At 32.9% G+C, this 144,179-nt stretch overlaps 1 protein-coding gene across 1 annotated transcript; it reads left to right on the top strand.

The window, feature by feature from the left end:
* The first annotated feature begins 72,430 nt into the window (after positions 1 to 72,430).
* On the top strand, positions 72,431 to 140,193 carry Tfec (transcription factor EC). The gene is made up of 7 exons (XM_076853465.1): positions 72,431 to 72,513; positions 110,349 to 110,600; positions 130,317 to 130,431; positions 132,453 to 132,509; positions 135,845 to 135,920; positions 138,844 to 138,991; positions 139,813 to 140,193. Exons 2-7 carry the CDS (start codon positions 110,421 to 110,423, stop codon positions 140,191 to 140,193), a joined length of 957 nt encoding a protein of 318 aa, XP_076709580.1. The 5' UTR covers positions 72,431 to 72,513; positions 110,349 to 110,420.
* The last annotated feature ends 3,986 nt before the right edge of the window (positions 140,194 to 144,179 follow it).

Raw genomic sequence — 144,179 nt, 5'->3', positions numbered from 1 at the left:
AGAAGTTAGAGAAGAAAGAAGTAAGCTTGATGAGAGTAGTAGAGAGACACTTATGGAAAAGGTGGAATTTGAATTGGCTCACAATACTCAGAGATGGGTGCAAGAAGAGTAGTTACACTTGAGATTTGGGGATAGTGAAATGTCAATGAGAAAGGTAGCCTGAGGGGCAGTCAGTATATGTGCCAAGGTGAAGTGTGGGTTTTTGTGTTAGACCCAGGCTTCATAAAAGTACAAAGGGATACCCATAAGCTTTCAAGCTTTTAGTAGGGAAGTGTTGTGATAAAGATGTTTAAATATACTGACTTCAGGTGAGACTCCTAAGGGCCAAGGTGTGTCATAAATGATGAGGAACTCAACGGGTGACAGCTAATTGGCTAAAATAAAGGTACCTGCAAATAGAATGCTTTTGAGACAATTTGGAATTGTGAACTAAGAGAAACTAGGCTCAGAATGAAAGGAAAAGAAGAAGTTGGATCCAAAAGACCAAAGGAGAAGATTTAATGTCACCTTACATTTTTTGTAATAAACCCCCAATATTTTAGAATTTCAATACTTAGTTCACATGCAGTTCCCTAGCTTAGGCCACTAGGTGGTGATCTTTGTTAATCGGTAACTTGTTTTTTAAAGACAAGTTCAGTGGTTGTATAAAAAAACTGTTCTGTTTCATACAATCTGTGACATATAACATTCATAGCCATGGAAACATGTCCATGAATGTTTCTCCTTCTCTTTTGTTACTTATGGTCTTATGTAAGATAGAGGAAATGGGAAGAAGATAAATATTTAGATCTCAGTTCTCAAGCTTGCTTGGCTCATTGTCATTTCCCAGGCTGGTCACTGCCTTTTGGGAACATAGTGCAGTAAAAGGGATCCTCTATCTTGCTGCCTTGATAGGTATCTTCTGCAAGGGTTTTCCTACACTAAAGCCAGTGTTGACCACGGTGAGGCGAGTGGAAAAGAGGGACATAGGGGGCTTGGCTAAAGGGTCATTCTCATGTCACTTTGTTTTACCTGGTCTCCAACCCTCATTGTTTCTAATTGTCCTAGAACCTCACCTTCTGCTTCTCACCATGCTGGAGTTTATAAGCTAAGTAGTCACATCCTTAAGTTAAAGAAAACATGCTACCTAACAGGTGAAAAGGAAGACAACTTTTGAGAGGACCTAGTGTGTGGTAGGCACTGTCACTGCTTGTTGAAGGAGTGATGGATATGAATGAGCATCAGTAATGCAGTGGAGAGAAGAAATAGTCTTAGTCCCAGATTGCTCAGTGATTGTTCCCATGGCGATGATTTTTAATATGTAGAGTGCTATTTAGTTGTATGTGCCTTACCTAGTCCTTTGTACCCTAACATTTGCACCCTGTGGCCTTGAGAACCCAGTCACCATAGCTAACTTTGTTCTGTGGGGAAATGCTTTCTGAGTTGCAAACAGTCAACTTACTAATGAACTTTTGTTAACCTGTGATTTTATAACAAGTTCTTATTAAATGAACTAATAGCACAGTTCATAAAAGTCACTTTTGAAGTGCTTAGTCACAGCAACATGTAATTAACAGTAAAGGCTTAAAGTGCAAACAGGGGTCTTATCTATCCAAACAGTTTTTTTAATGCCGAGTTTCTTGATGATCTTTAATAAACCTTTGCAATTGCAACAACAATTACAACTTCAGTGGCTTCAGTAAGTTTGAAGGCTCCTCCTTAATTTATTTCTAACATTTCCCTGTAGAGAAGAAATTCTGGGCACCGAGCTACAGCTATACATTTGTTACCTGTTCTGAAAATTAGGTTGTCAATTCTCTCTTTAGTAGAAGAAAGGAAGGTTATTTCCTTTCCTCCCAATAGCTACATTTTAATGAATTTTTTATTTTACTGATTTATTCTTGACTGCTTTTTCCTTTCCATTTGACCTTTTGGGCCAATCAGGGCTTTTAGCCAAGGATCAAAGAAATCTGAGTCCTGGCTTAGGCAAATCCCAGACTCATTTCTTTTACCTTATTTCACTGCCTCATCTCTGTCTGACAAAGATAATCATCACATAATATTAATCACTTGGAACCCTGACCTCTGAAATAGTGAATGGGTAGAACAAAATTTCTTGACAGCAAGTCAATACATTTTAATGCTGCTACATTCTAAAATAGTGATATGCTTTTATTTATCTACTTTTTGTTAAAATTCACATAACATAAAATTCATCATCTTAACTATTTTTAATTGTACAATTCAGTGACTTCCAGCACAATCACAGTGAACTATAGCCATCACCATTGTGTACAGTCATGCATCAATTAATGACAAGGGGTAAGTTCTGCAAAATGTATTCTTAGGTAATTTTGTCACTGAGTGAACATCATTGAGTGCATTTACACAAATTGAGATGGCCATGATGTCAGTAGGCCATATGGTCTCATGGGATCACTCTTGTGTATGTGATTCATCACTGATAGAAACACCATGATGTGGTACAGAACTGTAATTCCAGAACATTTTCTTCACTGTCCCCCCAAACTGGCAGGCACTTCCAATTTCTTTCTCTTCCTGGCTTCTGACAGCCACTAATTGCTTTTTCCTCCCGATGGATTTGCCTATTTTGAATATTTCATGTATGTGGGTTTTTTCATTTCATTTTATTTTTTTCCATACATTTATCCATGCATTATAGTTGTATATAATGGTGGAATCTGTTACATATTCCTACATGCACACAATATAACAATATAATTTGGTCAATATCATTCCCCATCATACATATGGTTCTTGTAATATGTGATAATGTGTGGCTCTTAGTGTCTATTCCTTTCATTTAATGTATGAAATATTTTCAAGTTTCCCTCATGTTGTAACATGCATTATTACTTTATTACTTTTAATGGCTGAATAATATTCTATGTATATATATAGCACATTTTGCTTATCCATTATTATGTTGATGGAGTTCTGGGGTTGTTTCCACTTTTGGAGTACTACAAACATTTGTGTGAGTTTTTGTTTGAACACCTGTTTTTACTTTTCTTGGATATATACTAAAAGGCAAATTGATGGGTCATATGGTAGCCCTCTAATTTTTTAGGAACCTAATTTTATTTTTATATGTGCTGGTATTGAAACATTGTTATATAGTTAAGATCTACTTATTAGATAGGGGTTTTATGCAACCAGTAAATATTACTCATATGTGATAAATTAAGGTGGAACATTAATCCTGTAGATTTTGTCCTTTAATTCAGTACTTGAGACCCTCAAGTAAGTATTTAAACAGGGAAGGTAACTTGAAGTGGTATTTCTTCAGTCAAAATTGCTGAAGCATATGTATCTCTGTTCTGTGCTTTCTTCCAACAAATATTCACTGGGTTCCAATAGTGCATCAAGAAATATTTTAGGAACTGATAATATTGGCAAAAGACAAAAACTATCCTACACTAGTGGAATTCCAGTTCTTAACTGTAATTTTATGCTGCAGTCTGGCTGGGCACAAAATCATGAGCCACTCAAGGAGGAACAAACTTTGTTTTTGAAACTGCCGCCAATGCCCCTTACGCTCCCAGGAAGATTGCCGACTGACCCACGTGGCGTGTCGTTCTCCCGGGTCCCAATAGGAAGTCCCTCTTCTGGAATTCCCTCCTACCGCACTTCCCCAACCAATGGGAACTCTCCAGGAGTCCCATAGCAGGCCAAGGTGAACAGCAGGAGTCCAATATCCATATGAATGCAAATCTTAACATAATCATATCATCTCAATGGCTTGCTGGCATCACCTTTCAACCAAAAATGCCATGCATCATATTACTTGGCTGTGGCTCTTAGCAATTTTATGTTATGTGAATTTCACTTTAACAAAAAGTAGATAATTCTTAAAGTAGGAAAAATGGATAATGCTATTGAAAAATGATGCAAGGGATTGGTATGGAGTCCCCACCTAGCCTATAAGGGTGGTGCTTCTCAAATTTTAGTGTTGTGCATGGGAATCATCTGGAGGTGTTACTGAAAGGCAGATTTGAATGCAATAATAGGTTTAAATGGACCAAGAGATTCTCTCTCTCTAGCAAATTCCCACGAGGGCCATGCTGCTATGGGTGGGCTGAGAAAACCTTCCTGAGCCAGTGACTTTCCAGGGTGGGCACAAATGTGGAATGTGTATCAGGAGCCAGCCAAGTAAAATTCCAGGGTGAGGTTCTGTGGCTTAGCAAGTCTGAGGGAGTGATGTGTAGTAGTAACCTTGTCTCCATCCCTGACACATAGGGCTATGCAAAGGCAGAATAAGCAAGAATTCTTTTGACTCCCTGCCACATTACTTGGTCTTTTCTCCACTAAAAAGATGTGAGAATTCACTTTAAGACCCAGGAACACTTTTGAATCAGCTTCCCTCAGCTTAACAAATATATTTTTTGCGAACATATTCTTTTCTCTCATACAATTCATTACAGCTCTAATTTCTTTTTAACCTTTAATTTCTTTTTGTGTGTGTACCTTGCCCTTTTTACTTAACATGTTGAGCATTTCCAATGTAATTAACCATTCTGAAACATGACTTTCTATGGAAATCTCGAATTATATTTAGAAATTTCTGGATTTACATAATGTCCACTGTTAAATTACTTTTGGGGGCCTATTATAATCAAGGTAATAATGAATATTATTGTTTATACATCCAATGTCACATCATTGATTAGTTTATTAGAATTTTTTTTTTAGAAAAATTATACCTGGTATTTTGATGACCAAAGTTTAATTATCCTCCATAAAAACTGTTCTAATTTACATTTATACTATCAGGAAATAGTTGCATTTTCATCTCTATTTTCCCTGTATTAACTGGTACTGTAATCATCATTATTATTATTCTTTACTTTTTAGTGAGATACAAAATACATATTGTAGACTTTACTCATTTAAAGTGCACAATTTAGTGTTTTTAGAAATATACTTAAAAGATTATTTGTTAAATTTATTGTGTTTCAACTCTTGATATTTTCAATCTTTTTTTGTTTCTCTCAGGCTTTCTTTATAATTATTTATATGATTTATAAGTAATAATTATCAACTTTTATTTATTCTTGATCTAGTGCATCAATTGGATCTACATTTTTCTCAAGTATTGTTAATTCTATTTTGATATATAATTCAGAGACATGGTCTTTGAGACCTGGTCTTTCTAAATTACCCAGCCTGACCTCAAACTTGGGATCCTCCTGCCTCTGCTACCTGAGTAGATCAAATTGCAGATATGCACGATTGTGGTTGGCCAAGGAGCATATGTTTTGAAGTCAAATATATCTGGATTTAATATTGTACTTGCTAAAAAATGTGTGGCAAAAATTGTGAGGAAAATTTCTTATTATTGTTGAGTTTGGGCTTCTCTATTTGATAAAAATGAAGAACAATAATAAATAAGCTTATCAAGGGAGATAACAGACGAAGTGCATAGTAAAGTGCTTAGTGTATGGTAGATGTTTATTCCTTCTCCTTGACTTTCTACAGATCAATCATGTGCAAGAAATAAAATGATGCACAAAAAATACTTTGTCTACTACTAAATTATGTTCTTATAATGTAGTTGTCATTGAATAGTCTTTTCCAGGAATTCTTGAACTAGCCTATGCTTACCTTTTTTACAGATATTTTATTTTTTATGCTGCCTACCTGTACCTAGGATCCCATTTATGCCAGCTCATAAATACAGCCATATCGAGCATTAAAAACACCCAGAGAATCTCCCTTATTTTCCCTTGGATTGCTCAGAGATGTATCTCTCAGTACTTAAAGCCAAAAATTCTAACCTCTAAATTAAGTACCTCCTACAGTACCTTTGGACTTTTATCTTTAGTATTGTAATCTTTCATAATATGCAACTATTGAGCTTGGTATTGTTGGAGAAAGAGTGTTAAACTTTACTAATCATGTCTAAATATTTTAGACCTACCTAATTTATTACATTCAAAATAGTGGGAGGGCCCTGAACAATTGTGTTTAGGCGCAGGACTTATCTTGGGGGTGAAAGAGACACCACAGTCCCTTAAAATTAATTTCCCCATTAGAAAAAGATGCCAGCATGAAGTAGTTGATCAAAAGACACTCTTTATGATACAGACACAATCAACTTGTTATTTTTTATATGTAACTAAGTACGAGCATTTTACTAAAGAGCTTAAAAACTTTGAGGAATAATTTTGATTATTTTGGAATTTGCCAACTTTTAATAATTCTGAATATATTTGAAATGGAGGGAAGAAATAATTCAAAATAAGATTTCAGTGTCTTTTTAAATGCTGAAAAATGTATTTTCTTTGTTAGACTGACCATCAGTAGTGCTATGAAATGATGATTCAGAGACAGGTGAGTGAGATGTCTATTCTTGTCCTAAGTCAAGGCATTCACTAAAAAAAAATTGCTTCAGGCCATAACTTTGGCATGCCACGGGTTAAATAAAGGTCAACTCCAAGTGAAAAAATAAAAATCAGTTGCTATTTTGGTGTTAAAGGGGCAAAATAGTTATCATTTTAGATGCTTTTAGTGCTCTTATAATTCAACGATTTTGGATTTCTTTTTCTCTCAACTGAGAATTTTCAGGCCAGTGGTGTCCATAATGTATACGAGTGCCTTGGGGCATTTTGAAGGGGAAAAGAAGAAAATTTACCATATTTTAAAAATATTCCTGCCTATACAGGCTTTTGCATGATATTTAACAACTCAGTGATGTGGCAAACCCACAGGGCTGAGAATACATTTCGCATATCATTTTATCAATAGTTATTTGGAACATAGATTCCTGCAGAACTAGGTTCTAGTCCCATCTTTGACTCACTGTTTATTTCTGTAAAGCATGTCTAGACACAAACTTGTAATTACTTTTCAGTATTTTTCTGACATATTTGTCTTTGATAGGAAAGGGATTAAAAGCTATGGAGGCAATTTTATCAGTTAATGGGACAGAGATCCACATTGCCTTGAGTTTTCATCTTGGCTTCATCACATTTTTAGATAGGGTTGGTGAAAGAATCACCGGTGATTATACCATCACACAGCAAGAGCTCATCAGATCACTCTGTATTTGTAATTGTACTATCATTCTCCCTGCTCTGTATCTTCTGCACAGAAATTACTGTAAACAGCAACAGTCAATTAATCAGGGCTCTGATTAATTCTGAAAAATTATAACAGCTATAATAATAGATGCCATTGGCTACTTTGTGATGAGGTGTCATAAGATGGCTTAGATACTGAGCACATTCCACTCAGTATTTGGAGACTTTCTTGGACTACCTGTGTAATTCTCCAAAAGCCATCTCCTTTGGTCAAGGAAGTTAGTGAGAGAGATAGGAAGAGAACCTGTTAATAATTCTCAGGACAAATAAGATTCAAAGATCTCTACATGATTGATTTATTTGTGGGTCTAAAAGAGTAGGCAAAGTTTCTGCATCCCTTCACTAGAGACAATGACAAAGCATAGATTCTTCCAATAGTGGTATTTGCTCCTGATTAAATAAGAAGGGACCTATCTATCATCCTCTTCTTTTGGTGAAAATATATCGTTTGTTTTATTTGTTTGCATTGGTCACAAGAAAAAAAAAAGCAACTAACTATCATGGAATAAAATGCTGTTCTGTCTTTCTAAGAAAAGCCTCTCTTCATTAGAATATAAAAGTAAGTGATTTTTCCATTAAATACTGACTATTGTAGAAAGAGTTTTTCTGTGATATGCAATAAATGATTGTGAAAATAAAAGCTTATTTGTTACTGATCATGTCAGCCAAGCCAGAGAGCCTGGAGGTTGAAGAATCAGTAGATCCTTCTATGGAGAATCAGCTTGAAATTACGTACATTTTGGGGACATGTGTTCTTATTTGCTCATTCATAGAAGAGTGGATTCTATTATTTTTAGAGCTATAAGGGGCCTTGCAGGCACTGCACGTGGAATACGGTCAGTAAATATTTGCTGAGTAAATGTGTGAATGTATTTTAATGTTCCTCTCATTGTTGAATTCCTTTCTATATTTTATATACTAGAGAGTCAGTTATCTTGTGCTTGAATATTTTAACTTACTGAAAGCTTACAAAACTCAGAGGCAGCCTTTTCCATTGGTGGATCACTCCAATTATTGGATCTTTTCTTTTCTCTTGAGTCAGATTTTATCACCGTGTAATTTCCACCCTTAGGTTTTAGTTTGGTTTTATGGGGAAACATTAACTTCCCTTTCACATGAAAGTTCATCACATATTTCAAGACAGCTATCATGTCCCCCATATAATTCTTTTCTTCTGTAAGCCAAACTATCATTTTCGCATGATAGTGTTTCTGGTTCCCTAACCATCTTTGTTCTTTTCCATTTTTTTTGTTTGATGTCTTTAGTGTATTTATTTTATCATCTTACTATGCAGTGAATAAACTTTGACCAAGAACTGTGATAAAATTTTTATACATACTCTTTTTCTTAAATCCTCACACCAACATACAAAATGCATTTTACTTAATGACAACTGTGTGAAGGACATGTAGATAATAGGTGGGATTTAGATTCATACTGGCTGTAAATACCTACAAAGTCACATGCAGTCACCTAACCTTTCTGTGCTGCAGTTTCCTTATCAAGAAGCTGGGGGATCATAAAGACTCCTTACTTCTAGGACTGTTGTATGCATTAGATGAGCTCATATTTGTAATGCACCTAGAAAAGCATCTGGCTCAGAAAAAGCATCATGTGTATTATGGTTTGGACATGAAGTGTCCCCCAAAGCTCATGTGTGAGACAGGCAGGAAGGTTTAGAGGAGAAATGGTTGGGGTTATGAGAGTTTTAACCCAATCTGTGAATGAATCCCCTGACAGAGTTAACTGAGTGGTAACTGAAGGCAGGTAGGGTGTGGTTGGAGGAGGTGGGCATTGGAGGGGTGCCTTTGGATCTATATTTAGTATCTGTCCAATGGAATCTCTCTCTTCTTCCAGATATGTGAGATACTTCCCTTGGCCACACTCTTCTGCCATGATGTTCAGCTTTACCTCAGTCTCTGGGGAATGGAGCTGGCTGTCTATGGACTGAGACCTCTAAAAGTGTGAGCCTCAAAATAAACTTTTCCTACTCTAAAATTGTTCTTGTCGGGTCTTTTAGTCAAAGCAGTGAAAAAAAAACCTGACTAACTGTATGAAGCAAATAAGATAATTTGTGCTTTTACTTTGTATTATACCCACTCCTTGTGGTCTTGGTGTTAAAGTGAATTTGCTGAATGACAGTTCCCTGAACATGTCCACATCCTAACCCCTGGATTCTGCAGATGTTACCTTATATGGCAAAATACACTTGACAGTTATGATGAAGTTAAGGATCTTGGGATTGAGAGATTCTCCTAGGTTATCCAGGTGACTTGATGTTATCACATGGTCCCTCAAAGGAACACAGAATTCGAAGAGAAGAACACATGATCAGGGAGGCACAGTTTGCAGTTACACACGATAAGATGGAGGAAGGAGCTGAAAGCCAGTTTCTATAACCCAAAGAAAGGAAAGAGATTCTCAACTAAAGTCTCCAGAAAGAGCTAGCCCTGCAAAAGTCTTGATTTTAGAAAAGGGAATCTGACTTAAAATTTCTTTCCTACAGAACTATCAGAGAAAAATGAGTATTGTTTTAAATCCCTAAGTTTTTTTTTTTAAACAACAGCCACAGGAAATTAATATAGCAGTGTGAAAACTCAGAAACCTTGCATTAGAAATAACTCAGGTACAAAAAGCCAGAATTGTTTCTGTGATGAATATCATAGGTATTGAGTTCCAGGTCAACATGTAGAAAAGTATAGCTCACAAACAGAAGGTTCCCAGTTGGAACGTGTGATTATCCTAACAACGTGGTTAAAGAAATTTCAGTAACAAAAAGCGACTCTAACAAAGTTAGAGTCCTACTTCTCTTGGGCCTCATTGACATTCAGAACAATCAAGAGTGTGGAGAAGTTTCTCTTTCTCTTTCCATATGCCTTTGACTTTCTGTTGTGTCAAATGTCCTTCCTGCTCATGACCTTCAGGGCCGCCTTTCAATTATCTCTCTTTGTTTCCCATTATTCTACCTATCACACTAGTTAAAAGATAGCAATTTATTGAGTACATGCTACTTGTTAAGTACTGTTTGGGGTTGAGTGTCAAAATGTTATAATAATAGTGACTATTACACTGTATTGTTATAATAATCACTATTAAGAATTTTTATTTTTAATTGTGTGAATTTAATTTTTTCCCAACTTAGTTTCCTCCCCATTTGGAAAGCATCTATTCTATGTATTTCTCTAAGTACTGTTAAACATGTTGAACAGAAAATGATGAATGACAGATTCTGGGTCTATACTTAGCAATATTATTTCAAGTCAGTTTCTAAAACTTATACCTGTCTGTCTCCAAAAGGCCCTAAAAATACAGAACTCTGAGACCTTAGAGCTATTTTCAATTTATCAATAAGCGAACATTTTGGGAAAGATTAAGTTCATGTTATTAGTCATATCTCTCTGGATGATACTTTTAGCAACTTTGAACTTAGCTAATACTTAAGCTCACATAGATTTACCAGTGAACATATTATAAGAATCTTTGTGAAATGCTTTGCTGAAATTAATATTTACTTATGTTTTATTAAAATACTTCTGACAATCACCTGGGGAAGATATATAATTTATTCTTTTGTATAGAATGATGTTTTGTTGTCCTAGGGCTGTCAGCAAATTCCTAAAATGGGTAGTATGGCTTCAAACAACAAAAACTGCTTCTCTCATACTCCCAGAAGGGAAATCCAAAATCAAGTTGTTAACAGAGGTCATTCCTTCTTGGGGGCTTGCAGACTTCTCTTTTCAGTTTGTGTTCTCTGAGTATCTTTTCTTCTTTCTGTACCACCAGTCATATTGAATTGAGAACCCTACCCTATTGCAATATAACCTTAATTTTCGTCTTAAATATGTCTGCAAAGATCCAATTTCCAAATAAGGTCAAAGGAGCTAGAGCTTCATCATATTTTTTTTGTGTGGGAAAAAGTGGATAGAATTCAATCCACAATAATATGGATAAGGAGATATCACTAACATGACTGGAGGTGCACATTCAGAACATGAACCTAGGATTTTTATCACTATAAAATACTCTCTGACTTCAGTTTCATCTTTCCTAGTAAATTTCACATTATTTTTCATGAATTCACATGGTAATTATTTAACAATATGCCTTAGAAGTTTATGTGGGCTAAATTTAATCTCACTATTTCTTAGTTTCTAAAATATTTTGTTCATTTTCAGTACATTTTCTCATCAATAATGCTACATTCTTATATACTTTTCTTGTTTCCAATCTTATATAATTGTTCTGGGCCTTGACATTTCCATTTGTTTACATAGGTTTGCTGGTCCCTTATTACCTACACAGCTATATTGAGTTTCAATTTCATTTTGTGATTGTTTTATATATTCTAGTTTAAGGCATAAGTCAAAAATGAGTGGCTCTTCATTTCCATGCACGTATCTTGCATACATTGCTCCTGGGCTGCAGTTTGTCATGGAAGTCCTGGTCTTTTCATAAGAACAAGCTTCCCTTTCTAGCTCTTCAGCTACTTCCAGTACAAAGATGGAAATTCCAAGTGGGGCACAAATTATCAAGTCTATCAGTTAACTAACCAACTAATCAATAATTATTGAATTCCTATTGTGTACCAGGGGCTGTACAAGATGGGAGTTCTAGCAACATAAGAAACAGCATACAAGAAATGTCCTCGAGGATCTTACATTCAACTCAGGGGGGGATAAAAGCATAACTAGATAATTGGAAGAGTGTATGCTAATTGCTTTGAAAATAGTTGATCAAATGTGGCTAGCATGGAGGAGAAATGCCTTATCTAGTCTTGACATATTTATTAGTACCATACTTTGATAACTGCTTACATTCTCTCAATACCATTCTCTTATTATTTCAGATAGTGTTTACCTACTTTTGAGGGCACAAGCTCCTTTATACACCTTACTGTGCTTAGGAACAAACCTGCCACATTGAGTGCCCAATATATATTTTAGCCTTATGACAATGCACAATATATGAATCAAATAAGAACACTATTATTTGTGTTGAGCAACAATAACCTCTTTTTTTTTTTTTTTTTTTTTTTCCCCTTTTGGTCTTTGCAGAGTCCTAACAATGAGGTAGTTCTCTAGAGAAAAGCCAGAAAAGAAAAGACAAGGTTGGTATGACATCTTATAAATGCTTAAACGGGAGTTTATCTAAGAGGGGTTATTTAAATACAGAATCCACAGAATTAATTTTAAGTTCCCTGGGGTGTGTTTATTTTATCCAGCCACTTCACCTCATTACAGGGTCTTACGTGGTATGAGATTTTATAGACTAGAAGGAAAAAAAAATGTTTTTTCCAGATGCATTGAACAAGAACCTGGTTGGCTGCTCCGGAGACATCCAGTTTCTCCAGCAGCTTCCTCTTCTTTCGCTGCCAGTTAAGAGGTTACTTTCAGGACAGCTCTGCTCTTCAGTCTGTGATAGCACAAGTCAGAAACCGAGGGGGAAACGCACTGTCTATTGTGGTCTGTTTTCCTGTGTGACAGTCATTCCTATTTTGTGTTTGTTTCTCCTTTAATGAGGATACAACTTTCATCCAGGGAGATGTACGGGTCACTTGTTAGTGTACTCGCAAACACCAAGCACTCCAGCAGCTGGAAATGGTGATTTGTAGTTAAATTATTTTTGCACAGCGACTGGTTTTCCTTTGGACATATTTTAATATACTTGCACACTGAGAGCAAGAGTGGGTGAACAGAAAGCAGACGGTTTTATTAACCCAGCAGTCACCTTTGAGGTTTGTACATGTCCACTTTTTTTCTTGCCTTTGTACATAATCCCAAGAGACTGGTACCTGGCTTTGCTCAGGATAACAAAGTCAGGCACAAATCTCCAAACACAATTGTTAGCTGAATGCCAACTGTTTCTTCTCATCTTATTATTATTATTTTTTTTAACTTGAGCATTAAGAATTGTGTCTTTATGGGTGAACCATAACCATTAAAGAAAGAGTTTGTTTTTCTCTTTCAGATGCTTCCCCTATCATTTACTGGACTTATTTTATAACATGTACCTTTGGGTGATAAAAGAATATAATTTTCTTCATGTGTTTTTACAGAGTTCCTTTATATTTTTTTTTCCACATTCGCTAACAGTGAGAAGAAGAAAAATATGCTACAGGCTTTAACCGGACTCCAGTTTCAGCTGAAATCACAAATAGGAGAAAACGAGAGGAGACTTCAACTTGGCCATGAGTCCAGGACACACTTCCACATGCAGTTTTCATGTAAACCCGTGTTTCATAGGCTTTTCCCAGCAAGACCAGAAATTTTGTCAAGTCAATTGCCATCCTTTTCTAAGGTACCTATTTACATATACAGTTATAATTTCTCAGCAAATATAGTGGATAAATATCTCTGAAAATCCATACATTTTGATTGTACTTTAAAGTTAAAGAAAATAGAATAAAACTCAGGGTTTTCTTTCAATACCCAGTAAGTGACTACAGCTCACAGTATGTGGCTCATTTAGCAGCAAGGAAATATTAGAGCAATAAAACATCCAAAGTGTGTAATTTTCTCTTTTCTAGCATCATCATTATCTTCTGCATCATCATCATGATAATAATACTACTGGCTGTTTTGGAGCTTTATATACTTTACAAAAAAGCTTCACATCATCTCATTTGGCTATCCAAATCAGTCAGTGAGGTATGCAATATGAGTGGGAAGATTATTAATAGTGATTAACTTTTTATAAGCCCTCTAAGACTTATAAAACACAAATAGATGGTGTGTAGAAAGAACATGTTCTTCAAGTTAAAATTCACTATTGCTGACTCAGTGATTTGGGGACTTCTAAAGCATTGCTTTGTTTTATTATTTAATGTGAAAGATAGTAATTATGCCAAAAATTGCTTACGAGGTTTGATTGAAGGTTACTTTTTGTTGAGGGTCTATCACAGTGTGTATAGGTGCAAACATATTTTAAATGGAATTTCTGTACTAAGGTAGGGCAAAGTAGATAACGTCTTAGGCAAATACTGTGAGGATATGACTCTATGCTTATCGACCAGATAGGACACTCAGTAAATAATGGAAACATGATTAGAACCCATGTCCTCTGATTCTAAGTAGATTTGTACAATTCAGTTTTATTTAAATACTATATTTTGAGCATCTGTTTTTGACCAAGTTTTTTGTTGTATTTCTAGAATATAAATATGAAGAAATACCTTGCTATGAAGGCTTTAAAATGTAGAGGGAGAAATAAATAATTACAACAAAAGAAAGTCTATGTATCATAGGTATAGTGTCAAAGAAATCTTTCACTGTGGGTGCATTTGATTGGATCTAAAAGTATTATTGCATCCATTCTCTGGAAATAGCCAGATCAATCATATTTGCTTTGGCTTGAAAATTTCATCTATTCTTAAGAATAAGTCTATTTCATTAACCTGTAATGGATTTTCAATTGCAAATACTTATTTATTATAAATTAAGCATTAGAAAAATCACTGTTTATAAGGGTAACTGACAATGCTTTGTTTATTATTATTTCTGACTTTATTACATTTTTTGTTTTAGTCATCACGATTTTCTCAAAATGTATTGTAAATAGACAAGCTTTTAATGGAAAAATTACATAAGATTCTAAGCTCTATAATCTTTGTGAATTTAGGCTCTCATCATCATTATCCTTACATCTTCATTAGTAAAACAATACATTTTTTAGCACTTATTAAGCAAGTCATATGGGACTGGCATCATGCTAAGTATTTTATTACCATTATTCTAATTCTTCACGTACCTACTATGATAGCTATAAATCCCATTTTGTAGATGATGAACTAAGGTTCAGAGATTTTGAGAGATTGTCTCAAAATTGCATAGCTAGCAAAAATGTTCTATGACTACAACAATGCTGAGAGTTGTTATTTGCCTATCTTGTTTGGTTTTACCTCTTTCTCATTAGCTTTATTAGTGAGATTGCTAATGATTTTCAACAAGAGTAGCACAAATTGAAGGAGATTAAATGACAGATATAATATGTTGACTTCCATTACTAGAAAGGAGAGCTGATATTGGGGTGACTGGAATCATCACTTCAAGTATCTTTAAGAACGTGTCTCTTTTCTCATCCGTGTATTGTCTTCATTCTATGTATGACCAGCTCTTCCTTGCAACAATCAGTGTAGGCTTCAGTTCTTTTAGGCTCACATTCTCACAACTTGCCACCAAAGAAAATGGGGACGTAGGTTACTCAGCTCCAGTGCGAACAATTGTGGGAAATAATTACTGGAATCATAACTCAACCCTTGGCCTGACCATTATGACCAAGACAGTGAGTGTGGTTGTTGTAGTTTGAATCTGAAATGACTCATATGTTGAAGGGTTGTGAAGTAGTGTCCAGCTTGTGGCACTTTTATGAGGTGGCAGAAACTTTAGGAGGTCGGGCCTCGTTGAAGAAAATAAGTCACAGGGGCATACCTATGCAGGATTTATCTTGTCCCTGTGCCCCTCTCTATTTCATCTCTCTCTCTCTCTGGTATACCACATGCTACCCATCATGATGTTTTGTCTTGCCAAAGGTCCAAAGTGACAAGCCAGGTGACTATGAACTGAAACCTCTGAAACCATTAGATAAAATAAACTATTCCTCATTTAAGTTGTTTATCTCTGTTATTTTGTCACAGTGACAAATTAGATTAACACATCTATGCTCATTTTTTTGGTCAGGTGTTAACTTTTATGGGTGAAGAAAGAGATGGAGGGAAAGTTTATTATCATAATTGGAGAGGGTGGTATTCATTTTTTTAGCTATTAACATAGATCATTATGATACCTATTCTCATTGCCTTAGTTAACTCTCCACTATTGAAAACCTTAGGTAATTCCATCTCTTAAATCACATCTACAGGATAGAGGGGTTTAGGGTATTTTTGTCTATTAAGCTCAGCTCTATCAAGTTTTGAATATTTGAAGTTGATATAACCCAGATATGTTCTCTAGATCTGAAACTTTTCTTTTTAGGGTATAAGGTAGAAAACTGTATTTCTTGTAGGCAACAGGATGATTAGTCTCTAAAATTAAAACAAATTAAAATTAACTCTGATGAAGAGGTTTTAGACTCTGTAAGTATGAATGTGGACAGACACACTGGGTGCATTTGGTCAATTCTGCTTTTGGATAGCATGTGCTAGCACCTATGAGCCTGATTAAAACTATGTGATGTGGGGAATTAAATTTCTGGGTTTAAAAAGCTGAGGCCCAGATCTTTCTCTGTAGTGACTTTATGAAGGTATATCCCAATTTGAAGCTCTGTTTGAACTCATCAATAGCTCATACCTTTCACTTTTTAAATGTTGAGGCACACCACTACTGTAAACTTAGAGGCTTGTGCTGTGATTTAGTGCATTAAATTTCATGAGGCTTCCCTGATAATACACTGGAATGTATTCCAATAAATATTTCTTAATGTATTTTAAATGATTAATTGAGCTCTCTTGAAGTATATACAATGGAAGTATTCTTCAATCAATGGAACAATGTTTCTAAACATAACATGTGCCAATCTATTGTTGAATGTGAACACGGATACATGGGAAGCTCTATCTTCTTGGTGTGTCTAATTTAATTTTGTTGATTACATGTAGAAAGGTAAAAAATTATGAGAAAAGTGGTGCCCTTTCTTTTGTATAACAATTCCTACCACCATGCCAGCACTTATATCTTCTTACTGGGGGAAGGTGTATGGTAAGAAATGGAAAAGAGAAGATCTAATTAGAGAGAGGATAATGGGATAAAAATTTAGCTTTCCAGTGCCAGGAGTCTCAAAGCCTTTCTAGTTCAAGTGGCTGTTTTAAGTCTTAATCTGTTTCTTTTTGGCAGACACTCAGACTCTTATGGATATGAGGCAAAGTTCACATGCCCTTATGTCCTCTGACATGGATGGCTTTCTCCAAGAATTGTCTTTCTCTGCCTGGTCACTGCTCTCTGGGATTTCCTCCCAGGGTCTGTTTCTGAGTCTCTGACTAATGGGACCTATAGCCTGTTTTCCCTGGCAGTGTCACTGTCAGGGGCCAATATCAATGGACCTGGGGCTTCAATCATGGAGCCCAGGCTGAACTCTTGTTGCCCCCCAGGTACCTGCAGGAATACTTGAATACTTGTATGGCACGATTCTGATATGCTGAGGTCCCTCAACATTATCAGAGTTCTCAATGGGAAAAGCAATAAAAACTTCTTTTGTTTATATTTCTTCTCTCTGTTGTATTTTCTGTTCATTTGCAATTTCTCCACTGCATGCACACCATCTAATGATTCTGTCCTCTGGTCTCCCTTTGTTCTCTTTCTGCAATTTTTTTTTTTTATTTTTAAAATAATACATACTCAATTTTCCTTGGTGTGCTAAGAACTTTCTAAAACTTTCTTTTTCTGGCATTGGCATTCATTTTAGTTTTCTTTGGGATCATAGGGCAACAGGGTTACAGGGAATGGAGTTGGGATACAAAAAAGAAAAAATGTGAAGTGGCGTATATCAAAGTATATTAATCTTGACAAAGAGGTAAAACTTATATAAAATAAGGGAACACCATAAAGGAAAATTGCAACCATAGATTCAGTTGCTAAATTTTCCATCTTAGACCTCATTTTCTAGTTGTATTTTGGGTGTTCTAAATGTGTTAAATACCCTGTAGAATTTGGTTATCTCCTCCAGTTATAAATCTCATTTAAATTTATGCTGGACATCCTTTTGAAGTTACCTTTCAAAGAACTCTTAAAACCTTTATTTTTTTAAAATAAAGCTTAGACTTTTAAAAAAGAGAAATTATGTCAAGTTGGTCTGTATTTTATGCCTTAAATACTTGAACAGTTTCTCTGCCTTTAGTGTGGATGAAAAGGATAGAAATTACGGAAAGTATAAAACTGAAAAACAAAGTGACAACTAAGTATTGTCTGTAAAATTTTGGGGGAGGTTATGTTTCTTCCGAAAGTTCCCTTTTGTGTAAGTATGAGTAATGCATAGTTCAGACCTGAGCAAATGTAGCTACTGCTGTCTGAGACGTAATGGAGGAGCTGAAATGGTAGCCGGGCTTATGCTCAGTTCATCCAGCTAATGATGAGCACCATAATCAAGAGGCCTACAGAAGTCACCTGATCCCCATTGTGTTATCTGAATAACATGTATTATGCACCTGAGATTCACAGCATCTAATACCCAGTGAAATAGATTTATAGCCAAGAGCTTACTAATGGAGGAAAATGGCCCACTGAAGCTGAGGGGGATGAGTGGGAGTCACTTGTTCTCCTGAGGTCCTCCAGCACAAGACAGTCTGGCACGGTGATTCTTACTCATCAGTAGTTACATCTCAAGGTCTCTCTTGATTTTAGGTAATGATGCAGAGAGAATTACACAACCTTTGGGGTAATACATTGCAGCATCCAAAGAAGTTAGAATATCAGCGTTCTCCCTCTTCTTTGCTATTATTGGACTATAATTTTAGCCTAATTTCCTTTTACTTATCTGGAAACATAGAAAATTGGTTGCCTTTAACTTCATAATCTCCCTCCATAAATGTAAAGATTCATGTCCATTTTCAACTTTTCATTGAATGTCTCGTTTTTTGAAACTTACTAATTTATCATGACTAGTAGTCTCCTCTTTAAACTTCTCATATTTACTTGAAAATGCATCACTGATTGAACAAAAATTATTTATTTATATTTGTAAAATAATACATACTCAATTGTTTCACTAATTTTCAGTGCAACACTATTCTTGTTTAAAATAATTTAATGGCTTAAATGTAAATGCAATTTTTTTTCATATACACTTTATGTCTATTTTTTCTACTTCACAATATGTATATATTTATTATATTTTGGATGATATGTTTTAAAAATCCCAACAGTTCTTTTATTGACAAAAATGCAAGAAATATCTAAATGCTAATTATTTCTAGTAGCTTCCAAAAGTTGAATCATGATGTTGATAGTGTTAACTGACACTAAGAGTGAAATTTCAAACAGGTAATTGAGAAAAGCAGGAAGAGTATACATTTTGACTCCAAATTTCATCTTTAATATTAATATATCACTGTATTAAGAAATTCAGTGCAATGTTTAAGGAGATTTCACATCTTGGTTATTTGTTAATTATTTCTGCTCACTAGATTCAAGAGTTACCAACCCTTCCCATTGTCCTTTCAACTTTCTAGAGTTCAGGAATCCAGTAACTGTTTTTCCATAAATTCTTCAAGACCTGTCCATTCTGACTATTCTGTTATGGTGTAAGCAGTAGCTCTGGAAGAAACACTTTTCACTTTATGAAGGTCTTATTAGAAGGGAGACAAACTTTTCATTTCCTGTGTTTTGGCTGGCTGTAAGTTGTAGCAGTCACTCCCCTGTTAGACAATAGGAGACAGATTCTTATTGCATGCTCTGCCTTCTCAGGACACAGGTGCCTTCTCTTGCATCCCTTCACCTGTTCTACCTCTTACTCTGTACTGGATGTGCTCTGCCATGTTCCATGTTCTCATGATCTGGAACCACAATCCAGTTTATTTTCTACACAGTTCTTCAACGTATCTGAAAATATCTAACTAATTGTGCTAGGGTTTGTTTTGTTTTCTGTTCACTAGCTAACTGTTTGGTTTATCCACTGAAAACGGAAACTGTATGGAAGCAGGAAATTTTCTTATTAATGCAGCTCTGGGGAATATAACATAACACGTACTTATTAAATTTTTGGTTAATAAATCATTTTTCTTTACATTCTGTCCTTGAGATTGTTTGCTTTTCTGACTTTTCACATTATACCAAGTAATTAACCACCACTATGGCTCAAATGTAAATGCTAACAACCTACAAATGTTTGCCTCTTGTTTAGAGCCTTTTTCAGAGCTACTCATCCAAGTATCCAACTGCTTCTGCCTAAATGCAAACTCAATATGGCCTGGACTAGATTAATAATCTAGTGTCTCCTAATGACTTCCCCAAATAAAACAAAGACCCTGCTCTTTCTTCAGTGTATTGTATGTCTTAACCGAAATACTTACCAATGTAAAATACTTTAAAATTGGGATGACCTTTCCATCCTTTTTCTCTTCCGTTCTTGTTATTGCAGAGTCCACATTTCTCTGTTGCTTGTTACCACTACCCCAGGCAAGGTAATCATCATATCTTGTCTGTATTACCCTGGTGCTCTACATCAATGTTTGTTTGCTTCTAGTCTTGATCCTATTCAATCTGTTCCATCACATGTCCCCAGAAATCAATCACCATGTAAATGTGACTGTGATATCCTTCTCCCCAAAGTGCACATACCAACAGAAGTTTTCCAGTGGCTTCTCATTCCCATTAAGATGAGGTCAAACTCCATAAGCTGACTGGAGCAGGGTGGCGAATCTTTACTTCTCCTACTACTCTTGGTTTAAATAGTGGGAAGAGTGAAGAGATTGCATGGTCGATCCTTAGGCAATTTCCTCCACATTATAATTTCTCAGCAGGATGATAGCTGCAAGTCATAGAAAAAAAATGTGAGATTGTATTCTCCAATTGTTTTTCCACATTAGTAAGTAAAGATGGGTTACTAAACTATTGAAAACAGAGAAACATGCGGTATGATTAATATGATAAAAATTAAAGAACACCTCTAGTGTTTAATATTAAAAGACCATACAGAGGGAGACTAGCAAGCCAAACTCAGAGTTTTCCTTAAGAATCCGTTTGGATCTGCTCCAGAATATGAACAAATGTTCAGTTGAAGCACAGTTTTCAGACATTACTGAATGGCAAAATTATTTGTGTCTAGAAAACTTCCAAAGCAGTTATTACTTGTGTCCCATTATGGACACAGACATATATCAATAATATCCTAAAGTATTTTCCAATTATGAGATATGGCTTAATGCCTTTTAATAATTTACAGTATATTCATTATTGCCTCTCCCCACTACTCCCAAGCTCTTTCTGCAATCAATGTTATTTTAAAAGTGAAAATTCATATTCTGATTCTTATGAACAGAAACACCCTGCCTCTTTCTCCAACTTATTACTTAAATAGCTGACCGTTCTGCTATGGGGCAAATAGTTTAAATGTTTCTTAAAACTTTAATCCATAATTGTATCAAGTGTGCAAGCCATGTATATGTTAAACATTTAAAATTGTTACTTTCCAATCCTACCTTTATCTTCTTTTCTTCCATTACAGTGGGAGCACTTTGCAATTGCCTTCTCTTTCTTCACTGTTATTAACTTTTCCCCTTTTATCAGAAAAAGGATCTTGCCTTCTTTGATTCTCTTATTGATATTTTAAAAGGACATTTTTTCTCTCTTGCTGTCTCTCTCAGGCAAGTCCCATCTCAATTGTCCTTTGTCATTCATTGTCAGTCTTTGTGTCCATCCTCTTATCCCAGCCTAGTTTTTTTTCCCCTTTTTCTTTTTCTTGGGGGGTGGTGTGTGGAAGTGGAGGGCATTGGTGTTGGGAGTCTTATATCGGTTTCAGGCCTCAAGTAAAATGCATCATTTTCAAATGGAAATTGCAGGATATACCAAAAGAGCAAGGCTTCTGTTTTTTTAGTAAATCGGAGCCCCGTGCAACTCATACTCATTTAACAAAATTTTGAAATAGAACTTCTAAATAACTAATAACTGGAAAAATCCTGTTTGGGGGCTTTACTCAAGGAAAGACATCTGCTTCAGTGTTCCCATCTGGCTTTTGCACATGCATTTCAGGCTCAGTATGCTCTGGCTCCTTTTTTTTTCTGTGCCCATCTGCTTGTATGGTGTGTTCTCACCCTAACATATTTTCAGACCCTTGCCATAGGGCAGAAGTGCCAAGCAATTATTTGTTGAGATAGATAGCCCACATAATACTGTAAGTGACATCTGTTCCATAGGAAATCCCTCCCTTGTGGCAGCAGTGTCATACTGGCAGCTCATAGGAATATCGGAATTGACATACAGGGACAATTGCATGTTTCATCTTACCCTGAATTCTCACTCTGAAAGCATCCGATACCAGATGCTTTAGAGGGCCGTGTAACCCCCTGACTCTTTCCCTTGTTTGCTCCACACCTATAGTAATTGGCAGTACCACACTATGGGGAAAATACTATCCTGACCCCAGCTGGTAGCCAAATTATGCCCTAAAGCATTAAGATTGACATACTTTAAATTTTATTGTAGTTAAGATGGTAAAAAATGAAATGTCTTTCATATTAGTGTGTTTACTGGATTGCTTGACCTAAATCATGGCTCAAATAATAATTCCACACATTACTCTAAATAACTTATTATTTAGCAAGATTACAATGACAGATGAATATTTTATTTTTTTAATAGAACTGATCACCATGTTTTGCAATTAGCTTTTTTAAAAAAAGTTTTTATAAGTTATTTCAAGTAAATGGTAAGAAAAATAGTTCAGTCTATAATGGTCTATGGCTTAAAGTTTTTCATTAAAGTATATTAATTGGTTCTAAATAAACTTTGAATTTATTGATTTTTAGCCACTGGATGTTAAGAAAACAGGCAGAATTTGAATCTATAATCATTATTATTAAATTAAACATGCAATATGACAGGATTGTTCCTATATAAATTCACACTTAATTCAGTTTCCCATACTGTCTACATTGACACTGTTAATCTCCTCAATGATTCTTAGGATACCATAAAATAGATTTAAAAATGTTAGAAATGGTTTAATTATGAAAAGCTTTTAAATTAAGGGTCTAAGCGAAAATACTCAAGTACACAATTGGATCAATTCATTTATTTAGGTTTATATTAAAGTAAAATTTAAAATCATACTACTAATGAGCTGTATTAGTAACATGTTGTCACACTACCAACTACAATGAAAATCAGTGACCTCAAATAATCTTTTACCTCTTTATGATTCTCTGGATTTGTAATATGAGATGGGTTTATTTCTGTGTTTTTTTTGGTGCCCATTCTGTATCTTGTTGGGTGACTATCCTGGAGATTGATAGTTTAAATCAGTCTCATTTGAAAGTCTCAGTTTTGGTGTTGGCTGTTGGCTGGGTTATGGGTCTGTGAAAGAATAGCTTGATTTCACCGGTAGCAGGGATCTAAAAGCAGGAAGGGAAGGGATCAGCCCTAATATGGACATCGTTTTAAATCTGTGCTTACATCATGTCCCATTGGCCAAAACATGGCTAACCTTGGAGTCAATGTGGAAGAAGACTATAAGGAGGTTACAATTTATCAACTCTTTAGGTACTGTAACTGTAATCTACCATGTGTTGCTATCTAGGATTACATGTTGACAGAGTCTTTCTTTTCTGTTTACTTAGCACAGTCTGGCCAGTACTAGAATATAATGGTGAATTCTTTAAATATATAAGAGAAGAGAATTGTGTGAAAAACATAAACATCAATGAAATTACTGGGCTTGGTGGTACACGCCTGTAATCCCAGCAGTTTAGGAGGCTGAGGCAGGAGGATCAAAAGTTCAAAGTTAGCCTCATCACTAGTGCGGTGAGAAGCAACTCAATGAGATCTGGTCTTTAAATAGAATACAAAATAGGGCTGGGAATGTGACTCAGTGGTCAAGTACCCCTGAGTTCAATCCCTGGTAGCAAACCAAACCAAACCAAACCAAACAAAAAGATCAGTGAAACTAAGTCCATACTTTATTGATCTCTCTCTGTATAATTTGGTCACAAATCTTTTGGAGGGTACATGGCTTTTAAATATTTTATCTGAGGGCATATTTTTGTCCTTTTGACAGGACCATTCACGGAACAAATATTTTAAAATTTGATAATGTTCAGTTTGCCAATTATTTCTTTTATAAATTATGCTTTTGGTGTTGTGTCTAGAATTCTTGATACCTTGCTACATTTAGTTGACTAATGTATTGCTTGGGACTTCTGCACCTAAAGCTATGAAAAATTGTGGTTTGTTGTCTCTCCACTTCCTTTTTTCCTTCTTTTGTATTTATTGTCATCTAGTTTTGGCATCAGGATGATACTGACCCACAAAAAGAGTCAGGAAATATTATTTCCTCTTCTATATTTTGGAAGAGATTGTGTAGAGTCCTGCTAATTTTTAATGTTTGGTGGATTTCTCTATTGATCCCACCTGAGCCAAGAGATTTCTTTCTTATTGTTTTTAAAAATAAAAATTTAATTACTTTAATAGTATTAAGATGTTGAAATCCTATATTTAAATTGTAGAATTTAAAAATTTTTCCTTTCTATTCTAACATTTCTTGCTTCATGTATTCTGATGACTTGTAGTTGGGTGCATATACATGTTTTCTTGGTGGATTCACTTTTTTGCCTATAATGTAAACTCCTTCTTTATTTCCAATAAGTTTCATTGCTCAGAAGTCTACTTTATGTGGTATTAATATAGCCACTTCTGCTTTTTTTTAAAAAAAATAATGATTGCTTGATGTATCTTTTTTTCTGCCCATCCAACCTGCATACATCATTCTATTTGAAGTAAGTTCCTTAGCAGTTTGATCATGATTTTATGTAACTGGATAACTTCTGGTTTTAGTCAATATATTTAGAATACTTATGATTAATACAACATTTGATATATTATTTGTTGTCTGCTCCCTTTTTTTCATTTTCTGTTTCTTTGTTATTCTTGTTTACCTTTTCTTTAAATGAATTATTAATCAGTTTTTAGAGTTTTATTTTGATTTATTTACATTATTTCTGAGTGTACATCATTGTATAGCTGCCAGAGGTTGCCCTAGGTATAGAATATACACATATCTACTGTCATAGGCCATGTACTCAATGGTCTACTGGTATTTACATTTTATCTCTTTGATAAAAATATCAGAAAATTGACTTCCATCCAGATTTCTCTACCATGTCTACTTTCAAAGTACAATTCTCTTCATTTTCCTTTATACTTTGAACACATGTCAGAAAGCATCAGAGGTTTTTGCATGATCTATCAAACACTATTTAAAAAATATATATATAAGAAAAGAACTCTCAAAACTCAATGATTGGAAAACAAACAATCAAATTTAGAAAAAAAATGAGTGAAAGATCTGAGCAGATTCCCTCCCCAAGAAGATATACAAACAAAAAACAGCATATGCCATGTGTCATGAGGAAATTTTAAATTAAAAGAACAATGAGATATCACTGCACAGCTGTGAAAATGGCTCGCATCCAAAGCATGGAAAAATAAAAAATGCTGGTGAGAATGTAGAGCAGCAGGAACTCTCATTTATTGCTGATGAGAATGTAAAATGGTACCAGTTAGAAGCACAGTATGGTGGTAAAGAGCCAAATATTGTCTTACCATGTGATTCAGCAATTACATTTCTTGGAATTTAGGCAAAAAAAAAAAAACACATTTCCACCTGTACAAAGTGTTTATATCACCTTCAGTTATAAAGCAACCAAGATAATAGGTAAATCGGTAAACAAATGGTACTATATCCATATAATGGAATATTATTCAGCAATATAAAGAAATCAAACCATATAAAAATATGGAGAAAACCTAAAATGCATGTTGCTAAATGAAAGATGCCAATCTGGAAAGGTGGCATACTTTATGAGTTATATGACATTCTGTAAAGTCAAAACAATAGAGACCTAGTAAAATGATTCTCTTGTCATAGAGACTCCAAGGGAGGTACAGAGGGAGGGAAGAATTGGTGGATCCAAGAGAAACTTTAGAGCTGCAAAACTTCTTTATGGCAATGTCAGCAGGATGCATGACATGATGCATTTTCAAGAATCTGAAAATCGAAAAAGTACAAAGAGTGAAACTCAATGTAAAATGTAAACTTCAGTTAGTTAATAATAATGTTTCAATATTGATTTATCAACTATTACAAGTGAACCCTAGTGTAAGATATTAATAATAAGGAAACTGTAGAAGACGGTGAGTGGGGACATATATGAGAACTTGTATGAGAATTTCTACTATTTGTGTAATTTTTCTGTAAACCTAAAACTACTTTAAAAAAATGCCTACATTAAAAGAAAACCTCAAAAGGAGAATGGTCTATCTTATTTATCTCCATTTTAGCAATTCAATTTTTCTCTCTTCTCTTTTTGAGTTTCCAAGCCACTGTCTGCTCCTTCTCCTTCTTCTTATCATTTTCTTTCTGTGTGGAGAACTTCTTTTAACTGTTGTTTAATGAACAAATTCGTTTTCCTTTATCTGAAAATGCTTCTTATTTCTCTTCCATATTGGAAATATATTTTTACCAACTATGGGAATTGGAGGGTTTTTGTTTTGTTTTGTTTTGTTTCTTTCTGAGTCTCCATGGTTTATTATGGTAAGCGAAATAAGCCATCCCCCAAAAGCCAAAGGTCAAATGTTTCCGCTGCTATTTAGAAACTAATTCACAATAAAGGGAATAGTGAGAAGAATAGATATTCTGTAGATTAGGCAAAGGGGAGTGAAGGGAAGATGGTTGGGAAAGGAAAAGGAAAGATAGTGGAATGAATCTGAAATAATTTTCCTATGTATATATACAAAAACATCAGTGAATCTTACTAGCATGTACATCCATAAAAATGAGTAGACTAACATATATTCCATGCTTATACAATTATATCAAAATGCATTCTACTGTCATGTATAACTAAAAAGAATCAATAAAAAAGAGAAAAAAGAAAAAAAAAATAACTGGCATTTGAATCAGTTTTTTTTTTTAAGACAATGAATCATTTCTCTAGTGTTTTTCAAGTTTTCTTCCCCAACAGTTTTTATTCATCTTTGTTTTAAAAAATTGATTATGATGTTTTCTTGGAATGAATTTCCGGGACTTTTCTTATTTTGGGTTTCCCAAGATTCTTGAACCTATAGCTTTATACCTTTCACCAAATTTGAGGAAATTTCAGTCATTATTTATTTGATTTTTATTTCAGCTCCATCCATATTCCTTCCTTCTGAAACTCCGCTAGCACAAATGTTAGATGTTCTGTTAGTAGACAGGCTTGTGAAATTCTGTTGATTTTTTAAATCTAAATTTTTTGGTTGTTCAAAATGGAAAAAGTCCATTGATCTGTGCTTAAGTTTTCTGATTCTGATCTCTGCCATCTCTAATTTACTATTGAGTTCATCGTTTTTTAAATTTAGCTATTGTATTTTTCAGTTCCATAATTTCTATTTGCTTCATGTTTGCATCTATTTTCTTTTTTTCATTAGTTTTAAGATAATTTCATATTGCAAACTAAAACATTTTTATGATACTGCTTTAAATTTTTATTAAGTGGTCTCCAGTTGGTATTTATTGACTGTCTCAATTTGTGACTTTCCTGACTCAATGTATGATGACTGACTTTTAGTTGTGTCTTTAACATTTTGGATTTTGAACTAGGAAACATTGGATCTTAAATCTTCTATTTAAGGCAATTGCCATATTTAGGTTTAGCATGATAGCAATAGCAATACAAAAATGAAGACAAATTAAGAAACTTAATAAAGAAACAGTGTAAAACGTGATTACTTATGGGTGTGTGTATCAGGTAGGGGGGGCTGAATGAGTCCATAAGAGAATAAACACTTTACTCAAGGAGTTGCAAGTAACAGAGGGAAGGGCAAGATGCTGAATTTGAGCTCAAGGTGGGGACAAGGAGGTAAGTAAATTAGTATTTGGATTAGATTTTTTAAAAAGGAAACACATCAATGCATGGATTTGGCAGTTAGTTGCAGAGGCAATAGAGAAAGACAAGGGAGATGGTTGAAGGTTTGGACCTTGACATCTACTCACATTTATGAGTATAGGTAGATGAGAAAGAAAATGCAGCATAATAGAAATTAAAAGAAGAAATATTCAGGCAAAGGGAGTTAATCCAAATGCATAGAAAAAAGTAAAAGGAACTGTGGAATTTCTAGAGGCCTTTGGACTGAGGTGGTTATAATTGATCTTTGGAAGTTTCATAGTTTCCAAAAAATATTTAGGGACAGAGCCAGCTTAAAAATAATATTCAGGATATAAAAGTCTTCTTTGATAGTGAAAGAAAAAAAAGGGAAACTAAGGAAATTTTGGGGGTACATCATCATTAAATCTTAGAGATAGGTCAATATAAAATTGGCACATGTCCTGTGTGCTAGATGTGATTAAGTATGCATCTAAAGCTTTTTGGTTGGGCATATGTGGGTGGTGTGTGCTATAACATTATCTTTCAGCCATGCATATATTTACCCTCAAGCACATACACTTTGTTGTGTTTGTGCATTGGTATAGTTGTATTAGTGGAAATGTTTTCCATTTGCAATAAAACAGAAAACTTCACAGGAAAAAAAAGGTTTTAAGGTGAGTTAAGGCAACAAAGTTTTGAAAATTCAGTGGTTTTATGGCCAAATATTAGACTGCATTTTGAAAAGGTCAAACTCTGAAAGGGATATTAAGTAACCAACTCTGTATTATAAATTCTGTAAATCTTGGATACCATTTTAATGATGCCTTTTCAAGTGGGTATTACACCTGTTAATTAAAGTTGAAAAAAATAACCAACATCCTCATTATTAATATCTATAAGTAGTAATTCATCTGCTGGGTATTCCAGGCATATATATTTAAAGCACAATGATCTACATAAAATCAGTGATCTTAAGTTTAATTAGCATCTGATAGGAGTCAGCAATTTAACTTCAATTTATAGCATAAAGGTTAGGTGTGGTAAGCTCATTCCACAATGCTGGTGCTATTATAATAATGAATGCTAAATTGACCACTGAATAAAAAATAATAGTGGAGGAAATTCATCCACAAGTTGGCTAATCCATAAGTCCACTACATCCCAATGAAAATGTACTCTTATTTAAAATATTTAAATACATTTGTCCTTACATGCTACTGCTTATGGGAAGCCAAAACTTGAAGTCTAGTCTAGACCTAGACATAATGAGAAAAAGTAATCACATTAACAGCAGTTGGTCTTATGCATCTGACTTCAAACCAATTCTGACATTTATAAAACTGTTCAGGTTTCCAGATGCTGGGGGCAAATTCTCTGTAGTGTTTATGATCTCACACTTGGGAATTAAGATTATTTATGTCCTTTTCTACCTCTTTAATGTACTTAAAACTACTTAAAACTACCTTGTATGTTATTTTCTTGATATCCAAACTCTCAGTTGTTTCTATGCTTGTCATGTATATTTTCAAATTTTTCTTATGGTTTTTGTTTTTGTAAATTCAACTCACTTTTTCAATAAATTCTGTTACACTTGTATAGCCTGGGAGAAAATGGACAATAAAGCAAAGCAACAATAAAGCCCTATGTGCAAAAGTTTTTTAAAACCACTTTAGGAAGGCAATATAAGTGAATGTGACCAAATTTCTGTTAGTTGATTTTTTTTTTTCATGGGTTGGGTTAGGTCTATACAAATTTCTAGGTCTTTTATTTCTTCCAAGGAATGTCTGTCTTTAGTTTTCTTTTTATTTATTGATTTATTTATTTTGGTACTGGGGATTGAACCTAGGGGTTCTCTACCACTAAGCTATATCCTTGTTCCTTTTAAAATTATTTTTATTTTCTTTCTATGAGACTGGGTCTTCCTAAGTTGCTGAGAGTCTTACAAATTGCTGAGGCTGGTCATGAACTTGTGATCTTCTTGCCTGAGACTGTGGAGTTGCTGAGATTACAGGCATATACTACTTAGTCTGGTTGACTATATTTTCTTAATATGTACATAAATATTTTTCCCCTATCAGAGTTTTGGAAATCAATGATGTTATACTTGGAAAGAAGATGGAATTTTTTCTTTATAAAGAAAAAAATTATTTTAGGCATACAGATTAAAAAAATGTGAAATGTAAAGTTGCAAAGAGAACATGGATTTATTCTGAGTGCAGTGAAAGTGATAAAATTAAACAAAGAAAGGAAAACAAGAGTAAACCCACTTGAAAAGTGATTATCAGGGGAAAGTCATTTATAAAGTTGCAGATCATGTAAATTTAATCTTCAGAATTTAAAGCCTATAATTCTGCATTTTAAATTTTTCTTCCTAATATGTATTTTTGCCCATTTTATTGCCTTATGATCACTCTTTCTTATATGTGTATCCTTGTACACATATGTATGCTTTTGTTTTAAAAAATAAGAATTAAGACTTTTTCCATGAATCATAGCAGGACAGTTTTATTTTCCATTTTTTTCTGCATATATATGCGTGTACACACACACACACACACACACACACACACACAGATACACACACTATGTGCCACCCTGCACAGTTCAGGTGTTGTCTTACTGTGGTTTTATGAATGTCACTTCTTGCTGCTTGTTAGGATTTCTTCCCTTGAGGAAAAGGCCCAAGTCCACTGCTTTCTTTGAAATTTGAAAGGACTCAGTCTGTTGGTGAGTTAACTCAATAGGTACTTAGTAAATGTTAATTGGTTGAATAAATGAACCAAGGAAGGGATGCAAATTTTTTCACCTTTGTTAAGAATCATTTATCTCTTCTTCCTTAGGACTGGTTTAAATGGTAATATATGCATTTATTATTTGGGCCCTGAGATAATTTAAATTGCATTTTGTTGTAGAGTCTATGGAAAATGGCCAGTTTTCCAGCAATGATCATACTCTCTTCTGCAGTATATTTTTTGGACATAGGATTAGTGATCTGATCTGATGAGTGGCCAATTACTTGGTGTCTATTAGGATGATCCAACTTTTCTACATTTTAAAAACTATGTGATTAAAGGGACAGGTAATGACCTTTACAGAAATGTGCCCTCTTCACTTGATGGATTGTCCAACTCATACAAATTATTAAATTTATTAATGTGGTAAGCATCTTCTTTAGCCAAGGCCCTAATTTTAAGACAATTTGAATACTACTACTAGAGGGCATTTTGAATTAAATTTTAATTTATAGTCATATATCAGTCTTTCTTTTTAAACCCTGGATGATAAAAATTCTCCATAATGGGAAAAAAAAAAAACAACTTTAGTTGAAAAGTAAAATGCTAAAATATCTGATTATACTTATTTATCCTTAGTAACATATTTATTTTAGAATTAATGGGATGCATGAAAGTATTTGCCAAGATTTTGTCTATTTAAGTCTGCCATTCCAAAGCAGTGTTTTAATCCTATTAAAGCTAATTGAACAGATAGTCTGCTGGCTTTGTCAGTTAGATGAAGTTCAAGTTGTTAACTAATATTAAAAGAATCAAAATATAAGAACAATGTAACACCTAACTCCTGCCATTTATTCTTTGCACTTGAACCTTGGGACACTATGAAGAGAGTTGAGTTCACAGGGCATGCATTGGAGATATTGGGAGATCTGATCTTTGAAAAGGCTATTAGTAGGTTAATAAAAAGGACCCCATGTTCCTAAGTTTAAACTATGTCTTTATAGCAGATCTAGTAGCCCTGCTAGAGACAAAGTTCTGATAGTCATTTCTGTATAACACCACTTTCCTAAACCAAACAGTTTCATTGTAAAAATTTTCTCAGGAATAAATTTGGCATCAAGCTTCTAGCCTGGAAACTATTTTGTCTTAGAAGTTCAGTTTGATCAGTTTAACTTAATGGTTAAAGGTGATGAAAAATATACGTGTCCTGTGACACCGCCCCTTTTGTTAGTGTATTTATCAAATTGTTTTTGATATAATATTTGCAATTGGACATTTTCTCTGTACATCTAAAAGAACTCATATTTACAGAGAATAGTTAGGAACAATGTGTATTTTCACTCTTGGGTGATTTTTTATATTGGGTTAAGAGATTTGAGTTTTTGCTCATTTTTATTTATTTTTAAAATAAATATTCATGTTGAAGGTGTTTCTCTATTGTTGAGTACAACTAACTCAATTTGACATCCATCAGAAGCCAAATATCTTTATTCATACAGTACCCTGAGTCTACTATTATTCTCCCAAGGATGGATTTACTTAATAATGTATGTCAATTTTCTAATGTCAGAGACATTACAAATATTTATGAATTTCTTGTGGTAAGACTCTTCTATTTTAGAGATAACCTAACTGGGGGAAAAGGAAATTGGAGGTAAGTATGATACTAAACTTTTAAATAAATTTAGGCAATTATTTCACTATTTATCCAATATTTTCTTTTATTAAGGATCTTCTATTATGTATTGAAATCTCTGAATAGTCAAATCTATGATATTTCTGAACGGTAACCACTCTTGATGCTCGCTATCAAAAGAAAAAGTCTTTTTTTCCCCTTAGTGTATACGGAATTGGAAGAAAAATTATCTCTTGTGTATTGTCTTTTATATATAGTTCAGATCTCTAGAATGCTATCTCCAATCTTTTATCATCATGAAATTCTATTGGTGAAACATTATTGAGCATCTGCAAATTATGTACATTTTATTACACTATAAATGTATCTTCATAAGATTGTGCTAGTATTTTTTTAGACAAAAATAGTTTGACATTTTACCTTTAGAAAATAAATAACAGTAAAATTTCTATCATTTTCTACTTTCACTCCAGTGATGAGTATTCATTCTGGAAATTGGCACGCTAGATATCAGTTGTCAGTCTATGTGATGGTTTGTAGCATATGGGAGAAGACATGCTGATCCATTGGAGTTAGGAATCTATCCCCAGAATATTGAATTTATGTGATCCAAATCTTGGCACCCTGGGCTTTTGGACAAAAGAGAAGTTCCAAGGACACTGGCTAAAATTAGAGAGAGAGGAACATAACTTCTTTGTTTTAAAATCGACATCACCATATATTTCTACTTGTGTTCATCCTTCTTTCCTACAGTTACTGGCTGACATCTATCTGACTTCAAGGTCCAGCTTCAATATTTTCAATAGCTTCAGTATTGCAATATGTTCAATGTCTTCAAAGAGATATTTTCCTTAGTTTATGGAACTTCAGTGGAAATTAACATCTATTCTCCTAAATCATCCTTTAAATTTCTATTTTAAGAGTGGCCATAAGCTGCCTTATATCAGAATTTTTCTTGTGTATTTGCATTTCTCAGTTCACTTGCTTATGTGTTTCTAGTTCATCAATGCTAATGGCTATGCTTTGTACTCAGTGGTCATTCAGCACACACAATATTGGCCAAACTCTTACTCAGGTTACTATAAAACATTCTCAATGGTGTCTTAATCAAGAATCAATCTACTTCCATATTCTCTCATAATATGGCACATTATATTCCTGAGGTAGAGCTTCAATTATATTATTCTTCCTCTACAAACTTTCATTGACTACCCTTTCGGTTTAAGTATGCACTCTTAATCCTTGGATTCGATGCTTTTTCTGATTACTTTCTACTTTTTCAAGGTTAGTTGTTTAGTACTATTTATGGACTATATTTTCAAGTCAAGATATGATTTTAACAATTCATCTAGTATGTTCCATACTTCTTTTTGGTAAATACTGTAGAGTAAGAACAGGTTCAGTGAATAGAAATTGCTTTCAGTTGCTATTGATTTAAATAAGTACACACCAAAGTAATGGTGAAATATTATAGTAAATTTATAGTTGAATAGTATATATATATGTATATATATATATATATATATATATATATATAGAGAGAGAGAGAGAGAGAGAGAGAGAGACAGAGAGAGACAGAGAGAGAGACAGAGAGAGAGAGACAGAGAGACAGAGAGATGGATAATAGAAGAAAGCAAGCAACTTATTTATGTTTGCCTAGTCATTAAGTTTAAGAACTAAAACTCAGACCCAAGGCTGACTGTGTTGAAAGTCCTTGTATAATCTAATAAAAGTAAATTTCCCTCTCTATTTGTCTAATTTTCTTCCTCCCTCCTTACCCACATTTCTGTGAGAGTGTGTGTACATATGTATGTATGCATACATGTATATTATGCATGTCTTAGTGATATTAGACACATACATCTGTCAGTTGTCTGCAGCCATTAAGATGAAAAATGACAAATATAAGTGAAAAACTTGATTTCTATTCAAAAAATCTATACTGTAAATCCAAAATTGAATACATGTAGTTTGATATTAACTTTTATGAAATAGAAATCATGTTTATTTGATCATAAATAAATCACCAAAATTTGATGAAACTTTTCTATTTACTAGTTACTTTTCAAGAAATATACACACACACAAACTCAATTAACATTTACAATATTTATTGAGAGGTAAATACTGTTCTTTCTCATTTTATATGTAAACATTATGAGGAACAGAGATGATCACCATCTAGTCTCCTTCTTTAGTTTTATAATGATTCCACAAATATTTAACTGAATTGTACCATGTGTTCATACAGTTTTTCAAATGCATTTGTGATTAAGATACAGAGTTCTCTAGCAATATGGAGGGTAGAGACAGGGTAGTTTTCTAATCCATTCTTTTAGGAGGTTATAGAATGATTTCCAATGACGGTATCTGTAGGTTGAGATCTGATGAGTGGAAAACAGAGTAGAATAGCAGAGGCAAGAGAAAGCACTCCAGGCATGTGGTGGTACAAGGATTCTGAGGTGAGGGGTCATGAAGAGCTGGATAACAAAGAACATGGAGAGTAGTGAAGGAATAAATTACAAATTTATCTCAGAGATAAGACCCAAAGGAAATTATGATAGGAAGCATTTTTAAAAGAATTATTATATAGAAAGAATAATATCATTCCACATTATTCCAGAAGGAAGAATGACTAACAAAAAATGAACACATGGGAGTTAGAATGTGGTTCTTTGCAGTTTTACATTAAAAATAAGCCTTTCAGCTATTAGATTGATCCAATCACAGAATGGTGTGAGATCCCGGTTACTGGAGGCATTTAATTACAGGCTGAAATATTTTTCTTTCTTTCTTTTCTTTTCTTTTCTTTTTTTTTGTGAATACTAGAAGCCTATTTTTCTCTTTCTCCCATTGGAAGGAATTTAAATTATTCTTCAAGTTTTCTTCCACTTCACCTACTCCTGAAACCCTTACTGGATTGGCAAGGATAATGTGAAGAAAAAAAATGAACAATAGAATGTAGTACTTTAATTTGCTGAGTACAGAATTTGTAGAAAAGGGTTGATAAAATTTAAAATTAAATTTTGAGCAATCTTGTAGCTCATAGATCAAGAGCCTATATGCTTTGGAGAAATAGTAAAATAATATAAAACCATTGTCTTTTATTAAAAACATTTTCAGTTTAGATATGGGAGTACAAGAGACATATCACTGGCAATTCTAAATGTTTCTCAGTAGAGAATTTTTATTTTTTATTGTTCTGTATTAACTATACAGAATGGAGTGGCTCATTGTGGCATAGTGATGCATGTCTATAACACAGTTTGATCAAATTCATTCCCCATTAGGTCCTCTCCATGACCCTCTTCCCCTCCCCTTTTTACATTCATGACATCCCCCCTCCTTTTTATGTATTTCCAGTTTCAATATATGACAGAAAAACTGGGCATTCTATTTTGATAACACACATATTTTGGAGAACCTAAACATAAATCTAATCATTTTTTATTTCTCAATTTTTATCTGAAACAGTGTCTTAAAAGTGAAAATTTTTGTTTGATACATGAAATGCTTCTAGTAAAATTATAAAACCTTTTCTTTTTTAACATAGTTTGTGCTGAATAAATGTATTTTAAGCACAGTTTCATTGGGATATAATCCTAGGCCCAAGGGCATGATTTGTTAGCATATAGGCTTAATGTGAAGTTTTAAATGTTGGTTGAGAGAGATATCTTTCCTCCACTGATCTTTAACTGATTGCAGCTCATGTACTAAATGGTTTTGCTATAAATTTCTAGTAATGGTCCAAATAATTAAAGATTAATCTAGAATGTTAATGATTGTCACCATTGGAACAGAGCTCAATTATGAGTGCTGCTGGTAGAAGGATGTTTCTTTCTTTCTTTTTTTTTTTTTACCACATTTTATGAATTTTGAATCATCTCACCTATAGACCTAGGAAGGCATATGTTGAAAGGATAATCTTGTCAGGTAGTGAAAGCAATAGAGCAGAAATCACATAATTACATAACTTCCATTCTGTTTCAGTGCAAGAAGTTTACAAGTACTTTACAAATACAGGTTGTGGTCAGGACTTGGTGGAATATTCCACTGCCGTTTTGGTCAGGCACTAACTTACCACTCTTCTAGAATCCCTGGAGGTAATATCCAACTCTCCTCAAGTATTCATGTTGTCCCTTTGCATTTCTTAACAGTTCTGTTGGAGGAATATGGTGTCTTATAGCATTACAACTTGGAAAATAGTGGGGAGGGTGCTTGTATAAAAGCATTCAAGATCTAAAAACATGAGGGCAAGAACCCTTGAATGGTCATTTAAAGTTGACCTTTCTCAAATTCCCTGGACCCATATATGGCAACATTATTTTAGGGTTGTGCTCATTATGTAACTAACCAGAAGTCGGGAGGGATGAATATTTAGCTTGACAAACTGGGCCTGGGAAAGGAAGGGGACTGAGAAGAATTCTGGGGACTAAATGTCAGTCCAGAGTACCCCTCATTTCAAATATGAAAATTTGGGTTAAAAAAGGAAAATTATTAGAATAAAAATACTTTAAAACACTATCATTTATCTTTGATTAGGAAAAGTAGCATAATATCTTAATAAATCATGTGTGAAAGAAGTTAAATTTAAAAGAGAATAATTGACATTCTAAAAATGAGGAATTCACAAACTCTGAAAAATGAATTTTGCAGTGGTTATGTAAGAGTCGATTAATTCATGGGACTATTTTTTGCACCCTGATGTTAATGTTAGAGCATCTTATGAAAAAGAGGATAAAAGGATACATTTAATAACTTGGAATCACAGATGGTTATTTTATCATAGAGACATAGCTTTATCAAAAGGTCAATTTGAAAAGTTCTGTCACTGATAACACTGTGAATGAACTAACCAAATACATTTTACACATAGTTCCAGTTAAAGGTGAGATCTGTGTAATTTTGAATGAATGATTGGTCTGGTTTTTGGTGGAGCTAATAATTTCGTCTTAGCTTCATTTTGGACTTATTTTATCCGTGTGACATTTAATGAAATCTATACACAAACTCAAAAATTCATATTCAACAATTTTATACTTTGGTCTTTTAAACATATCTTTAACTATTTAAGTGTTGGCCTGTTCTTTTGACACAGTTGCTTAGTGGATTATGGAATTCAATCATCTGTTTAAGGGAAATTAACAAATGCAGTCCCTTTGGTCAAACTAGTTCTACAAATTAGACTTTCAAATAAAGTTTTATGAGTACGAAAAGAAACTCTCTATAACCTAGAAAATACTGTAAGATTTATGGGACTTCCGTTTAAAAACTGATCCGTTGCTTCACTTCTCTTTAAATTCTCTGATGTATTCTCAGCAATACAAAAAACATTCACGTCATATGCATTGTTCCTTAAATGACATATAATACAGTTTCATAGTTTATAACCTTCTGCATCATCTGGTTTCTATCTATCTTCCTGCTCTCTTCCCAAGTTGTTCTTTTCTTTTTCACTCTATTGAAATTGGCCTTAATTCAATTCCTCAAGCCCAGCACACTTCTAATAAGAAGTCTTTGCATATGCTGTTCCCTTTGTCCTACTGTTTGCATTGCTGGCTCTTTTTTATTCTTCAAGTCGATGGTCTTATTTTCTCTTTGTCAAATTATCCTGTTTTCAGTATTTACATTAATTTGTGTATATTTATTAATATTCCAAAAATGTCATTAGCCTAAGTTTGACTGACTCACTCATTACAGCAGCCTTTAAATTTCTGATGTGTAGTAGTTGCTCAATAATTACCAATTAGTACAATAATTAAAAACAGTCTGGTAATTAATTCTTGCATAGCTCTGAAACAAGTGCCTTTAAACAATTACTAGGAACTAAATTGAAACTGAAATACATGGAAAGCAATGAAGTTTTGAAGATTTTGAAAAATATAAAGAAATATACTGGTATGATTCATCTTAGGGAGTGTTATAAAGCATGATTATTTATTTATGGAATTTTATTCCAGAACTTTAATAATGATCAAACAATTGGAAATTTTTTGAGAAGCTATGTAGATGTATATGTTGATTCCTTTAAATATATTTTATGATATTGAGATTGTTCATGCATTATGAAAACCTGACCAATATGCCATATGAAAATTGAATTTTCTCAGTTTAGATCTCAAACTGACAAATGTGGAGAAAGTAAATTTTTATTATAATGGTCTGTGTCTTGGGAGAGTAGAATGAACAACTTAATATTGCTAAATATTCAGGAATTATTTAAGCTCTTTTATTTGTTATTAATAAGGTGATGTTTGTTACATAATTAGTGCAGAAAAATTATACCATTAGTAGTTTAGAAAAGATCATATCATGAAATAAGTTCTAATAGAATCTTAAAGTTGCCTTGGTTTATTCTCTAGGCAACACAGTGTAAATATTTTAGGCAAAGCTTGAAAAGATGCTGGAAGCCCCAGCAAAAATGCCAAGAATTGGGCTAATTGGTATAATACAAGGTGGCTGGGCACAGTTGGGGAAAGTGTCAGAGTAGGGAGAATCCCTACCAAGAAAGACGGTTTGTGCAATTAGCTCTCTGAACTTTAACCCTTCCAGAATAATTAATGAGTAACAGAGGGGATCAAGACAAAGACACAAAGTGATATGGTGGGTGCTAGCAAGTAATACATCAAAGAATGCTCGTAATTGGCCCTGTGGCTTTCATTCTTTGCCCTATTTCTTTCAATTCATTGACTCAAAATAATGGGTTCAGGTTCATTATCAACAGGTTTTAGCTGTAAGAGCACAACATTACAACAAAGCTTGGATTGTGGCAGAGTTGATGGTTAAGTAAGAAGTTGCAGTTGGTAACCACTCTTTGAAGAAGGAAAATAACAGATTCCTTCTGAATGAATCAACAGCTTTTACACTCATATTCAGAATCTTGAAAGCCTTATATTCTCCAACTCTACAATGCTGGAATATGGTTGGTGTGGGCAGGTATGTATATTTCCATTTCAGTGATGTTTGAAACCATTGTGAGAGTGTTTATACTCTTTGTATTATTTTAAATGAAGTTGAATCATTGACATATGACATGTAGACATCAAGGGTTTTGTCATTCCAAGCATGTGATTATATATTATTTCTTTTAGTTTTAAATTACATAATTTGCAGAAGTTTTGATTGCCTTTGATTATTTACTTTGTAATTATAATGAAAGAAAAAGTGGGAAATTTCCTGAGAAATTTCTCAGAAAAGTGTTCTGAATTCTAGTTTAGGAAACTAAATTTGTTTTATGTATAGATATGCTTTAGTAGCAACTTTTATTATTGTGCACAAAATACACAAATATTTTTTTCGAGATATGTTATTTCATTTAATTTTGTGTGACCATTACATAAACCAGGGTAAACTTTATTTTTACACTTGGACACATGAAAAATATTTTTTCTTCATTAATTGCTCCCAAATCTTTAGAAGTTAGGATTGAATTAATTTCCATTATTATACTATCATGTCTATTTTCAGTTTTAGAAATTTAGATACTATTATGCAATTCCAAATATCAGTTTAAAAGTATTTAAAGCATCTGAGGTTTATCACTTAAAATTTAAAATATTTTCATAGTACCTAATATCATTAATTCTAACTAAAAATAGGCATATATTTTGAACTAGAATGTTATTGAAAAGATTCTATATTTTTAGTTATTTATTGCATTTTCTTTCTCAAAAGCATACTGTAGATTGGTTAGTAATCCATCTATTGACATCTCAATCAAATTATTTCTAGAACTTTAAAAACAAATTGAAGTAAAATATCAATTATGAGTTTGACAGGGTTAGATATTTAGTTTTGTGATTCTTATTAAATAAAATATCTATTGATATGCACTAAAAATGAAAACTAGAACTGAGAGTGCCCGGAAGTACTTAACTAGAGCCTTGTGGACACTATATTCATCTGTGTGTGTGTGTGTCTGTGTGTTCATGTGTGTACTAATGAAATCTCTACTAATTACATAGGATGTACCTGCTAAACATTTAGTATTTGGTAACAAAAATTTGGTTACATTCATTATCAGTTCAATAAGAATATTATTGAAAAATCATAGATTATCTCTAATAAATTCATAAACCTCCAAACTTAGCTTTTACATTTCTTGCTGGACAGTGTTTAACATGGCATATTTTGTTTGTCTTTGAGCATAGTTTGCATGAGATTTTTAAATGAAAAAAATGTCTTTATTTATTGAAGTACAAATAGAAATCACCTTTTCATTTTTGTTGACAAATGACAGGACAAAATGGCCAAATATTTCCTCTAGTGAGTTAAAATCTTTTTAGACTTATAATTGGAGTTTAGGAGTTCTTAATACCATTCTTTCATTATCCTGATTTATCAAATCAATTTATTACATTTTTTCTAGAACTTTAAAGACAAATTGAAATAAAATATCAAATATGAGTTTAAGTAAAATATCTATTGATATGTCCTGAAAATAATAACTAGAACTGAGAATGCCTGGAAGTACTTAACTAGAGCCTATAGTAGAAGGTCCTCCTAGCTCTAATAAACTATGCTAAATCTGGAAGTGGTGAATTTGGGAGTGAGAAATTGAGAGAATTTGCACCTCTGAAAGCTCCCCCACTCATCCTGTGTAGATGTGGGTACACATACATTTATTCCTTCTGAATACTTTCCATGCCTGTATAAATACTAGTTAAGCATTTCCTGACATAGCCAGCATTGTGATAGATGGGCTGGAAAATCAATGATGAATTAGGATGTCAGCACTAAGCTCATTATAGTCTAGTTGGGGAGACAAATATGTAAACAAAAAATAACAATACAATAGTATTCAATACCATAATAAAGATATAAATAATGTTCTTCCTAAGCAGAATAAAGGGACCTCTAAATGCACAAGAGGAGACACCAAGATTACTCTATAGAAGAGGTGGCATTTAAATAGAAATATTTAGAGATAAACATTAATAAGATAGGAAAGGCACATTAATAAAGTAGGAAAGTTAAAAGGTGGAGGAAATGCAGTATTTGAAGTCACAAAGCATAGAGTATATACAGTGTTCAAAAGGCTGCAAATTCAGTTGTTGGAAATATTACTTTGAGTATAGGCTACTGGTTGAAAAGTTGCTGGGATATTAGACAAACATATTGTATAGAGTCAGTATCTTTTATCTCTGCTAAAGATTTTGGACTTAATTCTGCAAGTTGTAGAAGGCATTTTGATATATCTATTGAAGCATATGCTTTAGAAAGACAAGGCAGTGGGTAGTTGGTCTGGAGAGTCTGGTGGTTGCAGCAAGAACTTTGGGAGGTTGTAATTATTGTGACAAGAAACCATGACCTACTCAGTGGAGGCAGGGGTGGTGGCCACAGGGAAGAGTGAGCTGATTTAAAAAACATTGCTGAGATAGATAGATTCCACAGGATTCCAGTGAAATCCCTAAGATGTATATTTTTGGTGTTGGGACATCATGGGTACATGATTTCTTTGTGGAAAGATAATTAAATGTACTTAAAAAATAAAAAAGCTTCCGCTGAGATACAATTCATACATTTATTAAAGTCATCTAAGTAAGTTATATAATTCAATGATATCTAGTATATTCACAGAGTTGTGTAAACATTGCCACAACCTAACTTTAGAGTATTTTTATCTCTGTCTGAAAGAAAACCTCATTAAACCCATCTGCAGTTACTTTCCAGTACTCCTTTTTCTCTAAATCTGGCCAACTACCCCTATATTTTCTTTCTGGCCTTTCTTTTCTTTTCCTCCTATTATGGCCCGTTTCATATGAATCGAATCAAATAATATGTGGTCTTTTGTAACTACCTTTTTAAAATTCTATGTTTTCAGTGTTCATCCATGATGCAGTATGTATCAGAACTTCATTCTTCTTTTTTTTTTTTTTTTGGCAAATAATATGTTGTTGATGGACATACCACATTTTATTTACCTATTAATCAGTTGACGGGAATTTGAGTTGCTTCTGCTTTTAACTGTTATGAATAATGCTTTTATAACATACATTTTGTGTGGACATGGTTCATTTTAATTACATATATCTTAAGTGTACAATTACTAGATCATACAGTAACCCTAAGTTTAACATTTTAAGAAACTTCCAAATTATTCTCTGAAGTAGCTGCACATTTTAAAATTTTTACCAGAAATATATGAAAGTTCCCATTTATCCATATCATCATCAAAATGTGTTATCATCTTTTTACATATAACCATGCTAGTGTATGTGAAGAGGAATCTCATTGTGGTTTTGATTCACATTTTCTAATGAATAATGATATTTAGAATCTTTTCATATGTTGATTGGCTATTTGTCTATCTTCTTTGGAGAAAAGTCTATTCAGATCCTTTGCTCACTTTTAAATTGGGTATTTAAATATCTTTTATTGCTCAGATTTAAAGGATTCTTTATATAGTTTGGCAAAAAGTCTCTTGTCATGTATATGACTCACAAATACATTCTTTCATTTTCATTTTCTTGATAATTTCCTTTAAAGAACAAATACTTTAAATTTCTTAAGTGTGTGTGTTTATATTTCTTTTTTCTTGTCTAATTGCCCCCATGGATAAATATATACATATATATATATTTCTAAAAATTTTATAATTTTAGCTTTTATGTTTAGGTATGTAATTTATTTTAAATTATTATTATTTTTTTTGTGTGTGTGTTTGGCATGAAAAAGAGGTCAGGCTTTATTCTTTTGCATGTGAATATCCAGTAGACCAAGAATCATTTGTTGAAGAGGTTATTCTTTCCTGTTATATTGTGGGAGTCCCTTGTTAAAAATCAATTGACTCTAAATGTAAGGGTTTATTTCTGGACTCATTTCTATTTCCATTCATCTATGTTTCTCCTTGGCCAGTTCCACATAGTCTTCATTACAATAGCTGTGTTGTAAGTTTTGAAATTGGAAATCCTGTCTTCCAACTTAATTCTTTATTTTTCTTTTTGAAGACTTGTTGGCTATTCTGGGCCTATTGAATTTCCATATGAATATTAGGATCAGCTTGTCAATTTCTACACAAAGCCTGCTGGGATTCTGGTAGAGATTTCACTGAATCTTTAGATCAACTTGCAAGGGATTGAAAACTCAACAGAATTATACATTTCTATCTATAACCATGTCTCTTCAGTTATTTAGATCTTCACTTTCTTTCAACTGTATTTGATGTTTTAGGATACAAAGTTTATACTATTTAATCATAAGTATTTTGTTTTTCTTGATTTTTCTGATGTGTTGGAGATTGAAGTGTTTTCTGAATTTCTGTTTTGTTCATTTTTGGTATATATACATATCTACATATATAAATTATTTAGTTTATATTTATTATAGCTTATATATAGCTTTATATCTTCCTATATATTTATAGATATATAGCTTATTAATCTCATATTCTGCAAACTTGCTGAGCTTTTCTTTTTTGCTGTATTAGCTTTCCAGTGGATTCTTCAAGATGTTCTGTGTACAAGATCATGCCATATGAAAAATTAAGAAAGTTTTATTTTTTCTTATCTAATTTTGGTACCATTAATTTATTTATTTTTGCCTAATTACCCTGACTGAACTGTCTAGTATAATGTCAAATAGAAGGGGTAAATGTGAGCATACTTGTCTTATTTCTGGTCTTAGGGAGCATGTATCCAGTTTTTCACCATTGACTTTAATCTTAGTTATATTCTTCATAGTTACTTTTAATCAGGTTGATCATTCCTATTCCTGGTTTGTTGAGGTTTTCTTTGTTTTAAACATGAAAATATGTTAGATATTGTTAGATGTTTTCTCTGCATTTATTGAGATGGTTTAATAGGACACCCATAGCACAAGAGTTAATAACAAAAATCAACAAATGGGACTTATTCTTAAACTAAAAAGTTTTTTCTCAGCAAGAGAAACAATAAGAGATGTAAATAGGGAGCCTACATCATGGGAACAAATTTTTACTCCCCACACTTCAGATAGAGCCCTAATATCCAGAGTATACAAAGAACTCAAAAAATTAGACAATAATATAACAAATAACCCAATCAACAAATGGGCCAAGGACCTGAACAGACACTTCTCAGAGGAGGACATACAATCAATCAACAAGTACATGAAAAAATGCTCACTATCTCTAGCAGTCAGAGAAATGCAAATCAAAACCACCCTAAGATACCATCTCACTCCAGTAAGATTGGCAGCCATTATAAAGTCAAACAACAACAAGTGCTGGCAAGGATGTGGGGAAAAGGGTACTCTTGTACATTGCTGGTGGGACTGCAAATTGGTGCGGCCAATTTGGAAAGCAGTATGGAGATTCCTGGGAAAGCTGGAAATGGAACCACCATTTGACCCAGCCATTGCCCTTCTCGGACTATTCCCTGAGGACCTTAAAAGAGCATACTACAGGGATACTGCCACATCAATGTTCATAGCAGCACAATTCACAATAGCTAGGCTGTGGAACCAACCAAGATGCCCTTCAATAGATGAATGGATAAAAAAAAATGTGGCATTTATACACCATGGAGTATTACGCAGCACTAAAAAATGACAAAATCATGGAATTTGCAGGGAAATGGATGGCACTAGAGCAGATTATTCTTAGTGAAGCTAGCCAATCCTTAAAAAACAAATACCAAATGTCTTCTTTGATATAATGAGAGCAACTAAGAACAGAGCAGGGAGGAAGAGCAGGAAAAAAAGATTAACATTAAACAGAGACATGAGGTGGGAGGGAAAGGAAGGGAAAAGGTAAGTTGCATGGAAATGGAGGGAGACCCTCATTGCTATACAAAATTGCATATAAGAGGTTATGAAGGAAATGGGAAAATAATCAAGGAGAGAAATTAATTACAGTAGATGGGGTAGAGAGAGAAGATGGGAGGGGAGGGGAGGGGGGATAGTAGAGGATAGGAAAGGTAGCAGAATACAACAGTTACTAATAGGGCATTATGTAAAATTGTGGATGTGTAACCAATGTGATTCTGCAATCTGTATATGGGGTAAAAATGGGAGTTCATAACCCACTTGAATCTAATGTATGAAATATGATATGTCAAGAGCTTTGTAATGTTTTGAACAACCAATAAACAACAACAACAACAACAAAAAGATAAAATTTAAAAATTTTCAAATTTAGAATTCCATGGATACATCAATTCTATTTCCATTCATCTATGTTTCTCTTTGGCCAGTTCCACATAGTCTTAATTACAATAGCTGTGTTGTAAGATTTAAATTGCAAATCCTGTGTTTCAACTTAATTCTTGATTTTTCTCTTTGAAGACTTGTTGGCTATTCTGGGCCTATTGAATTTCTATATGAATATTAGGATCACCTTGTCAATTTCAATTTATAATTACTTAAATATTGAACTTAAGCACTCCTCTAATAAATCTTTATTTTTAAGAATATTTATTGGCCAGGCCAGGTATGAAGGCACATGACTGTAATTCCAGCAACTCAGGAGACCATGGAAGGAGGATCACAATTTGAGACCAGTCTTAGCAACCTAGTGAGATCTTGTAAAAAAATGTGTATATTTATGTGTGTATATATATACACATATATATGCACATATATTTTTAATGTATATACTTAATGTGTATATATATTTAATATACTAAAAAATAAGTCCAAGTATAAAAGTATGACCTGTGTATCCTATACTTCAGTATCCCCTACTAAATGTATAATTTTGCATATGATTTAAATATATTCCTTTTATCCATAAAATAAAAATTAAGCTATTTTATAAACATAAACAAGTATGCAGTTGAAGCTACAATTTTTATGTATTTTCAATGAAGATAGAATGGCCCTAATTTTTGGGAAAAAAATGAACCATGGGAAAATTTACTTCTTTGTATGTATTTCTGTTAAGAGAAAAGAACAATTTTGTAGTTTAAAGAATATAGTATATTTTACTTAAATTTATGACATACTCAAATAACTGAAAATGAGGTTTTGCTCAGGTATTTAAACTTGAGAAAATCTAAGCACATTGTTATAGATAGTGAGGCATTCTAATGAAAGCAGAAGTTTGGGTCAGAACAAGATATTATTAGCATTCATAAGAGAATTATTTAAAATAAGACTAGATCATTATGTGGCAACTCAGATTTTCCTTCACTGTATCCTTTATATAAAAATAGTGATGATTATAAATCACTAAAGAAATCTCTTTAGATCTAGTCAAGTATGCTTTTTTAGGAAAAAGAAATAAGGATATTTTTCAAATTTAGTAGTTATGCTTAAAATAATAAATCAGGTCTTTAAAATACTTTTGATTATACAATATATTAAAATGTCAGTTTAAGATAAATATTTCTGTATTTCTATATACCTGAGTTTGCCCTTTAAAAACCTAATACCTTGATCCATATTCAGTTTTTTTTTTAAACTCTAGTCTGCCTGCTGTGATGAAAGAGTCATCTCATCTTGTATTAATTTCATTTGATATATAGAATATCATCATGTCATAGCTGTTGGGGTAAGCTTAAATTCAGAGAATTGTTAAACTTTAAAAGTAATATTCAAAGAATTATTTTGTGTCAGCAATATTTTTATTTTCATTTAGTTGTCTATTTTAGCATCATCTAAATGTATGAAAATGTTAACTTCTTGATAATCAAGACATTTTATTCTAAAAACTCTCTTCCTTACAGAATAACAAATAATAGCTTAAAACCTGTGATGCATATATTTTATCTTTGAAACTTTGCTCTTCATCCCTTTAATCATTCTGCACAAAGAACACAGACTATGTTCATGGTTTATAACTTAGTGGAATATTTTAAGTGAGTGTCATTCTGCACTGTTTGAGTGTGTGTGTATACGTATGTATTGCTTTTGAGTTTTTGCCCTTATTTTTTTCATTCTGTCTCATTCTTCTTATGGGATTATTTTTTGAAATACATTTTGAAGAAATATTATTTTCATTGTTCCCTGATGGAACATACAGCAGCATTGTTAAATTTGATTTAACTACATGATATAGATATCTAAAAGTATTTTGTAATTGGTCTTCAAAGAACTTTATGACTTTAAAACTAAATTTTGACAATGAAATCTCAATTTAGCGCTAGTAAGACTTAATGATGATTGCTACATACATTTCAAAATGACATTTCTATGCCACAGAATATAAAGTAGATTTGTATATTGAATTGTGTTTCTTTTTATTTCCAATGTGTTTATATTTATTTTCTTCTTCAGGTTTATCTAGATTGTTTAGCATCAAAATACTAAAGTATCTGAGAGTATAATTTTGTATTAGGCAATTTAAAAATTTATATGTTCAATATTTCTTCATAACCATTATATTTACATGTAAGTTATTTAAGTTTTTGTGATCTTCCTGCCTCATTTAGCCTCCTGAGTCTACTGGGATTACAGGTGTGTGCCACAACAGTTGGCTAGGAATGATTTTATACTTTTGTATACATGTACGTGTTCATCTACTCATACTTTTGCATTGTTTTTAAAGGAGTACACCTGAGAGAATCATAGTGCATTCTAACTGGGTGCTAAAAATGGCCATATATCTTGATAGATTGTTACCCTAGACCAGTAATTTGAGGTAAATGTCTAAGTATTTTAAAATTAATTAGTGGAGAGATTAAGTAGTTGTGCTTAACAAAAGAGCATGTAGGATTATTTTGTAATTTTCTAGACAGGAAAACCATGAATCCATCAACTAAGGAAGGATCAATGGGAAGAAAAGAAGTAGGAAGGTTTTAAAACTACTAATTAATACGTTCCTGGGTGTAGGATTAGCTACCTGGTATAGCTGTTTTGGGAAAGGAAGCAGTGCTTCCTAAAGTCTATGTGAATACATAATGTCAATCTAAAACTATGGCTAAAATTGTGACAGTATACTATTACACTGATTAATATTGTTCAATCACCCTAGATATATGGTTCCAGGAACATTTCAGAGGATGTGTCCTTTGAATTCTTCCTCTTTGATGGTTTTATCAACATGTAGAGTGAATATTTATCAAACAGCTGCATAGGATTACTCAAGCTCTTTATTTCTTGTTGAGTCAATTTTTTTTTCAGAATTAAAAATTTTGTTTCCAAATCATATGGTTATATGGGGTTTGACTATATTGTCTTTATCTATTTAGTCTCTTCTTTATCTGTGGTTATCTCTTTTAATTCATCATATTTTTATGTCTTCTCTGCTAAAGATATGCCAATTTATTAGTATTTTCCCCTAAAGAATCAATTTCAGCCTTGATGATCTTAGAGTAATGTTGGTTTCTACTTTATTAAATTTGCAAAATAATCACCCTTCCTATCTGACAGTTCAGCATGCTCTCCCAAAATTGAAGTATGGAAAAATGTAAAGATTACAAAATGAAAATTTAAAAAAAAATTGAAGAATTGTAATTATTTATTTTTTTCTCTTTCCTTAAAATTGAATTTTCATTTCCATTATTTCACTGTGTTCAGGGTTCACACTCGCTTATAGTATTTAGTGTGATCAGGTTCAGTATATTTTAGTCTTAGAAATATTCTTGGAAAATATAAATAAAACAGTGAGAGGAAACAATTCTTTGTTTTCTTTTAGATTAATTAACTAAATACATCAAATAGATTTTCTGCAGCTTCTTTTTGTCTTTGGGATATGCTTTTTTCTTTTTAAAGTTTTTTATTCCTTATTGAACATGAAGATAAAGCATTTTTCTGGTATTGTTAAAACAATTATTAAGATTTTATTTCATAGGTAATATGTTTGTAATAAAAGTAGACTTTTCTCCCTCTTTTTCACTTTCTCCTAAAATTTCCAAATTGTTTTTAAAATTATAATTATAGTATATTGTATATATTATTTGTAATATTAGAATATTTTATCATCGGGGACTCAGTTTAATTATGTTTTAGATAGAGATGTGCATTTTCTGCCTTTTTCCTTTCTCATTCAATTCCATGTCCACACTACACCCGCATATGGGCTCTCCTATCACTACAGGTTTTTCAAACTGTATGTTAACAGCCAAACACATTATTAGGTCAAAGAAAACTATAGAATAAGTGTGAGAAAGACTTGAGTCTAAGATCTGGTCCATTTTTACTAAAGTACATGAAAGTAAGAGGGAGTGAGTTTGGGAGTAGTAATTACAATTAGCACATAGTAGATTACAAGAAACATTTGCTCAATTAACACATAAATGTATGCTTAAGAGGATAGAAGCAGTTGTCAATATTCACAGCAATGAAGACATGACAATGCACCATCTATTAATTTGACAGAAAATTTCCTTGTATACCTCGTTGAAACAAAAGAAAGTAGAAACCATTCAAGTTGAAATGCATATACTCTTGAATTTTTACTCCCAAATATACTTTGACCAAAATAATTGGTTGAACAACTACAATCTTTTCTGTATTGTTTTGTTGTATTCATTTTTTTTTAAAAAATTGAAGTTGTAGATGGATCTAATATCTTTATTTTATTTATTAGTTTTTATTTGGTGCTGAGGATTGAACCCAGTGCATCACATGTGCTAGGCAAACGTTTTACCACTGAGCTAAACCCCCAGCCCTGTATTTATTTCTTGTTTCACTTTTTGTTTCATAATTCAGAATGAATAAAGGACAACATCTCACTGGGGGGGGGGCAGACTGTGTTTTTATTCATATTGGATGCATTGCAGTTTTTCAAATTAGAGTTCATTTATGCTTTAAGCCTGGAAATAACCATCAAAATTAGGTATTGTTTAATCATCTAAAATGAGTAAATCAAAGCCTCTGGGAAACCATAGAATCTGAGTAAGATCAGCTATGAAAGGTAAATAGTGGTTCCCTGGATCTGACCTGTCTCGGATGGCCTATGCTTCTGGCCTAGAGGGATTATCCCAAGGACCCCTTAATTCTCTCCTTATGAGATGTCACATGCAGCAACTAAAATCCAAGCAATGTTAATAGACAAGTCAGAAATTAAATGTTTATTAAAACATGTTTTTACTTTTATAAAAATGTTATCTTAAAGTTTATATATTTAATTTTTTTAAATAGAAATATTTCTTAGGTGAATGAATGTATGAGCTCCAAATATATCACTTGGAATCATCCCTTGGTCAAAACAAGTTATGACCTTTTCATAAAGTGTACTTTGACTTTAAAATACCATATATTCTAGGGGCTGGAGATGTGGCTCAAGCGGTAGTGTGCTCGCCTGGCATGCATGCAGTCCGGGTTCGATCCTCAGCACCACATACAAAAATAAAGATATTGTATCCGCCGAGAACTAAAAATAAAAAAAAATATTAAAAAAATCTCTCTCCTTCTCTCTCTCTCTCTAAACAGAAAACAAAAAACAACCAAAAAACCCCATGTATTCTCAATATTGTAAACTGTGCCTAAGAAACAATCTAAACCTTTTGTAAATTTTATTATCCTCTCAAGACCATCAGCTCACTGAAGTAGCCATCTACCTAGTAGATATAATCCATGTTCTGTATTCAGGTCCAAAGATTTTTTTTTAATATATAAGTTCATTTTAAAGAAATCATACAAAACAATTGCAATTAGGTTAAATTGTTTTACCTGAACTAATTTATACTTCCCTAGTGAAGTTCAAAGCTCTTAAGCATTTTACATTTTTTCCCAGGCTCATTACAACTCAGAGAAAGAAAATTTTTATTCCCAAATGTACTTTGACATTTAAAAATTAGAAAATATATTGCTCCCCAGATTTATCTGTTACACATATTCCCTGATAGTTTTAAAAACATGATCGCTTATTGTATCTCCACTAACCCATAATTACAAAACAAAAAAATCTTATTCTCTAGCATATTAAAAGTTGATTGATCTCTTAGGGATGAGCTTACATTAACCTAAATCAAAAGAAATGTGTAAATTATATTAATTTCCAATGAGAAACACAACTACCAAGGGAACTACACATTTGTGTCCTCTGATGAGTACATTTGATCTTTATAGGTAAGCCTTGTGGTGGGCCTGGAATCAGAATACAAGGGACTTGGCTAAGTGACTCAAATGTCTAAGGCAAATGTCAGATAGGTAAATTCATGTTCTCAACAGGAACAGAGGAACTACTGGGGCCATGATGCTCTAAGCAGAGAATATTCTTCCTTGGGCAAGTCTTGAAGGAACATTGCTAGCATTTGAGATTAGATTCTAATTTCACTTTGTTTCCTTTGCTGGGGTAGACACTTTCTGTTTGATGCATTCTTTCATAGCATAAGCGAATAATCTCAATAAGGTTGTTTTTCATTTTTTTTTAGGTAAGTGGGGAGCTATTTTCCTCACTTTAAGATAATGTCATGTAACGTTAGTGTCATCCATCATATTTCAGTTCTGCTGCAGAGGGTAATATGATCCTCCTATGGGGATATTAGGGGTTTATTATTCTTGTGTATTCTCCACATTAAATCCATGCATATTGCACATGTATGTAAAAACTTTTTTAAATTAGCCACTACAGATAATGAAGACAGTGGCAACTTCCAATGGTGAAATATTATTCATTGAAATAATTACTAATTCATGCTATAGTGCATGTATGTGTTATATTTAAATGTCTGTGCTGACTATTAATCTTTTTCTTCATTTCTATTTTTATCAAAGCAATGCATACTCAAATAGTTAATCAAGACTTTTAGAAAAACCAATAGCTCACCATCTGTATCCCTGGAATTCCCCTATTGTGCCTGCCTCAGAACCCATTCCAATCATACAATTTTAGCTAATTTGTCTGTCTCTAGTCAAGTGTCTAGACAATGTGATTGAAAACTATACCTTTAGTTTTGTCACTTTTGAGTATTATTCATTGATTTCCCAGGCCAAAAGATAAGAAATCAACTCTTTCTTCCACTCATCCCCCAAATCCATTTCCCCACTTCCCAACATAGTTATGTTGTTACTTGGTTAGATCAACATTTTTGTGTTTACATTATTTTGACCTCTTACTCAAAATTTAATGTAATGATAAACCTTGATTGATATTTCTCTATCATACAGATTGGTTGTACTTCAACCCTAGTATAGAAATGTCACATGGGATCTCCTCTTTCCCTCACATTTGTAATTTTCTGTCCTATCTCACATCTTTGTTTTGGCTTAGTTTGTCTTATGCAGGAAAACGGTGAATTTTTGCATGCATGCTGTTATCTTTTAGCTTGGAAATTATTTTCTTTTAGAATTATTACTTTTTTAAATTTCATTTCACTTTTGGTGATGGTTATTGAAAAGACAGAGGCCATTCTAATATTTGACTTTTGCAATGACTAACACCATCCCCACCAACTCTGAAGCTTGTGGGATCTGTTTTTGATATCGCTGGTTATTGGAGACATATCTTGCTTCCTCATGTTGAAGTATAACATTAGAGAAGGGTTAAACATTAAAGCAGGGTTTATTTAAAAAGGGGTAACATAGACTTCTCCCAGGAGGGAGAAGGGGGCCATAGCTGATTTCCTGGTATACCAAGAAGTGAGGATGTTCTAGGCTTCCTTTGTTCTCTTGATCTCATTCCATTATCTCTCTCCTTCCTGCTTATATGACTTATATGGTACGGGAGATGCTCAGTGGGATGGCCAAAAGGTGAGAAGCAGATGGGTCAGAGGGGCCAATGTGGTCTGATCTGCACAGGAAGGAGGCATACTTAACAACTCCCTATAGGTAGGGACAATCCCTGGGACAGGTTACCTTAGCAACAGGTTGGGGCAAGGGCAGGTTATCTTGATAAGGGTGGAGGAAGGCTCTGAAGGTATTAGTATTTCAATCCCTCTCCAACTTTCTGGACTCACTTAGATTGGCCTCCTTGATCCAACTTGATTCAATTTACCTATCTATACTGACTGCCTAATTCTGGCTTCACTTTTAGTCCTATTTTTCCTGGTTGGGTTAGGTATGTTTTTAGGCATTGTCCTCCTGGGTCATTTAATCTTTAAACTTATGTCCTTAAATTCTCAGAAATATCCTGAATTATTTTGTCTCATTCTGTTTCCCTTTTCCTTTTTAAGATTCTTTATTTATTTACTTTTTGAATAGTGACTTCTGAGCTGATTCTCTCATTTTTAAAAATTTTTTCTAATTTTTCAAATTTCCTTGTTCTTTTATTCTTTCTTCCCCCTGCAGATTGTCTCAATTTTATATTCTAGCACTTTTATTTTATTTCTACTCTTATATTCTTAATTATCCAGAATTTTATAATAAAATTATAACCTTAATTTCCCAATTCACTTTCTGATTTGTGGAATGTTCCTTCCATTTCTTGTTTTGTGTTTTGGAGAAGCTGACTGATGGGTATATGTTCATTTCACCCTCTTGTTTTCAGGGGTACATTCCACCCTTCAATGTTTCTGTGTCTAAGGCATAGAATCTATTTTACTCTCTTTGGAGAAACTTCAGTATTCGATTATAGTAAATCAGATGATTGTAGGATCGAACAATTTCTTATGTGTCTTTTAAATTAATCTCTTTTTGGGAGTATTTCCTTTTTCACCTTATTTGTAGAGTTACCCTGGGCCAAAATTTCAGAGATTTTGGTTTAACACTAAGAACTCTTTGAGTTTCCATGATGGTTTCCATGCATCCAATTTTCTCAGATCTTTTGTAAGTTGCTATGAATTCAGTTATTTCTTATTTTTTCATAAATTTAGTTGTTTTTCTCTTTCCTTTTTCTGTTCTTGTGGGTTGTCCTCTTTATAACAATTTTATCCATGTATAATTCACATAGAATAAATTGCAAACATCTAAAGGAATATATTTTAAAATGACATTTTAATTGGAAAATAAACACGATGTTTTGAAAAAAAAATATATATATATATATATATATACATAGGGAAATGACTCACCTCCACCGCTTGACCAGCACGCTGGTTTCATACAAGAGGTTCGTAGCATATAAGTTAACTAGTGAGATCAAAATAAACACACAAGACTCAATTACCTTTTTCTTTGACCAGGTCCGAGACGGCCCTCCCTCTAGCTCTCCCCTCAACCACCCGATGGGGCAGCAAGGCTTCCTCAGGACTAGCAGGGGAGAGAGAGAGAGAGAGAGAGAGAGAGAGAGAGAGAGGGAGGGAGAGAGAGAACACCAGGGAGTGGCCTTTTATTGGGGAACAAGAAATTCAGGGGAAAATTCCATCCAATGAAAGTCCAGGGGGGCAGCATTCCAAGGTCAGGGTCAGTGATTGGTCTCAGGGTCAATGGTCAGTCACACCCCTACACAGACAGGCTCTCGCACCTGGAGAGGGTGGGGATGGCTCTGACACAGTTTGGCCAGAAGCCTCACACCCAATCAGGGAGGTGCCCAATCACGTGCGAGAATGGCTCCCCACACTCACCCAAACTAATTATGCATGTATTCCTTTATGTATTTATTTTTTTGTGATGATAACATTTATAATCTACTTTTCTAGCATTTTTAAAGGAAACAATACATTGTTATTAACTATAGTCACTATTCTATGTGTTAAGTTTCTTGAACTTATTGCTTTTATCTGACTAAAACTTCATATCCTTTGATCAACATCTCTTTGCATCCTTTCTTCTTCCCAACCCCACCCTGATAGCAGCCATTCTACTCTCTGGTTTATTGAGTTCAACGTTTTTGGATTCCATATATAAGTAAAATCATTCCTGCATTTGTTGTTCTGTGCCTGGCTTATTTTGCTTTTATTTCATACCCGAAGGAAATTTCCTTGGCCAAATCTACATGTGCTCATTACTAATGTGTATTTGTTGTTATTGGGTGGGATGTTCTGTAAAGATCAACATTTTTCTGAAAATTAAGACAAGATTAGCGAAATTTCCAGTGTGGCTTATGAGAAATGGCACTACTCTTGGTCCTGTGAGAGAACTGGACATTGTTACCTTTAGTCTTTTCAGGTGATTTTCTTTCTGGTCTTGGGTGTTTTCCTCACGTAAGTAAGTGTGCTGATCAGTGTTTAGTGGAACACTTTGGGACAACAGAGCTCTCTGGAGTTCTTTGTCTGTAGCTCATTCCCTCTGGGTGTACTGTCTTGATAATGCTGGCCTTATTACTGTCAGACCTGCTTCCACAACTCAGGGGGAGTCTGCCTGGATTAACTTCTTTGTAATACAGCCTGGAAGCTCTCCCAAGATGGTAAACTAGGGCAATTATTGAAGTCTCCTGTTTAGCTTGCTTCCTGTTTCTTGGGGATTTATGTTGACTGATATCCAGTCCCTTAAATGCTGATGTTTCAAGCATTATGTCTGTTTTTTGGTTGTTTCAGTTAGGATAACTATATAATCTAGTCCCTGGTAATTTGTCTTGGTTGGGTAGAGTAGCAATCAAAGTTTTTATTCTTTACATTTTAGTGAGATTTCAGCAACATGCTAGCAACATTTATAAAATGATCTTTACGCACTAATTATAAGTTCAATAAAAGCTGAGAGAGTATGGTACAGCATCCACCAAATAGGAGTTATTGTATATAGTTATATAGTTATTGTACTGAAAGGGTCATGGAGGTATAGTGGGAATATCTGGTTTTTGAACCCAATATCCCATTGGTTAACTTGTGACCATTTATTTTCTCTTTATCTTTAATTTTCTTATTTACATAATTATAAATTATTTAATTAATATTATTATACCTAATTATTTTGTTCACAGAGTTGTGACAATCATTTTAACAACATATGTAAAATTACTTTGAAAAACAAAATTTTATGAAATATTAAGTCTCTGAAAGTTTTTAAGTTTAATTTTATAAAATATTTAGTAAAAGATTTTTGTCAGTATATGCATATTTCCATTTATATTTCCTTTATCACTTATATGTTTCACAGGAAAAGCCCATAATATGAAAAAACAAAAAAGTTCTAATATATTATAAAATCATCATGTAAGAGCAGAAAATATTTGTGTTTAATTAATTTGGAATTACATATATTTCTATTCTTTTTTGTACATATATGGTTCACTCAGAATTTTGTCTACAAAATTTAATAAGAATTAAATTAAAGATAAAACACTATGAAATAGCATTAGAAAAAGCAAAATAATGCCGTATTTAAATGACATACGTTTTTATGGTATTGATTCCAAATTGTGGAGCCTATTGCTTTTAAAAGCATAACTTCAAACACAATGCTAAATTTATTTTAAATATAACTATAGAATTACTGAGAGGAATCTTTTCCCATTTATATCAAAGATGAAAGATGATTTGTGATAATACATAGGCTATTTTCCTGTCATCATAATTGGACTTATTCACTAAACTGAATTAACAACAGAGAGATGATCAGGGAGCCTACCATTGATATCTTATTACACATATTACTAGGGATAAAATTTTCAGATTTCGGTTTATGCTGTTAAGGTACCTTTGCTTTCATAAAATGCCATATGCATTTTTATTTTTATGTGAATATATTATTGTCAGATAATGGAATACATTAACTCTAATTTAGCAAACTAAGAGCAAAATTTTGACTTGGTAAGATTTATTCATCATGTTATTTGCTTAAATTAATGCTTATAGTAAGATATATCAAATCCAGTTTAGGAATTCCATGTGTGAGTGGGACAAGTCTGAATTGAGATGCTGGTTTCATTAGTAAGATTTCCAGATAAAATACAAGATGCTCAGCTATATTTGAAATTCAGATGAACAATAAATAATTTTTGGCATGTGTATGTTCCATGCAATATGTGAATCAGACTAAAAAATAATTATGTTTTAAAATTTGAAATTCAAATATACCCAGGCATCCTGTAGTTTTATTCATTAAACCTAGTTATCTTATCATTCATCAATCACCAGCTGATTGTTAATCCCCTTTGTTCATTGACTATTTTAGTCACTGGATTCAAGTTATTCCTCCCCCACTCCAAACTGGTTCTGTCTTGGTAATTTTAAGACCCCTAAAGACAGTATTCCCAATATTTTGTTCCCTTACTTTCTTGATGTCTTTTCTGCTAGTGATCTTGGATTCTATTATATTAGCTACACTTTTTATATGATTATATTCTAGACTTGAACATTCTGAATTTATGGACCTCTTCCATAATCTTTAATTTCAAGCAGTCTGCTCTATAACTAACACATCCTTTTTTTTTTTTTTTTTAGTTTACCTCTTTGAAGATCCCAATTTCCACATTCGTTCTTTTTTCTTCCACTGGATCCACACCATTCCTTGCTTCATCTACCATGTCATTACCTTCATTCTTCATGCTCTTAATTTTCTCCCTTTTTAAAGGGTACCACAGTCCTTTATGGCTGTATAGAATTATTGTTATGTGGAGCTAGACTACTCAGAATTAAGAAGGTTTTTCCTACCTTCACCCTTTATTAGCTGTAATCTTCAATATTTACACAGTATTTCAGCCTCAGTTCACTGTAAAAATGACAATAATAATATTTAGATGTACTACATTGGGTTATGGTGGTAATTTAATCATTAATATGCTTAGAATAGGTTCTTCCTGGTACGTAAAATGCTGTATAAAATCAGCTTTTGTTATCATCATCATCATTATCATCAGTGCCCAAATGCCCTTGCTCACACTTTAAAGTCATTTGTCCATCAAATCTTTTGAATCCAACTGTACTTTGTATTTGAACATAGAAAATACTTGTCCAACCTTCACTTTATCTTCGTTCACATATTTTCCTTTCTCATCAACCTGAAACATCTCTCCCCTCTCTTAGATTCTACTTCATTGAGACAATAGAAGTAGAAAAAAGCCTCCACAACTCGAAGCCATGACTCCTAGCCTTGGATCCTGCCTCCCTCCCCCTGCCAGCCTCATCTTTACAGTTCCTCAGGAGATAGCCTTTAGCCACTACTTTCCTTTTGAACTTATATCTTTTTCATGAATCCCTGAAGATACATAAACATAAAAAAGTTAACTTACCTAATCATCCGATTTTTAATCTGGAAAATATAGATGATAACAAATTATAGTATTTATGAAACATTTTGGGGAGAATTAAATTAATAACACACAAAAAAGGCTAACCACAGGGACAGATGTAAATATTAATCATTATTTGCAGCTGTTTTTACTCTTATTACACCTCTTTCTTCTTTTTCTATGAAATAGATTCAGACTATGGTAATGCAGATATATACAAACATGCACTCCAATATAAAATACAATAGGTTTACATGTCATCCCTGACATTAATACAAAATATGCTATTTGTTCTAGTCTGTTGAAGAACAGTTCTTGTTGAACTTATCATGTGAGGTTTATTTGAGAGGCACCTGGAGAATCTCATCTTGAGAAGTGGTGCTCAACTTGAGCCCTACTCTTGGAATGTGAATCTAACCTCCAGCATTACTTTGGCACTTAACTTGAACCCTATGCCTCTCTTTTCTCATCTGGAACATGGCAATTAAAATAGTACCTCCTTATAATATGGATCATTTATTTCATATTTGAGTACTGTGTCATGCAGTGAGGGACATAGAGTAAGTGCTTTATACATGTTACCATTTTTTTTTCTATTATAACAAAGTGATCTTCTCTAAGAAGTTTCCAAGGATTAACTTCAAAGAATTGTATCATAACTTACCAGTTTAATGATCAATGCATATAAGAATAGTTTTTCATAACTTCTAAAATATAAATCACAGCATGCTTTTTGCCCCATTTTTTTGTATATACATCTTTCAAAACAAAAAAAAAATAATCTTTATCAGCACTTGAAGTGTTGGGCATACAATAACTAACTATTGCTACTTTCATCCATTCAAAAAAAGGTGTTAAATACTATTCAGGTTCTGTACACTAAATTTTGGATGAGACCCAATGGCATTTCTTCCTTTTGATTATGATATTGTTATAATCCTACCCATTTTTTTGTAATATCCATGTTGGCTTAATGTTTGGACAATTTTGTGGCACTGTGAGATGTCAGTTTTTAGGAGTCCCTGCAACAACACTAGAAGGCACTAGAAAAACATGAGAGCTTGCTATGTTTCCTCACACAATTCCTTACAAAGATGATCAAATCTAATTTAATCTCCCTTTCCCTGAGGTAGTCAGTGATGAAGACTGGAAATAAATCTAGGAGAAAAAAAAAAACCAAAAACCTCTTCATGATGCTGTCCGAGTTGAATATTTTGCATCTTACATAGGCAGGTTTCAAGTGGAACTGCAGATTGTGTGTCTGAGCCCAAGACTAGGTAGCTGTCAGGTACCTGAAGTCAAGTGTAGGCAGTCAAATGCTCAAGAAAGATGACTTTCAGCATCGTGCAGTTGACCAGATACCAGTAATTTACTTTGTTACCTAACTGGAAAAATCTTAAATATGCCTCCCAAATTATACTGAGGAGTAAACAAGAACAAAAGAAATTGAAGAGTGTTTTGCTGATATGTAGCTGGAAGAAAATTAACTTCCATTTTGTTAAGTATTTGGAACAAATAAATGTAAGTTAGTTACATCCATTCTTGTGTCTATAACACTGTGAAATGAAAGAATATGTTGAATTTTTCCTTCAGAGCATGTAATTCATGTTTTATTTTGAATATAAAGAGACATATTATTATTATTATTATTATTATCAATTAAGAGCAATTTCCCCCTCTCATCAAATATATTTGTTAGAAATACCCTAAAGTATCATTCAGACTTCAGAGCATTTAATTAATTCCACTATTGCCTTCTTTAGAGAAAGACACTTTTACATTTAATGTTCAGAGATTCACATTCACAATTTCAGAGTAGAACTTTATATCTTTCATATTGGAAAATTTAGATTCTCAATCTGCCATAAATTTAGATGATATGACTTTGAAGGTCATAGAGTATATTTTTATTTTTGAGAAAACAAATGTATTATATAACAAAGGAGGTATCCAGAAATTGAATCCTAGTTGTTTTGTAGTTCAAGTTCCCAGAGAGGCCTGTGGGAACACTCAGGAGAGTTAGAGGCTTACTGATTCACACATTCTGTCTCCTTTATCAAAGAACTGGGTAGTATCTGCTTCACTTCATGAACTCAGTTAGAGAGAATACACAATAAGAGGTTGGCCTTAGACGCCTCATATTTGTGTACACATTGGTAATCTTCTATGGTGTTTCTCAGTAGGAGCGTCTCTAATAGTCATGCTCTGTTTAAAACTTAACCATGTATTTTCACATATATTTCTTTTCTTTATCTGCCTATTGTTTGCAGAGAAACCTATATTGTTTTTAGTGTGTTTTTTGAGAATAAGAAATGATTTATGCTTAACATCTTTTAATAAGTGTAAATAGATATTTCAAATTTAATCATAGTTTTCTTAGTGAAATTTCCAAAATGAGAGCCCCTTATTTTTATTTTTATTTTAATCTTTATGTACTCTGCCCAAGTTTAAAACTTTGTGTTTTAGCACAATTTTTTTTTTCTGGCAGTAATTTGATGCTTAATATTTTTAAGGACTTTTTTTTTTTCATTCATATGCCTATTCCCATTTGTTATAACCTTCACTTAGAGTGAATATGGTTTTTCAAAAACTTTGGTCCTCTGTTTGTAGAGTGGGAGACATCTATTATTTATGAAATATTGGTGTTTTTTTTTTCCTGAATTGTCTTGAGAGAATAATGTTCTCTTACTCAGAAAAAAAGTCCTTTAGTGTGGAGTATTCTTACAGAAAAATCATTATATCCACATATGTTCATAAGATACACTATTAAATTGAGCAGTCCCATCACATGTAAGCTTCAGATATTGTTGCTTTAATGCATTCCCTCACTACTTTGATAAAAGCCTTAAGATGTTGCCACTAGTTCTTTGATGATTTCCTCTGATGTTACAGTACCTCTCTTTTTTTTTCTCCAAAAAAAATCTGTTTTGCATAAACATGAGAAGTCAAGGCAGTTTGAATTAAAGAGTAAAGAGATTCAAGTTTTAGCAACAAAAGTACATATATTTGTGAACAATTCTCCCACACATTATAGTCATCTCCCTCTCAATGTAAGGAAAGTTTACTTTGGATTTATAGAAAATATGAACCATTAGTTTTAAAAGAAGTCCAAATATGCCATTCAACTTTATAATTTTGAGATTTATTCAGCAATGTCCCCATTGAATTAATAAGATTTGTTAATGGAATTTAGAGAGAGAGGAGTCATATTGACTTAGATATTGACTTATTCTGATTCATTTTCTCCACTGTCCCTGTCTGACTTTCGAATGAATCTTTCATTGTGTTGGATGAATGCTTTTTAAATGTTTAGTTCTAACTTATAAATACTTTTGTGACAATTATGTTTGATAAAAAGCCATTGTAGATTACTTAAAATCCCAAGTTAAGCTTAATATTCCTGTTGGGGTAAACTATTAACAAATTAATCGTGAACTCAGATTTGTCCATTGTGACTATGAAGTTCTGCTTTCAACTAAAAACATATAATACAGGATTAAATAATACCAGGTGAACAACTTAAACTTGCTTGTGGTAAGGGTACTGCCTATCTCAGTTTTCTTTGTATCAATATCTAGTTAAAGTCATCTATACTGTTTTTCATTTAATTGTTTCATCTTCATATAACAATGCAATCCTTCTAATGCTTATGTTGTATTATATATTTTTTAAAGCCAAGGATATTCTTCCATGGCTCTATTCTAGAAAAGAATGTCATTCTATCAATTCTCAGTGGTACCCGTGAGATTGCCTTTATCCCATTGTGCTAAAATGTCATTTTCACTTTGCTACCTATACTCTGTGAATTGATAATATATAGACATCTAAAATCAAACTATGTCTGATATTTTCACCTGTGTTTTTCTTTAAGGTTAGTTGGCATCCATTGTTCCTCCCCTGTCACACCTGTTATGTTTCTCTAATGCTAGATTTGCAGCTTTGGGTTAGGTTGCAGTAGAAGGTGAACAGTTGTAGGTCTGCATACCATGTGAAAGAGAGATACGTCTGGCCCTTTTCATTTTGGAAACTGGCTGGACTTGCAGCACCTTCTGGGAGGGGTTACAGTCATCAACAGCCAAGTTGTGCAAATTGTGTGTGTGTGCATGTGTGTGTATGCATGCACAAGTGCCCTTTGTTTAAGAACTGTCATCCAAAATAGAGTATAACAAGAGACATAGAACCTGTGAGATCTTTTGGGTTTTCAAAGCTTGCCTGCTTTGAGTTGAATACAACAATGAAGTACAGTTTTCTACATGATTAGGAAAGTCTGCACACAATAGAAAAGAATCATTTCCGAGTACACCATTACTTGCCATACATTTTCAGGTATACCACCATGGTCACTGCTAGCTAGCTTTTATTTTCTCTTGTTAAAATGGAAACCTTTCAAGGGGTTGAATTTTCTAATATTCTAGCTTTATAATTTCTGAAGTTCATTACCTGATTTTTGTTTTGTTGTGTTTTTTTTTAAGTCAGTAAATTCTATAACATATGTAAGTGAAATTTTCTGATGCTTAATTAACATCCACACCCCAAATTACTTAAAACTGCAGTTGATATTTTAACAGATCTGTGCTTATATTCTATGATAGTTGGCTTGCTTTCTCTCACATTTTTGTTGGATATATTTTTTTCATTTTATGCCTTCTTCCCTTTTCTTTCTTAGTTGCCAACAGCAAAATGAAAGGAAATATTATCTTGTCAAAAATGTAGACAATATACATATAAGTGTATATTAAATGGTAAGGCAACTCACAGCTCACACCCAGTGTAATCAGTGTGCTTACCAAGGCTAGTCTGGACACACACATTTATTTACATTTTGGGAAATATTTCAGTTAGCAAGTTTAATGGATCATTTATATCTTAGTGTCAGGACAGGAGATACATACTGGAGGCATATGAAATAACTATCCTGGGAAATTAAGTATTAACATTCCCTTGGTGGAAACCTCCACCTAATATGAATGCATTCCATTTTAAATTTCCTAAGCCATGACAGTATATCTAATCTATTTTGCTATTTGAACTCTGTCAAAATAAAAGTGAATACTACAATGTTAATTCTTACATGAAAGCAGAAGCCATATATGAAGTATGGAAAATCAGGGTTAAACCACATCAGATGAGTCCCAAGTGGTAGAGTGGGGTTGGGAAAGTAGTTCAGAAAGTGTGAGGCAGTTTTCAATAGCCATGATGTTAGCAGCCAGGCCTTGTGAATGTGGGTCTGCACATTTTCACTTGCCAGATTGTTTGTCTTTGATCCAGACACTCCAAGTTGACCATTGCAGCAGTGTACCATTCAGACATTATAATACATTCTGAATCTGGTAAAAGAATAAATAAAAATGGGGCACATAAATTGCAATTATAAAGAAGAAACAATATTAAAAATCCAAGTTTTTATAATTTTTATTTTATGTATCCCTATAAAATTTTAAGAGAAAAGATATCTTGAATGCTGATATGGGTCTTTATTTTGGCTTCTCTATTCAGAGTTCAAAGATTACATTTTATGGAATAAAATCTTGTTAATAGATAATTTTTATTTCTATTGCTTTCTCTATATTTTCACATTTAAAATTAGGATTATGAACAAATCATTCCTTATATACTATCTATAAAAGAAAAAAATGCTATTCCTGCCAATACACTCATTTTCTTCAGATTTATTGACAAGCTTCACTGAAGTACTGTGAGCTTTTTATTTTATTCTGCTTTATTCCCACATAATGAGCCAAAAATTTCTCACTGCCATTGACACGTGCTGTCACCAGGAGTATGAGTTACCCCTAAGAAAATAGTTCAAACTTTGGTTTAGTTTATTCTTTGTCCAGGTCATATGTATATATATATATATATATATATATATATATATATTACATTACTGCAAATTGCATCTATCTTACTCGAGGAACAAAGGAATCTTATTTCATTTCTCCTTTTTCTTTGAATTTTACTTGTCAGATTGCAGTTTTATTATAGTTAGAAATATAAACCAAAATTATAAAGTAAAATGAGAATTGAGCATTGATGATTTCTTCATATGCAAGGACATTTTTAACCTCTAAAGCAATAAAACACTGAAAAATGAGAAACATGGAAAAATACTTCCACATATTTCTTCTCTCTCTCTCTCTGATCTTGTTACTCTTTCCAGATTTTCCCTTTTTCTAAATAATTGTATTGCCATTGTTATCATAGTTTCCCTGGAAAAACTTCATATTTTCTTATAGCAAAATTTGTATTTGTACAATCTCTCTCTCTCTCTCATATTTCTATACTTCTCTTAAAGACGACACTTTCCCCCTTTCAGAGAAATTCTGGAAAGAGTATTGGCACAGAGCTTAACTAAAAAATCATGATATTCACATATACACAGAAAATTTTCTTTTATTTTAGTTTTATCTCTAATTCATGACTATCAAAAATATTTTTGTTTATCTACCTGCTCCCTCCCCTCTTCCTGTAACTTCTCTCTAATCTATTCTTTATTCTTATTTTTATTTACAGTAAAATAATTAAGAGTAAAGCAGATAGCTTATTCAAAGGACCAGTTTTGTTTGTTACATAACATTATGGAAGCGCTTATCTTTACTAAAGAGTGAGTCTCTGGAAAAGTTATGTTGAAGAGTTCTCTCTATTTAGCACAAGGTAGAATTGCATGCTAATTTGTTTTGAAGTAGTCATAGCCAATAAATGATGAACATAAGTGATCGATGCACTTCCTGCAGGAGCTTTGAGGACCTGTTTGTGGTTTTTCTCATCATTTCCTACATCAATTATATTAAAAGCTTATTTGGAGATAGATCCTCCATTATCCTGGGTCCTTGAGGAGCAATGTTGGGTAGAACTCCCCAACCAAACCATATCAGACATTTGAGTATAAAATATCATTGTATTCTTAAATACTTGGTGGTTTTTGGAGTTATTTGTTATGACAGCATATCCTATCCTACCCTGTACAGAGAACAAATGTACAATTTCAGCAGATTATAGTAGAACTTGTCATTTTTCTAAACTCTAGGGAGCTACAGTGTCAATCATAAACTATGTCATCTCATTTGAAATATCCTAACAATACAAAAGAAGAAACTCTGCTTTTGTTTTATAAATAACATGTTGTTAAGTCTGAATATAGCAGGTTCAAATTAGATACCAGAGTCCCTGAAATATTTTTGACTTCTGGAATTTTGCATATAATCTTCCTCTTCCCATCTTTAATATACCTCACCTTAAGATTTCAATACTTCCAAATATAAATGTCTTTGGGAGGGAGACTATTTTAAGTTTTACCAGCCATTTATACCTCAGTGAATAAGGTATGTGATGAATTAGAGCATTTTCTAAAAATAATTATTGACAGTGGCATAAATGAGGAGATGACAAGGGAACTACAGAACCTGTCTGGCAAAAGGAAAAGGACACAGAGATTGCATGTTAAAGACAAATTTTGCCTATTTCAAAACTTTTAGATGGACTGGTTCTTTGTGTAATATCCTCATGCATGTCAGAATTAAATATAAGATCTAGAGAAATCTTAAACCCTTGGATTCATAGAAGTATTGGGTTATATTAATGCTTTAAACATTTCTAGACTCCTTATTCATCAAAACTGAGTCATTGAGGGACATAAAACTTTGGAATGTCATTTGATTATTTTAACTGATTTTACCTTTTTCTCATAGAGCAATAATGTGCGCATGTACTTCTGCTAAAACTGGTGAAACATTGATGAGTTGATGTTTCTGAAGTTCACTAATGTGAATGAAAAGCATTTAGAAGTGAAAAAAGCTACCATTATTTTACTTGTATAATGATAAGCACATTTAAAATGCTTTCCCTTGCAGTTCTGGCTGGTGTGCTTCTAGGTCATCACAACTTTGTTAGAGAAAGCTTAAGTGCAGTTTTAAAAAGATATTTTAGAAGTTTACAAATAGCATACTTAACTAATACGCTAGTGAAATAGTAGAAATTGAGAGGTTTCAATTGAAATATTTTAGAGATATGTTTTCCTATGTGTTATATGGGATGTAGTTCTTATATGATGTTGGAATCTAAGGTTGGATTTGACATTGTTTGTCTTATAGATAGTGCCATCCAGACACAGTCTCATCTAATCACATAAAATCAGGGAACCTGCACTTTCTAACTTCTGCACTTATTAAAACTGGTAATGAAAGCAGTCTTTGAATCATTCATTACTTGATGAGTCTTAATTATAATATTAATCTCTCTAAATGTATAACTTCTATTCATAAATAACCTAAAATTTCCAGTTATACATTGAAACCTCTAAATTTCTACTATTTCACTAGCATATTAGTTGGATAAACTTAATGAGACCCTGTTTCAAAATAAAAAATAAAAAGAGCTGGGGATGTGGCTCAGTGGTAGTGTGTTCCCCTATATTGAACATAACACAAAAATGTTTCAATATTTAGGTGGCCAATTTTTTCTTCAGTGATATTTTCTCCACTTTGTGGGTTAAAAAATTATACAGTGAGATATTTTTCTGAGTAATGTTCTTAAATTTTTATATTTAAATCTATAAGATTTTTGAAATTGAATTTTTAAATAGTATGTACAATCTCATCCTCTCTCTCTTTCCTGCACATCGAATTATGAGCCACTTGACCTAAAAAATATATTAAAGAATACATCAATCTTTTGATACTATAAAATACAACCTTGAATATGTAAGAAATTTCTAAAAATGTGAAATGTTTGAGTTTTTTTATTTTATGTCAATTCCAGTAGTGAGCTGTTTTAATTAGTGTAGCTTTACAATGGATGTAGCATCTCATTGTTCAAGTCTTTCCTGTTATTTATTTTCAAAATATTTTGAGATGACCTTTCATTTATTGTTCTCAATAAATATTAATAAGCATATAATTTTGGTGAATATTCTGTTGAATTAATAATATATAGTGGTATAAAACATATTGACATTAGTATTTGCAATAAAGTATGGAAAAGTATCATTAGTTCATACATAACACACATACACATACACACAGGTAGTCAAATCTATTTTTCATGCAAAGTTCAAGACAGGTGGCCAGATACGATCTAAGCTTTGAAAAGGAGAGTCCTGAATAAAGATATTCTGAACAAAAGGAAGGAAGGATCAGTTTGATGAAGAAATTTGAAATCCAGACTCAGATTTAGTTGTGAAGACTTTCATAAGCCATTCTAGGGAATTTGGAATCAAAGTTTTAGGAGTAGGAAGTATCTAATGGTTACAAATAAAAGGAATACATTGATTAAAAGTGTGATTTACAAAGATGAATTGGAAGTAATATCAGGACAGAAAATGACTTAGAAGATGAGTCCACAAGATCAGCTAGAGGATACTCTGGTGCATGCATTCATTCATTTATTGAGCACATCATACATTAAGCAGCTACTGCACTGCTCTGAGAGGGTAGGATGTGTCAATGATCAGACAGATGGGGGATCTTTGTGAAGCCTGCTTTCCAGTGGGTGATAAAGAATAAACAGTAAACCTGGGGGAGCAGGTAATGGGGTTTCTGGAAGAAAGAATAAACAGAACAGGGTAGGGTGGCAGAGGGGGCTGATGAGAGGGAGGAGAAAAAGACAAATTTTTACACTGAAAACTTCAGTGAGAAGTTGATACTTCAAAAAGTCTTAAAGGAGGTATGTAGGGTTAGGATCTTAGAAATTGTTTTAAGGAATTGGAATTGCTTTAATTTTTGCTCTGAGTATAGAGGGATACTGTGAGTGAATGTTGAACAGAAAACTACAAGATTGACTTTGGTGTTTAAAAGAACCATTCTGGTTGCCTTTTAAGAACAAATTGCACTTGCTGGTGGGTGGAGTAGTAGCAAAGAAGAAGCAGGGAGGGCAGTTGAAAGGTTTTTGCAGATATCCAGGCGAGAGATGAAGTTAGCTTTGTCCAGGATGAGAACAATAGGAGTCAGCTGAAGCAGATTGATTCTGCATAATTCAGGTAAATCTCCCTGGAGTTAGAGGTGTATAGCTCAAAGATAGGAGAGAAAAAGATGAGACAAGAACAACTATGGGGTTTTGAGCCTGAGCAACTAGAGAGATGAAGATGGCAGAAAGACAGGGAGGGCTTTAAGTAGAGTGTGGTTGGAAGACAGATTTGAGTTTTCTGCTGTACAGGAAAAGGCAGATGTCAAGTAGGTGGTTGGATATATATGTATGGAATTCAGGAGAGAGGTCAGGTATGCAATATAACCATGAGAATCATTAGCATATAGATCATATAGTCATGAGAATAAATGGGGTAGCCCAGGTAATGAGGAAACTAGAGAAGAAGAGAGAAAAGATGGAGACTTTGGGCACTTCAGTAGTATTGCCTTAGGGAAGAAAGGAGGAAATAGCAAAACAGACAGGGAAGGAATATTCAGTGAGTTAGGGGAAAATCTGAGTCAGTGGTACTCTAAAAAGCAATGAAGAAGAGACATTAAAGGAGAAGGAAACTATCAAACACATGTTGTTGATAAGTTGGTATTGAGATTGACCATTTCCTTAATAATATTCCTATAGTGCAAGAAAAAAAATCAAGAATCAATAAATGGGATGGATTCAAACTAAAAAAAAAACTTCTTTTCAACAACAACAGCAACACCAAAAAAAAAAAAAAAAAAAAAAACAGTGAGGTGAATAGAGAGGCTACATTTGGGGAGCAAATTTTTACCACATGCTCATCAGATATAACACTAATCTCTAGGATATGTAAAGAACTCAAAAATCTTAACACCAAACAAACAAACAAAAAAAAAAACAAATAACCCAATCAATAAATAGGTCAAGGAATTGAACAGACACTTCTCAGAAGATGATATACAATCAATCAACAAATATATGAAAAAATGTTCAACATCTCTAGCAATTAGAGAAATGCAAATCAAAACTACTTTAAGATTTCATCTCACTCCAGTCAGAATGGCAGCTATTAAGAATATAAACAACAGTAAGTGTTGGCGAGGACATTGGGAAAAAGGCACACTCATACATTACTGGTAGGACTGCAAATTGGTGCAGCCAATATGGATAGCAGTATGGAGATTCCTTGGAAAAGTGGAAATGGAACCACCATTTGACCCAGCTATCCCACTACTTGTTTTATACCCAAAGGACTTAAAAACAGCATACTATAGTAACACAGTCACATGAATATTTATAGCAGCATCATTCACAATAGCTAAATTGTGGAACCAGTATAGATGTTCTTCAGTAGATGAATGAATAAAGAAAATGTGGTGTATATACACAATGGAATATTACTCAGAATTAAAAAAGAATATAATCATGGCATCTGCAGGTAAATGGATGGAGTTGGAGAATATTATGCTAAGTGAAGTAAGCCAACCCCCCCAAACCAAATGTGAATGTTTTCTCATTATATGAGAAAATGATATGAGGATACTGATCCATAATGTGGTGGGGAGGAGCATAGGAGGATTAGATGAACTCTAGATTTGGCAAAGGGGAAAAGGGGAAGGAGGGGAAGTGAGGGGGCAGGAGGGTAGGAAAGATGGTGGAATGAGATGGACATCTTTACCCCTAGTACATGTATGAAGACACAAATGGTGTGACTCCACTTTATGTGCAACCAGAGGCATGAAAAACAGTTCTCTACATGTTACTATGAATGGAAACGCATTATGCTGACATATATAAAAAATAGAATAAATAAAAGTAGTAAAAAAGTATGTGACAAAGATAATTAAGAAAAAGAGGAAAAGTCACATAGTATTTACTTATTGCCTGGTGATGTTTAAATAATTTAAATTGATTAAACTTTTAATCCTCATGAAAGCCTGGCCCTAGGTATACTATTATTATTCTTATTTTATAGATGAAGAGACTGAGGCAAAGAGATATTAAGTATTTGCCATAGTTAAGAAGAGGCGGAATTTGAATTTGAATCAAAGTAGTCAAGGGCAAGTTAGGAGTTGTTTTATTCTGATTTTCATCACTGTGACCAAAACACCTGACACATACAAATTAGAGCAGGAAAGATTTATTCCACCTTTCAGTTTCAGACATTTCAGTTCATGGTCAGCTGACTCCATTGCCTTGGACCTGAGGTGAGGCAGAACATCATGGCAGAAGGGCATGGCAGAGGAGAGCCACTCAGTTCATGACAGCCTACAAGCAGAGAGAAAGAAGTTACAGACAAGACAAATCCTTCTAATGTGCACACAGGAAGAGAGTGACTTACTTCCTCCAACCTCCCTGAAATCCATTCAAAGTACTAACCTATTATCAAATGGATTAATCTTCTGATGAAGTTAGAGCCCACATGATCCAAACATTTCCTAAAAGCTTCATCTACCAATATTGCTGCATTGGGACCCAGCCATTAAGTAATGAGCCTTTGAGAGACATTCCAGATCCAAATCCTAACAGGAGCTTTTGCTCCTAAGCATTTTGAAATATTTTTTTATTTGTGAGGGCTACTTCAAGAATAGTGATAATGAGACTTGATGATCATTTGAACATGAGAAGTGAAAATGCCTCTCCATACAAAAAGAATTTTAATGAATTACAAGAAGATAGCTTGTTTTTTTTCTTTTTCACATGATTGATTAACTGAAATGCTACTTGCAGGGACTCCATAAACATCAACCAGGTAAAAACCAAAATGAAGAATTAAATTAAGATGAATTATCTATAAGATCTCTGTTATTCTTGTCACAGGGGAAGCAAGAAGACAATATGGTAAAATTATTTTGTGGCAGTTAGCATACTGTAATTGAGTTTTTCTTTTCTCTTTGGGTACCAGAGATAGAACTCAGGGGCACTTGACCACTGAAACACATCCACAGCCTTATTTTTTGTATTTTATTTAGAGACAGGATCTCACTAAGCTGTTTGGCGCCTAACTTTGGTGAGGCTGGTTTTGAACTTGCGATTCTCACAGGTGTGTGCCACAGCACCTGGCCTGTAACTAAGCTTTGATGTTTAAATTATGCTTAAAAATTAAGAGCACTTAACTTGTGCAAGGTCATGGGTTTAATCTCCACTACCACAAAAGAAAAGAAACAGGAAAAAAACTCCTTAAAACTATATTTTGTTATGAATAACATTCATGATTGTTATATAAAATGTAGAAGCAATATATAACAAAACTTTTAAAAGTCATAACTATCCCATTGGGACCTCATTAAGAGATGAAATAACTGCTCCTAACTCACACATTTTTGGTTCTTCAGGTGTGAATATGTAAGCATGCACAACCTTTGAAAATCAAACATATGCCCATAGAGTAATATAGCTTTAAAACTTACCGTCTGAATTACACAAATGTATTTTACGTAGATCTAACAAATGTTAAACATATTGTATAACACAAATGTACTAAACTCTAATTTGATTCTGTTTCTAATATGAATTAAATTCACAAATATTTTCTTTTCCAATGATGTTTCTGATATGAATCTTATTTCTTTAATAGTATAATAATTCACACAATTTACCCTAACTTGAACATTTACTACTTCCAAACATCTTATAAGACTTAGATGCATTCTATAATAACCTGAAAAACGCTTTTAACGTGCTTAAAACAAGGTAGAAACTTCCAAAATATTTTTATATAATTCTATTCTTGACAAACATAAATGTCTGTTTAATTATACAACTTTTAAACCACAAAGACAATAAAATTTTGTGCATAACCTTAACATGAAACTTCAGTAATTTACCTGAACATCTTGCTTTGTACATATATTTTTAGGTACAGGTTAAAAAAAAGAGCAAATAGTCTAACTGTTATGAATATAGATTCACAGCAAAACTTGCCAGGTGAGAATAAAGTCTTACCTTTTGATTATATGTTTCTACAGATAACTAATACATGAAATAGACATTTTTAGTACTTTCATTTATAAAGGCAATGAGTAACAAGTGCTCATGTCTTTTGAAAATGCATGCCAAAGTAGGGCATAAATAATAATAAAATCTCCAAAGCTGGATTGTGTATCTTCCATCTACATGGGAAGATAAAATATTTTTGGGCAAGTTAAAAATTATCCTGGAGTCACTTTGACAGCAAAATCAAATGCATATATATATATATATATATATGAAAAATTTGATCGTATCAAGAAAAAAATATGTCAATACTTAAGACAAAAGTGCAATTATTAAAACTAAAATATGGTGCAGGTGCAGTTTGTTGAGGAAATGTTACTCATGAAACAATCATGTTGCAATGAATGTGGGATCTTAGTCCATTTTGATAACAACCATGTACTGCTTGTGTATATTCTGGGAAAAAAATGTTAATTATGGGGCAATAATTCTATCAACGGGAGTTTCTACAGTGGCCACACCACTGTGGAGTAGTTTTGTTGGAGTGCTATTTCTCAAATTAGCAGCATATTTCAGATAAAGAAAGGAAGTCGCCTTAACTTGAAACTGCTGTGTCATTTCTTCTTCCTTAACTGAAATTCCAACCAGGGTTCAGGAAGTGCCCTAATGAGCCACTTCTCTTTTCTCTTTCCTCAACTAAGTGGATTCCAACCAGCCCAAACTATTCATTACTCATGATCAGATCATTTACTCCGGTTGTCTCTTTGGGCCCAGTGCTTGTGTTATGGGAAAAGGGATTGTAATTTGAAGCTGTTTATAGAGGTGATTACACTGATAGAATCCAATCAGTGCTGGTAGGTAACGAAACTGGCAGGTTAATTTTCTGTACTTTAAACAAACTATGAAGACAAGTCTAATCAATATCTATTTTACTTTGCTGTGTGTAGCTTGCTTATAATTATGATTTCATCTTGTGTGATGAGTAGGTATCAGGATGTTAGAATAGTCAAGCTGTGATTTGCTATAATTTGGGTAAAGTATAACAGAAACTCCATTAATGTTTTATTTTAATCAAGATGTAGAAATCACTGTTTTAGTTCATGGTAACCAAAGGAATTTCTTCTGATGGTTTAATATTCTCAGATATTTACTAAATTGAAATATGATTTGACATCTTATTGCCTCATGTTATTTTATGAGTTAATGTTAATTTCTATTTACACTCTAGAAATATATATTTTATTGGCTTTTCAAGGTACAAAAATATAAGTTCTGTTCATAGAAGTAAGAAATAACACCAGTGTGTTAGCATACTGTCTCTTTCTTGGGAATCAAAAATCATTCTTGTCTTTTATATGTATATAGATTCTAAAAGTTTGTGTAGAAGATTTGAGATAAACTAAAGCAAATACTTTTTAAACTAATATGTTTTCATTATAATAATTTAAAAAGCTATAATAGAATTTAAAGGTTATTTGTATATCTCTATACACATATATACATTCATATATATTTTATATACATATATTTGTTTAAAACAGTTATTATTCTATACTTTCATTATTGTCTCAGAATGTTTTATTTGGAATAGAAATTTTGAGAAGAATAATAAACCTGAGGTAATCTTTAATTAATCTTGAGTAGCTATTAGTAACTTATTTACTAGAAACTTCATTTAACATTAAGAGAGTTAAAAATAACCTTGATGACTTCCCTGTTCAGAGACTGTCAATAAAGCAAAGTGAAGCAAAATATGGAGGTTATTATCAAGATTATTCAGACATTATATTTCCTTTGTATTATAAATGAATCTGAATATAGCTATTTACTTTTAAATCTTTTAATTTTTTTTAATGGAAACGACCTTAAATAGGCCAAACTTTATGGTTTCTGTTTTGAAAATTAAAAGACATTTAGCCACAAAATAATGGATTATGTTTAATTTTCATGTTGTCTATTTTGTTGGCTTTGTTATAATTTTTCAATTTTATTCCAAAGCTGTAGAAAAGTGCATGTATGAGTACATTTTATTGAACTGAAACTTTTGAGTTGATGTCAAAAATGAAACATGGTTCTTAAAAGTCAGCTTAATTTTGGTGACTGAGGCACAAGTGTTTAACTTCTAAATAGCCAAAATGATTATTAGATGTTTAAATATAATGCAATTTTTTAGTATAAATAAACTTTTCAGAAATTGTAGTAATTAGTATAGTGGAAGTAGAATATAATTTTGAAAAGGGTTGGATAGTCAGAAAGGAGAAATAAGGAAAGGAGAAACAAACAAAATAAGGAAAGGAAAAACTAAAGAAACAAAATGTTCTTATACCATGGTTTCACAAGTAAACTCAATGGAATTATGACGTGTATTGACATAATAAACACTGCATACATATAGAAAAGCCATCATTTAATCTTATATACAGCATTGCACAAATAAAGCTTCTTAAGTCAGTTTAACATTCCAGATTCTTAATGGAAATAAACTCTTGTAGTCAAAAACCCTGGATTAAGAAATGGAGCAAAATCTAGAAAGCCAATGTTTAGAAACAGTAGATTGCTATCTTGGACTATTTGGCATCTAAGCAAAACAGATGTAGAGTGTAACATATAGTTGCTGCTAAGGTTTTGCTGGTGATATTTACTAAGATCATGGAGAATCATTTGTGAGACATAGAACAGTAGCAAAAATATAACCTATGAAGAGAAAAGTTAATATGGGTTTGTAGGAAAGGAAAAATTAATATACAAAACTATATTTTACAGAATTATGAATCACCAATTAAGGAATCTATGGAGTTGGGTTGTGAGTGTTTGGAAAAGTATCAAAATTTGGTAGACTAATGAAAGTATAGTTGATGGTAAAATAATTTCGTGATTCTATTAAATTGGATTCATTGGGACATGCCTTGGCCACTTCCCAACAACAACAACAACAATAACAACAAAACCAAAATAGTAGTAAAATAGAGGTAGTTTATGTTAAACATTAAGAAAATTGAGGGAATCCATTTAATGAAAAAGTAAAATACTCATGAGATATCCTTAGGTAACCAGATTTAAAAATGGACTGTTCAAGTAGGAGAAAACTCTTGTTCTTCATTTATTAATTGCTTGCAGGATCCAGAGACATTGAGCCTGATGATATTAAAAATCACAAGGTTGCATTTTTCTTTTATCTTTTCAGGTTTGAAAGAATAAGTAAAAGTTTGATCTCAAAAAGATCTCTTTGATCTTTTTTAGAGAATGTATCTAAGGGAAGCAATTGAAGGAAAGTGAGTCTAGGAAGTAGAGGTGGACTTTTGATAAGGAGATTCGTATGCCCCATGTTTTTTCCCAAGAGTTACCATGGAAGAGTGTTTCCAAATCATCTCTCATTTTTTCTGAAATATTCTCTTTCTGCTTGCTTATCGAAACAGACTGTATTCATCTTTCTTTCATTGGAACAGACTTCTTCCATCACCCGTTCTTTCTTTCTATATTTCTTTCTTACAATTATTTTCCAAATGCGAAAGATGAATAAATTAAGTTCTGGTAGATATTTGTCTTCCTTTAGATGTATTTCCACTCAAGTAAGAATGGAAACCAGGTTATCTGTTTAATCAGCATTTTAGTTTTATACGTTTTCCCCCTTTTTGCTAATACTTATTTTATCAAGCATCTTTCCTGACTCTCTAAAAACTTAGGTCAATATTTATTACCCTGGCAATTGGGTTATAGCAGGTCATGATCTCTGCTAGTTTCAACAGGGAATTCCTCAGCAGTAAAGATGTTTACCCTTTCTGCTTCCTCTGAGCCTGTGCAGATGCAAATACATTTGAATTTACTATCATATATATATATATATATATATATATATATATATATATATATAATTTTTTTATTTTATTTTATTTTTTATGTGGCCCTGAGGATCAAACCCAGAGCCTGGCACATGCAAGGCGAGCTCTATACCATTGAGCCTTAACCCCAGCCTTACTAAATTTACTGAACCTTCTGCAACACAAATTTTGTCAACAGCATTTTCAACACCAAACTTTAAATTTTGGTAAAATTCTTGAGTTTTTCCTTAATTAATCTGAAGAGACATTCATTTATTTAGTCATACTCTCAAATATTTCTTTTCAGTCACTTTCCCTCTTCTGTAGATATGATTGCTCTTCATATCTGCAAGGCAGTTTTTCACATGAAGGATGATTTGTCCTTTCCTTGAGATTTACACCTAACATTAAAGACTGTTTCAGTATGTATATTCAACTTCTTTTTAATTTTCTCAAAATTTGAAACATCTGTTGATTTGGTGGCATTTTTATTAGCCTTTTGAATACTTCTTGTGAATAGTTGGTGATATAATTCTTGGAAAACCCTTAGCCTATCTACCCTTAAGCTGAGTAGGAAGAACCAGTGGGATCGTCTGCCCAGTGAGTTAAGTAACAAGACCATTTTCTAAAGAGGGCAGAACACATATCAGAAATTGTGGGAAATAACATGAAGTAAGCCCAGAGAGATAAAGTGGAGACAGACAAAGGAGCACTGTGCTTTTAAGAGTGGTAGGATTTTAACAAGAACAATAGTTCAATCGATTTATGTGTCAACAGGATCTCTCTGTTCTAGCCATTTGGAAGATTAATTGGAACATGAAAGACTGAAGTCATTAGTTTTAGGTTTTCATTGATAGAGCACTCCTGAATCTACTTTAAAGGAGTAAAAGGGTGTGTGTGTGTGTGTGTGTGTGTGTGTGTGTGCATGTGTGTGTGTAGTCTCTGGGTAATACTTTGCAAAGTAGTTGTGCCTTTTGGCAAGAACAGGATGCATTTGCTAAAAATATGATAGAACCTACTTCATGAGAGAATCAAAGGTGACAAAAACAGTCATCTTTTCCACTGCAGAAATAATCATTTAAACTGAAAATGGATTAGTCCCAAAACCAGTGGCCTAAGCCAATATGTGCAAATGATTCAGTGATTTCTCTGTGGTTGCATGGCTTGGTGTTGATGGAACACTCTGAAATAGGAAGTCAGAAGTTCAGCACTTTCAGCTTGCTACCAACTTGCCATGTGACTTTGAATAAGTCTGTCTGTGTTTATAGGCGTGTTTCCTGAGGATTTTAAGTTGCATTAATATCTAGTATGGACAGTGAAGTTTCAAGGTTTGGCCTGAGTCTAAAGAATGGGGAATCTAGTGGTGCTTAAATTCTGCTCCTGTACCAGAAGAGTTGCTCTGACTCTGTCTCTAGGAGATCATACCTATGTTGGACATAGGTGCTCTGGGATTGGAAATCTAGCTCACAGCAAATAACTTCTCTTGTTCTCCCTCTGAGGCCTTGACCCACAATTCTGATAGATTTTCATAACAAGAAACTTAACAATGAGCCAATGTCTCATACATCTGGTTTTCTCCCCCTCAATATCATCTCCTATTTAGACTGTCTTCAATACTGTGCTTTAGGAAAGAGTTTACAGAGAAAAAGGAAATAGAGAAAAAGCAACTCTGCATAATTTGGGAAGTAACTCTTAATTTGCTTTTTCTTTCTAGGGCTTTTTTTTTTTTTTTTAACTGTTCCATGTTTTGTCAAAACTTATTGTCATTTCCTTTGCATTTTCATTGGTTTGTGCTTGAAACCCTGTTGTACTAAGTTGTCTCCAAATTCCCTTAGATTCCTCCCACTGGATTCATTCTGTGAGATGTAAAGCTTTCGAGCATTTTTTAAAAATATATTCGTCTAACGGTGAAACAAATAGCAACATCAACAAAACTAGCAAGCAAGTCTATTGCAGAATGTGATAATTTATAAAACAGACAAACTAAAATAATAAGTTCTTTACTACAGGATGAAAGGGAGACGCAGAATGCTAACTACTTCCTGCTTGCGTGGCAGTTTTAGTGAGTCTCAAAATCAGCTACATTTCATGAAATCTTTCTCTTCCCTCCTCTCCTCTTCTCAGGTTATATTGATTAAACTCTTTGTGATTAAACTCTTTTCATGTGCTAAGGTTTTATGTGTATCACTTCATTTGAGTCTGACAATACCTTTGAGGAAAGTGCTGCTATCTCCATTATTCAGAAGAGGAAAGTGAGGATTTTGAAGGACAGGTAACTTTCCCAAAGACACCAGGGAGAAAGTGGAGTGGCAGGGACTTGGATCTAGGATGATTTGGTGCTCAGACCTAGATAAATTATGCAAACTTTTCTGGGACACTTAAATTTAAACTTTATCTTTGTTGTTCCTTTTCTTGCATTTTGAACAAGATCTGGCTTCTATAGAAGAAAAGGGGAAACAGTTTGAGGGGGCAGCATTGGGGGACATCAGAAACCATGGTTATGCTAAAAATGTTTCCTGGGCTTACACACGGATAACGAGGCCTTTGCCTGTATTCGTTTTGCAGAAATAGCAGATGCAGAGGTAACAGGGGAGCAGAAGTGATGGCTCTATTTCATAAAAGGAAGAAGCAAAGTGAAGAGACTCATTAATGTTGAAGCAGTAGATAGATAACCAGTGACAAATATCAAGTAGATTTGCTTCAGTTTGGGCAGAGAAAGGTCATTGATTATTTTTGGTTAAACTGGTTCACAGAGGCCAGGTCTCCACTAAAAAAGGGAATTAATTGCTTCCATTTCCCACTAATTGCCTCAACATTTCCCTTTGCTTTGTCATTGGAGATTTGGTCAGATAGGCGAAAAGTCAAAAGTCAGAGTTTGATGGAATCTACATAAAAAGGGAATCTGAGGAGACCAAATTATGGCATTTGGTGTAATAATGATAATGATATTTAGCATTTTTCCCTGGGAGTGCTGTGGATTTTTAGAGCCCTTTTCAATCTTTAATCAGACCATAGGGCACATTTAAAAGAGTTCACTGTTTTTATTTCCATCTAGAGGATAAGGCATCACAAAGAGATGAACTGACCCAGGGCAGGACTCCTGAGATGTTAATCCTGTATGTTAGATTACACCCTCCGATGCTGAGTTTTAGCTGGAAGCTTGGGCTCTTCCCAGTGGTACCATTCATTCACCCTCCTTCAGAGTCTTTAAGCTTTTTGTACATCACTGTCTGAGATTGCTACCTCTATCAAGGACTGAAAAAAATCACCTCCCAAAATATTATATCATTTGATGTCTCAAACAATTTCTTAGCTTTCAGGCTTTAAATTCATGCATGAGTTGTCTTCATATAACAAGGCTTTCTACTCTGTGTTTGCTGAATTAACCAGTTTTTGAATCCTGTGTATGCCCAGATTCTTTGGATCATGCTAGTAGTTTTACCTTTCTGATATTTGTTGTTTGGGAATCCAAAGAATCAATTTAGAAAATAGAAACAACATAGAAAGGATTCAGGATACGATGGAACAGGTTTGAATCATCCTGGCCCCTCTTATTTACTCTCAATGCCTTTGGAAATTCAATAGATGAACATTTTTCTTTAGGAAGACACAGCCTGCAACATCAGCCATTCTTTGCTATAATATCCAGAAATATGGGTAATTATTAGTTAGATTTTTTTTTGCATTATGAGTTCTTTGAAACATGATGAATTAGAATGTGCATAGGTTTAAAAACCAACTTTAACTGAGAATCTGTTGAATATGAGACAAATTGTGTCATTTAATTGGCATTTACTTTCTTCATCTGTGAATCTGATGTACTTCTAATATTTTCATGGTTGTTAGAGGAGAAAGTGAGGATGAAGCATCTGGTTAAAGTCTGCACAGAATGGGGAGCTTGTACTGTTGCCATTATGCTTCTCAGAGATTATGAAGATATGGAATGATCGAACTGTTAACTTAGATATGATTTAAAACAACATAAGATGCTGATAGGAAAAAAAAATTCAATACTTTATAAAATCCTTTATTTAAACAAGATGGTCTCATAGTTAACACTGCGTTTGAGCTAAGCCTCCTCTGGCCCACAGTAAGTCCTCCTTACCCTATTTGATATGCTGTATCCACATTAAGTTATCTAGGATTTAGAGCAACCCTGGAATTTGAGTAATACTATTGCCTCCATTGTACAGTTAAGGGTACTGCATATAGGTAGGAAAATATCTAGCCCCAAATTACACGGCCTGTCCGTGGGGAGCTCAGGTTTGAAGTCAGGTTGATTGATTCCAAGCTTGTGATCTTAACTGCTGCTCTCACAATGCTTTTGAAACCATCGGATTGCGTTTCAGTGTTGGCATTTGTTCCTGCTAAGAAATTAAATTGCCTTCACCCCATTTTACAATTTATTAAGGAGTTTTTTTTTCAAGCTTATCTTTCTTCTGACAAAAATGGTTATTCACACTAGGAATACATAACCCCTGTTAACATGATATCAGTATTATCCACCCCTCCACTGGATTCTTTTCAAGTGTTTTTATTTAATCCCAGAAAGTCTGACAAGCCCATTTCCCTGTCAGGACACATGTCTTAGTCCCCTAACTAGAAAATGTTAGCAGCAGGGCATGTGGGTGACCTCCACGACCAGCTTCTGTTCATGGCTCTCAGGCAGGGCCATGAGGCTTTTTCTCCTGGGTGGGGAAGCTGGGAACTAACTCAGAGGGGATCTTAATTGTCAAACTAGTTGCTCACAACTTTTTCAACTTGTTTCTCTTCAACACTGAAGCTTAATAATACTTCCTTCAAACATATAAACAGGACACGCCTATGGAAACAGCAAGCGTTGAGACTGTGTGTATGGGAAATGTGGTTTGACTGTTTTGATGAACTTGACTGCTCCAGTCAGTCAAAAAGTAATCACCAGTGAAGCCAACCATTTTGACAGATTTTTGGCCCACAAACTGCCTACTTAACTGGTTTGCCTGTCAGGTTGAAGTGGTCAGATTGACTGGAGACACTCTAAGAGGAAAAAAAAAATTAACTTGGGAAGACGTGGGTGTCTGTATATCAGAATCTACTTTAAATAACTTTATTTGAATCTGTGTCTAAGTTTTTGGGACCAGCGAGAGAACTTCGAAAGACACATTGCAGCGTTTGGCTTTCTAGAATGAGATGTCTTGCTGCTTGTTAGAGGTGACAGTGTATTTATAGGCTGTAACACGGTCCCATTTTCCTATACATGCAGTCATTTCAATATGATGGAGTCTCTACCCCAACTCAGGTAGCACACTAATAAGGCATCATATTTTCTTGCTTTTCTGAAGGGTTGATGATAGATATGTGACAGTAAATCACTTCTTAGATATTGGGTTATCAATTCATTGTCACTTGTGGTAAGACATAGTTGACCTTGCCATTAATAATAGTCATTTTAAGAAGAAATTGAGAGAAAACCAGAACAAAGAAAACCTTTTATGAGAGGCAAGAAATTATTATTTGAGCTACTTTTTAGAAGCAACCTTCTTTATGTATCCATTATTGTGTTCCTTTAGTAAACTCAATTTGAAATGAGCTCCTGGATTTGGGTAAAATAAAAATAACACTATAGAGAGAATGATTTATGCTCACATTATAGTCTTGGATATTATGGGAAGAACATAACAATGTTATTGTCTAATGTAAGAACAGTTTTATAAGGTTGGGCTTGTGTTGGTGGAGCATCCCAATGTGTTTACATTGAGAATTTGAAATATCCTGTTATGGTTTGAAATACTTATTCACACGCTGCTCCCTAACTTTCCTAAAGTTCTAACTTCTCCTGTGAAAATGTTTTGTAAACGTTCAGGACTTAATGCTATCTCACGTGATTTTTAAAAGTCAATTCAATGGTAACACCAGTTATAAGTTAGGATAACTTTAATGAACGACTTTAAAATGGTGACACATTTCTTAAAATAGCTTAACAGTCATATTTTCTCTGTTCGAGTCACTTTATGTATCTTTTTTTTTTTTTTAAATTTGTGATTAGTAGAGGAAAAGGAACTTCCTTTAGCTTTGCTTCCCAACTTTGTGCTTTCTAGTCATTCCATGAGCTGTTCCTATCAATAGAGCCTTTTGACCTGAGGAAATGAGAAAGAAATAAAATCCCACATTTTAAAGAACGCTATAGGGAGGTCATTGGCGTATATATTTAAATGTTATATGTTCTTGACATTCTAGAATCACAGTTCCTATGGTTTCAATGATCATCTTGATGCTTCAAATCTTGTACATATTTGGGATAATTTCCTCAGGCTATCCAAATGTATTATATAAATTCATACCCTTTGTGGCATTTCCACGGTTATCTTACATTGCTCCATCTCAGCACTATATATTCTCATTAAAAGTATTTGTTCATTTAGCTAGGCACAGTGGGTCATGCCTATTATCCCAATGGCTCAGGAGGCTGAGGCAGGAAGATTACAAGTTCAAAGCCAATCTCAGCACAAGTGAGGCATGAAGCAACTCAGTGAGACCATGTCTCTAAATAAAATACAAAATAGGGCTGGGAATTTGGGTCAGTAGTTGAGTGCCCCTAAGTTCAATCCCCAATATTCCCTCCCCTATAATAATAATAATAACAACAACAACAATAATAATAATAATAATAATAACAATAATAATTTGTTCATGTGAAAAACAAAATTTTAATAATATTGATTTGAAGCAAAGAATTAGTAGTGAAACTATTGTGGTTCTGAGTTCTTGTTTTGCTCCAGTGCACTTTACTGTTTTTTATCTCTGGCTTCTCATGGATGTGTGAAAGAGCAGAAAGGTGCTGGCCTTGCTGGCCTTATGTGATGATGATATGAGCAATTCATGTTGGCAATTCAAGTGAAGTAGAGGTACAAGCAATGGGCCTGATTCAGAGTAAGCATTCTGTACCTAGTAATTTATGTGATGATGATGATTAATACTGTAATTTATTATAGTAATATAATTTAAATTTTGTTTTTATTTTTTAATATATTCACTAATTATTTATATAATAATAATTATTTATTTACTCACCATTGAAATGAGATAGTAATAGTTCCTAACTCATAGGATTGTTGTGAAGATTAAAGGATTAGTACATGTAAAATGCTTAGAATAGTTCTTGACATATTGTAAACACTTCACACATGGTAGTTATTAGTGTCATTATTTTTTTCTCATTCACTTATTTGTTTATTTAACAAATGCTTAATGTCTTTTATGAAGCACAGTGCACAGGACTGAATTTCCAATGATTAACAGAAGAGACAAATTCTTTGTCCTAAAGCAGCTTAGAATGTGGTAATAACATAGATGATAAATTAAAAAGCCAACATGAATTGCTCATTACAAAATGCTGACATTATGAAAAGTTCAGAAATGGAAAATATTAAGGAAATATCTGTTTAAATAGTGGTCAGGAGATACTGTAACCAAGTCCTGAGAGGAGAGATACCTGTAGAACTCAGGATAGAGCATTCCATGCTCCTTTAGGAAGAAAAGCACCTCCAGAGGTTCTGAGGGTGAGATGAAGCCTTACTTATTGCAGAAACTGAGCAAAAGAATTCAGTCTGCTGAATTCTCACTGGACCCTAGTGAGCTCAGGGAGAGCAGTATGAAGTTAACCTGGGCAGGTAGCTTGGGCACCACCTATTCAACTTTTAAGCTATGATAAGGAAATTGGATTGTATTCTAAATGAAATGGAAAGCAACTGAAAGATTTGAGACAGGAGAAAGAGTAGTGCATTTTGTGATTCTAAAGGTTCATTTTGAAGGTGGCATAAAGAATGGTTGGAGAGAGCAACCGAGGAAACTGTCAGTACGAAAGGATTTACGATATGGAATGATGGTGGCTTGAACTACAGCTTTGATAGTAGAGATAAAGCTGGATCTATGTGAGATACATTTGTGAGCTAGAAAGGATGGGAGGTTGTATGTTGAAGGTAAGGAAAATGAAGGAATAAAGGAAGACTACCAGTTCCTGAAAGGAAGACTGTGGAGAAAAAGATGTTAGAGGGGGTTAAAAATGAATATTTGGGGCATGTAAATTTTAAATTTTGAGATGTTTGTGATTATAGATATTGATATAGTATAAAATACTTAGAGTATATCATATATATATATATATATATATATATATATATAAATAAAACTGGCCTTCTGTAAATAATATACTACATATATAGTATATACTATTGATAATTTATATTATTGATATATAATACACTATATATCTAGCTTCTATATGATATATATTGCATATATATAAAGCTGTACCTCCTGGAAAGAATGAAAAAATTCTGGAGCAGAAACATATTGTTGGGGTTTATGGTTTGGGATTTATATTTTATTAGCATGTAAATGGTATTTCTACCTCTGGGAGTAGATCTATTATTGACATAGGAAGTAGTAAATAGGGTAGAGGGCATCTCCAATTCACATCTCAAATCACTGCATTCTAGCTTCTACCTCACACAGATCTGGAACAGAAATGCAAATTGGAGAGTTATTAGCATGTTGGTAGTATTTCAAACCAGGAGGACAGATGAGTCCTCCCTGTGGAGTGTAGAGAGAGGAGCTGGTTCTTCTGGGCCCTGAGGTTTCCTCACTCAAAATTCTCTGAGTCCCTTCAGTCCCTGCAGGCTGCCTGCAATTCTTCATTCATCCCTGAAAATGTACTCCTGAGGATCACCAGTGACCCAGTTTTCCCCAGTCTGCTGGCAGTACCTTCTGCTTTTTCTCGTCCCTCATCTCTGTGGTATTTGGCTTTGTTAACCACTTTTTTCTTGAAACTCTATTTGACATTGGCTTTGTAATAGTGCACTGTACTCATTTTCCTTGTCTTTTTTTTGAGATTCTTTCAGTTTCTTCTTCCCCTTAGATCTTAAAGCACCTCAGAATTCCTGATTTAACGTTCTGTCCTTCTAATTCTAATTCTTCAACCTGTGTGACTTTATCTTAAACCCTAATTCAGTGACTTCTGAACTGACCACCAAGTCTGTGTCCCTGACTCCACACATCCAGCTGTGCATGAGGCCTCCCTCTTGGATGTTCCCTAGGCACTCAGATTTTGTTACATCAATGCTGAATTTATCACTTTTCCTTCAAAAGTTTCTCTTTTACCTTTATTCCCTATTTTGATAACTTCATCATCTCCCTTCCATAACACAGCATTGTATAGGAATTTTTGCTTCCCCTTTGCCACCTGCATAAATCAATCAAAAGTCCAGCATGTACTTTTTCTTCAATTCCTCTGTATTATGAATAATATTTGGTCTATTTTTTTTACAATTCCAGATATATACTATTGCCTTAGCTTAAATCATCGATTATACTCTCCCAGAATATTACCAAAATACTACATATATGTAATACATATTGTCTACATTATATATAAGATACTGTATAGTAGTATATATTATATATCTATATCTCTCTATATAATTATATATAATATATAGTATTATATAGTACATATAGTATTTACATAGTATATACCTATGTATAATATATATCTTTGTACCTAGGATGGTCTTTCAATAACTCAGTCTCCATATGATTGTGTGAGGGATATTTCTGAGATTCTGATTGATCATGTTAGTATCCCACTAATATCTGTGGGTTAACAGGACTTTGAGAACAATTAGGACTTGCATATTGTTATGAGCTATCTTCTACTAATTTCTATTTTCATCTATACTTTGTGGAGATAAAACTTACAAAAGAGAGGAGGAGACAGGGAAAGAGAGAGACAGAGGGAGAAGGGATATTTTGCCTCAATAACTTCTCCTACTGGGCATCTTAGTGACATCTAGAAGTTAGTTAAAACATTTTATTTGAGGAACTGATCTTTGTTTGAATTTTCCTCAAGTCACTTCAGCTGTGAAATGGGAAGTTCATATTACCAACATTTCCAGGCAGGCTGTTTCTTAGAAGTCATCAGCAACATTTATAATGTTACAAGAAGGAGAAAATAAAACTCAGAATTAAAAAACTATAGATTCATTTCTTTCCTCTTGTTGCTATGGCAAATTTACCAAACATTTAGTGATTTTAAACCAGGACAGAAATGTATTAGCATTCAGTTCTAGAGGACAGAATTGCAAAATGAGTTGTACTGGGCTTTACTCTGTGTTGTCAAGGCTTAGTTCCTATCTGGAGAGTCCAGGGGAGGATCTGTTTTCTCTCTTTTCCAGTTGCTGGAGGAAGCCCACATTTTTGGGCTCTGTACTGCACCCCCCCCCCCGACATTTGCTTCCATAGTCACATTTCCTGTCAGATTCAGTCCTGCCTTCCTATTAAGAGCCCTTGAGATTGCACTACATACACCAGCATCATCTCTCCATCTCATTATCCTTAATTTACTGGTACCTACAAAGTACCTTGTATAATGAAAAGCTACATATCTAGAGGTTCTGGGAATTAAACTGAAGACATCTTTGGTGGAGGAGGGATTAGTATACTTTCAACAGAGTCACTGCAAATAATTGGAAAGAATTTTAAGAGACTAAGACAATTGCATTTTTAATGTATTTTTGTTGTCTCCTTTTAGTTTTTATGAGAAATCTTTTTTTTTCTTTTCTTTTATTAAGTTGGTATGTCTGCTCAAATCTGTATGGAAAAAGGATCCTGAGTCATCCTCCCTGAAATAATACTAAAGTACTTTTCACATAATCCAAACTACATTATTACACAGCATTTGATTTTTAAAAAATTTTTTTCCAAAGCAAGATCTTATAGAGAACTTTTCTATCACTTTAATTCTTGCCAACTTCTTATATGCATTTGTTCCTTTCTTACATTTATTTCTCAGAGAAAGAAGTTAATAGGTACTATATGGAATATTTATATTATTTGGTTAGAATAAGCCAAACTGAAAATAAAATTATTTTTTACCCTCCTGCTCCCTTCCTCCCCGCCCACACTTTCCCTCTTGTGAAAAGGAGTTAAGAGATTTTGGGGAAGTGAAACATTAAGATAACAGCAAAGATGGTATAAGGAAACAAAATTTCTCTTGGGGAAGAGGGCTGGGACTTCAGTGTGCTTTTATTACATAAATCTTGAGACTAAAGTGGAACAAAGTACCTTAAAGAAAGAAAACACTTCTCTAGAGTTAATATTTCCTGGTGGTAGATTTTGGTTATAACATTGTCCTGCACTGTATGGAGAACCCAGATTTTACAGCATGAAATGGTAACAAAATAGACAATTAAACATTCAGTGAAAAAAAAACCAGAATAGTGAGAGAATCAAAGCAAATTCTACTAATAATGAGAAATAAACTGCAACTAGTTTTCATCAGAGAGTCGGGTAGCTTGTCTCATATTTGTATATCTCTATAGGACACACTTTTTCACCTTAATGGTAGAGCACAGAGTTAAATTTGATTATTGTTGTGCACTCATAACAAAGAGCTTTCAGTTTGAAAGAATAAACTACTTAGAATCAAAAGATGGGAAACTGAGTTTACTTTTCCCCTGTGCTGATATAGCAAATATAACCGACTTGAGCTTCAGTTTCTTCATGAAAGTGGGTAGGGGGTGTCCTTACTTAAATCACTAGGATATTTGATTCAATTTAGGATGACTATTACTATTATTTTACATTCTGGTGCTTTGACTAGTGCATGGGTCCTGTTATTATTCTTAATCAATTAATGTTTCATGACTATGTGCATTTTATAACCATAAAAATTTTATGCAGAAGTATGTTTCTTTGATTCTAAAGGAACATTGTTCTTTAGTTATGAGGGAAAGATGAAACTATGACAACAGTATAACTGAAGATCTTTCCCACAGAGAAGCATAATACTTGAGAAACTTGATTAATGTAGATTTCTCATAACAGGTGCCTATAAAGCATGGAAAGCAAAACCTGCCATATTTACTAGTTAAGTGAAAAAAGACAAGATCCATTTTATCATTTCTCAGAAATGCTAGCAATATCTACAAAGTTTGGGTGATAGAAATGTACTTATGAAACAAAGCCATTTTTTGCAGTTTGTCAATCAAAATGAATAATCTAAAAGTCTCATTTTCAATTAGATTATTTTAATATTTAACTACCTAAAATGCCCCAATCATATTCTTTAGAAAATGGTTAGACTAGAATACTGCAGTTCTAATGATGACATTTTATTATGATAGAAATGACTTCATTAATTGATGATAATATATCAACCCATAAAGTAAATGGATAAAGGGTATAAAGAGTTTTCCAGCTCTTTATATCTTTTTATACTAAAGACAGTATAAAAACATTTTAATTGTTTAGGATTTTTTTCAAGAGTAAACTTTTATGATCCTTGTTCTTGCCAAACTGTGCAAATTTCTTTATCATAAACTCAATTACATTAAGTAGCCTATGAATTTCTTTTATAAGGTCTGAATAGTTTGATGCTATATTGATGTCATCCCAAATCCAGCCATTAGGATGAAACAAAAATGATAAATATAGTGCATTTGTTAACAGAATGATATGAAAGATAGCAAACATATTAAGGTATGGATTTTTATCATAGATGTTCCCATTTATTGGTTTAGATCTATTTTAGAACATGTAGGTTTTTTAAAATGCATTGATGAGTTTCAAAGATATGTGAAATATGACCTTTTAAAGAAGTCATTCTTGTTTCTCCTTTCTTCTCTGCATCTTTGAAAGAGCATTCACAACTTCATAATGAAAATGATATCAAAAGGTCACTGTACCAAGGATGAAAAATAGTACATTTAACCATTACAGTAGAGCTTTGTTTTAACTTGAAAGTGACTGTCAAGTATGAAGCCTCATCTAAACACAGTTGTTGATTTCTGAAGCAAATTGTATTTTGTCTTCTTAACAAATATTAAGTCTTTTAAAATAAATATTAATATTTAACCTCTAATGCAATAAGATAAACTGTTTTTTTTTAAAATGAAGACACATTACTTAATATAATTTAAGTAAACAAACCTGCATATTTCTACACTATGGTAAACTATTGAATTTTAGGGGAACTTAAATTACTAACAATCATATAAATTATTGTAGTTTAGCTTTGTAAATCCTAAAGACAAACATGTTTAATGCCTCCAAATAAACTGTTGTTATATTGGGCAATGCATTCCTATTAAATGAAGAATAGATTTTTTTATTCATTGAGTTGGTTTATTTGGTTGAAAAGGATATTATTTCCTTATCTTGTTTTTTTTCAAGACAGCATATGCTCAATTTGTATTTTACTATCTGATACATTATAATTTCTAGAAATAATGGGAAATTAAATATTGCACTGACATTTCCAATCTTTATTTATATATTTTAAGAGACAGGGTCTCAGGTTGTCCAGGTTGGCCTTGGACTTCTGAGCTCAGGCAAGCCTCCTGCCTCAGCCCACCAAGTTCACACTCATTTAAGTTTTAATCATGAAACTTATTGTGAAATTTTTGTTATATTGATATTGTGAAATTTTATGATATAATGAAATTAAATAAGTTAATATATATAAAACATGTAACACAGTTTTTCACATGTTGTTCACTCAATCAACAACAAAAAAAGATACAAATATATTATTCAAAAGCCTATGGCTTAATGTGTTTCAGAATTCTTAATGTTTCAGATCTACAAAGGTAATAATATAGTCCATATATTATTTATAATTTGACACCCTCTAGGGGCTGAAGATGGCATTCTATAATTAAACACATTCACACATCTGCAGTAAATCATATTAATATTTTCTCTAAGTGTGATAAGGAAGAACATATTAGCAGCCTCATTTCATTTCAGGTATGATTTTGTTAATTAATGAGATTGTGTAATCTAAAAGAAAAAAACCCTCTGATTTTTTCCATATATTTTTATTGGTGCATTACAGTTGTATAGTCCCTTTAATTTTAAATTTTTTTTGCATTTTGGAATTGCAAGCTTGAGGACTGTTAATATGAATGTTCTAAGACAGTTGTACTAAGAAAATAAGGTACTTATTATGTCAAAGAGATGAGCGCCAGAATTTTGGGAATGGAACAAACTGATATAGTTATCTAATTAAGAAAGCCTTAGCTGACAATGTAACCCACAAAAATTTCAAATAAGCATTTTTTTAAAAATATGCATGCATGTGCACACACACACGCACACACACACTCTCACACACACACACACACACACACACACACCAGTGGAACTGAGGAAAAAGGGTTTATTATCAAAAAAGAGTTTCATATGTGCATTTAGAAGTTGGGAGTCTACCATGTTCAGTTCTAGGCCTCTCATCTTCATCCTTCTGTGATCATCTCATCTATTGTCATCTAAGTTTATGTAGGACATAAATTCTATCCTGGACATAATTAATCCTAGAACTTACTTCTGAGTTTCAGACACATAGAACTACTACTTAATTCATATTCTTTCTTGACACCTTTAAGTCCTCAAAAATGTAATAAATTCAGAACCGAATTTACAATTGCCTGTCATACCCAACCCCCATCTTCTCAATGAAGAACATCACTATACATCCAGTCACATAAGCTAAGAACCCTGGTATAATTTCTTAATTCATTTCTCAACATCTTTTTAATCTTTTACTTGTGTCTACCTGACCACCAGGGTTTAAACAACACCTTCTTCTTTCTCTAATTCCTCATTTACCCTTTGAGAATTCATCTGACTAAACTTTTATTATACCATCCCCTGGGGATTTGATGCTATATTGGTGTCATCCCAAATCCATCCATTAGGATGAAATAAAAATGATAAATATAGTGCATTTGTTAACAGAATGATATGAGAGATAGCAAACATATTAAGGTATGAATTTTTATCATAAATGTTCCCATTTATTGGTTTAGATCTATTTTAGAACATTTAGGTTTTTTAAAATGCATTTATGAGTTTCTAAGATACTTGAAATATGTGATAAAGAAAATAAAATACATTTTGGAATCTAAAGAATTGCATGAGCTGGTGCTACTGGCCTCTGCAGCCTCTGACCCTGCCATAATCTGTCTGTTCTATCCCCATTATGTCTTCTCAGTGCATTTTTCTCACCTCATTTACCCCCACCCCATGTCTTGCACATGATGCTCCTTTTTTTGGAATGCTTTTTCCTGTATTCTTCCTCTAGTTACTTCCTACTTGTCACTAGATTCAGATCCAGCCCTCAGTCCTTCCTCTCAGAAGTCGTTTGCCTTTGCCTCGATAATATCCTTTTCCTACATACTCACAGTCATATGTATTTCTTCTTCCCATCACTTATAACACTTGAAAACATATAGTCATTTGTGTGACTGTTGGATTAAAATATGTGTCTTTGACCTGCTATAAGCTACATGAGGTTAGGGACCATATTTGACTTTGTGGATCACTATTACTCACCAAAATTCCTATTTTACTAGGCATTCTTGCATTACTAAATGAACAAGTCAGTGCAATTAGCAGCAGAAACTGTCTTTCACTCAAATGACTTGTTCACATTTTATCTAGGTCTCTATGCTTGATTTTATGACACCTTTTACTTTCATAGGACTTGTCACATTGTATTATAATTATCTGTTTAAATATTGATCTCTCCTAATAGACTGTGAACTCTTGAAAGAATGTGTTATGTCTGATTTGTTATCATTATATTCCCAGAACCCATTACAGTAGTATAAAACCTGATGTGTAGTAGGCATTCAAAACTATTTACAGAATCATTAAATGCTAAATCTGAAAACACGATATCAAATATATTTTAAAGTCTCATAGCTTAAGTTTTCTGCATGTTTCATATTAACTTGTTTTGGTTATTGATATGACCAGTTGACATAGTGAGTGCATGATTTTTGTATTGTTTTGAAGTCCCCAGAGAGTAGTAAGTCTCTGATGTAATTCTTGATTCATGTTTACAGCTCAAAAAAATTCAAGTATACATACTCTTAAAAATGGATCATACTAAGACAGACAGTTATTTCTGACATTTGTTCTTTTTTTTTAATGGTAGGAAATGATAACTTTATCAAGGAGCCAGTACAAACTAGACAAATAAGCATACACATAAATGGAGTTAGACGGAGTAATAAGAGAAGTTAGACTTTAGAGTCTAAATACAAGCACTTGTTGAGTGCAAGAATTTTGCTGCTAGAACACTATTAAATTAGTAAAACTCTGCTTAATATTATTCACATCTTTTTTAAAGTTTTTTAAGTGTGGATCTCTTCTCAATGACACACCAGTGAAATTATCCAAATTCAAATGATTGAGACTGAAGGAATATGTTACAATCACATTTTATATTATTATCCATTAAATAGCTTTGGATTATATAATACTCAACTGAAATATGCTGACAGTTATTCAGAAAACTAAGTAAAACTTTTGATGAACTGAGTCCTACTTTAGTTCAGTAGTTATATCTCAATCAGACAAGCTCGACTGTATAATTTTAGGTTTAGTCAAAATGAGATTTATGGGTATATCATATCCACAGACTGCTGTGAGGAAAGTAAGATTTGAAGAAATGAGTTATTAATCTTTACTGCAGAACATTAACAAATGTCATGTGGCTTTTATGAGATGGTACCTAGGAGGTAGTACATTCATAAACCCCCCAAAATAGATTTCCCCTTATATACCTCTGATACCAGGAACATAATTAATAGTTACCTATTATTCACTTGTGAAGTCCAAACTTTTTACTTCATTTATTAAATCAATCTTATTATAAAATGAACAAAATTAAATAAGGGCTGTCATATTGTAGTGAACAGAACTGTGTGTCTTCATTTTTTTAATGTGTGTGCATACATGCATGTGTATGTATTTGGTAGTGGTCTATGAATTTTTAATTATTATTACCAGGTAATATATTTAAAATGAATCTATTTCTGGCTAAAGATATTTTTATTCTTGTTCCCACCTTAATAGTTAGATGTTCACTAATTTGACAAATTGAATTGGCTTGTCAAAATAATGCTGATAAAATGTATTTTTATTGAGATAATTGCTTGTGTGGTATTTGTCATCACTTTTTAGTTTTGTATTTCTAAGGCCAATATGCAGAAACTGATTCATCTCCTCACAGTTCTTTGCCCTGTTTAGATAAGTGGTCTCCAGGTGAACATAACACATGAGTTACAGCGTGGCTTCTGGAGATGAATGACTCCCTTGGGACTGAATTTACCAAAAAGCAAACTGTCATTAAATGTTTGCTGAGTGAATCCTGAAAGAAACTTTGACCATTATCTTATTCTTTCTCTATAAAGAGGTAATATTTTTAAAGAAACTAAGATAAATGTAAACCTACCTAAATATGAATTATATTTAAAATAATATTATATAATATCTAGCCATATTTAAGGAGTTATAATACCAGTAGATAGTGTAATAGAATAAAACTCATGGGGTTTGTGGAGCTTTTCAAAGTTTTCTGACCTAACTGCCCATTTGTTTCTTAAACTTCCTTGTAGAATGCAGTTTGATATCCATTTGGTAGGATCTAAAATCCATATAAGAACTGTCAGAAGACTAAGTTAAAGAACATTGCAAAGTAAATTGGAGGAATGAATGCATTCAACTAGAAGAGTAATTAAAAAACTACTATGTGAAAATAAGCATATTTTCACACGGGGAAGAGAATCTTCCAATAGCACAGCTTGGCTGACCTGTACTTCACATCTCTTCCACCTACTAGGCAATGTTAAATCCAAGCGCAAGCAGATCAGTTAATGATATTTAGTTGATCTTAATTAATTTATAACTAAATCTTTGGTTATTTATAAACTTGAACCCTCTCAAGACTAATCCAAACTCTGGATATATATATATATATATATATATAATCGAGAGAGAGAGAGAGAGAGAGAGAGAATCTTCTAAAATCATATGTCACTGTTGTTTCAACTGCTATTATCAGAGAATGATACCTGATTTCTTCTATGTCCTGTGCTATTTTTTCATGAATTTCCAGTAATTCTCTTAGTGGACAGAATTCCTGCACTTATTCTCATCTAGAAACAAATAGAAAAAGGAAACAGATGAAACTTATAGATACATACATTTTATATTTGTGATTATATTTTTCTAAATATTGTGTTTCCTGTAATTCAGAGATGGCTTTTTTTCCTTCTTGATCAACTCTTTTTAGTTCATTGTTCTTGCAATGAATTTATGTGATTCTATTCTTTCTTAAATACTTTTATTTATTCATTAACCTCATTGTCCCCGGTTCTTTTAATATATCTAACCCTCTGTTAAATTTTTTACCAAAGACTTCATTTTTTAGAGAAGTTCACAGCAAGATTGTCACAGGTACTGAGATTTCCCATATATTTCCTACCCTGTACTTGCACAACCTTCCGCACTGTTTATATCCCCAACTGAGTGGTACATTGGTTAGAAGTGGTGAACCTGCACTGATGCTTTGCCCTCACCTGAAGTCAATAGTTAAGGGTGTGCTTTTGGTACTGTACATTCCATTGGTTTGAAAAATATATAATTACGTTATCCACCATTATAGTATAATACACATAAATTTAATTGCTTTGAAAATCCAATCCTTTCCACATTTTAACCTATGGCAAACACTGGTCTTTATAGTTTTGCCTTTCCCAGAGAGTTATATAGTTCACACCTTAGGAAGCACTTTTAAAGATTGGCATCTTTCATTTAAAAACATGAACTTCAGTTTCTTCCACATCTTTTTGTGGCTTCACAGCTCAATTCTTGTGGTGCATAATCCAGTTCCATTGTTTGAATGTTTTATAGCTGATTTATCCACATGCTAAGAAGAATATCATGATTGCTTCCAAGATTTTGAATAAAGCTGATATATAAATATCCATTTGTGGGATTTTGAGCGGACATGTTTTCAGTTCATTTGTATAGATAACAAGGTTGCAATTGGTGGATTGTATAGTAAAAGTATGGTTAGTTATATTAAAAATTGCAAAACTATCTTCCAAAATACCTGTACCAATTTTGCATTTTGACAAGCAATGAATGAGAATTCCTCTTGCTCCATATTCTTGCCAGCATTTGATGATATCAGTAGTCCAGATTTGGCCATTCTAATAGGTGTGCTATGGTATATTATTGTTGTTTTAATTTGCATTTACATGATGACATATGATGTAGAACATTTTTTTTTCACATGCTTATTTTTCAATTATGAATCTTCTTTGTTGCAATGTCTGATAAGGTCTTTGGTTCATTTTTATGTGGTTGTTGACATTTTTATTGTTGAGTTTTGAGAATTCTTGAAACATTTTGAATCATAGTTCTTTATCACATATTTTCTTCTAGTCTGTGTCTTGTTGTTTCATTCTTTTAAAAAATGTTTATTTATTTATTTATTTTAGTTATAGGTAGATATAATACCTTTATTTTATTTTTATGTGGTGCTGAGGATCAAACCCAGTGCCTCACGCATGCTAGGCAAGTGTTCTACCTCTGAGCCACAACCCTCTGAACCCAGCCCTCTTTTCATTCTTTTTGACAGAACCTTTTGTTAAGCAGAAAATTTTAATTTTAATGAAATCTAGTTTAACAAACTTTTCATTGTTTTTTAAAAAGTTTACACCATACCAAAGGTCATTTATGTTTTCTACTATGTTATCCTAAATAAAGGAATTTTATACTTTTTATTTTTACATGTAGATTTGTGATTCATAAGTTAATTTTTATGATGTGGTTAGGATATGTAGTTAACTTTCCATTGCTGTGACAAAAGACCCAAGAGAAATCAACTTATAGAATGACAGCTTTATATTGGCTCACAGTTTCACAGGTTTCAATCTATGGTCACTTAGCTCAATTGCTTTTGGGCCTGTGGTGAGAAAGTACTTTATTGCAGAAGTGTATGACAAAGGACATCTGTTCATCTGTGGTGGCCAGAAACAAAGAGAGAGCTCACTTTTATAATAAAATCTGTTTCTTAAGACCCATTAAGCTATGCATTTGTAAATGGATAAATCCATTCATGGGATCAAAGCTCTCATGATCCAATCATCTTCCCCGAATCCCATCTCTGAATACTATTGCCCTAGGAATAATGTCTTCAACACCAAGACTTTAGAGGACACTTAAACCCAAACATAACAGTATGTGCCTAGATTAACTTATTTTTGTATGTGAATGTCCTCTTGTTCCACAACATGTTTGCTCCATTGTACTGACTTTGCTCCTTTTTCAAAGACAGTTTACTACATTTGTGTGTGTCTATTACAGAGTCTCTATTCTATTCCTTCACCAATTTGTCTCTATTGCTAGTACCACATTGTCATGATCACTGTAGTTTCATAGTAAGTTTTAATGTTAGGTAGTGTCATCCTTTTAACTTCAATCTACTTTAATACCATGTTGTTGTTTAGAGTCTTTTACATTTCTGTATAAACTTTAGAATCAATGTGTTTATATTTACAAAATAACTTTGCTGAGATTTTAATCAGATTAATATTGAATCCACTGATAAAATTGGGAAGAACTGACATCTTGACAAAGATGAGTCTTCCTACTTATTAAAGAATATTTATCCAGCTATTCTTTGATTTCTTTCATCAAAGTTTTATAGTTTTCCTCATCTTGTATATATTTCGTTAGATTTATACCTTAGTATTTCACTTCTTGGGGTGCTAGTATAAATGACTTTGTATTTTTAATTTCAAACTTCATGTGTTCATTGCTGATATATAGGAAAGCAATTGAATTTTGAATATTAACCTCATATTCTACAACCATTCTATACTTACTAATTAGATCCAAGAGTTTTCTCTTTTCTTGTTAATTCTTTTGGATTTTCACATCAATGATCATATTATCTGCGAATAAAGAGAGTTCTGTTTCCTCCTTTCCATCTATAGTGTTTTATTTTCTTTTCTTGTATTACTGCTTTAGTTATTACTTTAAGTACAGTGTTGAAAAGAAATGGTGATAGAGAACATTCTTGCCTTGTTCCTGATTTTAGTTGAAAGCTTCTAGCTTTTCACCAATGAGTATGATGCAATTTTCTTTTTTTTTTTTTTTTTATTCAAAACATTACAAAGATTTCAGAATCACATCAGTTACACATCCACATTTTTACATAATACCATAATAGTAACTGTTGTATTCTGCTACCTTTCCTATCCTCTACTATCCCCCCTCCCCTCCCCTCCCATCTTCTCTCTCTACCCCATCTACTGTAATTCATTTCTCTTCTTATTTTTTTCCCATTCCCCTCACAAACTCTTATATGTAATTTTGCATAACAATGAGGGTCTCCTTTCATTTCCAAGCAATTTCCCTTTTCTCTCCCTTTCCCTTCCACTTCATGACTCTGCTTAATGTTAATCTTTTCCTCCTGCTCTTCCTCCCTGCTCTGTTCTTGGTTGCTCTCATTATATCAAAGAAGACATTTGGCATTTGTTTTTTAGGGATTGGCTAGCTTCACTTAGCATAATCTGCTCTAGTGCCATCCATTTCCCTGCAAATTCCATGATTTTGTCATTTCTTAGTGCTGTGTAGTACTCCATTGTGTATAAATGCCACATTTTTTTTATCCATTCATCTATTGAGGGGCATCGGGGTTGGTTCCACAGTCTAGCTATTGTGAATTGTGCTGCTATGAACATCGATGTGGCAGTATCCCTGTAGTACGCTCTTTTGAGGTCTTCAGGGAATAGTCCGAGAAGGGCAATAGCTGGGTCAAATGGTGGTTCCATTCCCAGCTTTCCCAGGAATCTCCATACTGCTTTCCATATTGGCCTCACCATTTTGCAGTCCCACCAGCAATGTACAAGAGTACCCTTTTCCCCACATCCTCGCCAGCACTTGTTATTGTTCGACTTCATAATGGCTGCCAATCTTACTGGAGTGAGATGGTATCTTAGGGTGGTTTTGATTTGCATTTCTCTGACTGCTAGAGATGGTGAGCATTTTTTCATGTACTTGTTGATTGATTGTATGTCCTCCTCTGAGAAGTGTCTGTTCAGGTCTTTGGCCCATTTGTTGATTGGGTTATTTGTTTTCTTATTGTTTAATTTTTTGAGTTCTTTGTATACTCTGGATATTAGGGCTCTATCTGAAGTGTGAGGAGTAAAAATTTGTTCCCATGATGTAGGCTCCCTATTTACCTCTCTTATTGTTTCTCTTGCTGAGAAAAAACTTTTTAGTTTAAGTAAGTCCCATTTGTTGATTCTTGTTTTTAACTCTTGTGCTATGGGTGTCCTATTAAGGAATTTGGAGCCCGACCCCACAATATGTAGATCGGAGCCAACCTTTTCATCTATCAGACGCATAGTCTCTGATTTGATATCAAGGTCCTTGATCCATTTTGAGTTAACTTTTGTGCATGGCGAGAGGAGGGGATTCAGTTTCATTTTATTGCATATGGATTTCCAGTTTTCCCAGCACCATTTGTTGAAGATGCTATCCTTCCTCCATTGCATGCTTTTAGCCCCTTTATCGAATATAAGATAGTTGTAATTTTGTGGATTGGTTTCTGTGTCCTCTATTCTATACCATTGGTCCACCCGCCTGTTTTGGTACCAGTACCATGCTGTTTTTGTTACTATTGCTTTGTAGTACAGTTTGAAATCTGGTATCGCTACACCTCCTGATTCACACTTCCAGCTTAGAATTGCTTTTGCTATTCTGGGTCTTTTATTTTTCCATATGAATTTCATGATTGCTTTATCTATTTCTACAAGAAATGCCGTTGGGATTTTGATTGGCATTGCATTGAACCTATAGAGAACTTTTGGTAATATTGCCATTTTGATGATGTTAGTTCTGCCTATCCATGAACAGGGTATGTTTTTCCATCTTCTGAGATCTTCTTCTATTTCTCCCTTTAGGGTTCTGTAGTTTTCATTGTATAAATCTTTCACCTCTTTTGTTAGGTTGATTCCCAAGTATTTTATTTTTTTTGAGGATATTGTGAATGGGGTAGATGTCCTCATTTCCAGTTCGGAAGATTTGTCGCTGATATACAGGAATGCCTTTGATTTATGCGTGTTGATTTTATATCCAGCCACTTTGCTGAATTCATTTATTAGCTCTAGTAGTTTCTTTGTAGACCCTTTTGTGTCTTCTAGATATAGGATCATATCATCCGCAAACAGTGATAATTTAAGTTCTTCTTTTCCTATTTTTATGCCTTTAATTTCTTTCGTCTGTCTAATTGCTCTGGCCAGTGTTTCGAGAACTATATTGAATAGAAGTGGTGAGAGAGGGCATCCCTGTCTTGTTCCAGATTTTAGAGGGAATGCCTTCAGTTTTTTTCCATTTAGAATGATGCTAGCCTGAGGCTTAGCATATATAGCTTTTATAATTTTGAGGTAAGTTCCTGTTATCCCTAGTTTTTCTAATGTTTTGAACATAAAGGGATGCTGTACTTTGTCGAATGCTTTTTCTGCGTCCACCGAGATGATCATATGGTTCTTATCTTTAAGTCTATTGATGTGGTGAATAACGTTTATTGATTTCCGTATATTGAACCAGCCTTGCATCCCAGGGATGAATCCTACTTGATCATGGTGCACAATCTTTTTTATATGTTTTTGTATACGATTTGCCAGAATTTTATTGAGGATTTTTGCATCTAAATTCATTAGGGATATTGGTCTGTAGTTTTCTTTCTTTGAGGTGTCCTTCTCTGGTTTGGGAATCAGGGTGATATTGGCCTCATAGAATGAATTTGGGAGTTCTCCCTCTTTTTCTATCTCCTGAAATAGATTATGGAGTATTGGTATTAATTCCTCTTTAAATGTTTTGTAAAACTCTGCTGTATATCCATCCGGTCCTGGGCTTTTCTTGGTTGGTAGTCTTTTGATGGCTTCTTCTATTTCCTCCCTTGATATTGATCTGTTTAGGTTGTTTATATCTTCCTGATTCAATCTGGGTAGTTCATATGTCTCAAGGAATTTATCTATGCCTTCACTATCTTCTATTTTATTAGAGTATAGGGTTTCAAAATAATTTCTAATTATCGTCTGTATTTCTGAATTGTCTATTGTGATGTTGCCTTTTTCATCCCGTAAGCTAGTAATTTGGGTTCTCTCTCTTCTTCTCTTTGTTAGTGTGGCTAGTGGTCTATCAATCTTATTTAATTTTTCAAAGAACCAACTTTTAGTTTTGTCAATTTTTTCGATTGTTTCTTTTGTTTCGATTTCATTGATTTCTGCTCTAATTTTAATTATTTCTTGCCTTCTACTGTATTTGCTGCTGATTTGTTCTTCTTTTTCTAAGGCTTTGAGGTGTAGTATGAGGTCATTTATTTGTCGGCTTTTACTTCTTTTAAGGAATGAACTCCATGAAATGAATTTTCCTCTTAGTACTGCTTTCATAGTGTCCCAAAGATTTCGATATGTTGTTTCTGAGTTTTCGTTTACCTCTAAGAATTTTTTAATTTCCTCTTTGATGTCTTCTGTAACCCTTTGTTCATTCAGTAGCATATTGTTTAATCTCCATGTGATGTAGGGTTTTTCCTTTCTCATTTTATTATTGATTTCCAATTTCATTCCATTATGATCAGATAAAATGCATGGTAGTATCTCAACTCCTTTGTAATTGCTAAGCTTTGCCCTGTGACATAATATATGGTCTATTTTTGAGAAGGATCCATGTGCTGCTGAGAAGAAAGTGTATCCGCTTGATGTTGGGTGGTATATTATGTATATATCAATTAAGTCTAAGTTATTTATTGTATTATTGAGCTCTATGGTTTCTTTATTCAATTTTTGTTTGGAAGATCTGTCCATTGGTGAGAGAGGTGTATTAAAATCTCCCATGATTATTGTGTTGTGGTCTATTAGACTCTTGAACTTGAGAAGAGTTTGTTTGATGAACGTAGCTGCACCATTGTTTGGGGCATATATATTAATGATCGTCAAGTCTTGTTGGTGTATGGTTCCCTTGAGCAGTATGTATTGTCCTTGTTTATCCCTTTTGATTAACTTTGGCTTGAAGTCTATTTTATTTGATACAAGTATGGACACCCCTGCTTACTTCCGGGGTCCGTATGAGTGATATGATTTTTCCCAACCTTTCACCTTCAGTCTGTGTATGTCTTTTCCTATCAGATGAGTCTCCTGTAGGCAGCATATTGTTGGATCTTTTTTTTTAATCCATTCTACTAGCCTATGTCTTTTGATTGGTGCATTTAAGCCATTAACATTTAGGGTTACTATTGAGATATGGTTTGTATTTCCAGCCATATTTGGTTATGTATGATACTTAACATGATTAGTTTTTCCTCTATGCTTAGTTTTTCCTTTATTGTACTACCTCCTGTTGTTGGTTTTCATTGTTATTTTTCATTTCCTCTTCCTGTAATGTTTTGCCAAGGATGTTTTGAAGAGCTGGTTTTCTAGCTGCAAATTCTTTTAACTTTTGCTTATCGTGGAAGATTTTTATTTCATCATCAATCCTGAAGCTTAATTTCGCTGGATACATGATTCTTGGTTGGAACCCTTTTTCTTTCAGCGTTTGAAATATGTTGTTCCAGGATCTTCTAGCTTTCAGAGTCTGTGTTGAAAGATCAGCAGTTATCCTGATTGGTTTACCCTTAAATGTAATCTGCTTCCTCTCTCTTGTGACTTTTAAGATTCTCTCCTTATTCTGTATGTTGGGCATCTTCATTATTATATGTCTTGGTGTGGATCTCTTATGATTTTGTATATTCGGTGTCCTGTAGGCTTCTAGTATTTGGATTTCTTTTTCATTCTTTAAGTCTGGGAAGTTTTCTAGTATTATTTCATTGAATAGATTACTCATTCCCTTGGTTTGGACCTCTGTACCCTCTTGTATCCCAATAACTCTTAGGTTTGGTTTCTTGATGTTATCCCATAATTCTTGGATATTCTGCTCATGATTTCTTAACATTCTCGCTGAGCTGTCTATGTTCTTTTCAAGTTGAAAAACTTTGTCTTCGTTGTCTGAGGTTCTATCTTCCAAGTGTTCTACTCTGCTGGTAATACTCTCATTTGAGTTTTTAATTTGGTTTATTGTTTCCTGCATTTCCAGGATTTCTGTTTGTTTGTTTTTTATATCCTCTATCTCCCTATAGAGTTGATCTTTTGCTTCTTGGATTTGTTTATGTAATTCATTGTCCAAGTGATTTTTCATTGTCTGAATTTGATGAATAATGTCTTCCTTGAGACTCCAGATCATCTGAAGCATGTATATCCTGAACTATTTGTCTGACATTCCATCAGCTGCAGATATTACCTCATCTAATGTTGAATTGACCTGTATTGTTTGTGGTCCTTTCTTTCCTTGTCTTTTCATACTGCTCATGATTCTTTCTAGCTTTGTGAAACTGTTGAGTTAATGTTTTTCCCCTTATATATTTGTATTGTTCTTGAATAGCTCCAATATCCCTCTTTTTCGGAGAAAGACAATGTTAACAGATCCCAATATCAACAGTACATTATCTAAGGACAAGTTTTCATTATTAATACATTTATAGTTAGATTCTAAGACTATAGATGTTGGATTTAATTATTACTTAAGAATATATTCCTTAGTTTCATAAAAGGCGTACCATATCTGGTGGCATATAGAAAACTTAATTTCAGACGAAGGATGTTATACTTAAAGAGAAAGGAGTGAGGGAATGAGGTTAAACTAACTTAGCACCTTTGGAGAACTCTAACCACTCGACTGGTAATTTATGGAAGAATGTATAGACTCAACCTCCTATTTAGATAGTTACCCTATGTATAGATAGCAAAAGTTAGGAGATTGAAAGTGGTATAGAGAGAATATGAATTAAAAAAAAAAAAGAAAAGAAAAGAAATAACAAGGAAGAAAAGAGAAATAAGAGAAGGGAAAGGGAAGTAAGATAGAAATACAGGAAAAAAAATGGGGGGAGGTGGGGTATATGCAATTCCTCTATATTATATTACTTTGGTAATTCAGTTGTTCATGCTCAGTTCTTGGTTTCACATATGCTGAAGTTGTGGAAGAGAGAGAAGAAAAGAGAAAGAGAGGAAAAAAAAAAGTCTCTCAGAACACTGTTTTCCTTGCTTCCAGTAGGTGGCGTTGTCTATTCCTAGTTTGAGCCTCTGTATTCAGGGTGGTGGGTATAGCCAGTGTGAAGGGAAATGAGCTTCCACCTGTATCTTCCCTACTCTAGTCTCTGAGGTAGAAACCAGGTGCCTCTACAGTTGTTGTTTTGTGTTGATAGCTACAATCCCCAAAAGCTTGTGGGAAATATTTTGAGTTATCGCAGCTAAGGGTGGGGGAGTTGGAAACCGGGTACCTGGATCAGCCGCAACTGTGCTGGTAGCCACACCCACTTTGATAGGTTTTAAGGGTTGATGGGCTTCCTGGAGACTAGCGCTCTGGGCGGGACCGGACTTCCTCCTCCGGTCTGGCTGAGCGGCTGGCGCCTTCCTGCTCCGGTCTGGCTGGCGGCTGGCGCCTTCCTGCTCCGGTCTGGCTGGGCGGCTGTCGCGGCTTCCTGCTCCGGTCTGGCTGGGCGGCTGTCGCGGCTTCCTGCTCCATGATGCAATTTTCAATAAATGCTTTTTCTTCTTTTATTGAAATGATTGTGTGATTTTTCTTCTTTAGCATGTTGATTATATTAATTCAGTTTCAAAAGTTAAACCAAGCTTGCATACCTTGGATAAATCCCAGATGGTCATGACATATAATTATTTTTACGTATTTCACTGATGTTTGTTGTATTTGTATTTGTGATATATATTGGTCTGAGTTTCTTCTCTTGTAGTATCTTTGTCTATTTTTGACATTAAGATAATGCTGGTCTCATAGAATGAAGTATTCCCTCTGTTTCTAATTTCAAAAAAAATTATTACAGAGAATAAGCATGGTATTTTTCTTAAAAGTTTGGTAAAATTCACCTGTGAGTTCATCTGGGTTTACAAATTTCTGTTTGGGAAATGTATTGGTGATTAATTAAATTTGCTTAATATATAGGCCTAATAGATTGTTTCCTCTTTTTTGAATGTTGTCATGTTACGTCTTTCAAGGAATAGGTCATTTTATGTAGATTATCAAACCAGTGGGCATAGTTTTTCACTGTAGTAGTTTATTATCCCTTTAGTACCTATAAACTCTGTAATAATGTCCCTTCATTTATTTTCTTTTGATCCTTCCTTTCTTCTATTTATTTACTTTTTTTAAGTGTGTGTTGCTCAAGCTGATTTCAATCCTCCCACCTCAGCCAAGTAGCTGGGACTATACCACTATATGTACCACTCATGCCTGGCTACCTTTTTTGATATTTGTAATTTGTGTCCTCTCTCCTTTTCCTTAGGTCACCCAATTTAAGACTATTGATTTTTATTGATATTTTGAAAAACAGGCTTTTTTCTATCTGCTTTATATTATTATTTTCTCATTTTTTCTATTTTTCTTCTTTATTATTTATTTATTTATTTTTTAGGTGAGTCTTTCTATGTTGCCTAGGTTAGTCTCAAACTAATGAGTTCAAGTGATCCTCCTTCTGTAGTCATCTGAGTAGCTGGAACAACAAGCATGTAGGTGTGGTTGGAACTTGGATTTTTAAAATGTAGAATTTAAATGTTTTCTTCTTTTTAAATATTTGCATCAAATATTATAAATTTCCTTCTAAGCATTATTTACACTGTATGCCATAAATTTTGAGAAGCTGTCTTTTTATTGTTATTTAGTTTAAAATGTTTCAAAAGTCTTAACATTTCCTCTTTGACTTGTATAGTTTAGAAATGCATTTCTCTAATATTGTTGGATTTTCTAGCTATTAGTGCTATGGGAGTTCTAGTGTAATTCCATCAATTTAGAGTAGAAATTTAATGGTTTCTATTCTTTTAAATTTGTTAATGCATTTTGTGGCCCAGAGAGTGATATATTTTGGTGTTTAGTGTGAACTTGAAAGAAATGTACATTTTGTTATTGTTGGAAGAAGTAGTCTATAGGTGTCAATTACATCCAGTTTTTTGATGACGTGAATTCAAATATCTTTTTACTGATTTTCTCCATGCTTCATCCATCCATTTCCGATATAGACATGTTGAAGTCTCCACCTATAACAGACTCATTTCTTTCTCCTGGCATTTCTCTTTTTTTACCTTGAGTAACTTGTCTTTTTGTTGTTAAGTGTCTTACATTAATCCTTAATGCATTAAGAACTGTACCACTTTCTGGTGTAATGTTTATTCCTGATAAATTTCCTTGTCATAGGATCTTCTCTGTCTGAAATTATTATAGCTATTCCTGTATTTTTATGTTAATGTTAATGTATCTTTTATATACATTTGTTTTTAATTCATATATGCCTTTATATTTAAACTGTATTTCTTATTCTCTTTTCATTAGTACATTTAGATCATTGATTTTCACAGTAGTTATCGATATAGTTGAATAAATATGTACATATTAATCACCATTTTTGTTAACCTTATTTTTGTACATTTTTTTTGTTTTCTATGCTTTTTGTAATACTTGTAGTTTTAATTGAGCATTTTATTATGATGCCATCTTCTCTTCCTTCTTAGCATATCAGTTATATTTATTTTTAAAGCTTTTTTTCAGTAGTTGCCCTAGGGTTTACAATATACATTTATAAATAATAAAAGTGTGCTTTCAAATAAAGCAATTCATGAGTAATGCAAATACTTTATAATAACAAAATAACACTAGTATTTTCCTCCTAATTCTTGTATCATTGCTTTTGTTCCCTTATTTATAAGAATACATAAGCATATGCATATATATATTGTTATATACATAAGCATATACATATATATGATATAGGCATATGTATGAAAATACATAATATACTACTGCTATAATTATTTTGAAAATGTTGTGTGTTAAATCAATTAAAATAAGAAAACTAAAGATTTTATTTATTCTTCACTTGATCCTTTTATGATGGTCTTTTCTTTATGTACAACTGAGTTTTTGACCTATATCATTTGTATCCCTGCTAAATAACTTCTGTTAACACTTCTAGTTAGGCAGGTCTATTAGCAATAAATTCCTTCAATTTTTGTTTGCTTGAGAAAATCCTTATTTTTTTTTTTCATTTTTGGAGGGAAATTTCACAGAAAAAGAATTTTAGGTTGGTATGTCTCAACATGTTAAATATTTTACCCTACTCTTTTTGATAGCAGGTTTCTGAAGAGTAGTCAGATGTAAAATTTATCTTTACTTTTCTATAAGTGAATCATTTCCCTTCCCTGCCCCTCACTTTTTTCAGGACTTTTCTCTTTGTCTTTGATTTTTTTCGTACTTTGAATATAATACATGCAGTCATAACTTACTTGCTTCTTCCTTTCCTCTTTTTCCTTTAATTTTTATTTTCTCTTATGTTTATCCTTGGATTCTCTGAATTTTCTGGGTCTGTACTTTTGTTTCTGACATTAATTTGGAGAAATTCTCAGTCATTACTGTTTCAGATTTATCTCTGTTCATTTCTCTTATTTTAATCCTATGGTATTTTCACTATGTGTGAGTTATGCCTTTTGTATTGTCCCACAATTCTTCAATATTCTCATTTTTTGAAGATTTTATTTCTTTTTGTATTTTAGTCTTCCTTTTTTCTTTCTTTTCTTTCTTTCTTTTGTCCTTCCTTCCTTCCTTCCTTCCTTCCTTCCTTCCTTCCTTTCTGTTGAGGACCAAACTCAAGACTTTGCATGTGTCAGACAAGTGCTCTACCACTGAGCTAAATCCCCAACCCCTGAATTTTGATTTTCAATTTTTAGTTTAGAATCCTCAGGTTATGATTTTTTAAAATTTAATTGTATTCCATCTACTGATAAACCATAAAAGTCATTCTTTTTTTTCTGCTACAATTTTTGATCTCTAGCATTTCTTTTTAATTCTTTATTGGAATTTCCATTGCTCTATGTACATTGCCCATGTGTTCTTGAATGTGGTTCACTCTATCCATTAGTACCAGTGGCATACTAACCATAGTTTTTAAAATTCCCAGACTAATAATTACAATTTTCATGCTATCTCTGAGTCTGGGTTGGATGCTTTCTCTGTGTCTTCAAACAGTATTATTTGCCTTCTAGTATGCCTTGTAATATTTTTCTTAATAGGCAGATAGGATGTGCTGGGTAAAAAGGAAAAAAAAAAAGAAAACTATTATTAAGAGACTTTCAGTAATGTGATGGTAAGGGGTCAAGAAAGTGGAAGCATTACAGATAGTTTTAGTTTGCAGCAAATTAAGGGACTAATTGTTGTCTGGATATTTGATTTGTTTATAGTTTTCTTTTTCTAAAATTTTTTGTTTGTTCTACTTAGTTGTACATGACAGTAGAATGCATTTTAATTCATCGTACACAAATGGAGTGCAAAGTTTCAATTCTCAGGTTGTACACTGCATAGAGATGCACCATTTGTGCAATCATACATGTACCCAGGGTAATGATGTGCATCTCATTCTACCATCTTTTCTATCCTCATAACCCCTCCTCACCTTCCCCTTTGCCTAATCCATCGTTCCTCCATTTTTCCCATCCTTCTATCCATAGATCAACATCCACTAATCAGAGAAAACATTCAGCCTTTAGTTTTGGGGAATTGGCTTACTTCACTTAGCATAATCTCCTTCAACTTTATCCATTTACCACAAATGCCATACTTTTATTCTCTTTTAATGCCGAATAATATTCCATTGTGTAATATACCTTTTATTTCAATGGTCTTAATCTATTTGGCAGTCCCATGAGACAAATACAACCTCAATCTGCAGCAGCACTAGCCTTCTGGGTGAACTTTGATATTCTGAATATGATTTTTGGGTTCCAAAAACTTTGGATTCCCAAAGCTCTCTATGATCACCATGGTACCTTCACACTACATTCTAATTACTCAGTATTTCACTTATGAACTTCATACATACAAGAACACAATTTTTAAATTCCTGCTGTGTATCATTTTCTGGATTATGTATAGAAAACATGGCACTACAGTACTCATTAAAATAAATATAATTCTTGCCCTTGGAGAGTGCATTTTCTTGATCCCTGTCCCGACTGTGACTTTACCATTAGCCATGTGAGAGCAGGTGCTTCTCCCTCTTCTTTCAGTGTGCTGTATGTGCCCAAATGTTTTTGACACTCAAAAGAGGTTTCTTGATTAAGTGAATAAATGATTGCTATCAATCTGTAACTTAATTTACTTTATTCAATGAAATATGGGGATAGTCAGTAAAAGAAATGCAATAGATCTTTTTATATCTTTAGATCCCATGCAATTTAAAAGTATTTTAAAATGGGATGTACATGGTTTAACTAGTGTTTCACACTGAGTTGTGCCATTGTTCTTATATAAGTCTGTGATAGCGAAGGTCAAAGATTTCTGGGGAGTAGTGTAATCACATTTCATTGAATCTTACCTGTTCCATGAAGCTTTTAGAATCTTCTGCTCAGTTTTCAAATGCTGACTAGAAGCCAGGTGCAGTGACATATGCCTGTAATCCCAGTGGCTCAGGAATTCAAAGCCAGCCTCAGCAAAAGCGAGGCTAAGCAACTCAGTGAGACCCTGCCTCTAAATAAAATACAAAAAGGGCTGGAGATGTGGCTCAGAGGTTGAGTACCTCTGAGTTTAATCCACTAGAATAAATAAATAAATAAATAAATAAATAAATAAATAAATATTGCATAAACAGGGTCTCAGACTGCCCTTACTTTTGCCTGCTAGGCCTTTGTAATTCTATATATGTAGTTAATAAAGTAGTTAGAATTATATTTGGTCCCATTTGTATTGTATCCTATGTCTGTACTGAATGGTCTGAACAGGAGATGGTAGTCTTGCTTTAAAAAGGGAAGTACCTGTGTGAGTTCTTTTTCATGAGCAAGATTTGTGATTATCTTCCAACTCCTTGTCTTATTTCATCTTGAGATTTCCGTTCCTTTGCTACCATGGCAGTACCATCTCTTTTTCCAACACCTGGCTTATTATCATTTTCTCTTCTAATATGTTTTTTAGAAAAGCACTATTTTTGTGTCATTTTCATCTCATTGCATACACTACTGGACACTTCCTTTGTACTTCAACTATTTCAGTCATTGTAGGGCTTAGGAAGGCAAGTTATGTATTGCAGTTCCACTCCACCAGGTGAATAATAATAATGGACACATCATTTAACCTTTCTAGGTCTCAGTGGGTATACTAATAAACCCTATCTCCTAAGTTTATAAAAAAGATTAAATAAAATAATACATGTAAATTGCTTAACACAGTGCATAGTATATATTGTGTATTTTTGTTGTTTCTATAATTTATACTAACACTGCCTAATAGACTGTAAACTCCTCAAACCCTGATATCATCTCACAATTTTTCTTGTACTCCCTCATAGAACAGGAGAGTATGCATTCCAACAAATGCTTTTAGAATCAATGGCTCAAGAGCAAAAAATGAATTAGCTAATGAATGCTGTAAATTTTGATTAAACATGCTTTTCTTACAAATTAAAAATATTTCCCATTTGTCAGTATACAATGTTCTTGAGCATTCAGTTACATAATGTAAAGATCATTCAGATTCATGAAACTGAAAATGCTATCTACAATGTATATTTTGTAAAAGTATACAGATTAAGATGGATTAACTTAAAACTGTAGGATAATCTAAATAGCTACCCTTAAAAAATTACCACTGGCATTTTAATGAAATGTTATTTTACAACTTTAAAGCTCATAGCAATATAATTAGTAATATGTGTAATCTTTATTACCAATCTTAATCTTTTTTATATGACTGAAAAAATTATTTTATGGTAGTACAATTAAAATAATGCTAAAAATGTCAGCATAACAGAATTAAACTAAAGTAACTATGACAATATTGTACCCCAAACCAGCTAATTTAAATGCAAAATACTTTGTAAAGGCTATTTATCTGGGCTAATGCATGTTAAGGGATTTAAGGAGTAGTTTGTATAACTGAAATAAAAAGAAAAAAATAAGCACTGTACAGCAATCTTTACTATTGTTTAACATGAGGGAAATATTAAATAGGTTTATATATAGGCCACTTGAGGAAAATATATTAGAAGCCATATCACTACATAGTAAATATAAAGGCAACTGGCAAGCAATGCTGCATTCATAGGCTTTTAAAGGGAAAGCTTGAGATGCTTAAAATTGTTCTTTTACTGCTGATGGTACATTAATTATGACAACTAGACTGAAGATGCCCAGAATTTTACTGGTATGTTCTGTAGAAGGGATTTCATAAAGACATAGCGTTTGATGATTAGTGCATTACAGTGGTTAGATTTTTTTCCTGAATCTGTTTATATGTCAATTCATAAGAATGACTCTGCCAATTCATTGTTACTATAGGTTAGAATACAGAAAGATTAAAAATAATAATTGTACAAAATAAAACTAGGCTTAGTGTACAAACTTTAGAGGCAAAAAGTAGCAAAATTCACCTAGATTTTTACCATCCACAGAGTATCATGCTTGATACTTGGTACATGAATTTATAGTTTCTTTTACCTGATAAATAATTTTTAAATTTTCTTAATTAAAATGTTTTATTATATTCCATAGAATATTTATGTGTAATTAAAGGAAGACCAGGAATATATATTATATATATAAATCATGTAGAATAGTGGATCAGATAGAGTTTTCTTGAATCATTTTAGGCCTTCTTCTTTTTAGATCTTCAAACATAATTGTTGCTTTTATATTTGTTCCTAATTGTTATAGTCATTTCTATAAAAAGACTGGTGAACATTGAAGGTATTTTAGTATAGCTTAAAAACTTATGGTTCTTAAAAACTGTAATCCATTCAAATTGTATGTAACAGAATCATAGACCATGGATCTGAGAGAAACTAGATGTTGTAGTATTTATTGTTAGAACTCCACTACTGGAAGGAGGATTCTGATTTACCAGATGATGCACCACATCGTATTTGTTTGGTTTTGATTCTGTAGGTCCCAGCACACCTGGAAAGTCCTGCAAGACCTCAGCTACAGCAATCCCAGAAACAGCAAGTAAAACCCTTCATGACCCTTGACCACCAAATCGTCCACCAAACTCTCAAACAGTCACACCCTCCAGGGCCAAGCTGTGTGCTTCTGCCACAACATGGACTTACGAGTCCGAACAGTGATGCTGGCCTCCCAGGAAACCCACTCACCAAGTCACTAGCTCTTGGGAAAGAAGATGGCAGTGAGGAATGGCATGTATGTCTAATGGCTGGTTGTGAAAACTGTGTCACCAGTGTTTTGAGAAAAACACTTAAAGGAATTGCAATCAACATGTTTATAGTAAACATTCCAAATGCAAATTAACTTAACAGAAGTAATGCTCTAATTAATCTGTAATCATGCATTATATACATATTAGTTATTGTGCATAGTTAATTGCAATAATTCATTTTAAATATTTCAATTAGATACTAACAAGAGTCAAAATAGGCCCTAAGAGTAACATATGTTTATAAGATTTAACTTTAATTTTATAGATTTCCTGAGTAACTTCAGTTGAAATATTTGTCAATAGTTATATTATCTTAAGTAACCACTAATATAAAACAGGTGCAACTTATTTAAATAGCAGTAAATTTGTGCTTTAAAATATTCACTAGAATAAAATTAAAAATCTTATTGTAATTACTATTTCATGAAATTGCACCTGGATTTATTTTTTACTTTTTATTTTTAGTATATTAATGTCTATTTTTAAACATAATTGTCTACCACTTGCTAAATAATGGGAATTTAGTGGGGCTGAGGATAGAACATTCATAAGGTTTTATGGAGTTTATGTTTATTGTGACTTGCTTTTAAATGAATCTTCAAAAAATAAACACTTAAGAATGAACGGAAATAGGACACAACTAGAACTTGAAAAAGCACTTTAATATCTCAATGTAGATAAACTACAATAACTGAGCTCTCTTTTCTTTTTCTTTGTCCCCCTTTGATTTGTTAGATGGAGCCATGTTCCTATGATCTCTCAGGATTAATCTCCCAATCTAAATTCCTGGTGATTACTGCTGATTTCAGGATGATACTTTTCAGCTATTAAGTCTATGGCCTCCAAGCACAAATGAGCAGTGCTCAGAAATTCCATTATTTGAATCCAAATTATAGTGGAAGTTTTTTTTTAGACAAATTTTATATCAATCTGAAAAAGAGAAAATAAGGATCTGGTAGGTAGTTTAATGAAATATGAAACAACCACATATTAGGACACTGTAAAAGTCAAATGGAATGTAAATCTCTCCACATGTTTTTACTTGAAACTTTTTTGATAGTGGACACATAAAGAACTTTCAAAAAATACAATGTAGAACTAGGTTCTCTATTCACTCTGCAAAGATCATAAAAATATGTGTTGGATGAAAATCATCATTTCTACATTATTTGTTAGAACTACACCAATACAATTTATCCTACAACTACCTTTTACAAAGTTTATTTTCTTGTGTGGAAGTTGGATTTTTGAAGGAAAATAACATTTCCCAAGTACATGAATATACCAGTCTTATGTAGGCAAACCCCAAAAATGTTCATGTATCGTATAAATCATGCCTTTTAAATTTAGATGGATAAGCAATTTATATGTTTCCAGAGGTTTTCTTAACTTTTTTTTTTTTTTTTTTTTTTTTTTGTATTGGGGATTAAACTCAGGGGCGCTTAACCACTGAGCTACATCCCCAGACCTTTTTAAAAGTATTTTATTAGAGACAGGGTCCCACTAAGTTGCTGAGGCTTGCTTCTGCCTCAGCCTCCTGAGCCAGTGGAATTACTCCTAGCATGTTTTCTATTCCTTAGTCACACATCTTACTTTTGTCTTTATGATAAGTTTGTACATAAACAGGAATTTTGTCTTTATTGGTCCTTTAGGTGTTTCCTGGGAAGGGTTGAAAATCCTAAGAAAGGAATGCATTTGCCTAGGGGCAATGTGAAAATGGCTGCAAAGAAAGTTTTCTACTTTTTAAACAATTGTACTTTAAACTGTGTATACAAAAGTGCATTTTATAGCCATCATTAATGTTCATTTAATCATAATTTTATTTGTTCTTTAATCATTTTAATCAGTGTATGATCTCTAGCTTATCATGTACATATAGTCCTCCCCCACCCCCTCAACCATCCACAGACCTACTATCTTTAATAAAGGAGAAACCCTGTGCTGTTGCCATTTCCTAATATCCTTTGATTGGTGCTAGAAGTCCATGCCTCATAGCAGAAAGTCTCTTTGCACAGAAATTTTAGTAGAGAACCACAACCTATTAGTTGTGGGGCCTCAGCCCTCAACCTTTCTTACCCGCATTTCTATACCTTGAAGAGTTATTGATATTAATGTTTTAAGAGTTTCAAACACAAAGCTCAGAGTGGGAGCTGTTACTACTCTTTGGTGTGTTTTCTAAGCATTGTCCTCCTATGACACCAGGGAAGATTTCTTTAATTCAAAGAAGACTTCAGAAATCATAGGTACCACAAGACAAGTCAGTGAAAAAAGCATCCTTGGATTCAGGATATAGTGATTGAAATTAGTAATAACTTGGTTATTAAAGGTCTCTGAGAGACATAAAATCAACAGAACGATTTTATAAGCACATGTCTTTCCAGGATACAATTCAAATTTGTACAGAGAACACGTAGAGAATCTTTTACACTGGACCCTTACACCTGGCATGGAGTTGTCAGTGAGCATCCCATGGAGCTCTGCCCTTCAGCCATATGAGATTCCTAGTGGTTCTCATGGTGGTTCTCCTTCTCCTATCTTTCTTTCCCTCCTTTTCATTCAATCTCTACCTGTTGTCTGAACAATCCCACTCACCCTGAAAATGGATTTCAAGTTTCTTCTCTAAAATGCTTTCCCTGGTGATACTCTGTCTGGATTTGATGCCTATTCTCTGAGTTTTTATGGCAATGTTTATATCACATGGGATATAAAACTGCACTCCTTATACTGTTTTCATAGCACATCTTCCTTTTTTAAATATTCACTTAATTTTTATTATTCTCCAGTTCATTAATTGTTCGATGAAAATGGCTTGTCTTCTTCATATTTACATACCTAGCTCCTAAGATGATTTTCTGCAAAATTCTAGTTCAGGTTTTGGGCAAAATTATGAGTCAATGAATAATTCAGTCATCCAGCCCTTGGTATTCTTGGGTTCTGCCATTCATATAGAGTTTGAGTTCCATGAGAGCAGAAACTTTATAGTCATGACCATTGTGTTTCCAGTTCTTACAACGAAACCTCACAATGAGCATCATTTAATAAGTATTTCTAAATTAATGTATGAATAGTGATCTGATTTATTGCAAAATTATCTGAAAGTATCTCAACATTTGATTTAAATTTGCCAAAATCTTGCTTAGAAGATAACATTGATGGAATCTTAAGATATTTTTTCATATTTAGTGGAGTTTACTCCTGGTTGTTTCTGCACATGTAATAAAGATTAGCAATACTACATTCATATAAATCAGCCTTCACAGGATTTTTGAGTTTATATCATATTTTAATATTTTACTGAAGAGAATATAATTGGATAAAAAATATCAAGAGCAATCACAGGGAGAGAGACAGAATGAGAGAAAGAGAGGGATAAGCATTTTCTTTTAAAAAATATAAACTTTAAAGATATTCTTTAGCTTAAGTCTTCTTTGTAGTAGACAGAAGATTATTTTAGAAAGGAGCTGAGGATGGGAATAGAAAGTTGACTGAAGTTACAACTACTGAGCCAGAGTTAGGAGTCCAATCCTGCCTCTGCCACTCACTAACTATGTGACTTGGGATGAGGTATTGATCATCTAACAGTTTCCTCATCTGTTTAATTCAGATAATAATAGTACCTACCTTGTGGGTTGTTGTGACAATTAAATGACCTGATGTATGCAAAGCACTTAAAAGGGGGCCTGAAACATTTCATGCACTATGTAGGTATTTTATATTGTTACTGTTTAATGAATAGTTGTATTGTTTATTGCTATTATTATTATTATTATTATTATTATTATTCAGAGAAGGTGGGATAATATGTCTCCACATATTCTGTATCCACGTCCTCTAGCCAGCTAAAAATTGACCATTGACATTTGGACATCTATGTGTAAGAGAAAATCAAAACATTTTAAAAGAAAAATGATGCGCATACGAAATCATCTCTCTATATGTTAAATTTGTGGGCTCTGGGCTGAAATACTTCATGTGATACATTATTTTTATCACTAATTATTTCCAAGGGAGTATCTTTCTCCATTGTCACCTGAGAATTCATGGAAGCAAATGGACCAGAGTGTCAGGGTGACCTCATTTTCAGTCCTAAAGTATTCTGAGTTTTTACACACATATAACCTCAATTTAAACATATTAAAACAACATAAAAGTTACTAGAATTATTCTCTGTAACTTCAGATTGAAGGTCCACTTTTATCATTATGCACATTATTTTAAACATATTACATTTTGCTAGATGGAAAACATTTTTGAGAGTATAGTGGGTATGGAATAAAGTTTTAAAGAGGAAAGAACAGACTCTCCTTTGCTAGCGTGCACGCGCACACACCCACACCCACACCCACACACACACACACAAATAATGTTTCCAAACCCAAGGAAGGCAATGAGACTGAAATGCTGAAATAAATAATTTGATGATTTTAAAAAAAGAAATTTAATTTGATTATCAAAAGGTGTTTTCTTCTGCACTTTCAAAAAAGACAGAGATAACAGAAAAATATTAATAAGCATTTGTTGGTGCAGACCAAGCTTATATCATGTCACTGAGAATATTATAGAGTTCATTCTAGTATCTCTTTCTGTCTGTACCTCTGTCTGTCTCTTGGGGTATTTGATCTCTACATACATGCATGTAGTTATATAGTTAATCCATGACAACATTTTCTATGATTTAATCTTTATATTTTCTATTTGAGCTCACATGTAATCTAACATCTTCATGTGGTCATGATTCAGTTTTGACTATTTTACCATGACTAATAGCTATGAGATTTAGAGGCTCTGCACCTTTGTACAGGACAGAAAAAGAGCACAACAAAAGAACATATAAATTTATTTCTTAGTCAATAACTGGAGCTTAAAGATAAACTTAAAAAAGAAAAAAAAAGATATAACAGGCCTCACCCTACTTGAAAGTATGTGGCAAACTTCTGTGTTGAAATCAGTCCAAATTCCTAGAACAATATTTCATGAAGGCATGGTATCTTATCTCCTATTCAACTGCTGTTGCTGTCTCGTTCATTTATTTATCAGAAAAAAAATATTATCACTGAGGGTATTTAAAGTTTTTCCACACTTTTTGAAGAATTGTACTTAGTTTGTCTGTTTACAGGTTAAGACCTTTTAGAAAACATAAGAAAAAAAAGAAAATGATATATTTTAATTAATTAATTTTTTAGACTAACTAAGATTCTTCATCAGTAAATCAATGGGCTGGACTATGTCGTGGTAGATATTTTAAATTTAGAGCCTTAAGAAACAGTTCAGAAAAGCATCCATTTTTTTCATTAATTGCTAAACAGACTAATATAAGAAGTATTTCTTCCTTCATTTCCTCTGGCATGCAGGACTCCTTGTGTAACAAGTCATTAATACTAATATTACCTGCCAAAGTTCAGATGAAATTAAAATTAAAATCTAGTTTCTGTGGCAGGATTTTTTTAGGATGAAGTGATATATTTGTCTATCTTTTCTTCCTTCAGATTTTTAAGTAGCATAGTTGCATGAAAACCAATTTTATAGATAAGTATATTACAAATGCTAATTTTTCCCTGTATAATTTCACAACACGAGGATACTATTTAAATTCTATATTCGAGGAAATGATATTAATTTCATACAGTTTTATTTTTCCCTGCATGTGGTACTTATTTTACTGAAATCATATATTGAAGCATTCTTAGTCAAATTATCTTACCTGTCCTATAAAGGTGGTATATAATGGCTTACTCAGGGCAAACTGGTGGTAATGACTATCAGAAATTTGTTTTTGATCTACAGAACATACTTTTACAAAGATAGATACTACTGGCCTATCTGTATTTATCTAAAAATATCCATTGCCCAAACAATCAATGATCATTGATAATTCTAGATCTACATATTGAACCAAGCAGTTCAATTAATAAAATATTTTTAATATATACAATATGCAAAGCATATTACTCAGCTATGTGAGACTAAACATTGAATGAGACACATCAAGAGATGTCCCACAATGAGATATCCCTGGGAGTTTTTAGGGAGAGAATTAGTGTGGATCTTGATGTGATGCCCAAGTTCTAATCTAGATGTGGTACACATCACTTATTCTAGCTTTACTGTATTTTCTCTTTTTGCATTATGGGACTAGTTAAAAATATTTGTCTCTGTGGCATTTTAAATTTATACCCTAGTGGACAAAATGTGTGTATTTTGAATGCCAGTCAGAGAGTTTCCTTGGGGCCCAAATGAATGAGAAATCATGCAAAACTGAGAGTTCCTAAAGACATGTTTTAAGAAGAGATGATTTTTGGAATGTGGGCTACAGTTAAAACTTTAAGAGATAAACATAAAAAGGCAGGAAGGAAACGAGTTAGGATAATAATAAGAAGAAAAAAGAATGTATAAGAATAGCTGGTAGAATAGAGGTAGAAAATGGAAGAATTTTTATAGTTCATATGGATAAAGACATTTGATTCAGAGGAATTCTTCGAGTAGTGTATTAGCCAGTGAACTTTTGGTTGCAGCTAATTCATATGAGGAATAAGCGTGAAAGGAATGTATTGGTTCATGCCATCACAAAAGTCCCTAAATGATATAGCAAATAATATGTTGTGGTGGATATGTGAAATATCCTCCGTAAACGTGCCTGTTTTCTTGTGTGCTGGCTTCATTCTTGGCTGTTGAACAGATTCTCTTAGAGCCTATTCCAGCCATGCATATACTGTTTTTCATGCTAACCCAGATTTTTTCCCCCCAACATCTATTTGTTCAGAAAAAAGCGGATGTTTCTGATTAATTTAACCCATCCTGGTGTTCCTATCACCTTTTCCAGAAATTATTTTAATAATGGGCTTATGCTGCATTTTTGGCATAGTCAAGGACTGCTAGGAAGTTTCCTTCAGTATATAAAGTAGTCTCAAGAGAGAGAGACGTTCTTTTGCCTCTCTCTGATTTTATAGGACAATGGGACTTATGGAGTGTCTGTAGCTCTGTGACTTCCAAAGGGTAGACAAGTTGAGGAAAGTCAAAGAAATAAAAAACATGCAAAGAAATATTGTTTCTAGCCCCCTAGAGAATTGTTTGCCTATGAATTTCACATTATGCACGTTTTAAATTATTATTGGATAAGCTATTTGTGTCAGGGTTTTCTGATTCTCATAATCAGCATGGTTCCTAGAAGATGTGTTTAGACAGGCGTGACAACCTCTGAGAAAAAGTGCTTCTTTTTGCCCTTAGTTACAGTTAAAGCCCTGGGATAATTCTTACTGAAGCAACTTATATCAAATATTTATCCATAAGCTAATTTCTCTGTCCACCCTTGTGCTGTGGGTTGGGCAGCCCCACACCACAAATTACTTAGATTGAGAATCAGGGAAGCAGGATTTGTCACCAAAGTAAATGTAAATTGGGCTAAATCAACAGACATTGTAGCAAGTTTCAAAATGGAAGCTATTTTCAATAGTAATAATTATTATCAATTGTTCACCTACTATGTGATGAATATTTTTCTGAGTACTATATTTTGAGTGTATTTTTCAGACTTATCACAAAATTTATAAGGTTTTGAGCAATCTATTGAGTATACTCTTAGTCACTTTGGGGATCCTTTGCAGTGTCCTGAGCAGAAAAGTCTGGAGGTTACTAAGTTAAGATTTATCCAAAGACCAGTACTACACATAACTTGGAAAGCTGTTAGGAGGAGTTGGATTTGTGGTGGTGCTTCAAATTCATCATGTTGGAGGAAGTAGTTGAGGATTTTATGGATCCATTTAGCACAGGTATTTCTGACCCAACAATGAATGCTGAGCGACTAGAGTTTAAATAATTACTTCTCAATTTCTGTTTGGTCAAGAGAGTTAGCCACCTGTCCAAGCAATTAGTTCCATTGTAACTTTTATGTAAACTGAACTGAACAGAGCCAAAATGCAAGAAGCATCCAGCCAAATCTCTGCTTGCTGGGATGCAACCTCTCAGTCTCTTCTCCTTATCATCAATGGTTTTTCTCTTCTCCATTTCAACCATCCCTTACATGTTCATATCCTAGATTGTATTGCCAACTTTTTCTGTATCATTTTTAATACATCTAATTTTTTCAGAGGACTTCTAGTGTTCCTAGCTCACTAATTGTTTAAGCCCCTTGAGATGCCAAACCATTTGGCTCTATTACTATTTTCAATTGCTATTACTTCCCTCTGGCAATATTTTAAATTTTTTTTCTTTAAATTGTCTCAAGTACTGGGTCTGCCACTATAATCAGTTCTCTCGTAAACACTGAATATAATACTTCTCACCATCTCCTCTCCTAAAACAATGGCCTGTTCATTATTTTATTCATACTACCTAGCACAGTACCTAGCGCATCATAGTTGCTCAGCAAATACATATTAACTAAATTAGTAAAAATGCATACATATATTGAAAATAACTTTTATCACAATTTCTATAAGGAATACTGTTGATGGATAAAAGAGAGCGGCCACAAAGATAAGCACAACAATTATAATTGCTACTACACATTTGTTACTATGTGACAAGGATTTGGCAAAACTCTTTTGATGAAAACTGCATTTAATCTTTACAACAAAACTATGAGGAGGAGACATAATTTTATAAAAGAGGAGAAAGGTTTAGAGAAATTTAGAAACTTACTGAAGTTCATACTATTAGTTAAGAGCAAAACAGAGGCTTGAATCTAGTCTTATATAAAAATCAAATGCAATGAGCTTACCCATTCTGCTGTGCCAGCACATACAAGAATGTAGAATTATAAATTTGAAAGAACCTGAGATAGACCTGATCCTCTCACATACTCCATCTAAACGATTGTTTAGTCTCTGAGTTTAGATTTGTCTCTATGTAATTTCCACTCATTGATCTGTCTCCTTTTTTTCAGAGATGTAGTTATACGGAGTAATTTAGTTCTTTTAGCATATATAGGTATTTTTCAATCAAGTATTTGTAAATGCTGGTGGCATTTGGCAATCTAAGTAAACTGTTATAGTTCAATACCATTCCAGAGATGAGGACTGAGTAAATATTAACAACTTCCCCCCACCCCATGCTTAGCTGGAACTTGAAAGTACTGCATAACATCAATGAGCAAGCTTCTGTCAGTCACAATCTAGACCAGATGAGTCTTAAAGTCCAAGGAAGAAACAAAGTTCACCTTAGTGCTGAAATTTCTGCACCTTCTCCTAGTTATTGTTTGCAAGTTTAAGGAAGAGAAAATGATGAAGGAGAAAGAGAAAACCATTGCTATTGTGAAGGTTATAGACCCTTCAAAGTTAAAACTGGTGAGCAAGTGCATTTTGGAATTCTTACAGTGTTTGGAGATGAATCCAGCTTAAATACTGAATTTAAATTTTATAAATTTGTACTCAATAAAATAAGGTATGTAGAAGTTGAGCTTTGGAATATGTAAAGTATTATTTACTTCATTAATAGGCTTGTTTATTTATAATATTGCTTTCAGTACTCTGAGCTACATTTAAAAATATTGCTATATTCTATTTAGTTAAAAATTACTAAAGTTTTATTATGACTTTTATATAAAAAGATGAGGGTCTAGTACTTGTCTCTTGTAATGTTTATATTAAATTAACAATTTTATTAATTTAATACTAGACAATGTGCATGTATAATATATGATGCAAAAAATCTTATAAGTTATCATTTTTCTGTTTTTTTTTTCACTTTTCAATTTATGTTATAAACAGTTTGCTAGAGACAAGGGGTCTCCCAATGTAGTCCAACTAATTATTCTTCTTTACTCATAAGAAAAAAGAAACAATAAGAGCAATAACAACATTTTGGGATTTTTCTGGTCAATGTTTGTCATTGACACCTCACAGTGATATTTAAACTCATAAAATAAAGTTAGAGGGAAAGAAGTGATAAGTAGTCTAAAACTGGGAAAAGCGAGTTTTCCACAACTAAATGAACAAGCACCCAAAAGGAAGGAAATTAATCTTTCTTCATATGACTTTTTCATGTGTGTGACCATCACAGTATACAAACAGCCTTACAATGTTTCTCTTTTTACCTGAATTTTATCCTTTTTAATATCTACAGTTGCTCTATGTATTAGTCTCCTGCTCATTTTTGTGATTTTCAGTTCACAATAAATGTCTTCACAGAAAAGCAAAACAAAGGATCTAAAAAACTTGAAATCTTCCATCAGCTTTCCTTAAAACTCGTGAAATATTACACATGATATATTACAAATACACATACTCATATATAAAAATCTGGTTTCTTTTTCTCTTGCTATTCATACTGAGAATTTGCCTGAGAATATAATGTGTAACTATATAAAATGCTTTTTCATTTTTTGTATTTATAGTGAAATTATCTGGGATAGTACATACATATATGTATATATACACATACTTTTAGAAAATTCTGAGGTAAGGAAATTTCTCTTTAGAAAACTATTTCTGTCATTGAATTTTCGTAGTAAAGAAATATTTTGTCAAAATATTTGTCTTTTTAAAAAATTCTATGCAATGTATATTTTATGGGTAGAATTATTTTATATTAATATAGGTTAAAATTTATTTGGGACTGTAAAGAAGACTCTAGTTGAAGATTTTTTCCTTCTTTTCAAACTCTTATACTACTTTTAAGTTGTTGTCATTTCTGCATTTATTATCAACCTTGATAGATAGCATTGGCTTCTCTGTTCTTTTTTATTTTTGGTGTTTTATAATTATACATAATAGTGAAGGTTACATATTTGCACATGCACGAAATAGAACAATATAAATAAATCAATTTTGATCTCTCTTCTCTTCCTTTGTTTCCAACTTTACTCTAGTTTTTTCTAGTGTTTTCACTAGTAAATATAGCAAACTTGTTTTAGTTGCTTTTAATTTTATAAATGTGAAGTACATGAAGTTACGTATAGGTATATTGTAACTTGCATGTTTTCTCTATTATACTCTTTATGAAGAAGTAGACATTTCTATGAACACATCACATTTCTTCTCTTACCTTATTATTTTGGCTAGAATTTTATACACAAAGTTGACTGTCAAAAGGAATAATGTCAAATAGATGAATTAGAATATTTTCTCAATTAAGAGTCAAATTTGCTGTAATGTTTGGATACGTTTGTTACCAAATTAAGAAAGCTCCCTTGTCTTCCAAATAAAGTAAGAATCTTATCATAATGGGACTAACTTTTATCAAATGCTTTTTCTGAATTTATGGAAATGATCATAAATTTCTTTTTCTCTTCTAATATCATAAAGTTCACTTATGGGAAATCCAACTTCATTATGGAATATTACCTTGCTTATATTCTCTTGGATTCAAATTGCTAGTAATATTTTAGTTAAGATTTACAGTGATGAGTGAAATGGGCCTATAATTTCCATTCCTCATAATGTCATTGTGTGATTCTGGTCTCAATGAATTGGGTCACATTCCATCTTGACTCTATTATTGGAAAGTTTTTTTACAAAAGTTGCATGATATACTTCTTGAAAATATGACATTTCCCCTCATAAATCTATCTATTCAAGACATTTTTCTCATGAAATATGTTCAGTTTATTTTTATATCTTCAGTAGTCCTAAGACCATTGAAGCTATTAATTACTTTTTTGGTCAGCTTTATCAAATAATATTTTTCTAAAAATTTATGCATTTTGTCTAAACACAATCACAGAAAAATTATCATTGGTAGGATCTCAGCACTATTTACTGTGGTAAATTTACCATTTACCACTTTAACCACTTTTAAGTATATAATTCTATGGCATTAAATAAACTCAAAATGTTGTGGAACCATCACCACAATAACTTTTTGTAAATCTTTTCATGATCCCAAACAGAAACTCTACCCATTTGATGATAGCTCTCCTTTTCTCCAACTACCAGTTTCTGTCAATCTTTATTCTGCTTTCAGTCTCCATGAATGAATTTATTCTAGGTATCTCAAGTAAATGGAATCATATCTTTTGTGTCTGGTCTGTGTCATCTAGTATCATGTTTGCAAGGTTCATCCATGTAGTAGAATGGATCAGAATTTCACTTACTTTTTAAGGTTGATGAATATTCTGTTTTGTGTGTATACTGCATTTTGTTTATCCATTCATCTGTTGATGGACATTTGAGTTTATATTTTTTGTCTGTTGTATATATGAACTTTGGTGTACGGTATCTGTTTAAATCCTTTCTTTAAGCTATTTTGGGTACAAAATTAGAAGTGGAATTGCTGAATCATATGTTAATTCTATAACTTTTGGAGGAACCACCATCTTTCCTCTCAAAATGGGTTGTGAGTTTTTACATTCCTAAGAGCAGTGGGCCAGTGTTCTCATTTCTCCACATTCTTTCCAACACTTGCTATTTTGAAAACAGTCATTTTAATAGATGAGAAGTGATATTACATTGTGATTTTGATTTTTATGACCCTAATGACCTATGATGTTTGACATCTTCATGTGTTTACTGGTTATTTGTATATCTACTTGGGAGAAATATTTATTCAAGTCCTTTACTTATTTTAAAAATTGGGTTGTTAGTTTTTTGGTGGTTCTTGTTGAGTTATAGAAAGTGTGAGTGTGTGTATAAAGTTTATATGAATCTCATATACACATGCTATCATATGATACCCAAATCATGGGCAATAAGAGACAAAAAGATAAGCATAGATAATACATATGTGTACATACATATACATATATATATATATATATATATATATATATATATATATATATATATACACACACACACAGAAAAAGAGAGAATGGATGGTAATTTTTTCATCAGGTATTATTTACAAATAATTTTTCTTGTGTAGGCTATCTTTTCACACTTTTGATATTGTCCTTACTTGTACAAAATTTTAATTTTTGATGAATTCGAATATCTGTAATTTCTTTTGTCATACGTGATTTTGGTATCATATCCACAAAATCATGGCCAAATCCAAAGACAGGAATCTTTATGTTTTAAGAGTTTTGTAATTTTGTCTCATATGGTTAGACTAATTTTGTGTGTAGGGAAAGATAAGTACCCAACTTCATTCTTTTTCTTGTAGATATCGAGTGTAATAAACGCCCACTGTTAGAACTGTTCTTTTCCCGTTGGATCTAGTCTTGACACTCTCGTCAAAAATTATTTGGATTGAGGATATAGCTCAGTTGGTAGAGTGCTTGCCTCACATGTACAAGGCCCTGGATTCCATTCCCAGTACCACAAAAAGAAAAAAAAATATTTGAAGATATATCAGAGAGTTTATTTCTGCTGTTGCTATTATGCTCCATAGGTTCGTATATTTGTTTTCATTGTAGGTTATTGTAACAATGTAATAAATTTTAAACTGAAGTGCGAGTCCTCCAACTTTTTTTTTTTCCTGGTCGATTTAGGGTCTCTTGAGATGCATATTAATTTTTGTATGCATTTTTCTTTTCTTTTTGCTCTTAATTTATTTTTACTTTTTATTGGTTGTTTTTAGTTATACACACCATTAGAATTCATTTTGACATAATAAAAGCATAGAGTATAGATCAAGTTCAAGTGGATGTATTCAATGATAAGGTTCACTGTGGTATATCATGTATGTACATAGAAAAGTTATGTCAGATTCACTCTACTGTTTTTCCTTTTCTCATCCTCCCTTCCTTCCCTTCAATCCCTATTCTTCACTCAACTGAACTTCTTTATTTCTTAAAAAATGCAATTGAGTTTTGATATGGATTGCATGAATGTGTAGATTGTTTGGGTAGTATTACCATCAGTAATATTGTTTTTCCATTCATGAACATGGAATGTCTTTTCATTATTGATATTTTCTTTAATTTCTTTCAGTTGTAATTTTTAGTTTTTGGTGTACAAGTATTTAATTTCTTGTCTAAGCATATTCCTAAGTATATCATTCTTCTTTATGTTATTTTAAATGGAATTCTTTTCTTAATTTCTTTATCAGAATGTACTTCATTAATGTGTAGAAATGCAACTGAGTTTGGTGGCTGGATTTTATGTCCTGTACCTTAACTGAATTCAAGAGTCCCCCCTTGGTAGAATCTTTGGATTCTCAAAATGTATCCAGCCATCTGTAAACAGAAATCATTTTGTTCATTCCTTTTCAATTTGTATGACTTGTGTTTCTTTTTCTGCCTAATTGTTCTGGCTAGAACATCTAATATGATGTTGAATAGAAGTGATGAAAATGGGCATCATTTTCTAACTCCAGAACATACAAGGAAAACTGTTAAATCTCAACTTGTACTGTAGTTATGATTCCTTTGATTTGAAATATTGTTTATTTAGTCTTCTGTTTTTTTAATCGGTCTTTCCAGAAGTTTGTTTAGTTTATCTAAATCTAAAAATTAATCTATTTTTTCATATTATTATTTGAATACACACTTTCTTTAAAAATTGTTTTGTCATATTCCAGACATTTCTTTAGGTGGTTTTTCAATTTCAGTGTGATTTTATCTTTACCCTTGAGTTGTTTAACAACTTTTAAACATTTGCCAATATTTTGTAATCCAGTGTTTTATTAATTATGTTGACCATTTCTTTTGACTGAGTACATATCACTTTTCAAACATTTCATATGTACTTTAGAAAGCTATGTATTTTGTATTCTTGTATATACAACTACACATATATAGTTTTATATACGTGTAGTTGTATATATAAGAATATATATATATTTTGATATATAGCTATATATCAAAGAATATATATGTGTATGTATATACATATATGTGTCTATCAGGCCATGCATTTATATGGATATATATATATCCATATAAATTTATTTATTTAATTTATTTATTTAAATATATAAATTTATATATATCCATATATTTATTTATTTATATATATCAAAGAATACATATGTGTGTATGTGTGTGTGTGTGTGTGTATGTGTGTGTGTGTATACACATGAATCAGACCATGCATTTACTTTTATTTGTCAAGTTTTCTATAGCATTACTAATTATATAATATATATATATATATATATATATATATATATATATATATATCAAAGAATATATGTTTGTATGTGTGTGTGTGTGTACACACACACATACACACACATCAGACCATGCATTTACTTTTTTTGTCAAGTTTTCTATAGCATTACTAATTATTTTTGTCTGCTAGACTTTTCAAACTATTGCTAAACTATTCCACTAAAAATGATTACTTATTTTTCCTTATATTCCTAACCATTTTGTGTCATATATTTGAAATTTTTATGCCTGCATGCTAATTATTGTAAGACCTATTTTTTAAAAGCTTTCTATTTTATATTTATTGACTCTTTTCCTAATAATGTTTCTAATTTTAAGGCCCATTTTCTCTAATATTAATATAATTTTATTTAATATAAATTTTCCTATAGTTTTTCTCTGTGGACATATTGGATTTCATTATTTCATTCCCAAGCTTTGTATATCCTTTTACTAGGCATATTTGTATCTTGTAAGCTATTTACATTTAGTTCCTATCTTCTTATTCACTATGTTAACTCTTCAGCCAGCTGTTTGAGCTATTTACATTGATTATTATTAATTGATATATTTCACTTGCTTCTCTCACTTTGTTATTTGTGTTTCATATTTAATATATTTATCTTTGATACTTTTTTATCACTTTTATGTCTTTTGTTTCCATGCTATTTTAACCCAATGATACTGAAATTATCCATAATATCATACCAAGTTATAAGGTTATAGATTTCACTTTCTTTGTTTTTGTCCCTCATTGCTACTTTTTTTAATTCATGATAACTGTGTCATGATATTTGATCAATTTTATTTTACTTTTTTAAAATCTACCCTTTAATCTCTCTTCTTATTTAGATATATTTCATCCAAACTCTTTTCAGTTTTAGTTTTTGTGGGAATAAATCTTCTTAAACATTCATTTATTTAACTTTGTATGCTTAAGAATATTTTTATCATGGCCTTATATGTGAATAACATTTGGGCTGATATACAATTGTATTTTTTTCTTTCAATTTCTAAAAATATTGATTTATTTTATCTTTATATTTAATTTTGTTATTGAAAAATTTTATTAGTCTGATTCCAGATTCCTCACAAATAACTTTTTTTCCCTTTCTTTAGGCTTTTATATTTTTCTCTTCACTCTTCAATTTCAGTATGCTATGTCTGGATATACAGTTTTCCTACTGTCTTGGTTTGTTAGCATCATATAGACACTTTAATTTTTAAATAAAAATAAAGTAACAATAAAATAAAGTAAAAAATGGAAGTTTTTTTACTTAGAGATAATTCTTTGAAATTTATCTCTATTATTTCTTACATTTCACTTCTTCACTTTATATTTTTCCTTTCTAAGACTATTATCATTTGTGTTTTGATTTTAATAAATTCATCCTCTATATTGTTTAACTTTACTTTTATATGTCCTGTTTGTTGGTCTTTTCCTTCACTCTCCTTTCATGTTACTTTAATCTGATCTCATACTTTATTAGATATTTTATTCCTTTCCCAATGAATACATTAAGACATGCTTTTCTTGTTGTTATTTTGCAGGGTTTATTCCCTAAGTAATATATTTTTCATATTTCCTATTTCTGCTCTTGGTTCTTATTGGTCTCATTAGTCATTACTACATTTTCTCTTATTATTTTATATTGTAAACTATTACAAATTCCTTCTCTTATTGGTTTTAGGTTAATTTAAGAAGTTTGATTTCAATTGCTTTACTTTTCTTTCTTTTCATGATATTTATAATGCATATTATTTTAGTTTTGAAATAGAGATTTTGCTAGGTGTTTTTCAGTTTTGCCTATGAATTTATTTTCTTTAGGAACTATTGGCTATTGTTAATGGAAGTTTGTATGTAGAAAGGTCAGACCCAGTATATTTCAATTCTTATGGTTTCAATAATGGAGATGTAAATACAATCTAGATACCAGGAAATCACTGTTAATCACTCATCACCTCAGAGTAACTTCTCAGATCAGAAGTTCACATTTTTTGTATCAGAGAGAAATATTGTCTTATAGAGAAATGTGTTCCACCTTGTTGAATGGATTCTATTGCAAATTTCTTATTTAATGTCTTTAAACGGTGTTTGTTATTAATAAAAATGTTCATCTATTGCCATGCCAAAGGTTTGCCTTACTGAAAAAGTAATCTGTTTTTTAATCAAAATGAGTATTTCTTCATGAAATATCTATCCCATTGCCTAATGATCTTTAAAATGAAGTTAAAATTTAGACCTTATTGCCTAAGTAACTTACACCTTTGATAACTGTAGATATAAATTTGCTTCATAAGCTCTTCCAGATGTACATATAATTGTTAAATTTCCACTAACATTGTACTCTTATATCTTTTAATAGAGAAAAGGCACTTTAGATTACCAAAGTGTATTACATGCTTGGAAATTGAAATCCAATAGTGTAATGATATTCAAAAAGTGATTAGCCATTTACATGGAATTGAATAGTACCTACAGCATAAAATTAAATAGGTTATTAATCATCATGCTTTAGGGCATAAATTAGACAATAACCAAGGTCAAGAGAAGATGTAGCATAGCTATAGTTAAGCAGGATTAGATTCATTATCAGAATTTCAGCCCCATTTCTAAGGAACAAAATTCATTGGCTACTGTCTAACTAGGTAGTATGGACCCATGAAGTACTATAGTTAGGAACCTCTGGCTTTATTGTTACAGTGTGTATGTAGGATAGCTCTTTCTCTTCTGTAACATTTCTGCAATTTGCCACTTCAGTATTGACATCCATCTCAACTCAAGCTCTTCAGAGAAAAGCACTCTTTCCCTGGTTCCTTCCCCCTCACTCCCTATCCTTTTGTTCAGCGTGTCCATAATGATTCTCCAAAGCACAGTAGAAATGTACAACTCAGATAGGTGATTCCTTATCTCATAACCAACACACTTTTCAAAAACAATATTGGAATGTTGTAATTTTAAAATTGTGACTAAATGACTCACAACATAGGGAAAGCTTTGCTTTTTTTCTCCTATCTAAATGTATTTATCAGATACTTCTTATTGTATTTATCTGATACATCTTTCCAATTTGATCAACTTTGTCTTCATTTTGCACATGAGGAAATTGAGAAGGAATAGATACTTGACTTGAAGAGTTCCCTTCCAATTTCCATAAATAAAAACACATTCTGAAACACTAAGTGTATATAAAACAAAGGTGATGAAGCCTAATAGAATCAGTTATGAGGTAGCATATCCTATGATCACAACTACCTGGGAAGTTGAGGCAAGAGAATTATGAGTTCAAGGTCAAGCAGGGCACAGTAGCAAGAGCTTGCCTCAAAATAAAACATTATTTTAAAAGACTGGGTACATAATTCAGTGGTAGAAATTTTTGTCAGTCATTTGTGAAGCCCTGCATTCAATCTCCAGTATCACAAACAAAACAAAACAGAAGAAGGAAATAAAGAAGTATTATATGCACTATAGAATGGTCTTCATTGACATATACATATTTTTTTTGCATTTAAGTAATTTCAACCATGTTTTCAAAGTTCTTTTTCATTAGAAATATATAACATTTGTTACATATACTATAGTGGTGTATTACCTTAGAAACAAATTTTGATCTTAATATATATTTTGTTTGTATTTATTTACAGTCTGATTTTATAAGTATCAAATAATTCTCTCCGGCTGAATTGCAGTTTTACAAAAAGTGGGAAGGTGGAGTTAGATTTTCCACAATAATCTTGTTAAAGACATGTTTGATTGTATGTATTGTTCATAGTCCTTTAGGAAAGAAAAAAAAAAATGTTGATTCTTAGCTTTTGTTTAATTGCCTAGAAGTGGAATGAAAACCTTTAGAATGGAAATATTTTAAAATTTAAGATTTTACATTGTAAATGTAACTTGTTGTGGAGTAATAGTATTCACTTGAAATATGAATATTGTTTAAATTTAATTTTCTTGGAAGATCAAGTCCATAACCATGTTTTAAATAATGAATTGGTGCAGTTTTGAATTGTGTATAAAAGGCCTTAGCTTTTCGAAAAATATGTTCTTAAGAAGCACTTCATGAATAGCAGTGTTGCTATAATTGGATGTACTCTATACTCACTAGAGGCAGAAGTAGTTTTAAAGTACTTTTGGTTACCAACTGGCGTATTTATAATAATCTAGAACATTAAGTGTGCAATGAGAAAATATATGTCTTCCAGGAAGGAGAGTTCCTCATTTAATTAGCAGTGAAAAATACCTCTTGACTATGAGTTTCTGGTAGCATTGATGGCATTCAGAAGCCTCTTAGATATTCAACCATTATAACTAATTTGTGGTGCAGAAGGAACTTTCCAATTTTGCTAAGATGTGTATTGATTTTTTGTCCAAAATGATAATTTTAATTGTATTCATTTATAATCACATCTTATGCTGGCTCAAACTTCCATAGCTTTGTAAATATTAATCAGAATTTTCTTTCATGCATGAACTGATTTCTTTTTTTTGTTTAAGTATAAATAGATTTTTTTCAGCATATCTTATCCACACGCATTTTATAATGTATTTAAAAATAGTTAATGCATACTCACCCTCTTATTTAAAATTAAAACACTATATATTCCCATTAATATTATTATTATTAACAAACTAACAAGTTTAAAATAAAGATTTTAAAGTCTACAAATAACTAAATGTATCCATGTGCACAGAGGTGTTTGATTGATTGATCTTTTTCTTATTCCTCTAAAGTTATCTGGAAATATTTTGGATGTCTATAGTGGTGAGCCCGGGATTTCACCAGTTAATATGGGGCTTACAAGTGCTTCCTGTCCAAGTGGTTTACCAATGAAAAGAGAAATTACAGGTAATGTTACTTTTATATTTTTATTCTGTTTAACTTTTATTAGCTACAACAAATATGAGATACATGCTTGATCATATTAAATAGAATTTCTAAAGAATATCAAGATATTTAGCTAAAAAGGAAGCAAATGAGAGTAAATTAATAATTTTACAGTACCTACATTGTAAGTTAATTTAATTCACAATTTAACTGAATTGATTAATTAGTAGTTGTATGTATGTGTTTATTAATTGTATACACCCCCCCACACACACACGCACACACCCCACATCCTTCATTTAACATGGATTCATTTTGCTATTGAATAGATGGAATTTATTAACATGGTTGCAAAATGACATATCAAATTAGGGAAATTCTTTGTGATTAGAATTGGATATAAGACAAAAGCTTAATTTGTTTTTTTCTGTTTTAACTTGTTTTATGGATTTCATGAAAGATTTGCATTTAACTTTCTCAATTGGGAAAAAAAACCCTAAATTTTCTATAGTTCATTTAAAAACTGTTACAACTCAGAAGAGATAAAGGACAGAGTCAAATTCTTCATGATACATAGACACGGCATAAGGATCAAGGGGTTATTTTCCCAAAGTTGTATATCTGGTAAGAAGCAGAAATAGTTTCATGTAAGGATTTCTTGACTTACAAATCCAATGTCAGATTTCTTACAATAATAAACATAAAATGTATTTGAAATTTTTATAACAAGTTTATATATTTAGAGCTCAAAACTGGTCTACAGTAATTTTACATATTTAATACTAAAATTTTAAGTAAATACAAAATGGATGGTCTTAGAGCTTAATAACTCAGGCATGTTTAAGCATTTAAATTATTTAGATTATAATTAATGACCACAGTTTTAAAGTATTTAAAAAGAATGTATTACTTAATCCCTATTTTTATATTATAATAATTCTAAGACACTTTCTAATTATCTGCTGTTATATAATAAGTTAAATCCCCCAGTTTAGCAGCTTGATGTAAACATTTGTGACCTCATACAATCTATGAGGATTGGGACACCAGAAGAGGCTTAGAAAATTGGTGCTGAATCAGAGTCTATTATGAAGCTATAATCCAGATGTAAGTCAGAGCTCCACAATCTGACCCTTGACTTGAGCTGGAAGAGGCACTGCCAAGGCAGCTCATTCATGGCTCTTACATTTTAATACTGCTTGTTGACAATCAGTCTTGGTTGATAACTGTGTGAATCTTTCTCTTCATGGGTTGCTTGAGTGTCCTCATGACATGAAAACTGGTAATCCAAGGGGTACAAAAGTAAAAGCTAAAACATATCTTGGAAGTCACAGTAAACATTTCCACACATTCTATTGGTTTCACAGGTCAACCCCATTCTGTACTGGAGAGAATCATCAAGGGTGTGAATACTAGGAAGTGAGAATCATCAAGAGCCATCTTGAAGGCTGATGGTCATGAGCACAATCACATAGCACATAGAGGGTAGGGTCATTTACTGGAAGAAAGTGTGGAGTTCAATATAGATACCAGAGAAATGTAGTTAGTTCCAACACTTGGGGTGTACAAAACCACATTTATTTATGAAGAATTAAGATTGGAATGATTTCTTTTTGAGTTTCAAAATTTGAAAAATAATAGGTAGGAACAGCAGTGATTATAACAGCAGTGATATATTAATAGTTTAATATAGTCTCTGTGCTGCACCGTTTTCATAATCATCACAGTGATTTTCAGGTAGGTATTACGATTGTATTCATTTTACAGTTGAGGTACCTGAGATAAAGAGAAGTCTGGTAATCAATCAGATGGCTATTAAATGGAGAGCCAGAAAGCAAATCCAGGTTATACAACCCCAGACTTTGCCATGGTCTTTTACTATAGAGTTCCCTATTTTAAATTTCTGAATATTTGAATCAAAAATATTATTGTACCATTTTGGAGGAAGGAGTATTTTTTTCATTTAATATTTCTGAATTATGTTGCCAGAAAAGTTTTGAGGTATAACCAAGCACTGTTTTAATTGTTTTTCTTTTGATCAGAAACTGACACTAGAGCTTTGGCAAAGGAAAGACAAAAAAAGGATAATCACAACCTGAGTGAGTATGTTTTTCTTTCTTTCCAAACAAAATTAATTCAAAAGGAAGTGCATGGAGATTAAAGTATATGGTTATTCATTATCACCCCATAAGTACTCAAAGTCAGATGACCAAAATTACACAGTCACAGATGAGCTATTTTGGGAAAGGGGAACCATGTGAACTCTCAAAGAAAAAAGGTGCAGATTTTCACAAAGTGAAACATTCTGAAATCTCTCCTTGATCATTCATTCTTAAGGAGGCTGCCTGTGCCTCAAATGAATGCATTTGGTTACATTGGAACTGTGCTGTGACTCATTCATTCAAAGATTTAAAAAGAGAGAAAATGACTTTAGAAAGTGTAAACCATTTAAATATCAGAAGCACAAGTTCAGGTTCTCATTTTTCTGTGTCAACTTGCTCCTTCCTTCCTAATGATATGTTATCTGAAAGGCATTGCTTATGTAGTAATGCTGAATTCCACCTCTGGGAAAAAAAGAGCTTTCATGCCTTCCTCAGGGTCAATTTGACTCTGATAACGAGTCACATGAGATGGAGAAATACAGGCAAAAGAAGGAGATTAGCAGTAAGGCTGAGCTTTATAGTGCTTGGTTGTGTCTTAAGTGCTTAACTATCTCAAGTGAGCTTGATCAATCGAGTGTGAAGCCAAATCAAAAACTGAGAAAAAAGTAAAACTGCACAAAAGTAAATAAAACTGTAAAGGCTTACAATGTAATTTCTTTACATGCAATTAGTTGAAATTGATTTTCCACCTATCTATGAGACCTACATCTATGCATAATGCTCTTGCATCCCAAGGTGATGACAGTTAGGTGAGTCTGAGAGGAAGGAGCTAACATATGGTTACAGCAGTCCTCTCAGTAGGAGAGGGACAAGGTGAATATGAGTAGGGAGAGCTAATGGCTGTGGAAGAAATGAGTACATTGAGGAACTATGGGGTTTTTTTCCTTAGTAAACCTGTGAATGATTATTCTCCTTGCTTTTCCCTTTATCTCCTGTATGTCTGCAGCTTATGTGACAGGTCATTTAATATAGAGTATGGTAGTTATCTGGTATGTGCCTTATCAAAGTGTTCTCTGATCTGAATTCTCTTGCTAATTCATCTTGCTTTCAGGGGAAAAATCAACGTTAAAAAATTAATACCATATATATTAAGTATAATGGATCTAGATCAACTTTTAAAAACTATAAAACTAATGGGGTCGTGGCAAAGTACAGAGGTCCCATTTACCAGAGTTCTAGATACATAAAAAGTATAAATCAAGCTAGAAAGCGCTAAATTAAATGTGTTTCCTTGAAGATCGGGAGTGATTTTGGAATTTTCAGGTTGTTAGAGTCTGGTGTGGGAATGTCAGGGCAGGGCATGCCAGCCTTCAGCTTGAAGCTCACTTCAATTCTTTTCCCACCTTCTATTCCATTGTGTGCTGCAAATGGCCTCAAACATATGTGTATACACCCCACCTTGTACATTCAAGCTCTATACACACCCCTAAATATTTTGGCCATGTCTTGGATCTGAGGGTCAGTACACAGGTGCCATGTGCCAAGAGGTCAGACCCAGGCTTGGAAGTGGGCCAGGGAAAGGGAGAGGAAATTTCTGGTGCAAATTAGAAGAACTAGTTTAAAAGGATTCCCTTGGGCTTGTGGCTGTCTTGCTTAGTGGGGAGAGGTATAGCCAGGGCAGGAGTGAGTGTGTCTTCTAAGTATGTATTGGAGGAGTGGTCTGTTTTGTCTGCATCTGGAGAGAGGATTGAGCGACTATGTCAAAAACATGAAGAGTGAAACCACAAAGCATAAAATAATTTAGTATTTTCTTAAAACATGACTCTTTTACAAATGAACAGTGTCGAGAAACCAAATATATAATTAGCCATTTAAAAATTGATACATACAATCTAATAATACTAGAGAAGTAGCATATTTAAAACTCTAATTTAAAATATAAGGATACTATATGTGAAAATAGAATTACTAACAAATTCTCACTGTAAAATAAACATGCATTCCTATCAGTTTTACCTTTCTTTATTTTGTCTTCAATGTTTTTGTGTCCTATCATTGCTGGGGTTTGAATCACATGCACAGAAGAAACAGGATTGGTACAAGGGGAAAATAAACTCTTTTAAGGATTAGTTATATTCTAATTTTAGAAATAAATTCAATGTTCTCAACCTAAAGATTAAATCCATTCATAGTAATTTGCTTCATGGAATAGGTTCACCAAACAATAGATGTTCTTTGATGACTTTCATTATTTCCAGTTGTGATTTTCCTTTTTAGGTGTATATTTTACTTTTCTTTAAGTATTTTACAACATTTTTGAAACATATTTTTCTTCTTCTTGGCCTTTTTCTAACTTTGTATACCTGAAAGCTTTAAATATGTTAGCTATTGCAAAAGTATTATATGTAAATAATTGCTATGGTTTTTGATAAGAAGAATATAGAGTGACTGCTCATACTCAATATAGAAGACTCATAATATGCCTGGCATTTTTGAAACAGCATAGAAACAAAATTACCATAAGTAATCATTGAACCCCAAGTTCAGTCTCTGGTACCTACCCTCCCACCCCCCCATGCACCCTGGAAAAAGAGCCTATATGAGTAGTTCTCAAATTATGGACCTTCTACTGACTGCATCATTATCACCTGAGGACTCATCAGAAATGGATATCTTGGACTCTATTCCAGATCTAGTAAAAGCAGAAATTCTGAGTATGGTGTAAAAATCTATTTTAAAATTCCTCCAGGTATGTCTGATGCATTCCAAAATTTGATAAAAATATTATCTATATGTTATTAAAAACTTTAAATGGAAAATTAATTGATAGTCTAATCAATATACATTTATTTAGCCCTTCCTACATAGGTCAAGTTCTCTAGCGATACAAAAACAAGGAAGACATGACCCCTTAAACAAGATAGTCTTGGTTAGTTAAGCACACACCAATCATGTGTTACACATTGAGAATAGACAGGAAGAATCAAGTGTGGTGCGCGACTTCCAAAGATCACAACCTGGATGAACTGACAAAATATGTGCATGTAAAATAACAAAGACATGTGTGTGAGAGTAAATATTATAACAATGGAAAATACTGTTTTAAGACAAAATGTTTTTAAAATATTGTAAATCGTATGAATATACGATTCTAATAATTCTAATAATGTAACTTAGAATAAGATTCATTTGAATTCTTATTATTGAGAAGTTCGATCTCTTAACTGAATGTTTTTGCCACTGTTTTTAAAAGATTATTAAGAAAGTTTACAGCTGACCAAAAATGAACTGTGTTTTAATGAGAATAATCAATAATATTTCTTCTTTAATAGTTGAAAGAAGAAGAAGGTATAATATTAATTACCGAATCAAGGAGCTTGGCACACTTATTCCAAAGTCTAATGATCCGTGAGTTTAAAATCATTTCTATAATAATGTTATGGTTTCAATGCCCCCCAAAATGGGTGGGAGGCGATAAGGGAGGACAGAAGCAATGATTAGGAAACTAAGCAGCTTATGCAAAGCTAAGGCTATTGCTGTCCCCGCATTGTAATATATCTAGTCCAGAGTGGTCACTATTAAGCATCTACTCTGTTCCCAGAGTTGCCCTTCTGAGCGTAGGAAATAAGTTAATTATTTCTCCTCAGTTCATATTAGGTCTCTTAGTATAACAATACTGGCAGTTTTAGTGGTATGAAGAGCTATTTATGATGCTGACTGGGATACTCAGTTTATGGTTATAGCATCTTTTACAACTTAAGATTTATGTGTACCTAATAATGTAATTGTCAGATTCTTCAGAGGTATCCAATTTGTGGAGACCCCAAAGTAAAAAATGGAGTTGTAAAAACCTGTTGATTGATGCCGACCAGGGCTTTTTGGCAAACGCACAGAATCAAATACATTGTTTGTGGTTGCAAGTCTCAAGAAATAATTAATCAAAGTGTTGAGTTAGAATTTTGAATGTTTATACAAAAATATAAAAACATGCTTTCCAGATTTAATAATGATTTGAAAATGACCTCTGCAAAAGCTGGCATTTTTCCAGATTTGATGATGTTTGATAAAGTGGTATTTGTGAGAGTTAAATACACTCTTTCCCTAAATCCAAATTTTCTAATTAACATGGATAATTTAATAATGAGTGAGGTGCATGCCTAAGATAACAGTAAATTGTACATTTCCATATTTTTGCCTGGTGGCAACCCCTACCACAATTTATACATTGGTGTTTCCTGATTTGACCCTAATATCTTTCAAGTTTGACACCCTCCAAAAAATGTATTTTCTTAAAAAAAATCTATTTTACAGAAACTAAAAGACATTCTCTCTTTAGTCCTGTCTTTATGGAGGTTTATTGTTTATAGAGTACTACAGTAAAATTTTTATTTTCTGATGTTTATAGAGTACTATAGTAAATTTTTTTATTTTCTGATGCCTGATATCTTGGAGAGACAGGCAAAAATCCCTTTTACCTGTAAAAACAACTTTAAAATTTTAAAGAAAGATGTATCATACATTCAAATGGCTTTAGATAGAGTGAATGTTTGAAAACTTAGTAAATGACATCAGGTACAAATTGAAGAAGGGCTCATTAGGTGTTCCCATCACTATTTTGAAAGTTCAATTTCAGGTCTAACTAAACAATACTTTAAATTTCAAAGTTGGTTGGCATTATATTTTTCATCTTATTCCTCTTATTCCTCCTCCTTTAATTTTGTCTTCCCATGAGAAGAAATGAAACAAAACTAAGAATCCATAAGACTCCTGCCATTGCTTGGGGTTTTGGTTCATGAGACTGCTACGTTTCTCAGTTAGATACTTTCTCAGTACAATGCTTAAAGTAACCTGTCTTCACATCCATCCCATCACAAGATAAATCCCTGTGAGTAGAAAGTCCCAATAGCTATAGTAGAATGTCCCCCTAGAAAACTGATGCAGCATTTCCAAGCTTGAGAGACAATAGTTTGTTGTATTTCATAGAAGATGATTCTCACCTGATGACAGAAAAATGGAACTTCCATTAGTTCATTACTGCTAATGACATTGTCCCTTAATCTAGACTCCCAATGAGACACCTTCTGATCAGATCTGTCATAAACTGTATTTTCCCACTTTTGACTCTTAATAAATACATATTAAGATCAATATAATTCACATAGATCACATAAACCAAAAATAGGGGCATTTAAACAAAAACGTGTAGGAAAATATAAAACTTCTTTACATGCTTACTTTATGCTCTATTCAAAACATCTCATGCCTCTAATTTGAAAAATTGTCAAGGTTTTTTAGCCATTTTGATTGATGTTTATCAATTAATTCATTCTTATTTGCAATAAATTCTTATTTGTAATTACAATTAGTATCTATTCTAATACAGAATTGCATTTATGGACATATGCTTTCAGGCAATAAAATGAGTATAATGTCCTATAATTTTATATCTAAAATTTCTCCTATATTAAAAATAAGTTTTAATAAAATATTTTCTATGCAATAGCAGTATTGCTTAACTACATTTACTCATCTTAAATTTATTTTAAAATAGCTATCTGTATCCAGCTTTTTTTTAAAAAAAGCTTGATACTGTTTGGGTAGAAAAGTTGGCCAAACAGTTTTAGAAAGTTTGCCTTATTGCATTGTGATGTTGCTAAACTCAGATGTGTTTCACAATCCCTGAGGATCACATTCAGGGGAGACTTTATTTATTTTTCTCAAAAACACAAGCAGCCTTATTAGTAAGTAGGTTAAAAGATTGGTACATTTGAGGGGCTGGGGTTGTGGCTCAGCAGTAGAGCACTTGCCTCACATGTATGAGGCACTGGGTTCGATCCACAGCACCACATAAAAATAAATAAACAAAATAAAGGTATTGTGTCCATTTGCAACAATTTTTTTTTTTTTTAAAAGATTGGTACGTTTGAAACGATCTTTAAAAATTTAGGCTTAAGTCGTCAGTAATGTACATTTCCTAGTTCATTAATGCAGAAATACTGCACATAGATTTTAATCTCAGAGTTAATAATAAAAGCAATTTTCACTAAAAATATAAAAACTGTAATGGTAGAATCATGATATTGCATTTAGCTCTCCCACAAAAAGTCACTTTATTACTTTCTTTTGACACTTATTTTCATTCTGGGATTAATTTTACTATATAAGGGCTTCTTAACTATTCTATTAAAATTTCTATTCAGAAGCAATAATATCTAAGAGTGAATAATAGTCATGTAAATCATTATTTCATATTAATGTAAAAGATTTTGTAAGTTCTTATGAATTCTGCTGACATGCACAATTGTGAAAAGGTTATCTCTCCGTTCTACAGTGATATGCGCTGGAACAAAGGAACCATCCTAAAAGCATCAGTGGAGTATATCAAGTGGCTACAAAAAGAACAACAAAGAGCCCTGGAGTTAGAACACAGACAGAAGAAATTAGAGCAGGCTAACAGGCGACTTCTACTCCGAATTCAGGTTTTTATAAAAATGATGCCATGCTCTGTGCAGCTAACATATGACTCACTTGTCATCAGTTTTATTCATTGGTGTCATTTATTCTTTTTTCTTATTAACAGTTATTTTTCCTTCTGAAAGATCATTTTATTGCCTTTTAGAAGTTCATGAACTGGTTTCTTTCGATTAGGTTTTGATTAGAAATCCAGGATCAAGATGACCTAAAATATGCATACAATGAATGACAATGACTAATCACAAAACGCAGAAAATAGAGCTCATTTCATAACTACACAATGTTATTTCACCAAAAAAAAAAATCAAGTAGAACATTTGTTTCTCTAGATAATATTAGACACTAAATTCTCCCCTCCCCCTTGCATTCTTTTAGTAACATGGCAGTATCATTGCCTTAGGGCATATCGTACATACCAGCTTATATTATCAGTTTATGTCAACTGTTCATGTGACCCCCAAATACACAAATAGGGGCCTTCTTTAATGTGAGTATGCTTGTAGCCAGGTAAAGCATTTACTCTGTGTCCATGCAATGGCCCTGAATTATGGTGAGAAATTAATCAGAAAGAATAAATAGAAGATATGACATGAATTCCTTTAGAGAACAAAGAGAGCAGAATTTTTTAAAAATCTGAGTAATTTTCCAGGGTTAATTTTCAGGTATCAGAAATGCCACACATTCCTTTATTTCGGGAAAATACATGTAACTGTATTACTCTTTGCTTTGAAAGCTTGTAAATATTTTTGTTTTGTTTCTGGTTTATTTGCTAGCATTATGCCCACTTTCAAAGGCATTTTTAAATGAGTTTTGTTTGAAATTGCAGGAACTAGAAATACAAGCGCGAGCTCATGGTCTGCCAACCCTGACTTCACTTGGCACTGTTGATTTAGGTGCCCACGTCACCAAACAGCAGACCCATCCTGAGCAGAATTCAGTAGACTATTCCCAACAACTGACTCTGTCTCAGGGGCCAAGCCCTGAGCTCTGCGATCAAGCTCTGGCCTTCTCTGATCCTTTGTCACACTTCACAGATTTATCATTTAGTGCCGCTTTGAAAGAGGAACAAAGATTAGATGACATGCTACTGGACAACACAATATCCCCGTTTGGAACAGACCCTCTGCTATCTGCTGCTTCACCTGCAGTTTCCAAAGCAAGCAGTAGGAGAAGTAGCTTTAGCTCAGAGGACGGTGATGAGTTTTAAGAAATAAACAAGCTCAATCCATCACCTGGGAAGCAAGTCTATGCTGGAGCTATGCAGTTGTGTTCTGTGTATTGCTTTGGCTTAATTTTCCTGACAGGAATATGTTGCCCATGAAAAGCTGATTAGAAGCAACAGAAGAATTCACAGGAAGTAAAGATATGCTGTTGAAGAATTATTTAGGACTAAGTATTTTCTTCTTTCTTTAAAGAGGCTACTTAAATTTTGTTTTCCTTGGAAAGAGGCACATCGTAAGAAATAGCTCCGTGCTGATGGGTAGTATTGGGACTAACAGCCTGTGAAATATACAAACTGACTGAAATGTACAACACTTCTCTCAGCTGTTCACTTCCTTGCTAGTCACATATCAAAGCATCAGTTTCTAAGAATGAAGATCAACAAGTCCTGTGGTCATTATTTTTTTCTATGTTGTCTAAAGTTCAAACCTTATAGGGAAAATAAGTATAAAATAGACTATCTGTCACTTATAACCCAAAAGTGACTATAATAAATATGAGAATTTTCCATAATAAACTATAGAAAATTTACAAAAACATGGGTTACCAAAATGAGACCCTTGTTTCCTGGTCAGTTCAATTATATGAATTCTAAAAGCATTCTTGCATATTTATGTCTCCATGGTCTGTTCATGAAATGAACCAGTTGAATAATTTCCTTCAGAACATGGTCTAGAATTTTATCAGTTCATGCAGACACCCATACAAATGCACACAATACAAAGTAGTACGAATTCTTTTATTTTCATTCATTTTTCTGATTATCTAATTAGGAGTACAAATCACATTTCAAATTGTTTTCTTCTTTAAGAGAGTTTAAATAATCGATTTCAGTATATAAAATATAAAAGGTCCCCCTATTAGGAAATTGTGTGAGGTATCTAACATTTATCATCATGTCCAATGTTGGATATAGATTAATGGTTGATACAGTTTTGCTCTAAATTGAACAAATATTAAAAATTTTACTGGTACAATTTTATAAAGGGATTCTTGGAATTGCAGTAGATCCTGGGAAAATATTAAACAAATGAAGAAGATGATGTTACTAATGGGTGGGAGGATTAATAAAACTAAATGAAAGGCAACAAAAAAGATTAGAAAACATATAGAATAAAAATCTAAGCATAAACTGTACCCACATAGAGACATTCAATACAATGAAAATGAATGACAATGTTTAGGGCAGCCATGGAATTTGACTTCTCTTTAAAGGCATAAGTCGGGTGAAAGAGAGGTGGTATATGGAAATAATATCAACCAAATAATAAAAATAAGGATTATATTGGGGAGGTGCCTTCATGAGACATTCATTAAGGGATCTGGGCATTCTATTAACCTGCAGTTGGAAAGTTCTGGAAAAAGAAATTGGCAACAGGTTGTGGGGGTCCTTGAAAATGAGAATAAAATGATAATGTAGCAATGAAAGTTTTTAGTAGGAGTGAGCAACCAAAAATTAAAATATATATTCCTAATCTTACGAAGACCTAATCTATCAAGAATATTAAACTTTGAAATAAATTTTTGAAAGGGTCTTATTTTTTTCACCTGGAAATATGTCATCACAAAATTTGAGATTTTTAACACTGATATACATTGGGAAATGTGAAATCCTATGGTAGAATGATTACCTCATGCTTAGTTTACAACAATAGCTCCTATTTTGAAGAATTAAAATAATTTTAATTGATGTGGAAAAATAAGTATTAATTTCTCAGAACAGTCATTAAAAGCAGGTAGCTTAGTTTATAGAAACTGTTCCTTGTGAAAGAGAACAATTAGATAGTTTCTCCATAAATTTTGAAGAGGATATTGAATATGTAGAGCTATATAACAAAGTCTACTTTATTATCTGAGTTGATAATTCATTCAACTTTGCAAATTATAGAGAAATTATAGCTTTGGAATCAATGGAAAGCACACCATTGTAGGGAAGTTGGTTTCTGTTCTTCTACTCACAGTTCTCCTTTCTTTATATTCTAAGATGGCTTAACCTGATGATGCTGTTATGACATCATTTTCCATTCATTTGAAGTTCTACTTGTCCTTGACCCTGTGTCTCATATCTGGGCTGACATAAGGACTTGGCACACGATAGTAGAGCCTGTTGACAAGAGATCTGAAGATGGGACTAATATTTGCTGCTCTGTTCTAATTATGAGATATCAGGGAATTATAAAATGGGTAATGGATTTTTAAAGTCAAGGTGAAGAGTGTTACTGTGCCTGTCAATGAAAATAGGCTAAAAATTAATTATACAGTAGTTTTAAAATTTTCGTGATATGAATCCCTTCAGAATCTAGTGGAAGATGTATACCATCTCCCCAGAGAAAATGTAGATCTGTATATTGTCAATATAGGACAATAAATTGCATGCTTCAGAAGGTTTTAGGAACCTCCTGAATGTCTTCTTGAATCCCAGATAAAAAAATTCTGCATCATTTCTATAAATTCATCGGTAGCTACTTAACTATATATGAAAAGACAGGTGTGTAGTTATTGTAATACATAATGAGGGAGCAGGGAACACTACTTATCTTAATATTATTCCAGTTGTAATGGTATTGAGCTGCATAGCATGGTAAATTTGTGCCAAATACTAGATTATTTGCTAATTAATTTGTTCATTTATAAAGTAATCCAATTTTAAATATCCCCTCCCTACTCAACAAATTATACTTGCCGTATGTTACATATTGTGGAGCTGTTCTCTATCATTATTAGATACTGTACACATCCAACCATAACATTTGGAAATGATGAATATACGTTTCAAAGTAAAAATAATGAGAATTCAAAAGCAAATAATTTGAGTATCTAAGAATCAAGAGAGACTCTTAGGAAAACTGATAAGTATCTAGAATACATTTGCAGTAATGAGACTTCTCATAACAGCAAAAGAGGCAAATTGTTTATCAAGCAATTTGTTCATAAAAATATCATTTTATCACAGGACTCTTAATAATTAACCAGGCCTTGTTCATTCAAAGGATTAATGCATAATTGTGATTAAGATTTTCTTATTTAGGTAAGATAATATTAAATAATTTTATTATCTTTTGCTATATTTTCAAAATAATGTCCAGCCAAATCTTTTGTCTATTTATGATAAAATGTTGGATACCTTTTAGTGTATTCTCATTATGCAGCTTTTTCTAATCCCCAAATATCTTGGGAATTTCCTATGATTAGATATATCTGTTTATAATTTTTTCATTTAGTTTTTTATCTTGAACTTTTCTATATGAATTTTAGGACATATATACCAACAATATTTCCTCAGTTTTCATTCATATCAGTGACTATAGCTTTCTTAATATAGGTTAAAATTTTTTGAGAATAATAAATAGTGAGATGAGCTATAACATTGAGAAGTAACTCCGCTCCTTTTAAAAATCTGTTTTTCCCACCACATAACTGTATATAAAACACCTAATAGCTCTTATTTTAAAGAAATAGACACAAATGATTTTCTTGGTTTAGTGTGCTCATTTATCTCATTATCAAAGAAGTTAAATTTCAAAAATTAAAAGAAGATATATTTTTCTTCTATTTGGATTGACTGAGTCATATTTGGAATTTTCTTGTGCTTCAAGGTATCAGTAAAATACTTTTGTTTTTCTGGCACTGTGAGATTTAAATACATAAATGTCACAACTAAAATTTCCAATAGATTTTTAATCAACACCTAACATTCATATCTTGGTGAATGTAATTAATAATAATCTATTACATATATCAAAATAGAAGACAGGAATCTGAATAAATTCTTTAACATTTTCTAAAATGCTGGTATTATTTTGATATCTATAATGTGGATAAAACTGCAATCAATTAATCCGTTCACTGTGTAATCAGCATTAGATTAATCACCTGAGTTTCTTGAAAACACCTGAAGTGTTGAATTTTGGTTCCATATTGATAATGGCTTGCCTGTATGTGCTACATGGATCACGAACTTTGCCCCTCCAG

The sequence above is a fragment of the Callospermophilus lateralis genome, chromosome 1, assembly GCF_048772815.1.
Source record: "Callospermophilus lateralis isolate mCalLat2 chromosome 1, mCalLat2.hap1, whole genome shotgun sequence".
Taxonomy (NCBI): Eukaryota; Metazoa; Chordata; class Mammalia; order Rodentia; family Sciuridae; genus Callospermophilus; species Callospermophilus lateralis.
The sequence above is the reverse complement of the archived record's forward strand: the minus strand, read 5'-3'. Positions and strand labels throughout refer to the sequence as shown.

What these genes read in the sequence shown, in the direction of transcription:
- Tfec (XM_076853465.1), top strand. Translation starts at nt 110,421, where the DNA reads ATGACCCTTGACCACCAAATCGTCCACCAAACTCTCAAACAGTCACAC. An exon ending in ATGGCAGTGAGGAATGGCAT is followed by an intron (nt 110,601 to 130,316) that starts GTATGTCTAATG and finishes ATTCCTCTAAAG; the next exon opens with TTATCTGGAAATATTTTGGA. An exon ending in AAAGGATAATCACAACCTGA is followed by an intron (nt 132,510 to 135,844) that starts GTGAGTATGTTT and finishes CTTCTTTAATAG; the next exon opens with TTGAAAGAAGAAGAAGGTAT.